Source organism: Brachypodium distachyon, chromosome 5 (assembly GCF_000005505.3).
Source record: "Brachypodium distachyon strain Bd21 chromosome 5, Brachypodium_distachyon_v3.0, whole genome shotgun sequence".
Lineage (NCBI taxonomy): Eukaryota > Viridiplantae > Streptophyta > Magnoliopsida > Poales > Poaceae > Brachypodium > Brachypodium distachyon.
In genome coordinates, this window is record NC_016135.3 from 12,559,931 (window position 1) to 12,697,379 (window position 137,449).

Here is a 137,449-nt window from a genome sequence, read left to right on the forward strand (position 1 = left end):
CGTCGCTTCCACCGCCAGGCACCAGCACCTTCCCCGGAGCGCCCGCACAGCTCAGAACGGCGCCTGCAAATGCAAAGATGGCTCCAACGGTGAGAAGCAATGCCACAACCTGCGCTACAAGCAACAACAGAAAAAGGGGGAACAAAATATCTGCATGGAATTTGGAAAGGAGAAAATGATCATAGCAACAGTGAAGCATTTTTTGTCCCTGGAAAATTGTTTTTACAGGTTTGCACGATTCAGGAAGCGTGATCGCATCCCCCAACTCCTTCTCTTTCGATCGAAATCGCCGCGGACCGAAAAAGGTGAGACGCGCGCAGAGACGACAGCGGCTAAAAATAGATGGCGAGATTTGAGGAGAGAGTGAGTGAGTGAGCGAGCGAGGCGTACGAGAGGAGGAGTCCTTCTTCCTGAGGAGCAGCGACGGCAAGTCCACCCCGGCCCGCGCTGATCGCGCCGTCGACGAGAGCCCTCCGCCGCCGCTGCCGGCCAGCACGACCCCGAGCGTGGCGCCGGACACCGCGAACGACGCCATCCCCGCGCCCAGATCTCAAACCCACGCCGCCCGAAATGCGGAGCCGACCGAGTGAGGTGGTGGCCGCCGAGGCAGAGGGATGGAGGAGTGGCGAGATATTAATTGAGAAGAAGTGAGGAGGAGGAGGAGGAGGAGGAGGAGAAGGGGGGAGCAACGTGTGCGGCGGAGGTGGAAGCTGGCGGGGGCAGTGGGGCACAGTGCAGTGCATGGGGATTGGGAAGGAAGATAGACGCCAAGCGAGGCAGGGGACCCACGGGAAGAGCGTGTGTGGCGTCGTCTTCCTCGTGCGCGGGTTCAGAGGTGGCAGCAGCGGCGGTGAGCTGACGTAGCGTGGGGGACGAGATCGCCAACCAACGGCGGGGAGCGCGTTAACCTGACCCATCCGTCACGTACGGGTACGGCTTCTAGTACGCTCGATTATTGTGCTCCGAAATATTCGAAATCTGTACCTTCTGGAGAAATTTCTTTTTCCCGTTTGGGGCTTGGAAAAATGGGAGAACTTCTTTGAAATTTCAGGAAATTTTGAAGTAAGTAGACCCGGTGGCGGACCAGCCAAGTGATTGATCGACCGAATAATTTTTTAAATTATTTTTGTTAGTAATTTTTAATAAAAAAAAATAGAAAGGCAGTGCCTTGTCTCAACTAATATTAAAACGGTTTTATGTATCCAAGTTGCCTGATTTTCAACCGTTGGATATGATTTGTGTTTTAAGATTTGAAATGGATGGTGGAAAAAAAGAGTAACATGAGAACTATATACTAATTCAACAGTTCTGATTCGTCAACTTAGAGCCTGTTTGGTTATGCTTGAATGAGGTTTTTGATTTTTGGCTTCTGGTTTTGGACTTGATATTATTAAATTATGCTATAAGCAAAAAGCCAAAACCAAAAATCAAAATTCACAATTTAAGCCTAACCAAATAACGCATGATTTAAGCCTTTTACTTAAAAATCTGCAACTTAGATATAACCACATCCTATTTAAAATATGGGTCCACTGCTAGACCCGAGCGGCACCTAGGCTAGCAATGCCTCCAAATAGCCCTCGAGCGCTCGCCTGCGACAAATACACCTTCAGTTTGAACAATTGACATGTTGTCTGACTTGGGAAAAAAGAAAACTGGGTACATTACAAGAGTATAAAATGTAGCATGATGTTTCAATGAAGTACAAATTGTCAAATGTCAGATTAAATACAAGAAATCAATATCAAATACGCCTTCGATTACACAAAATACACGTTTTGCCAACTTATGCTGCCGTCAAAAAGTGTGCGATTTAAATTAAATTTCAGAAAGAGAAAAGGCATGTGTCTTTAGCTGCTGCCTTCACATGACAGGTCAGTAAGTCAGGCCTGATTGCATCATGGCGTTCATGTGCCTCTCTCTTCCTCCGACGCCCCCGTATGTTCACGCACTGATCACGTCCGCTATCAAGCTCGAGCATGCGCTATTCTCCAAAAGAGCAGCAGTTCTTGCTCCACCGTTGGAACTTATAGCGAGTTGTTCAATCCAGCAAAAACGAAAGAAAAATATCCCGTGCGAGTGCGAGAGTTGTTCCCCGAGTTCACTGGCTGTAAAATAAACCAACAAGATGATAAGATCTCTCTTCACAAGTGGGCATGGTCATCCAACCTGATGCATATTTAAGAGCCATTCACCTGAAACCGTGCAATCGTGCTTATTTTAAGCCCTGGATGATTCTAGGCATAGGTAGCGGAGAGATTATTTTTCCGTGGAAGCTTGGCCTCCGGTGTTGACTAGGAAGAGAGAACGGACGGACCTTCTGAATTCTGAAACGTGTGTAGCCTCGTGGAGTCGTGGTCCCCTTTTCCAGTGGACATGTCCGCTCCCTTTCGCTGGTCCGACCACAGATCAGGAAGAAACAAAACGAGAAGGTGGTCTGGCTCTGTACATTGGGACGGACGGACTCCAGGAGGCGCTCTCCTGACCGTCAATTCGGCAACTCCCGTGTGATGCTTTTCGCTCTGCACTGGTGGCATTCACGGCCCAAAAGACAAACGAGTTTGGATCGTGTATCGATCCCCCCGGAAAGGAAATGACGTTGTGTTTACAAAGTTCACTCGTTGTCATTCATGATCCACACCGGCTAGTTGCCAAAGGCAAGCCAGATGGAAGTATAATGATGCTGCTGTCATACAGGAACTTCCTTGCTGCAGTAGGCATATTGCATGCCGGGAAATGAGACCGGAGCGGGATCGATTAACACATTGTTGATTTACAACTTGAACTCAAAGTTATACATCCAAAACACGCTAGTAATTCTCTGTGTGGAATATCGTATTTGGCAATTGTACCTAGTAGTCGTCTGACTGCTAGTGTTATGGCAGTAACAAGAAATACAACTGCATCGGTGCTGTTCTGATGGTGTCTAGATTAATCCAGGGGTGCGGTTCCCTCTGTGCTCCTGATCAATTGCTTCGAAGGGAAAACAACGGCAGCTATAGGTTTGTCTTCGTACCCGCCACCTTCGTCGATGATGAACCGGAGACCGTCGATGTGGAGTTTCCCATGGTGGCCACTTACAATGACTGTCTGCTTGCCGGCAAGATCCTGGAAACAGACATCCACATATATCAGAAAATCTGCTCATGTGATAAATTAAATAACGAGAGCGGCAGAAGCAGTGTAAGCTGCTAAATGATCTGAAGAAAACATAGCCTACGTAGCAGTACAGGTCCTACAGTAGTACAGTTCACATACATGTACTGACCATGAACACAACAACATGCAGCAATGAATAAGTTGCTGGCAGCCTATCACATTCGCTGCCTCTATGCACATGCACCATGTGCTTTCTGTTTCAGCTAAAAGAGGTAAACCATCCAAAGTATCAGAGAAATTGGTATTGTTTCTGAAACTGCACCCAATGCACCTCGCTGCTAATCTAAAGCACATTCAAAGTATGGCAAGTTTGACAGCTGTAGTCATTTTCCTGCATGCCACGCAATTTGTTTCTACAGACCACTAAGGTTTATGCCAAGAGAACTGGCTCAGTAATTTTGTCGGGATTGTTCAGTACTTGCATCATGACTAGTAAAGAAGCTCACATATATGGTGAGAAAACTCTATCCTTTGAATCAAAAATTTTACTGGCCTGCAACTATCTACTCCAATAAAAATTAGTCCAGACAAGCATAAGATTGCTGAGAAAATGTGCACACTTCCATTGTTCATCGGAGTGAGAAATCAAAACAATTTGGGGGTAACTGTGCAGGCTGAAGAATATGGTTGTCTTTTCTCTAAAACGCATGCTACAGCTCAAAGAATTTACAAAATCATTCTGCAGACTATATTGGTGTCTTCTATAGAACAGAAAAGGACCGATGCACTGAATGTTATATCTAGTTGCAAACTTTGAGTAACTACACTAGAGGGCACAGAGGTAGCTGCAACACCAAATTAATGAACACAATAACATGGAAAACAAACAGAAGAGTAAAGTGCTTGTCTCTGGGAAGATATAGTACAATAGGATCACATAATAGCACACCTCTGGTATGTTCCAAACATCCTGCCTCCCGCTAAGCATTTGAACCTTTGGCACCCTTGTGTCTCTAGTTCTCAAAACTCTAAGCTGCTCATTCAAATCGATGGACTTCTCCAGGCCAGCATGAACTGCAATCAGTTTGCAAACAATCTGGCCTTCATCTGTATCAATAGGCACGTTTTCCTGCCATACAACCATAACATGAAACATTGAAGCAGAAACACCTCCTGCATCTCTACTATACTTTGAACTAGAGAAAAGAAGCATACCCCTTCATGGATCCAAACCAAGTCATGCAGAAACCTCTTGTGCTCCTCAGGCACAGCTTTCGTGAGATCTACAGTGCAATTAGAACCGCTGGCAAATTAGAAGCTGCTTGGTTAAATTCTGGTGGGAGCATTCCCAGCTATGAATATATGCTTACACACTCTGGAAAAGAAACACAATTTGCTATCTGGTGTCATTGATGGGTCAAATGATATCCACTCCACGAGTTACCTTCCAGTGATCAAGACAAGCTTGGTGACCTCTAGTCCTCTAGAGTGTCCCCTTAAAAAGGATCATATGGTTGTTGATCACTTCATTGTTAAAACTAAAAGGACATTGGAGAATTAGAAAACATATTTGGTATTAACTCGGTTCTTATTGTGGGAAATTCACCTAGCTGTGAATAATCCTCACCTTAGTACTTAATTTGTAGAACCCAAGTATTAATACTGTTCCAAAGTGATTAGAACCAAAGTATTCATACTGCAATTTCTATAGCATCCTAATCATGCAAGCTTTAACCATTTAACGTAGTTTTTAATGTCTGTACATCTGCTAGTGCCTTCTACTCGTGCCTACATGTCTTCGATGTAGTTTTTCCTTTATCTTTTACTTGCTTCAATAGTCACCTCGACTTGGCCTCTAATTTAGTAACATGCCAAACATGTATAAGTTGCCACTTGCCAGACTTTGTTTTTTGAAGAGTTAACCCTATAAAACATCTTATGTTTGGTAGCAAAGGTGAGCACTTCGAGAACAAAATAGCACAAGCTCCGATCATATGATCCAGGTGTAGGTAGACTGGTAGAGTGCGCAAAAATGGAGCATTATTTGCTTATTAGTCGTAATATGGTAGAGATCCAGCCCAAAGGGTGGCGTGTTGCGTGCGTTTATGGCATGGTCTTTTGGATGGTGTCTGTATCCTGAACTATCTCTTTCAGTGAAATGATGTGCAAGTCTTTCGTATATTCGCAAAAAAAAAAGTAATGGCAGTGTATAAAACCACGTGAATCCCAATCAACATGATCAAATTTAGTTCTTAACCAGGAACCATTTGATGAACGAATGCTCATATTTAGTTATATAGATATACGAATTCATGTATGTGTTAACTGGTATAAAGCCTGCTTTTGTTGGTCTCACAATGAAGTATAGAAGATGCATGACGAGTAGATTAGTTGTTGATGAAGTGATGTTCTGCAATCACCAACTGTGCAATATTGTGCCTCCACTTCAACATCTGCAAATCTACTGAATGTCATATTTTTAGTTGTGGGATTATGTTCAGTTAGGCCAACCACCATAATGTTGGGTCAGACTGGGGTTTGTTTTCCACACTTGTTCCTCGATTAGTACTGCTTGCAATTGACGGGTTACACTTATCTGATTTCAATGAAAATAAACCCAATAACAATTTCCCCTTTTCGAAAGAAGACTCCAGTAACAGTATTTTAGTGACTCTATGCTTATATTATTAAAAATTGGGTGACCGTTGCTCAAAAGCATAGCAGTAGCAAAATTGGTGATTGTAAATATAAAGAAATAGGTCACAGAGTATATTAATGTCATCAAAGTGCGCTATGTAGTGCTTCTAGTGATAAAAGAGGTGGTCGCTAATAATGTAAAGTGCTCAGTATGCTTCAACAATGAGCACTACAATGTTAGTAACAATGAAATGGCTGTCCTTAATACCAAAAAAGTGTTACTTCACACTTAACAAGTAAAGATTGGAAGTTAAAAGCATTTGTTAATGGCGGAGCTTATAAATTGCTAATGAGTAACACGCAAATTCATTTAGGCACTGTTAATGGCTTTAACGGTCACCTGACTCGCCTCTCTAGACTCCAGTTATTATAACCAGTTCTTCAGTGATACATGAGAGATCACATCATGAAGCAATGGAAGTAAGTAGTACTTATGAAGTATGAACGCTAGTATTATCTGAACTGACCAGGGGATCCATGGGCGACGCCGTAGGACTCGAAGGTTGGCTGAGCATCGTAGATAGAGCCCTTGTACGGGAGCCCCTTCTTGGGGTTCCACCTCTCCTTGATTACTCCGCCCCATCTCCTCCCTTGAACATGCATATCCTCGTGCCCTGGCCCGTGGAACCAACCCTCGTGCGCCTCATTGTCGATGTACTCGGGCCAGGTGGCGGCGAAAGGGGAACCGTCAGGGGGCGGCGGCAGAGCGCCGACGAAGGCGGCGAAGGCGAGGTCGTGGTTGCCGCAGAGGAAGACGTGGCGCTGGGCGGGGTGTCGGGCCGGGAGCGCGAGGAGGAAGTCGAGCACGCGGCGGGTGTGCGGGCCGCGGTCGCAGTAGTCCCCGAGGAAGATGACGAGCGCGGTGGCGAAGGCGTCGGCGGGGAGCGCGGATTGTAGGTTCGCCCACAGGCTTTCCAGCTTGGAGATGAAACCGTGGACGTCGCCCACGCAGATCACCGTGCGGGGAGGCGGGGATGCAGGAGCCATCTCGCCGGTGTCGTTTCCTCGGCTCCTCGCGGGGGATGGGAGAAGAAGCGGGGAGAGCAGAGAGCCACAGAAGCGAAGTTCGATTGAGATCGACTTGTTTGGCAGCAATCGCTTCCAATTTTGCTGGCTTGGTAAGCCTATTGATGTGATCTTGACGATATTTCGTTGGAGCTTGATCCCAGGAATGGAAGAAACGGTAATTACCATCTGCGCCTATACTCAGGCCTTGTCTACATGGTCTACAATATATACCATCAGATCTTTAATGTTGTTTACCTGACTGATAACCACGCGGTGCTATCTCTGTTTCTAAATCTGAGAAGCTCTAGCTTTGACCAAGTATATAGAAATAATATATTAACATATAGAATATCAAATAAGTATGTTAAGAAAATATATATGATGACGAGATTTAATAAAACTAATTTAGAATTGTAAATGTTGGTATATTTTTTTAAAACTTGGCTAAAGTTTATAAGACTTATGACATAGGACTTCTTATATTACATTTAGTAGCGAATGACGTACTTCTACTTAAGTTTGAGATCATTCGGTTATATTAGTTCGAGTGAAAACGTTAAAAATTTCATGGAAAATACTAACAGTTGACGGTCCCTCTCTTTTTTCTCAAGCTTCTAACATTGTTGGCGGAAGCGGCGACAAGCACAAACCGTCGTCAGGAATGACACAGAGAATGGCAGTAAATGCAATAATTGAGATTGAAGAGTTTACCGGATGTGGAGAAGGATGAGAAGGACTAGATGCAACAACTTCCGGACACAAGTAGGTGACAATAAGGGCAAAGGCAAAAAGATTAAGATAGAAGAGTTCACCAAAGTTAGGGACGGAATGATATGGACCACATGGAAGGTTTGATCCGGCGAAATGACGTCCAGGCATGATGATTTGTGTTCTTCGATGTAGAGAAAGAATAACTAGTTTGTGACAATGTTGGGACATGCGTACGAGAAAGAAATAGGGGCCACTAGAGCAAGCCACCCATTTTACCACCCAAGAATAATCAGAAGGGTGTGCAACTATCAATCAAACCCGCCACCACATCTACAAGTGATTCAGGTCCATAATCATCAGAGGCAAGCTTATTTTCGTTTAGTGTGAAAAGGCTAAATATACAATAAAAAATAAACGACTAAATCGACTAGCACAAAATTAACATTGGGAAATAATCCAATCTCACTGACCGATATGAGTAAACATCGATTCCTATCACGAGAAAAAGATGCTTCACGGCCAGACCCTTCTTCTCCATAGCTCATCTCTCTCCTAAGCTCTTCCACGATTCAACATCTGCTTCCAAGATTTATTTGTTCCGACTCCTCCTGAGCACCACCTTCCTCCTCCCGCGCACCGTCTATGTCTCACACAACGGAGCTCAAGCACATATCATGAAGTTCTACAAGACATTGAGGGTGAAGAGAATGAGTTCTAGACCGCCCGATATGTCTCAAAAAAAAATTGTACAAGTTGGATACACTTGAATTTGTTATGGACGGTTCGAGACGATGGGTTATTTAGTAGCATTTTATTTTTGAAGTGTTAGCACAGACCCATCAAGAGTTTTTTTTTCCATCGGTTCATCACTTCTCAGATTAAAAGAAAAAAAAGACATGACAGCGTCATCCGTCGATCCTGCAATCAACGCTATCCTGACTGTCCATCCCCACCCTGGTCCAGAAACTTTCCTGAACCATCGCCTCGGCCCGTTCGCTCGCGGCCTCCGCCTGCCCCCTTCCTCCTCGCGCACGACCAGCCCCCGACTTCCGCCGCCGCCTCCATCGCTCTCGGACTCTCACCCCCCCCCCCCCCCCCCCCCCAAATTCCCCGCCGCCACCGTCGCCGCTCGCAGCGGCAGGCGGACCGCTCGAGAGCGAGGACATGCTAGAGAAAGACAGAATATCCTATTTCTACGATGGTACGTTACGCTCCGTCTTCTCCACTCCACTACCCCTAAGCACAGCACAGCCCTAGCTCTCCCTTACTCACAAGTCGCTGCTCTTACTACTCTTGCTCTTGGGTGCCCCATAGCGCAATTTCGATAACAAGGGGGAATACTCCATGGACCTAGTTGTATTTTGTTCTTGCTTGGCCGATGTAATGTTGATAATGTGTCATCACGGTCGAAGAGTTTGCTGTGGTTGTACTGCGAAGGGGAAATTCTAGATGCCATGGTCCACTATTTCCTTTTAGTTTGCGCAAAAAAAAAACTATTTCCTTTTAGTTCTATCAGGAGTTCTTCAAGTAGAATTCGTGCTACCCTGTTCATTGGTCCACTATTTCCTTTTAGTTGTTCAACCCTAGCCTTAGGTGCTGTAGAGTGTATCCAGTATGCTCCATTTGATGTCTCATTAGGAAAATTCAAATGGTAACCGTTGTCGCCATTGTCTGTTTACTAGTGTGTTCATTCATTTATTTAAGGTCCCTAATTACACACTTTGTTAAAAAAAATCCACACACTTTGTTCAAGATGTGTATAAGTTTTCATTATTCAGTTTATGTTTTTTGTTTGACTTTTTATGATTGTTAACTTGATTACTTTTGTTTGAACGAGCATCTCAGGGGATGTGGGAAATGTGTACTTTGGGCCAAATCACCCGATGAAACCACATCGTCTGTGTATGACACATCATCTTGTCCTTTCTTATGGACTTCACAAGAAGATGGAGATATATGTCGGTATTGAATTTTGTTTATGCCCTTTCCTTGCACTTAAAGTGCCCAATGTGTCTTTTACCTTATTTTTCTCCAAATGGCTTTTGCAGAGACCCCACAAAGCATATCCAACAGAGCTTGCCCAGTTCCATTCTGCTGATTATGTGGAATTCTTGCACAGGATAACTCCTGATACCCAGCACCTGTATGCAAGTGAATTAACTAGATGTATGAGTGATCACATTCTCTTCTACAAACTACTCTTCTAGGCTTCACCATATTCTCAGTAAACTACATGCCATATATCTTGCTCCTTACGTTGGCTGCTAGTTACATGTTTCTGTAAAAAAAAACACGTCAAAATTTGGGCAGAACTTGTACATGATGAGTCACAAGAGGGCCATGTGGTTAAGAAATTGTGGTGCACCATATGTGTTTATATGAACAATCGCCAGCGACAGTTGGTCAAACTTGTGTAACATCAGAGTGGCACCAAACCAAACGCCCCCTAAATTACTTACCTGGATCTAAGGTATTGCTATAGCTTAGATCTTCACATGTACAATTAAAATGGAAGCATGTACAATGCAAATGGAAACTTAGCATGTCTGCACTTCAATGAAAATTGTCTGGATACTTCCCAAAATATACCTGTTTTACCAAATGGAATTGTATCGAGTATTGAACACATCTCCATGTCTTTGGAGTTTTCTGACTTCAATTCTCTGATTCCTTCATACTTTGTGCCCATTTAACTTTTCTAATCAATGTTCTCAGATAATCTTGGAGAAGACTGCCCGGTATTTGATGATTTGTTTGAGTTCTGCCAAATTTATGCTGGAGGAACTCTAGGTATCATGAAAGTTGTCAATGCTTTTTATTATGCGCTCTCTAAGATGTTCTTTATTGTTTCAGATGCGGCTCGAAGACTAAACCACAAAACATGTGATATTGCTATAAATTGGGCTGGTGGTTTGCATCATGCAAAGAAGTGTGAGGCATCAGGCTTCTGCTACATTAATGACCTGGTTTTGGGAATTCTGGAGCTTCTCAAGTATCATTCCAGGGTTCTCTATATTGACATCGACGTTCATCATGGAGATGGAGTTGAAGAAGCCTTCTATTTCACTGACAGGTTCATGCAAATTTTCCACCATTATTCTTTTGTTGCCACCATTATTTTTTCCAATTTAGTTGCCATCTCTTTCTTCTACCTTGGACAGTCTGATGGTGTGGTTTAGTAATGCCACGGTGTCTTCAAAAGCTTTAGATTTTTTTTAATCTGATTATCTATATATTTTTGTAGGGTAATGACTGTAAGTTTCCACAAGTATGGTGACATGTTCTTTCCTGGCACAGGTGATATTAAGGTAATTGACAAGCTTTTTTTTTATGCATTTTCCTTTAACTCTCAGATTAGTTCGTTGTTAAATTTTGTGTGGTTCATGATGTTGACAGGAGTTAGGCCCTTATCCGTATCTTGGTTTATGTTCACTACTGGACATTAAGTGTTCGGTGTTTCTTGTCTCTTAGGTACTGTGCATGGTAATTTAAGTTCGCATGTCAAATCTCAACTGTTTGTAATAGAAGAGAGTTACCAGAACTAAAGGGGTTTTGTTATAATGTTACTCAAGTTGATAATACTAAAAGTAATTAATAGTTTCAGGAGCAATTGAAGCATACTTTGTTTTCTTGTTTCTTCTCACTGTCTTCCACCCTCCTAGAAGTGTTTTTTTGGGAGACATCCTCTTAGAAGTTGTAAATAACATTTTATCATTAAACATTGGTTCTTTTACTGTGCAATCTTGGCACGATATTTTATTTACCTAGTATCATATATGGGAATAATGGAGGTTTGTGATCTATATTCGATAACTAGTCGTGCTTAAAAGGGATTGTTTATCATCTAGCCAAGAAGAATCGAAGCCGTTCAGTGGCCAACAAAATTCTCGCGGTTATGCTTAAACTATCACTTGAAGCTTCACTTCGTTGTTTTCGCCATGGGTCATGATGCCTTTCATTTTTTACAATGATGGTGTTTCTGAAGTCTGAACGACTTATTTCCGCAATTCTATTTAATGGAGATATGAATTCTCAAATCAAAATTTCCCCATCAACTGGAGATAGATTGTGTGTAACTTGCAAAATAGAGAAAAGGCAAGGTTCAATATGATCTGAAAATGTGTGTTTCTGGTTATAAGCATGTTGAAAATAGTTGGCACTTACAAAGCTTGCATCCCGCTGACTCGCTTTGCCTTTAAATTGTTGCATATCACGTGCTGTACTGTTGTTAAGTAATGATGAGGCCTTTGATTTTCAAATCTTTTTTATAGCTTTGTTTTGGATGTATGTGCTCTTCATATTGATTTTAGCTGGCTGTCATTTGAAGGACATAGGAGACAGGGAAGGAAAATATTATGCCATCAACATCCCACTTAAAGATGGCATAGATGACACGAGCTTTACTCGGCTTTTTAAAACGGCAAGTTGATTTGCATTGCTTTATGGTTATCCATCTCCTTGTTCTTTTGTCTTATTAAGTTATGTCATATGTTACTTATCATGTAGATTATTGCCAAGGTTGTTGAGACATATCTACCAGGTGCTATTGTTCTTCAATGTGGCGCCGATTCATTGGCACGGGACCGTCTAGGGTGTTTCAATCTTTCCATTGAAGGTTCTGTAGTTCTTAAACCCGATATGTGCTACTTATAGATTTTGTAAAACATTTTTTTAGATAACTAACCATGTTTAACTTCGTCTGCACTGAATTATTTTATTGCCGTACTTTTCGGAATGTCCTTGCATTAATGGTGTTTGGGGTCCTTTGGACTTTGAACTTTATTATCATTGAGCCTCTGTTGAGTGATATATCTGTTTTCATAAACAGGCCATGCTGAATGCGTAAAGTTTGTCAAGAAATTTAAAATTCCCCTGCTGGTAAGGGAGAAACTGTTCTGTTATAATTCCATTTACTTTTCCTAGGATATCCACTTATGTTGGAACATGCAGGTGACGGGAGGTGGTGGATACACCAAAGAGAACGTAGCACGCTGTTGGGCAGTTGAAACTGGGGTCCTTTTAGACACAGACCTCCCAAATGGTATCTTAGTTCTCTTAGCCCTCTATTGAAGGATTATTAGTAGCTAATGTCCTCTTAGCCCTTTTGTTTTTTAGTGACATTAGCTAGTAATAATCCTTTAATAGTAGCAACATTTTTCTTGTATTCTTTTCATTCTTTCTCTTGGTCTCTGAAGGTGAAAACAAATCTGAGGGTTCCCTAATACTCTTTCTAATATACTCCCTCCGATCCATATTAATTGTCTCAAATTTGCCTAAATATGGATGTATCTATGCCTAAAAAGCGTCTAGATACATGTAATATTTCGACAACTAATATGGATCGGAGGGAGTAGTTTTTTTTAAAGCAATTTTTTCATATATGGTTTATCCATGATGTAGAAGTTTACATTACAATTTCTTTGCAGAGATTCCTGACAATGAATATATTAAGTACTTTGGTCCAGATTATACATTGAAAGTACCAAATTTGAACATGGTATGAACCTTTTTTGATTGATCTTTTCTTTTAATCATGTACCTAGTTGGTGCTATAGTAGTATTTACCTTTATGTACTGTTTGGCGCATCATGCTTTCTATATATTCAGTATCATCCAAAATAGAACTTCCATTTCTTTCTGTAGGGATATATAAATGGCTAATTGCTATGGATCTTCTTATTTGATTAATGGACCAGGACAACTTGAATAGTAAGACCTATCTCAGTTCAATCAAAGTGCAAGTCATGGAGAGTTTGCGGGCCATACAGCATGCACCTGGCGTTCAGATGCAAGAGGTTAGTTTGTTGCGTTTGCATTCACAGGATGAATCATACAAACTGAAACTGGAAACAAGCAGAACAGGAATTATATTATATAATTGGCCATTTTGCAGGTTCCACCTGATTTCTATATCCCTGATTTTGATGAAGATGAGCTGGATCCTGATGAACGTGTTGACCGTAAGTGCTTTACCTCTTGACATGTTTTAGAGTGCTCATATAGATGAGTACTGACTTCATGATTTGTCTGCAAACTCGCAATTCTTCTCGAGAAGCATGTGGGATGCCACAGCGTGAGGATATTTTTTCATGGAAAATGGATCCATTTATCCGTCGTCAATTTTTCTCTATTCTTTCACACTCATCCAGTTCTTCATCTGTATTCGTTTTCTGTCCTGAAATCCTGTCATCGTACATCTTACAAAACTGTGTATTCTGTCTCACAGAGCATACCCAGGACAAGCAGGTTCACCGTGACGACGAGTACTATGAAGGTGACAACGACAATGATCATGACGATGGTGCACACTGAAATCCTCTCCTCTTAGGAGATGTAGTCATGTAGTCAATGACAATGTTAGGATCTGACGTTAGGAGTAGAAAGCGTTGCGGGAGATTCTAACATTTCCTGACTTGTACACAAATGATTTCATGACTTGAGGATTGGTTGTGATGTTGCTTCTATTAGCTGGGAAAGTGCATTGCAGACATTGGTTGTTTCAGAAAGTGTGTATTATTTGAATACAGATATCAAGGAACAAAATTGACAAATTATATTGTGAACGGCAGATAGCAAATTTTATTTACATGCGTAGTAAGAATTTTAATGTGAAATCAACATGATATATCTTCACTCCATTCTTTTTCTATATCATCAAAATTCACATGCGGTGAATCTGGTGGTCAATTTTCAGCTTGAGGCCTTGTTTGGTACTGGGGTATGTACTCTCTTAAGTGACTCAAATTTGTCCAAATATGTATCTATGTCTAAAAAACGTCTAGAGATACATGTAATAGAAAGTCACTTGATATGAGACGGATGGAGTAGATGAATGTAGTGGTGAGTAGAATGAATGTTGTATGGATACTATCAAATTCAGTGTCGATTCCAAGTTTTGATCGTACACACGCCGCACGCAACTTCCAATCTGGCAAATAAATGGTTCCATTTGAATCTGCCCAGTTTCCACCTTTATATGTACGGAGTAGTGTTTAATTTTTTTGCTACATGTACATTAATAATTTCGGCTTGATTTACCAATTCGAATTATTTAGTACTTTCTCCGTTCCATAATTCTGTCTGAAATTAGCTCAAAAATGGATGTATCTATTTCTAAAAAACGTCTAAATACCTGTAATATTTCGAGAAAAATTATGGAACAGACGAATTAGAAAATTTATCCGTTTGAATTTGATGCATCGAACCTACGCACGTTTGGAGGTTGAGAAAAGGCCAAAACCAAGGAAAGCGAACACGGGAAGAGGCGTGGCGTGTAGACGGACAGAAGCAAAAGAAGGATAGACACGTGGACCTTCCCGGTTCCTCTCCGATCGTCCCCAATCCCCGTCCCCGTCGCACTCCTCCGCGCGCCACTGCCTCCCTGGCAGCACCAACAGCAACCCCACACGCAGCTTCGTCGGCTGGAACGCCCAAGGTTTCGTTTGCATCCCTCTCGCTCTCGCCGTCTCACGTGCCCCGCGCTGCTCCTGCTCCTGCCCGCACCATTGTTCGCTTTTGGGATTCAGCCCAGGAAGTCACTCTTCACCACCTTCTCCAGTTCTCCATAGGAGCACGCAGCACGCCTACGCTTCCAGCGCATGGGGATCGCGGGGCGGGTGACTGCCCCGCTGCCGCTGCGTCTCGGATTCCCCGGCGTGGCTCCCCCGCGTTCCGCGGCGCATCCGAGGAAGGGCGGGTGGGGGAGGAAGCGGAACCCCCCGTGTGCCGCCAACTCGCTGCATCCTAGCAACAACAACCCGAGAGCGCGGCACCACGATCCCAGCCTCAAGGTTCCCGGTGGCGATGTCGACGGGATGGGCGTTAACGGTGGCGCCGCCAAGCCCTCCCTCGCGCCGACGCCGCAGAAGAGGAGGCGCGCGCCGTGTGACGTGGAGGAGGAAGCGTGGGGGCTCCTCCGGGAGTCGGTGGTGCGCTACTGCGGCAGCCCCGTGGGCACGATCGCCGCCTGTGACCCCAACGACGCCTGCCCGCTCAACTACGACCAGGTGTTCATCCGGGACTTCGTGCCCTCCGGGATCGCGTTCCTGCTCAAGGGGGAGTACGACATCGTCCGCAACTTCATCCTGCACACGCTCCAGCTCCAGGTGACGTACGGCCGCTTTCACTAGTTCCTTCGTGATTCATATTTCGGTCGGTTGGTGTCAATAGAAAGCGTTTTAGTTGTATTCATGTATATGCAATTGGATAGTTGATGTTGGTGCCCCTATTTCCTAATAAGATTTTGCACTCTGGGAAGCACGACCAATATGATATTAGTTGACGTCAATACAAATTTGTTTTCGTCCACTGAAGTCAGCATCCACCTAACAAATATTTTTACAATATTTTTGTGTGGATACCTTTCTGCTAAACAAAATCCATTATGCACAGCATGATGTATCCAGCTTTTGTTTTGTAAAGACTGATCGTTGACGATGTATAGAGCTGGGAGAAAACAATGGACTGCCATAGTCCGGGACAAGGGTTGATGCCAGCTAGTTTCAAGGTGCGTGTTATTCCACTCGATGATAATGGCACAACAGAGGAAGTCTTGGATCCTGATTTTGGAGAGGCTGCTATAGGCCGTGTGGCACCAGTTGATTCAGGTAAAGTTTTTCAAACCTTTTCCATTCAAGCAATGTTGGATTTGATTATTAACTTTTCAGGAAAGATGTCACATTTGATGATTCTGTTAATCTGAATAAATCATGAAAAAGAGCACCTTCATGATGGTTTTCAGGTTTATGGTGGATCATATTGCTGAGAGCATACGGAAAATGTTCAGGAGACATGTCATTTCACGAGAGAATTGATGTCCAGACTGGAATAAAATTGATCTTGAAGCTTTGTTTAGCTGATGGGTTTGACATGTTCCCCACATTGCTTGTCACTGATGGCTCCTGCATGATAGATCGTCGAATGGGAATCCATGGACACCCATTGGAAATTCAGGTAGCACGAATTGGTGAAACTAAGTTTCCTCAACAAAAAAAATTGTATGATAGCACACTCAAACAGCAGGGCAGGCCCTTTAACATGCATAGGAATAATGAAGCAACATACACAAGGATGATAGGGAGCCCACTAAATTGTACTTCCTGCGTTCCTAAATACTTGTCGCTGTTTTAGTACAAGTTTGCACTAAAACAGCGACAAGTATTTAGGAACGGAGGGAGTACTCATATATACATTTGATATTTTTTGTCTCAAATTCCGTTTCGGTGTTCCTAATTTTGACCTACATGGATCATGGATTCATGGTACTGTCCTGCTACTAGAAATGCTGGTCGATCAGAGCATGTCTTCACAGACATGGTTATTCAAGACATTCTAAGATTACAGCTAACATCATCGCATGATCTTCCCCACCATCTCTGTGAATGGATGAGGGTTGTTTTCTGGTATCTATGCATGATTTTTTTTTCATATATAATTTCTGGTGTAGGCACTGTTCTATTCAGCTCTCTTGAGTGCGCGTGAGCTGCTCACCCCAGAAGATGGATCGGCTGACTTGATCCGTGCCCTAAATAGCAGGCTTATGGCGCTATCTTTCCATATCAGGGAATATTATTGGCTTGATAAGAGAAAGCTAAATGAGATATACCGATACAAAACAGAAGAATATTCTTATGATGCTGTCAACAAGTTCAACATATATCCTGACCAGATTCCATCCTGGCTAGTTGAATGGATCCCTCCGAAAGGGGGTTACTTCATCGGAAACTTGCAGCCAGCTCACATGGATTTTCGATTCTTCTCTCTGGGGAACTTGTGGTCTATAGTAAGCAGTTTGGCAACAACCCATCAATCTCATGCTATTCTGGATCTGGTCGAAGCCAAATGGTCTGATCTAGTGGCAGAGATGCCAATGAAGATATGTCATCCTGCTCTTGAGGGTCAAGAATGGAAATTTATTACAGGGAGTGACCCTAAGAACACGTGAGTATATTATTATCATCTACTCCTGGCAGTCTTCCAGATCATTTGCATTTCTTCTTAATATTTATTTTCTTTTGCCTGTAGGCCTTGGTCTTACCATAATGGAGGTTCCTGGCCAACTTTATTGTGGCAGGTTTGCAACTTGAGGATTCTGTTGAAAACTTTGATTTGTACTTACTTGCTAAGTGATGTTCATGGCCCATTTTAGTACTTTGAGGCCTTGAGTGTTTTGTTGGACTGCATCGGTTGTTGCTTTTGCTTGTTGTGAATCAGTTTCTTCTTCTTTTACAGCTCACAGTGGCATGTATCAAGATGGACCGGCCTGAAATTGCAGCGAGAGCTGTGGAGGTGGCTGAAAGGCGTATTTCCTCAGATAAATGGCCTGAATATTACGATACCAAGCGTGCGCGGTTCATTGGCAAACAGGCCCGACTTTTCCAAACCTGGTCTATTGCCGGCTTCCTTGTGGCCAAGCTGCTGCTGGAAAACCCTGAAAAATCTAGAATACTCTGGAACAATGAAGACGAGGAAATTCTTAACGCTCTGAGTCTCATGGCTGATGCATCCAATTCAAAGAGGAAGCGTGGCAGGAAAGTACTGAAGAGGACATACATTGTGTAACTCCAGCAGCAGTTCCATACATCGTGAGTTCATATATGTAACAGTTCGTTTTGTTGTACATATTATTACCAAGTGGATATTTGTAGAGAAAATGTCCATTTTGAGATGTTGCTATAGTGAGGTATTATTAATATCATCAAGGTTTTCCACCTGGCTTCCTTATGATCACATCAACATAGAGATTCTACGCAGCATTGAAATCATCACACCGCAGCACATCATCGGAGTACTAGCCAGAATGGAAAACGGTCAATGGTGGTATCCAGGCAGTAACTGATGCACACTGGTGTACGTTCCAACAACAACACAGACGTCAGGCCCGTAATAACGGCTGAATCCGTGCTCCCAACTTTATTGTACCAACAGGGATACATGTTAAATAACCTGTTGCTCGGCCTTGCTTTGAGTCAAGTTGTACAACTTCCCAGCACTAACAATTTAGCAACTAGGATAGCTAGTAACGGCTTATTCCAGATGCTACCCAGGGACGCACTACTGATTCATACAGTACAGCACAACAGCACGTTCCATCAGTTGCAAATTGCTTGCAAGCCCATGACTGCCTTAAGAAGAAAATTGCAGCAGGCATTACTCTACATCCCAACATTGGAAGATGATATGATCTGATATCTGGTGGTATTAACAAGGAATAAAGTTACAGGCACAACAGCCGACCTTACTCTACATCTTAACATTGGCAGATGACAACTGATAACCCATTTTTCAACAGAGAACTGCAGGGGGGAGTGGGGAGGAGAGTGGGACTACTACTTCTAGCTACCATGGTATGGATATTCTTCCGAATACAAAGTACTACCAATATTACTACTGCCACCACTAAAAGAGCTCAAACTCGATGTCATCTCCATTCAGCCGGAACTCGAGACACTTGCCTTCTTTTTTCTTGCGTGCCACCGACGCCACAAGGGTTGAGGTGTCGATGCTTTTCGGGGTCTCTGGAGGCGCAGTCCAACGGATCAAGGCCCAGTTCAGGCCTTGGAAGAAGGGATGCCGCTTGATCTCAGCAGCTCCTCTTGTCGAGCCAAGCCGATGCTCTGGCTCCTTCACGAGCAACCCTCTGATCAGATCACGGGCATGGAAGCTCACAGCTGGGCTATCTGGGAACTTCAGCCCCTGTGAGACCACATTTGTAAGTGTTTCATCATTGCCAGGTCCCCTGAAAGGTGTTCTCCCATAGAGCAATTCATAGAGAAAGATGCCAAGAGTCCACCAGTCAACTGAGCTGCCATGGCCATCTCCCCTGATAATCTCTGGGGCAAGGTATTCATGGGTTCCAACAAATGAATTCGACCTTGCATCAGTTGGTTCGACAACAAGCTGCGGAAGTGATGGTTTCTTTAGCGGCTCAGCTCTGGGTCTCCGTGTCCTGGCAGGAGTAGAGGATACCAGCCGAGGCGTGAAGCAAGAGGAATTGGCCCAGGCTGGTTGGATACACAGTGGATCAATGCAGCTTTCTGCACAGGGCCCGGAAGGCCTAGGAGGCTCATCTCTTCCGACCGATGAGCACCTCACAAGCATTGGACTTACCGAGCACCTCAGGGACAGATCAAAGTCAGAGAGCATGATGTGCCCATCTTCACGAACAAGTATATTCTCAGGCTTCAGATCGCGATATATGACCCCCAGCATATGGAGGTACTCCAACGCTAAGAGAACTTCTGCAACATAAAACCTGCAAACCCATAGCAAGAACACGAGCTTCAGCCAAAATTCATCAACCAAGCAGCAGAGAAATTTCTGTTAGCAACGTTAAAAAAATATGCTAGCACATTAGCTTAATAGATTTTGGTTTAGTTAGTGTAAAGCAGCTCCATCATGGTGAATTTAAATGCATCAGGTCATCAAGAGAACACCACAAATAGCTTGACGGTAATTTCGTACCTAGCAGCAGCTTCTGAAAAGCATCTAGTAGGTTGCTTCTGCCTTAGGACATGCAGGTCACCACCTGGACAATACTCCATGACTAAGGAAGACAAATTGTCTGTCGTGAAATAAGAATACAGGGTAGGAAGAAATGGGTGGTCAAGCATTTGCAGTATCTCCCTCTCAGTTTGAGCCCTCAGCATCTTCTTTCTGCTTATTAGGTACTCAATGTCCATGACTTTCAATGCAAACATGCAGTCTGAACCCACTAACTCAGCTAGATAAACAGTTCCAATGTCCCCACAGCCAAGTTGTTTGAGAAGCTTGAAGTTCTTCAGTCCAAGAGTCCCTTGTTGGATTGCAACACGCGTTATAGCTCCCCATCTCACATCTTTTGACATGTGAGGTCTGGTGCCATTAGTACTGAAACTGCCATAACTATCTTCGCTGATGCTTGTGCTTGTGCTATAGTCACCAATGCTACTCTTCGAGCTTTGGGAGCTTTCCCCCTTTTCCTTCGATCTTGACAACTCACCAGGCTTTGAACCAAGGGTCCCACCAACACCACATCCTTTGCCAAAATCAGCTCCTTCAGCACTGATGATAGAGCTATCAGTGTCCTTCTTGTTGGTCGGTATTGGAGTTCTGGGTTCATCCTGAAGGTCCTCCTGCTGTTTAATAGTTCGAGAATTGGAACATTTTGCTTCGCAGTGCTTATGGGATGCCACTGCTGCAGCTGGTTCAGGTTTAACCTTCTTTTTAGTGGAGGATTTGTTGCGAAAGACTGGCCTCACCAGGCGTGAACCGCCTACTGGAACAGCCCGTGGGCTAGATGCTTTTGGAGATTTGCCCTTTCTCTGTTTTGACACAGCTCTTCCTGCAGATGGATCTTCACTTGCCTCCAATGACTTGTTACTGATCACATCTTGAATTCTAGTTTTTTGGACCTTGGCTTTGGTTGGAGATGCTGATCGCAAATGTTTGTTACTTGAGCTCTTATTCTGCACCTTTTTACTGGATCCAATTGACTTAACCGGTGAACTTACTGCAGCCTTCTCAGGCAAAACAAACGCCTTTGTCACTTTATTCTTCTCATCCTGCTCCTCGTTGGTTTGAACCACGACAGTCGTATGAAGTTTCTTAATCACCCCAACTTCTGAAGAATTCACCACAGCTGTGGGCTTTGACATCCTCTTCATGGCAGCCATCTCCGAGGCCTGGGAGATGCACATCTTCCTCAGGGCCTGCTTCAAGCTCACAGACTCCACAATTTCCGAGCTTGACATCGGCGCTTTCCCGAGTGCGATAAGCCTCTTATCCGTGCTTGTCTGCCCAGAAGCCCGGGCCGAGGTGCGCGCATTGATCGATCTGAGGAGCCGGTCAAGATCATCCTCCACCGAGCACAACCGCTCCCCATGCTCCTGCCCCACTGGCTTCACCCTCACCCTCAGGTGGGTGACCCCGCCTGGACGGGCATCTTTAGTCTCATCCACCAGTTCGACTATCTCCGAGCACCCTGAAGAACCCATTCCTCTCCAGCACTATCACCTTCAGAGCTATTCCTAGAGCCTGAACTTGCAGAACTCTGCGACCAAAAACCGCATCTGGGTGGAGGCCGCACAGCAACGGATGCGCTTCAAGTTAGGACCGGTAGTGCCTCCAGTTTGGTGACGAAAGAAGCAGCTTTCCCGGATCGAGAACCGGCATCACAACGGGTCTCTGCAAGAGAGTAAGCACAAACTAGATCAGGTGATGCAAGGAAATCATCTTTTTCAGAGAAAAGAAAGAACCTTATCAACACTAGAGACACATAGTGGAGGAAAAAAGCCTAGAAATCTCAAGAAAAACTGGAGCTTGGGGCGGGTCAGAACTCAGAACAGGGAGAATCTTACCAGCGGAGGACGGCGGCGGCGAGAACGACCCAGATGAGATTTAGGGTTTTGAAGGAGCGGCGACGAGTATGACAAGAAAGAAAAGCGACGGGGGTGCAGAAGCAAATGGCACTCAGCTTGAACAGCGGCGGCGGCAGCAATGCGCGCACATCACGAGGAGCAAAAGAGTACGACGAAATGAGAGCCGCCCTCGATGCCGCTCCTCTCTCTCTCTCGAACACAAGCTGCTCTCCCTCTCCTATCCCCTCTCACGCACACTCCCCTCCAGCGGTGCCTTTCTCTCTCCACCACGGCAGCCACCGCAAACCAATAAAAACAGCCCCCACGCAGCACCCTAGGATTTACGCTTCTTTATTTATGGCCGCCATTTATTAATCCTCCTTGCAGTGCAGCGACGCACCCTCTCGCGTCTCTCTCCTCACCCTCTTTTCGTGTCTCCGTCTCGAATGTCTAGCTACGGCCTTTTCCTTTTTCTTTTTAGTTTTTATTATCATATTATCACTCACTCTCAATCGACGCTTATGAACCATCGAAGAGCGACCGGGCAAAAGGAAGAGCCCGACAAGAATACGACCGGGACGCGAAAAGCAAACTGTAATTAGACTCGGATTCAAGCCTAGGGAGACTAGCAGTAACTCCGCTCCGGCTTGGGAGTTTACTTGTGTGTAGCGGACAAATACTGTAACGCGCGCCTGGAAAAAAAAAAGTAAAGAAATGAAAAATGAAACGGGCATCGAATCAGTTTCCTATTCGCGCATAAACGCGACTTGACTGTGCCGTAACCTTCCTTACCTGCGTGACAGCGTGATCAGTCATGTCAAACAGCGTTACGTTATCCTGCCGTTGCCGTCGTTGCCAGGACACGTGGTTACCACTTGATCACTGCTGAGCACTGACCCCCGGAGCAGCTCCACGTTACTCTGACCGCTGCTTTTTCAGAAAGAAAGAAAAAAAATACTGCCTTGCTGCAGCGGTGGTTGGTTACCGGCAGAGTCAGCTCGTGACGGCCGGTAGCAGAGGAGGATGTAGTACTGTGGTAGTGTGGTGGTGCACTGGGGCGTACCACTGGCTACTGTGCCCCCGGGCCGGCCGCATCACAACACAGGCGTCTTGTGCTCGCCTTGTTTCGGTGCACACCGGCACCGCCCCGTTCGCATTCATTTGGTCCACGCGCCGCGTCGTGTGATCTGTGATCCCTTGGCCGAACGATGACGGTATCAGTGTCACCTTGCCCTCCCAAATTGCGCTATGTCACGCCGCCGGGAGAGTTGCTGCTGCCATCTCATCTGCATATGTATGCGCGCGCGTACGAATGTACCGTCTCTGGCAATACCGCAGGTTTTCGCTTCGAAAATCATCGGCGTGCCTTTTTATTTTGTTGTCCTTCTGACGACAGCCGACGGCGGTAGCGTTCTGCGTGCTGCTGCCGGTTCGCCGTGCACCCCTTGTTAAATTCCTCCGTCGCAAAAGACCTGCGCTGTGTGCCGTCCTGGGAAAAAGAAAAGAGGAGACGCCGAGACGGAAGAACCGAGCGCTCTGTAGTCCGTACATACGCTCTCCGTTCCTTGGATCTTTCCCTCCGGAAGCTTTTGAATTAAACCCGACAGCATCCTCTCTCCAGCGCCTAAAAAACGTGTATTCAAGCCTCCAATGCAAGTACGAATTGCCGAGATTAATTAAACGAAACGGACATGTGGGGCGTGGGTTTCGTCCCTGCCTCGGTTCGGGCCGTATCACAACACATTCAATCTGCGTTGCACATTCATATGGCCAACACCATGCCGCGGCAAACATCAGTCAGCAGCAAGGCAAGCATAGCTCCCCAGATCGAGACGGCAAGCAGGAGTAACTACGGTACTTGGTCTCCGTTAGAAAGATGCCAGGGATAAAGATCGGGGAGGGTCCATTGGGAGAGATCTCTATTCTTCTCGCAATCTACTGATGAGTACGTACAGGCAGTACGCACCGCTCGATAATTGAGTTCATGGGCGCGCTTGTGTGGAGATTCGGCTAATTAGGTTTCCTTAGAATTGAATGCTGTATATGTTATCAGCAGCAGCAGCAACTTTGGATCCGCTTGCCCATGATGCAATGCTCTGTGTTACGTGCCTCCTGTCGCGGGGGAATTTAAAATACACGGTTTTTTTTACATATGTTGTCAAATACATATGCAGACAAAGGCTCCGCATATGAGGTGCACGCAAGCAGGCTATGAGTGCAGGATTCATGAAACGTAGTGATTGTTTGGTGCGATTTGCAGTTGGTAAATAATTGTTTTCTAGCAGCAGCACGCTACGAGCAGTGAGTAGTACTCCCTTAAAATAAGTTATCAAATGTACTGTGGAGGAACAGTTCTATATTGGTCGAAGTGTGCACGACCTCGGTCATCACAATCGGATGGATTTTCTTCAGTCCGGTGTAACCACCCCAAGCCCAAGTTGGCATCTAATTTAATCACCTTAGTTAAATTTGTTAAGCACGTAACCTTCCGCACCATGGTTCAAAATGGGCGTTGTGTAGTGCAAACAGTAGCTAAGACCATAGATCGTGCTTGTAAGTTGGAATTTCCGAAAAGACTACGTGTACTCATGTGTTTTGACAACTCCAACTCTAAGCAGGCAAGAGCGCTCGGCAAATGTACGTACACATCATGAACAGCGCCATGTCCAGCCAAAGCTATAGTATCTACGACGCCTACATGGATCGTCACGTCGCATTTGGTCCCGGCTGTCTCCGAGATATGAAACGTTGTGGCTCCCAGTCTAGTGTCTCTATAACAGGCGCCACCGCGTCAATCGAGGCAAAACCGGCGACCATTTAGTTACAATCTCGCTTCTGCAGGTCCCCCACCTGCGTCCGCTTCAACACCGAAGTAGCACGCGCGTGGATTTGTAGCGAAACAGAAAAACAGGGGACGCACAAGGCAGGGGATGGAAGGGAAACGAGATATCGACAAGACGCACGCACCCTCGGCAGCCACCAACCACATGCCGATCGATGGGGAGAACTAGCGGTATCCAAAGCCCGCGCCATTTAGAAATTAGAAGGGGTCGACACGACGATCATCGCGAACCACAATGTACATCCGTTGGGTTCGGTACGTAGTACGTGGCGGCAGCCGGCCCCGGTGGTCACGCACTCGTGGGCTCGATCGCCTGCTCGGCTAGGTGCTGCGTGCACGGTTCGTTCCTATCGGCTCGTTTTGGACGCTTCTGCGGCCTGCGCCGAGATCCACTGATGATCGTGGCAGGCCAGGTGCGGCGGTCGGGATCATTTTGATGTATAGCGACTTAACCGAAGGACTAAGAGTGCAGATATATTCTATCTGGACATCGCTGTAGCCACTCGATTGGGAGCTTGAGCTTTGATCCATTGAGCGAGAGGGGACTGTGTCCACTCACTTCGGTGCACCCCCGCTCTATTAGTTTTAAAAGAAAAAATGTTCCTTCCGCGTCTAAGTTTTTCCGCGGCTGGTGGGCTGTACCCTCAATCAACACAGTAGCCTATCTCTTGGTCAAAAAAGAAACATAGTAGCCTGTCTCTAGATCCTAATTAGGAGTAGTTTTTCGTCCATCTATTAGTATAACTGAACCTACTGCTATTACTGTAAGAGTGGATGAATAGCAGTCGCTCTTGTCAAGCCAGAAAGGTCAACACAAACACATCACCCTACAATAGCTCAATACTAGTACAAGTACTCCACCTAGTCACCTACAAATCCTAGATCACGGGAAAGTCGGCCTTTTGCTCATCTATCCATCGGTACAACCCCCACGCCATTACTCTAATCGAGCTGCTGCTGCTGATAATCGCAGTACTGTTCGTCGTTTGTCAAATCCTGCTTTTTACGTGGCCCTTCCTTTAATTTCACGGTTTCAGCACAACAAGGCACCGCGATGCGGACACACACACGGACTGGACCGATCAACAAACCCGTTACGGCCAGAAACGGCCGCTGGAAAGCTGCATCCGTGCGACTCGGATGGTGCAGTTGTGCAAGAGCAGTACACGTTGATGAGCCGCTCGTACTGGACGGACCTGCTTATTACGGGCGTGAGTTGGCTGTCGTGATTACGAGTAACTGCGGCTTAATTGATCCCGTCCCTGTAAAAGTGTCTTTTGCGGAGTAATAACTGCAGCGGGGGACGGTACGTGCTTCAGGCCGGCAAATCGCGCAGCCGGCGGCAGCTCTGATCAACAGAAAGCACTGTGTAACTACGTTAATGAATCATGATGCTGCTGTGCACAACTATTATGGGAGTATGGTGTGGTGGGGGCGGACTATATTGGATCTCCGTGACATATGCCTGAGAATCCAAGAACAGCATGAATAATACGGCTGCCTTACCTGTCCACTCGCGATGCAGCAGTGCTCCCTGGATTCCTCGCTGCCTGGTATTTGGAATCTGAATTTCGTAAACAAAAAATGACTGGAAACAATCAGACAAAGAACATCACTTATTATAAGCTTGTTGATCAGGTTATCCCTCGATGACAATGAGACCAGTTTGCAGAGACTTCTGTCCGGATCTTGCTGATCTTTGAAGATGCTCCCAGCCAGCTAGTCGGCGTTATTTTCTGAATGCTTTTGGCCTCTTTGGTCTGTAACCGAGATTTTAACTAGGAGTAGCACTTTTGGGTCTCTAACACGGTGATAGAAAAACACAGGAACTGAGATGACATGTCTCACAAATCCTATGAAGATTGAAAACACAGGAATGGAAAAGATTAGCCATTTGAAATACGGGATAGGAAAAGTACAGGAAACTTCAAATCAAATCAAGTTGGTCTCTTGAGGAATCTTATTAACCATCTTACTAATGAAGAGAGCAAATTAAATCAAATTTGCTAGCCATATGCAAGAAATCTGTGCAATAGAATCATAACACGTACACATAATTTGACTCCATTTAACTAACCATGCCGACGGCAACAAGAATTTCTCGTCAAATTCTGCTAGGAAGCGAGCCTTGCTTGCTGCTGTTTCCATGAGCCAGAGTTCGCAGGTCCCCGTGCGTGTTGGACACCATTTTTTTTTTTTTGACCAAGGCGTGTTGGACACCATTCGCTGGTAGGCCGGCTTTTGAATTTTCTATCGCTCTGTAGAGGAAGGACGGGGTCTTGGCAGGTCTTCACGCAGGCGCGAGCGAGCGAAACGCAGGAGTCGAGGTGCGCGACGAAGCGTTTTCCCGCCAGGATTCTTTCCATTGGATTTGAGTGGATTTTTTTTTCCTGCAAAACGTGAAGGATAAGAACCCAACCCTTTGAAATCCAGATTCCTATTCCTTTGTTCCAAAGGGCACCAAGGAATTTTTTCCTGTGAAAATCCTATCCCATGAAATTCCAACGAGAAACCCGCGTTCCAAACGAGCCCTTAACGTTTGTGTTGCTTCATTTCAATGAATTGGAACAAGGCCGAGTGCCTTTACTCTAAAAAGAACTCAGAACCATTAGCGACCCCGAGGTCTGAACTCTGAAGAGAAGTTCAGAAGAAATTGTAAGCCTGTAGATGACACATTACATTGGACTGAAATGCCACACAATTGTCCGCTTGTGCACAGACCACATAAGAGTTAACTACAAGGACAGGTCATACGTTCGCGCAGAAGAGTCAACCTGTGCTCGGAAATATCTGCAGTATATATGGTACTAGATACATCCATAATTAGACAAATTTAAGTACGATCCGTGAGCCAAGCCATTATCATTCACAATTCAAACGTTGATCTCACTACTAGTCATTCTAATAGTAGTTCCGTAAAAATAGCGGCCTAATGCCACGGGTCATGCCAATTTTTGGACGAGGATTGCTTTTGATAGATGCCAAACGGCCTAATACCTTAGTTGCTTTGCCTTGTACTCCTGATGAAACAGCCAAGAGGTTTAACTGCCTGAACATGCCTTATGATCATGAAGAACAGAAGAGTCGGTCATACCACCAAGTCCACAACTGAAAGAGGGTGTTCCTTCAGATGACAAATTCGAAATTGACCATCCTACTTCAACCAATAAATTTATACTACCCTTACGCATATTTTCTTAAGAAAGCGTATGCAAAGCATAGCAGTGGTGTTAGATAAGATTTTTAACCTGAATACTCACTCCGTCCTATATTCCTATATGCATCTGGACGCTTTTTAGATATAGATGCATCTAAATTTGAACAAATTTAATTCCCTTAACTTAAGGTGGGACGGAGGGAGTGCAAGTAGCATTTTCTTCTCGATTTGAATTTTTTGCCAGATCAGAGATGGTCTTCACATTACAACAAAACAGGCCCTTGCCAAACAGGACTAAGGAATACCACAGAGCAAATCCCACAATGAACATTGGCAAAACAAGTTAATAAAGTAGCAAAATCGGATAGCAAAGGTACGGTTCACCAGTAAATCAAACCAGCAACCTCGTGCTGAGTTACACATCAAAACAGTCTTTCCAGTGTTTCACAACTCAGCTAAAGAAAAGCTAAAACATCATCGACTCTAGTTTCCTGGCCAAAAACTGATAGTGAAGATACGAAATACTTAGTCGAACAGACTGAAGCCCATGTCCTGCAAGTAGATGACCATATACATTGTCAGAACTTTTGTCATTGAAATGAACCAAACAGCAGCAAAAAAAATTAAGAATGGGAAGCAAAATGCAATCAGGAGACAGCAATACTGATGGGCCGCAAGGTTACATCTGAATATTTATCAAAAATGATTGATATTGCTAAAAAGGGCATAAGTGGGAATAGAGATCTTACATCATCACTCTCTTCCTTCTCCACGACCTTCTCCTCTTTCTTCTCAGCCGCCGGAGCAGCGCCGCCACCACCACTGGCAGGAGCCGCAGCTGCCACAGCTACACCACCACCACCAGACGGAACTGAAGCAAACTTCTCCCTGCCAGCAGCCAAGAGCTCAGCGATGTCCTTGCCCTTCACTTGGGACAGCATGAGTTCCATCTTTTCATTGTCGATTTCACAACCAACTGCCATATAAAGAAGTATGGCTACCATTAGATACTACAATATACAAAAAACGTATAGCTAATGTTGACTCAAATACCAATCACTAAAATGGAATGAAAACAACCAATTGATACATTGACTGCAAATTAAAATACTAATCCTCACTTGACCAAACTATGGTAACACTAACACCCAATCACAGAGCAACTAATACCATCAATCTAACAGGTCCAAATGTAACATACAAGTGTTTACCGTGATATTTCAATGAAATAACATGATTTAACTAATGTGTGTCCCAACAATAAATAAAATAGTTGTTGTTTACAAAAAGATTCAGTTAGTTGGTTAGACAAATTACCTGACTCCAGAATGGTTGTCAAGTCCTCTGCGGAGGGGCTGGAGTTGCCAGACAGGTAAGCAAGCAGATAGGCAGCGATGAACTTCATCCTGACCAAATAACAAAGGAACATATTCAGCAAATGTAAATAGCCGGAATTCTTCAAACATCTGATAGAACAGTAGATAAATAAAATTATCCCAGAATCTAATCCATAACTAAAGGTGACGCTAGTGTACGTTAGTGCTTAGATGAAACTACTGAACAGCCAAAAAGAATAGTGTTCTTTCTTAATCCGCTCAAGAAGCGAAATTATCTGCTCGTAATGGAAGCCATCTTTTTTCTGAGGAGAAAGCAAGATATTAATAATACAATTTCCCACTATGCCACTGGTGCCGGCCATGTCTTAGGCTCTTAGCAATGGGTTCTTGCATATGAGATCCAAGATACTCGCCAACAAACTATTGCAAATCAACTACTCCAGTAGAATGTTCCGATAAACTCGAAACCCCGTGACTACGAGCAACTAGTGACAAGATCATAGAAACGAGATATGCAAAAGGGCATTAGAATCGTTACTTGGATCGGAGAGGGAGAGAGCTGAAGGCGCGGCGGCGGCGGAGAGATCGAGTGGTCTTCTAGGGTTTCTGCGAGTAAGGGTTCTCGTGGGAGCGGCGGAGCAACTTATTTATATAGCCTGTGACTGCGGCGGGCTGCGATCTGCACCGTCCGTCTCTGCCATTGGTCCGGCCCCTGTTGTCCCAGCCGTTGATAAATCCGATCGACGCCTCCTGATAGAGGAGTAAATTATGGGCCTGGGTGCCTAAATACATGGCCGAGTTGTAACTTTGCAACTTTAATGGGCTTTTTAGCCGTTTTTCGAAGCCCATTAACCGTTACTCCTGGTCTTGTCGTGGCATGAGAAAGCCCACGAGTACGCCATGCCATAAACCATTTCTTCCTCGTTCCTCCGCTTCTCCCCAGCGCACCGTTGGTTGGTTGCCACGACAAGCGCGGCCTAATCGGACGAGGTCCGGTGCTAGATATACCCGCCGGCACTACGCCGACGGCTGACAGTCTGAAACGTAGGTAGCGCCCTCCAGGCTTGCAAATCAATGATATTGAGCCATTTTGCCAAGATGAAATTGTGCTATACCAACAATGTGCTGAAAAAAGGGTCAGTTATATTACCACCTGAAGCTGCAGCTTTCAAATCCATTTTCATGTTTAGCTGATTGTTATTTCCTGTCTTATTTTTTTACAGGACAAGGAAATAAGGGGGCGTCTGCAGGATAGTGAATATAAACTGGGTTTCTCGATGCCCCTTGAAGAAGCAAAGGAAAGAGTCACTCAACTCCAGTCAGAGGTCACACTGCTTGAAAGGTAACGTGGGTGGTGATGCCTTTTGTCCTACATGTATTATCATACCATCATTTCGTGATTACAAGCGGGTTAATTTTTCAAGTTCCAAGATGAACCTTCCATTAGAATTTTGTGAAACTGGAGTAAAATGATCCACAGCTTGGACATACATAACTATCTCTTACACTCAGGGGTGTCTTCAAATCGGGAAAATATCAGGTGAAAACAACCATTGGATGAAAACCTAAAAACTCTCGTCCTGAGCCGTTGGATCGAAAATTCACGGCCCAGATCTAAGGTGGGATTGGAACCAACAACTTAAAGACGATTTTACACAAATTCCCCTGATGTTACCTCCGCTTACAATGCATCGTAGGAATCCCCGTTCCCTCACCCCTCCCGTCCCATTACATCCCCAATTCGGAGCTGACTGGAGACCACCGGCGAAGTCCCAACAGCGACCAACTGGAGCGCCGCTTCGCAGGCGCGCAACGGCGACTAGAGGCCGTAGTGTCTCCACGAAGGGATCGCACCGCTAGCGGCGGCGACGCTCACCCCACGCCGCGGCAGCGGCGACCCTGACTACAGGTGATGGCGCGGGCGGCCCTGACTCCAGGTGCTGGCGCGGGCGACGGCGGCGCTGAGTTCTCTGTGATGACTACCAACATGGCCCGTCGACCTGGACCTCCGCAATGCCGTCTCTACTACCCAGCGGTGCACTAGGCGAGGCCACGAGGGAGAGATAGAAGCCTCGACGGTGCCCCCATGGCTCGGCGTCAAGTCGGCTTGATTTCCCTGCAGTGGCACCAGCCCCACGCGACCGGAAACGCGCGACGCTGACCCAGGCGATGACGAAGCTGAACCTGTTGTCTTCTTGCTTTTATCTGAACTTGATGTCATCTGAACTTGTGTTGGCTGGAGAGTACTCTAGAAGGTGGTCGGCGAAGGGACAGTGGTCACGTTCGAGGTCGACATAAGGCGGGCGATCACGGCCGGCGTCCGGCGAGTGCTCCGTCCGCCCGTCGGCGTCTGACGAAGGCCCAGTGTGCCTGAACGTGGCCGGCGGTGGACGCGCGCTACATAACGGGATTTATGGACGGCGTGGAAGAGGGCGCGTTGTGGGGGTCGTCAAAGAGGAAGGAAGACGTGCGGTGACGCTCCGGTGCTACGAAACACGGATACGGCTCTGAACCGGCGTATTTGTATCGGATACTGCATGGATACGGGATACGCCCGGATACTCCCAAAACGTATTTTGCCGTATCGGATTATTTTTCGATCTAAAATAATTAAAAAAAATATCTGATACGTGAGGAATACCTCCCGATACTTGTGGGATACGAGAAACTGAACACCAGAAGAAGCACATCGGTCGTCGATCTATCCTACCAATCTCCCTTCTCTGTTCGGGCAGAATGGTTGATTGATTTCTTGACTTATCTTCTCCAGTTCTCTCTTTCTCAGCCCAGGTCATCCATGGCAAGATGAGCGTCAGCTTTAGTTGGGAGCTCGAGCTCGAGCACTACAGAGAACTGGGGAACAATCTGGCAATGCAGTACCATTTTTGACTACTTCTCATATAAAAATCTTTATTTTCTATATTTTTTATTATTTAACATATACATAGAAACGTATCCCCGTATCTATGTTTTTCAAAAATTGGCATATCGCGGTATCCCCGTATCGCGTATCCGATACGTATCAACGTACCCGTGCTTCCTAGCTCCAGTGCGCTCGATTGGAGGTTGACGATGACGCATGGATCTCACAAAGTCAAGATCGATTGGAAGACAGATCGTCGCTTCTCGTTTCCTTGTTGTGCAGTTGAGAGTACCAATCATCACCAAAAGACAGGAGGTTTAATGTAAAATCACGTTTAAGTTGTTGGTTCCAATCTTGCCTTAGATCTGGGCTGTGAATTTTCGATCCAACGGCTCAGGACGAGAGTTTTCAGGTTTTCACCTAATGGCCGTTTTCACATGATATTTCCCCCTTCAAATCAGCACTAGTAACAAGATAAAGAGTGTGAGTAAGTGTTACTCCGTATTTGATAGGAGCATGTCAATTGTAGATTTCCTTTACTCCTTGCATATCTTGAATTAATCCAACTTTGTAGTTATCTCTACCTATTATATGGAGTACATAACAATTTTAAAAGCCTCACCAATATCAACTATATGTAGTACATAACATGAGTTGAAATTCTGAATCCTGTTACCTGTTACCCTCTTCGTTTGAGGCCTAGCCGCGACCCAGCCGCACCCCCAAACGACGGCCCCCAAAAAATACAATTCAACCATAGTTTTGCCGCCACTTCATAGGCTGGCCCAAATCACCAAATCGCCCAAATTGATCACAAGTCTCGGCGAACAAAATAACATCAAACTATTAAATAAAATAAAATCACTCGGCCTGATCGTCATCCGCCGGAGCTGAAGGCACGTCCAAGCTCGCCGGTGGTGCAGAAGTGGCCGGAGGAGCTGTTTCGGGTGGTGATGGCGTAGAGGGGCCCGGTGCTGTTGTGTCGGGTGCCGATGGCGGAGTCGATGACGCCGGCGCTCTCGGTTCGGCCGAAATGAGCCTGCGTTGGCAATCGTACCACGCCTTCACCTCGGCGTCCATGCCGGTGGTGTCGCACGTCAAGATCAACTAGTCCTCCCGTCTCTTCTTCGCCACAACGTTCGCCTTGAGGATCTCGAGCTTGTCATCTTGCTTCTTGATCACCGTCGCCTACTGTGACGCCGCGACCTCCTCCCTCTTCGCGGATGGTGCGGCGGCGTTGGTCTGTAGAGGCGCTCCGTGGCCGTCGCGGCATCCCTCGCCGCCTTTGCCTTTCTTGTGCCGATGGGCCGGCCTTCCGATGCCGCCGAAGGAGCGGCTTTTGAGTCACGGGGGGCGTCCTTGGACTTGGCGAGAGCATTCCGCATCTCCATCCACTTGTCGCACATCTCAATTCTTGCGAAGACATGGATGAACTTGCTACATGATGTTTGCCATGGTTTTCTGGATTAAATATTCATCGAAAATACCTAATTATTCAACATTCATACCATGAAGAGAAGGAAACAAGCTAAACAGGGTACTTGTGCAGTTAAACTTGATATGATGGAGGCATATGATCGTGTTGAATGGCCTTTTATTGAGGCAATTACGCTCAAGCTTGGTTTCTCGGAGAAAATGGTGAAGCTGATTATGAAGTGCATCTCGTCAGCTCCTTTTTCAGTTAAAGTAAATGGGGAATTACTCGGGGGATCCGACAAGGGGATCCAGTATCACCTTACCTTTTTCTCATGCGTGCAGAGGGTCTTACAGCTCTTCTCAATAATTACACCGGTGGTTTTGTTGATCGAGGCATTCGGGTGTGCAACCGGTCGCCGTGGATTACAAATCTCCTTTTTGCAGAAGATAGCCTGATCTTCATCAGAGGCGTCTGAACATGATTCTTCAGATGTACAATGAAGCTTCAGGGCAGCTTATGAATAGAGAAAAGAGCAATATTTTCTTCTGCCCGGGCATTCTTGAGGAGACAAGGGAGGCGGTCAAGTTGGAGCTAGATATTCCAGTGGAGGCGTTTACTGAAAAATATCTTGGTTTGCCAAAAGAAGTTGGAAAACTCGCTGGTGGCTCTTTTGACTATATTGCTGAAAGAATACGAAGTAAGATAAATGGTTGGGCAGAGAAGTAACTCTCATAAGCCAGCAAGGAGGTACTTATTAAGGCGGTTATTCAGGCCATGCCGACATATAGTATGAGTTGCTTCCTATCGTCGAAAGGACGTGTCAGAAGTTGACATCACTTGCATCCAACTTTTGGTGGAATGGATCGCTGGACAAGAGGCCGATGCACTGGCTAGCTTGGGAGAAAATTGCGAAACCTAAGACTGCTGGTGGTATGGGTTTTTGAGATCTTCAACTTTTTAATCTGGCTCTTTTGGGGAAGCAAGGTTGGAGGCTGATCTCGGAACCGTATTCTTGTGTGCGCGAGTTCTTCGAGGGAGATATTTTCACAACTCTGACTTCATGGCTGCTGAAGCGCCAAGAACAACCTCGAAAACTTGGCGAGCAATTTTGGCCGGCCGTATAGCGCTAGAGACATGTCTTATTAAGAGGATCGGGAATGGTTTATCTGTATCTGTTTGGCAAGACCGCTGGATCCCGGGGTCCATATCAATGAAGCCACTCGGCAGGTTACAGGATAATGGGATTGGGTTGGTTAACGACTTGATTGAGCCCCTGACTTTCAGTGGGATGTGCAGAGGATTCGAAGTACTTTTCTTGCGCTTGATGCCAACCTAATTATGCAAATCCCTCTGCACCTTAGTGCGGGAGAGGATTGGTGTGCATGGCAAGGGGAGAAAACAGTGAGATCGGCGTATCGAAACTTGGTGTCAGATCGGGATCGTCTGGAAGATGCACAAGCTGGGTCTGCTTCAGTTTCTAGCCTTGGTGCACAGGAGAGCAATGGAAGCAATTGTGGTCTTTGATGTTCTACCGCGGGTACGAGTTTTTTGGCGGCGAGTTTTGCGTGGCATTTTGCCCGATTATGCGACTCTCACCGGGCAACATGTCAGAGTTGAAAGTACCTGTCCGGTGTGCAAATCCTCCTCAGAAACTTTGCTGAGGGAGTGTGCTCATGGCCGGCCTTTTTGGGCGGCGGCAAAGAATCTGCTCACCGGCTGCATCCAACCACGTGGACTGCTGATAATATGTGTGATGATCAGTTTGATAAGAGTAGCAGGTGTATGATCATCTCTATTATGGCCGCTATCTGGGACTCGAGGAACAGATGGGCTCATGATGATGTTGGTTTTGAAGCGACCAAATCATGGAAACACTAGCGATTCTAGAGAAGAAGGCTAATACGGTCCACCGGCCGGCTTTGTCGAAGGTAAATTCTGATGGTGCAATCCATACTGACAAAGGTAGAGCGGCGAGTGGTGCTATTTTGAGAAGTACAGAAAATTTTATTGACGCCGGATTTATCAAGGATTATCAGATCCGTTGATTATCGTGACACTAGCACTGCGTGATGCTTCTGGAGAAGGGCTTCACCCATGTTATGTAGAAACTAACTGAAAAGAGTTGGTTCGTCGAAATTCTCGTCCATGCCAGACGCGCGGTGATTGTCCCAATCCTTAGTAAGATGGCTGAGATTAGTTTCAATTTTGAGAGTTTTCATAGCGTCTGTCCGCCGTTCGGCCAATGATGGTGCTTCGGCAGATTGGGATGCTCCGGCTCCTAGTTTTCTTTTGTCTAGTCTGGAGTCAGATTGTAATCATGCTTGGGTGAGTTAATAAAGTAAGAAGTTTAACCTAAAAAAAAAGCACCAACTGGACGATTCACTAGTTCTTCAAGGATCTTTTTTGTCTTAAAGAACATTTTCAACCCGAATACAACTTAAAACAGGCAATAAATTTCCCCAGCACCTCTGAACTAACTCAAATAAAAAACAGGCCCTTAACTCAATGCGAAATAGAGATGCTTTCATTTTCTCGATCTTATATACATGGCAGTCTTCATATAACTAGCACAACAGGCCCTTGCCCACCCAACACCAGAACTTGATTGAAGTTCGAGGAACAGGATTCAGAATTTCAACTCATATAACTAACACAACAAGAACAAGGAATCGCACAAAATTAACGTTGGCAAAACAAGTTAATGTAAAGTACCAAAATCGGATAGAAAAGGTATGGTTCACCAGTAAATCAAGAAGGCAACCTAGTGCAGAGTTACACATCAAAAGTCTTTCCAGCGTTTCACAACATTATCGACTCTAGTTTCCTGGCCAAAGACTGATAGTGAAGATAAAGGATGACCAAGTACTTAGTCGAAGAGACTGAAGCCCATGTCCTGCAAGCAGATTAGCATATAAACTGTCACAACTATTTCTTTGAAATGGATCAAAGGATAGACATACCAAAATAATTGATGTTGCTAAAAAGGGCATAAGTGAGAATGGCTATCTTACATCATCGCTCTCTTCCTTCTCCACGACCTTCTCCTCTTTCTTCTCAGCCGCCGGAGCAGCGCCGCCACCACCACTGGCAGGAGCAGCTGCTGCCACAGCTACACCACCACCACCAGACGGAACTGAAGCAAACTTCTCCCTGCCAGCAGCCAAGAGCTCAGCGATGTCCTTGCCCTTCACTTGGGACAGCATGAGTTCCATCTTTTCATTGTCGATTTCACAACCAACTGCTAACATTAGAAGCTGTCAATATATAAAGAACATATAGCTAATGTTGACTCAGTGTATATCACATAAAACGGAATAAAAACAAACAATTGTTACATTGACTGTAAATTCAATACTAATCATCATTTGACCAAACAGTGGTAACACAGTCACAAATGTAGCAACTAATACGAACGATCTAACAGGTCCAAATGGAACATAACAGTGTTTAACATGATACTAGAATGAAACAATATGATCTAACTAATGTTGGTCCCAACATTAAATAAAATAGTTGGTGTTTACGAAAAGATTAAGTAATTGGTTAGACAAATTACCTGACTCCAGAATGGTTGTCAAGTCCTCTGCGGAGGGGCTGGAGTTGCCAGACAGGTAAGCAAGCAGATAGGCAGCGATGAACTTCATCCTGAACAAATAACAAGGGAACATATTCAGCAAATGTAAATAGATGTAATTCTCCATACATCTGAAAGAATAGTACATTCATAAAATTAAATAAGAATATAAATCCGTAATTAATGGAGACGCCAGCGTACACGAGTGCTCAGATGAATCTATCTAACAACTAATCATAATAGAGTTTTGGTTCTTAATCAGCTCAAGAAGCCAAATTATCTGCTTGTGATGGTAAGCAATCTTTTTTCTGAGGATAATGCAAGATATTACTAACACAACTTTCCTCTATGCCTCTCGTGACCGGTCATGTTTTAGCAATTGGTTCGTCCATATGAGATCCATGAAACTCACCGACAAACATGTAGCAAATCTACCACAATATTCCGATTGAATCGAAAACCCCGTGAGTACAAACAACTAAAAACCTCGCGCTGACCGGAAGAACGCCGCGAAACCATGAGAGCGAGTACCGAGAACATAGCAAAACTAGCATCTCATTTCGCCAAAGCAAATAGAGTACATCATAATAGTAATAGTGACAAGATCATAGAAACGAGATATGCAAAAGGGCATTAGAATCGTTACTTGGATCGGAGAGGGAGAGAGCTGAAGTCGCGGCGGCGGCGGAGAGCTCTAGTGGTCTTCTAGGGTTTCTGCGAGTAAGGGCTCTCTCGTGGGAGCGGCGGAGCAATATATTTATATCGCTTGTGACCGCGGCGCACTGCGATCTGCACCGTCCGTGTGATATCGGAAGGCGGAGTTCCTGCCCTTGTTCCGGCCCCTGTCGTCCCAGCCGTTGATAAATCCGATGGACGCCTCCTGATAGAGGAGTAAATTATGGGCCTGGGTGCCTAAATACATGGCCGAGTTGTAACTATGCAACTTAAATGGGCTTTCTAGCCGTTTTCCAAGCCCATTAACCGTTACTCCTGGTCTTGTCGTGGCATGAGAAAGCCCACGAGTGCGCCATGTCATAAACCCTTTCTTCCTCCTCGTTCCTCCGCTTCTCCCCAGCGCGCCGTTGGTTGGTTGCCACGATAAGCGCGGCCTAATCGGACGAGGTCCGGTGCTAGATATACCCGACGGCACTACGCCGACGGCTGAAAGGTAGTTAGCGCCCTCCCCACTTCTCCCCCAGGTTTGCCTGAGATGATTTTACGCAAATTTGGGAGCGACGTGTTCGTGCACTTGAGGTGTTTGATGGAATGCTGGCGGTGACTGCTGATGGGTCTGTGCAGTGCGCTCGCAGCGGCGTACAGGCTGAGGAAGTGCGGCGCCTCGGTCGTGCCGTTCGAGGCGGAGACCAGGCAGGAGGGATAATACGGTCGGCTCCGAGAGCGGGTTTCTCTGCACACGACCCACCGTCTGATCCATTTCACGGCGGCGCAACCGCCGGAACTGGTAGGCATATCTTCTGATTCGCGTTGCCCTGAGCATACCCAGCCTAAATTTCTCTTCCTTTGTGCTGGCTGCAGGAAGTTTGTCCGCATTAGTTTCTTCAGGCTGCTGGCCGGCGTGAAAAATTGCTAGGCCACCATGGATGGTAAGGGCGTGCTGGCTCTCTTACTGTTGCCCTTTTTATTCTCTGTCTTGACTGGTCTCAATTTTGGTGGTAAATTGTGGTTTACATCGAATTAGCATTTTGGGATGTATTTTATGTAGCTTCGATTCCAAGGCACTTTACTTTAGGCTGCCAAATTGCCAATGCTTGATGGATGCACCCTCGTGGCATGTGTTATCTCTGAAGTGAGCGTAACTGATGTTGGATGCAGGACCTACAGCTCTGAAGAATCAATTTGTGAAATCAAATCAGGGTTTGAGTTGTACAAATGAAAAAAATGTGGAACACCTCACAGATCATGTTGTGGCATATTTGAACAATTATTTTGTTTGTTACTGAAAATAATTAAAAATGAAAAAAAAAATAAAGCTCTGGGTTATAGAGGGATGCTCCATTTTGCTATGTTTTGTGAGAAGCAGCTATATGCTCTCAACTCTAACAAACAAGGGAGGTATAATCAGAATCTCAAATTTTGTGAGAACCAGCTATATGCTCTCAACGCTAACAAACAAGGGAAGTAAACAATCAGAATCTCAAGTTTCTAATTGGTATCACAAAAGCATTACTTACACACCAGGGAAGACGGTTTTGGTTTGGAGCTATGTATAGCTGCTGCTTTTGCTTATTTGTGAATGTGGTGCCTATCTTTTAACAGTTGATAAACAAGAAACGATGGAGGAGACCATACTCGTTGGTGATGATCTTATGAGGGGTCCGCCTTGCCCTGTCATACCAAAAGAAATTGCTTCGCATGTCCTGGAAGGTGTTGAGCTTTGCGATGGTATCCTCAAGAATCTTTTCCTATGTGAGTAACTTTTTTTCTGACATCTAAATCATGTTTTCCTGTTTCCATAGGTATTCCAATTTCTAAGTCTACCAATTTTTTTTTCCGATCCAGGCTTGCAAATCAATGATATTGAGCCATTTTGCCAAGATGAAATTGTGCTATACCAACAATGTGCTGAAAAAAGGGTCGGTTATATTGATACCACCTGAAGCTGCTGCTTTCAAATCCATTTTCATGTTTAGCTGATTGTTATTTCCTGTCTTATTTTTTTACAGGACAAGGAAATAAGGGAGCGTCTGCAGGATAGTGAATATAAACTGGGTTTCTCAATGCCCCTTGAAGAAGCAAAGGAAAGAGTCACTCAACTCCAGTCAGAGGTCACACTGCTTGAAAGGTAACGTGGGTGGTGATGCTTTTTGTCCTACATGTATTATCATAGCATCATTTCATGATTACAAGCGGGTTAATTTTTCAAGTTCCAAGATGAACCTTCCATTAGAATTTTGTGAAACTGGAGTAAAATGATCCACAGCTTGGACATATATAACTATCTCTTACACTCAGGGGTGTCTTCAAATCAGCACTAGTAACAAGATAAAGAGTGTGAGTAAGTGTTACTCCGTATTTGATAGGAGCATGTCAATTGTAGATTTCCTTTACTCCTTCCATATCTTGAATTAATTCAACTTTGTAGTTATCTCTACCTATTATATGTAGTACATAACAATTTTAAAAGCCTCTCCAATATCAACTATACCCTTCATCTTGTGTATATTTTGTTTATGTCATTGTTGTAGGAAATAGGCTATACATGTTGTTGCCATGATACTGTCCATAGGTACTTAACTGGTTAATGCAATCCCTATCTTGATTGGTTTAAGCGACATGTTGTAAGAAATAATCATCCTAGTTGCTACATGAGTACCGAATAGGTTTATTTCGTATCTGTACCTGTGAAGTTACCTCATGACCATACTTGAGCGACATACTGAATAGGTTTATAGCCTTTGTTTTAACAACACTTATTTGTTACCATGATACACTGGAGAACTGAACAGATGGAATCATCTGGCAGTTTTTATCCACAGAAGTTTTCTCATAATTTATTCACACAAAATTTTCAGTTTTCACTTGAGTCTGATGATCTTATATTTTAATTTTAGGCGCATGATTCTTGCCAGTGGACTTCAAGGTATGGAAGGATTTCGCCAAAGATGGAGCTTGCATGGACAGATTAGTGACACAAGGTAACTCTTTAACTATACAAAGTCTGGTTTGTTCAAATGACTGAATGAGTAATGACCATGTAACCAAGTTGCCAATTTGCCATGGTGCACCATTCTTATTAGGAAAAATGGAAGGCAAATTCATTCAATTTTTCTAGTTTGATTTGTCACAAAATTTTCTCCCTAGATTGAAGTTTAAGATATTTAATTTCCATTATATCAATTATATTTTCCTGCTGCTGTAAATGCATATTGGAGGCTGCTTTCTGTTGCCTTCCAATAAGTTAACTCTTGGTATAATTATCATCATGCTTGTGTTGCCTCCTTCTCTCTCTCTGCTTGTGGTGGTCCTTCTCGGTTCGTGAATTAAATGATTTTCAAGTGTCAGTATTCAACATATTTAAATACATCATAACTCAGTAGACTCTAGATATTTGCCTTGGAATGCACTGTCAGACTTGTCAGTCATTTGTCATATTCTGTTTCTGTATCACCTTTAATTCTGTTGTTATTTTTCGTGAAAAAGCAAAAGCTTTGGATCTTGATGGAATGGAAGAGTATGTGCACGCCTGGACCAGGCACCCAACCCCACACCCACGCTCTAGATTACATAGTAGGGATGGCCTGGGGAACAGGAATGCAAGCGGCTCGTCTGCAAGAGCCGCAAAACTTAGTTAGCTAACTGCAGCATACTGAACCAAGACTTGATTTTCCTGATGTAACGAAGGATGCAGACTGTTGTGAGCCGCCACTTGCATCCCTACTGGGGCAGCAGCGACTGCAAGCCTGCAGATCCAGCTGCCGCCCTTGCCCTCGCATCGTCTTTGATTGTGTCTACTAGCTGTGCTGTACTTGGTTGCTCAGTGTTGAAGATGATGCCATTACAGTGCTTCCAGATCCACCAGCTGTCAGCTGAATGAGCATTCCTGTGCCCTTCCTGTGCAATGCAGCTCTTTGGACGGCTGCGGCAGACCACCATTCCATGAAGTTCTCTCTGGCAACAGGAGGTCTAAATATAAGCAACAACACATAAGGGGGAGAGGTTTAATTTCTGTTGTACTCCCTCCGATCCATAATAACTTTGTACTAAATCCAAGACACTTATTATGGATCGGAGGTAATAGTTCTTGCTGTTTGGTTATGTATTGGGCATTTGTGCAAACTTAGCAGAGCATGGACCTTTTGTCGCTATCTGAGGAACTGCAAAACATAAGTGTTTTAATGCATGGTCCAAATAAAATTTTCTACTATTTGGAGAGTAAAATATTAACTCGTTATTCCGTTTTGTATGTTCAACTAGTCTTTTATTTTATTTTATGCTGCTTTTATTTTCTTCAGGCAAAGGTTGGAGGCGCTGAACCATGGGATGGCAAAAAGAGAAAGCCCAAGTTCTCCAGGGGAAGGCACAGCACCTGCAGCTAAGAAGAGGTGGTTCATTTGATAGGTTAGCACTTTTTTTCTGACTTGGAAAACATTGTAACTTAAGGTATGCTGATGGCAATGTTATGTAGTACCGATTGCTTTCTACGGTGCTCTGCATCCAAACCAACTACTGGGTTGCTAACCAATGGGTTCGTTTATATCCAGCAACAATTTTTAAATTAAAATAACGAGATGAATAAATTGTAAGCCTTGGAGATAACATTTGCATTACCCACGAAGTAATGTTATGATTTCCCTTCTCTTGTGCAAGTGTCAACGACAGGCTGGATGGTTTCTTTATCAATGAGTAAGTTGGCTGGTATACTCAACCCGGATAAATAGTTCGGTGTAGAAGCTGCTATAGACAGGATATGCAAGCTGCAAGGAAACAGCATCATCCAGCTGTGCGATTAATATTGATCCAGTGTGACGAATCACAACTTAGCTTCGGGCAACCTCCTTAAGCAAGATAGCAACGGCACTGGCAGCTCTGCTTAACACGAACACTAACATGTGCCTCTAACTTCGTGCCTTAGTTACGCCTTTCAACGCTACCTTCGTAGACGGCACCCGGCGGGTTCGAGGCTGGGTCAAGCCATACCAGACCCGGACCCGGCCATCCGCCCCAGACCCGGGTCCCGTACCTGGACCCGGTACCAGGTCTGAAAATTTACCAGACCCGGCCCCGACTCGGGTCTCGGGTACCTGCGGGTAAACCCGACCCGCAAAAAGGCTGCCACCGGACGGAGTGTCAGGAGCGAGGAGGTGGGGAGCGGGGAGAAAGAGAGGTTGGCGGTGGGGGCAGCGTGGAGCGGGGAGAGGTGCGGGGAGGAGTCGAGGTGGGCAGACGGGAGGAAGTTGGCAGCGGCGAAGGCCGTGGAGTCCATGGCGATCCGGCAGTGGAGTTGGTGGCGGCCGCGGGCGGAAGAGGACTTGGGGAAGGGTTGCAGTCGGTGCCTGAACGTCGGTTGCCGGTCGCCGGCGGTTGCTTGGCGGGCGTGGGTGGCCGTGGAGTGTGGGGAATCGGGAGTAGGAGGAGAAGAGAACGTAGGCGTTGGGACCTGGAGAGAGAGAGAGAGAGAGAGATGGGATCGGAATGTGATTGGGAGGGAGTTGGGCCATGGGAGAGAGAGAGAATGGGGTGTGAGCCTGGCCATCCGTGATGAGCTAGGGTGATTCAGTGGGTTGGGCCAAATTGCAACAATGTGCATATGTTGAGTCGGGTTTTCGGGTTTCCGGATACGGGCAGGACTCTACCGGACCCGGACCCGTCAGACCCGACGGGTCCGAGATTTTCCCGCTTACAGACCCGCGGGTCTGATTTTTCCTCAGACACGCATCTAATCGGGTCTAGACCCGTCGGGTAATCGGGTTTCGGGTAACCATTGCCATCCATACGTCTTGGATCCACTCAAGATCGCCCATATATCCTTAGCTGTTTTTATTTATTTATTATGACCACGTCCATGCAGGTTTCTTGGAATTTTCAGTGACTAGTCTGCATTTGAATCCTTTTTCCTTTTACAAGAGCTGCATTTGAATCTTGGTTTCTCGTAAAGAGAAGCAGGGTGTAGTGGGAGAAGATGCTTTAAGAAGAGATCCTTTTTGAAGGGTCGTTCAGCTATTTTGCCTAAGCTGACCATGTAGATTCTGTTTGCCCTAACGTACGGAAGGTGACACTTGGCACCAAGATCAAGAACAAACTAGCACCCGGGTTTCATCAACCGTTTCATGCGTCCCTCGCCGGCGTTCCCCGGGGCGGCAAGCATGGAATCGTTTCATGTGCCGGGGACCCGGAGAGCTAACCGAGTGATCGAGGCCGGGCAGTTGACTTGCCGAGACTTGATAGGTGAAAAGCCATGCGTCGTTCCGACGACACTCGTTTAGTCAGCGGCAGCGCGCCCATCCTCCGGGCTTTATAAGACGGCGTACCGCGCCTGCTGCAACACCACAACATCACTCTCATCCTCTTCACTCAACGCGCTTGCGTGCCTTGGCTACTGTGTACCAACCCAGAGACCGGCAGCTTAGCCATGGCGTTCCTCCGGCCTTGCGTGGTGGCCTGCGCCGCCGCCGCCTTCCTCGTCGCTGCTGTCGGCGCCCAGTTGATGGATCCGGGCAAGCCGGACGGGATCACGTGGAGCGCCGACGTGATCCCCATCGTGAAGCCCCAAGAGCAGCCGACCGTGGCGAGCTGCTACAACAAGGCCAACCCGGCGCAGGACCCCATTTGCCAGATCGAGGCGCGCCGGTGCCCCCCCGGCTGCCCCGACTCCTGCTATGTGCACTGCCCCTCCTGCAAGCTCGTCTGCCGTAAGAACACACACACATTTATATGTTTCCATTGCGTCCGGTGCAAGATTTTTGATCCATTTTCTCGTGTTTAATACTTTGATTGATGATGTGCTGCATGATGGATTGAAAACCGAGCAGTCTGTGAGCTGATGAACACGGCGTGCTACGACCCGCGCTTTGTGGGCGGCGACGGCAACAAGTTCCTGTTCCACGGCCGCAGGGACGCCGACTTCTGCCTGCTCTCGGACACCAACCTGCACATCAACGCGCACTTCATCGGCAAGCAGAACCGGCAGGCGGGGGCACGGGACTTCACCTGGGTGCAGGCCCTGGGCATCCGCTTCGGCGGCCACCGCCTCTACCTCGGCGTCAAGCGGACCGCCACGTGGGACAGCGCCGTGGACCGCCTCGTCATCACCTTTGACGGCATGCCCGTCGAGCTGGAGTCCAGCTGGACCCACCCCTCGGCGCCCGCTCTGTCCATCTTCCGCACGGGCGCGGCCAACGGCGTCGTTGTGCGGCTCGACGGGCGGTTCCGGATCGTGGCCAACGCGGTGCCGGTCACCGAGGAGGACTCCAGGGTGCACGACTACGGCTTGACCGCTGCCGACGGGAGCCTGGCGCACCTCAACGTGGCCTTCAAGTTCTACTCCATCAGCGCCGACGTGCACGGCGTGTTGGGGCAGACGTACCGCTCAGACTACGTCAGCGCCGGGGGCGTCGACGTGGGCGCCAAGATCCCCGTGATGGGGGGAACCAGCAAGTACACGGTTTCGGACATCTTTGGGACGGACTGCGAGGTGGCGCGTTTCGCTGGCGAGGAGGATGTCAAGGCGGTGGTCGGCCTGATCGACGAGCCGGCCGACGCGATGTGCGGCAGCGGCAAGGGCGGCGCCGGTCTGGTCTGCAAGAAGTGAAGTGGGAAAGAGCCGGGCGTGCTGCTACGTACGTTATCAGTACAGTAGCTCAGTTCGATATTTGGTTTCCGAATAAATCAACCTCTGGTACGTGATGTCTTGTGTTGTTAGTCGTCGTGAGTGTGTATGTAGGGCAACGAACGTTGGAAAGCCACGCGTTGCTCGGTGTGCCGGGCTAGGATCGGATCGGCAGGCATGGTTCCAAGTTCAGATGCATGTCGACAGAATCTTGGCTACTTTTCCCCAATGTTTTTTCGAATAAAGATTGAAGAATGAAGTTTGTGATTCGCTTTTTACACGTGTGAGAAATTCCATTCAAGTTACTACCTTGCCAACCAGGGAGTACCAAAATTAGAAGCCCATGATGGTCTCCGTGTTCCTCACACTTTGAGTCGCACCCTCCTGACACGGGTCGCGATTCCTTACCGTGCCTTGAAACAAACACCACGTTCCTCCCACATTTCGCGCCCATTAGCTCATCCCTTTGGGCGCCACTCTCTGGATCTCTGCTCGATGGCCAACTACCCATTAGGTATCAGCTTCCCCCATCATATTCCTTGCGTCTCCTTGCTGCAAGCCGCGGCAGAGCACGATATAATGGCTCGCGCTGTCGGGGATTTTCTCTGGACGCAGCGATGAACGGACGGGCACCGGACGAGCGTCAGCAACCGCGCCCGCTTCGGCGGCGCCCTGGACACAAGGAAGATCGAGCGGCCCCTCCCCCGTCGCCGACTCGGGCACGGCGCGAGACGAGAAGAAAGCGGCGAGGCCGTGGCCGCCGTCTCCGCAGCCTCGTTCTGCTGCTCGGCCTCCTCGCCTTCCTCCTCTACTTGCGGAGGCTTCAGCGAAGGCGTCGCCGGGGGAGTCGCGGTGGCGGGCGTGTCCTCGCCATCGTCGGAGAGTAGGCTGCGCACCCCGGCCGGTCAGGTGCAGCCGTGCAAGTGGGAAGAGCACGTTCCGCGAGGTGCGCGGCGCGCGGGCGGCGCGTTAATTAAGGCCGATGATGCATGCCGCACAAACCATGTCCTCCCTTCGCCGCGCCATTCTACCGTGCTTGACACCACTAGAGATGATCGTCGATTATTCAGGCCTAGTTCTTTTCGGCTTCATGGAACGGCTTTTCTGAGAAGCTGCCCTCCCAGCTGTTTCCTGGAGAAGCCGCATCCCAAATTTAGATAGATTTTCAAAATAAATTAGGCTAAATTATTTTAAAAGTCTAATCAAATTTTGGATGCGGCTTCTTCAGGAAGCTGGGTGAGGGCAGCTTTTAAGAGAAGCCGGGTTTAGAAGCCGAAAAGAACGCACCCTTAAGCCGATATGCATGCCGCACTAGGTACAGGCCAACTGAGATTGAATACTGATGCTTCATTTTGGCAGTTGTTCAGCTCGTAATCCTAAATTTTGAACATTTTCCCTGTTTGTTGTGTGGCACATTGCAATAATATATGGATTGTGTGCAAATGCCAAGAATTGTCCTCCTTTGTGGAAAAAAACCCCTTTCCAACCAAGCTTTGGGTTTGCCAACAGCCTTAGGCTTTTGCATGAAAGAGCATTTTGTGAAATTTCAGTTCTTTCATATCCCAAGCAAATAGAACCCCGAAAGGTGGGACAGAACAGAGGCATGAATAAGATCGCTTCTGACTCTCAGTCATCCCTAGCTAGGTCAATATCCTGAGTGTCAAACCCTATAACCATGTGACCATCCTGCTCCCATCCCTTACCTCCCCGCAGCCGCCTGATCTGAATAGGATGCCGAACTTCGCCAACAGCGAAGGCGGCGGCGAGGCCTAATTTTATCCGGTGACGTTCTTGCGGGGAGATGGGACGGTTGTTGGCACGGCTCAAAACTGCCTAATTGACCGGTGGCGACAAATCTTGGAAGGGGATCATCGCTGGCCTCTTCGGTACAACCGGGGTTGTGCTAGCAGCCCTTCCTTAATGGCTCGAGAAGGTGGCAACTAGTGGACCTATCCGAGCTGCACCTTTGAGTGTTGGGAAGGGCTGACCGTTTTCGATAGCTCGATAAACAAGGACCTCTCAGGGCGAGCCATGGTTATAGATTGCAAACGACCGCCTTTTCTCATTGATCTAGGGATGAATGCTTCAAATCTTGATGCAAACCCACGGCCAACTTCATTCCCTTCTAGCATTTTCTCCTAGGCGTGTGAGCGCCTAGCGCACTGGGAGCTGGTTAGCAGAAGTGCAAGTGTCGACAGGTAGAAATGGTGGGTGATGGCGTGGCGGATTCCACAAAAAGTGTGTCTCTTCCATTCCTCCAGGTGAAAACCTATGGTCGCATCTCATGTTGTAGGTGTTGGCCCGCTTTGAGAATGTCCCATATATATTTGACATGTTTAATTTGGTTGTACTTAGCAACATTAGTATAGACGAGAATTATTTCTAGAAAGTTTTGTGTGGCTTTAGTTCACAACAATAGATTCGTGGTAGAAAGTTTAAGAACTTGTAGCTGCTCCGCAGCATTATCTTCTCGAATTGATGATACACTTGGTTGGGTGTAGTAGAATTTTTTTTTGGGTAAGCTGGTGCATTCGACCTCGTGACTGGCACGTCCGTGACTGGCATCTCTAATGTTAAGATTGTGACCATGTGCATACAACGATATCGAGGTATTACTTTTCGGGGAAAAGAGAGGCACCATGGAAATCTGATTAACATTTGCATGGCACCATAGTGTAGATAGTCGCTAATTAAATCATATTAATAAGAGCGTGGCTATATCTAATTGCCTGATTTTTAAGAAAAAAGTTTAAATCTAAGTTGAAAAATCGAAGCCGTTGAATTACTATCTGGATCTCATTTTGCCTTTCTTTTTTATCACCCGTTTCGAATCTTAAAGTACAAATCATATCCAACGGTTGATGAATCAACTTATCTCTGACTAAAAATCGGACAATTTAGATATAGGAAAATCGTATGCAAAAGCACAAGACCCTCAGACGCAGACAATAAATTGGGTGTCAAGTTCAAGCATGAAACATCGTTTTAAAAACATGTGAAGAACAAGAAGAAAAACTGGTTAATTTATCTTGGGAAATGGAGGGGAAAGAGAATATGGTCGTATGTTTTAAAAAGACACCTGACAGGCAAAAGATCTCTGCTTCCTTGTTAGATTTCCATTTCTTTTTCCCGGGGAAGACGCCGGTCCCTTTGCAAATCGGCAACGTACAATACGTCGGTCCTACAGGTACGTGCACCCGTGCTCCTAAAGTTGAAGGCCCGTAACGCGACAGTCTACAATTACAACTCATCGCTCCAGGAATCAGCGGCGTGGTTGCCCCTTTGGCACGCGCCGTTGGCGGCCAGGCTCTCGAGCCAGAGCTCGTCGCGGACAGTGGAGTCAGCGTCGTCATTACGATGCCAGGCCCAACGCGCCGAGGTGGCATTCACCACGCTCAGCCGACCGTGCCCGAAGCTCGCCTCCCTCATCATCGACAGCCGCGCCAGCTTGTGGTTCTTCTGAAAACTACCACCGATAACGGAACCAATTAAGCAAACGGGGAAACGTGAAGCTCTCGCATGGTAGTTAAAAGACCTTGTGATCGACATTACTTACTCAAATGCAAGGCCTTCCCTGTTGCCGCCATCGCCGATGGTGATGTACACCGGCCCACACGGGTTCGCCTCGTTGTTGTGCACTCTCGTCTGCAACAACATGTCAACATATCAAAACGCGCGTGTGCGTTCGTGTCAAAATTCGAAGCAAGCAAATTAGCAACTCACGAATCGTTCGTAGGCGTGGACATGGCCGGCGAAGACGACGTCGACGCGGGCGTCGTAGAGCAGGCGCTCCATGGCCTTCCTCATGGCCTCGCCCTCCCCGGCATGCGCCGCGTTGGTGTTGTACCACGGGGCGTGCAGCAGCACGACGAGCCACGGTGTGGCGCGCCGGTCGACGGCCGCGAGGTCGCGCGCCAGCCACGCGTGCTGGTCCGAGGTCGAATTGAAGCCCGCGTAGGAGCCCAGCATGACGACGTGGACGGCGCCGCCGGCCGCGTCGAAGGAGTAGTAGAGCCCCGACGGCGAGCCGCTCTCCTCGTACGGCATCCGCCACCGCGTGTTGTACGCGACGAACGGGCTCGGCGAGCCAGGGAGCGCCGTGGCCGCGGATTCCACCTCGTGGTTCCCCTCGGTGACCATCCACGGCCGCCGGCTCGCGTGCTTCTCCACGAACCGCCCGAACGTGTCCCACAGCGGCTGCTGCGTGTCGGCGTACGACAGGTCGCCGGGGACAAGCAGCACGTCGTAGTCCGTCTTGCTCACGTGCGCCAGCGTTGACGCCGTCCATTCGGTCTGCCCAAGGTCCCCTGCAATCATCAAAACCGTTAATCAACCCTGAAATTGGCTGTGAATTTCGAAGTTTCGTTGGTGCTATACCTGCGAGGGCGAGCTCGATGGGGAGAGCGGCGGGCGGGGTCTTGAGGGAGAACTCGTCGCCGGCCATGCCGCACCGGTAGTAGTACACCGTGCCGGGATCGAGCGGCCCGATGGTGACGTGGTGGATCTTGCCGGAGGTGTAGAGGAAGTAGGTGTAGGAGGTGTGGTCGCCGGTGGCCGATGCCGTGTAGTTCCGGGAGGCCCTGCCGTACTCCACCACGGTCTGCCCGTGCTTGGCGTCCGTGATCCATGATACCCTCATATGGTTCGCCCCGACAAGGGATACGTGCACCTGACAGTACGTACACACAGATGCCGATCATCATCTGTTTCCCGTCGGCTAGCCATTGATCGACCGATCGGTGCTGCGGTCTGATCGATACGCGTATATACCTGCTGTGGGTGAGAGGCAGGTTTGTTGTGCGCTGTGAGGATGACCCGGCCCGGCGGAGGCCGGACATACTCGGCGGCGGTAGAGAGGCAGGCCACCAGCGTGCCGAGGACCAGGACAAGTGTGAAACGTGCCGTCATCTTCTTTGGCCGCATCGTTCAGGTTCTATACCTGGACCATATAACGAGCTAGTGTGGGGGGTGGCATTGACAACGGCGGGCGGCCAGTGGGGTTGGGACATCAATGGCAGCACTGTGGCAGCGCGCGCGGCGTCGATGGCGTCAAGGAACGGGAACGTACGGGTTTGTTCAGGCTTTTCGATCGCTTGAAGCATTGTTGCGCAGAGCGGTGGCGCTGAATCATCCACGGCACACACCTTTGCTTGGCGGGGACTTCTCCTCGCGATCCACCCACACGGCCACACCTCTCCCTCGCTTCAAGCGTCTGCGTCTCGTGGCCGTGCAGGGCCGTCTGCGGCTCTGCGCAGAACCGCGATGCAGCCGACCGGGAGGGAGATGTGGGCTTACAAATGTTGACTTTGGGGCCTGTTAGGCCTCCAAGGCGATATGTGCATAGATATCATGGGCTTCTTGAGTTTTTAATATGGCAAACCTAAATATTGCTGCCGGTTTCCCTAAAAAAAACATTTTGCTACTGGCTGTTTTTTTTCTTTTGACATCTATCGCTGCTGACTGTTAGTTTATGGGCTTCGCGATCGGTGGTAATTTCACCAATCAGACGCTCAAAAAAAAAGACCCATCATAAGTAGTCGCATCGAAGTCAAGTGGACCTGGGAATAACCCATGGCCAGGTCTAAACTCAATCCCTCAAGCCTATAGGTGATTTAAAAAAGAAAGATTTTAAGCCCTGATGCTAGAACATTTGATATTTACCGCAAAAAAATTCGGTGTGCAATAATTTCTTTCAGTGTTTGGAAAAAAAACCTAGCGAGAATTATCTGGAGTCAAAACATGTCCATACAAAAAAATGACTTGCAACTCATGCAACATAAAACAAAACAACGCACACAACATGCACAAAAAACGCATACAACATCAAAGAACACATTTGGAGCATATACGTAATGCTTCGCAACAAGAGAAATTGCAACACCTTGCTCATGCCTCCACGACAAACAACCTTGTAGCATGTCAAAACAACTTCCACAACATCAAAAATCCAAATTTCACTAGCATATACTTGAGGTGCAAGCCATCACTGCCTCCACTGGGAACAAATCCGGCTCGCCAGAGCCCCGGTGAAAAAGATTTGATAATGAGCATGGATCCATTCACCATTGAGCACCATCTTCCGAAAGCTTGCATGTCGTCTCTAAGAAAACTCCCCTTTCAAGCTCCACCATAAGATCTCCAATGGCAGTGAGATCCGAGCGCCTCAACGGAGGTTGAGATGAGGTAGCATAGGGCGACGAACAATTATGAGGAGTGCCAGTAAATCATTCCTTACGTCGTCTTCTCTTCCTCCTCCTCCTCCACCTCCTCCTACTCGTCTCTCTCTCTATGTTCTAACATCTGTCTCTCCTTGTAAAGCCATTGGAGACTCTTAAAAAAAATCTTTCACTTTTCTGCTTGTCAGAGGATGCTCTCTACTAGCAGCTGCCTCTCCTAGCTTGTAAAGCCACCTGGGGCCCCTCCTTAGAAAAAATCTTTCACATTCTCGTTTGTTAGAGGATTCATAACTAGCATGACATAATAGAGATATGTCATCCAATTAGAGTAAAACATATGTTTAAAGTTCATGTTCAAATGTGAAACTTTATTGTTGAATAGTTTGGGTAAAACATATGGTTTGGAAGTCAAGGTTGCTTCTGGATGACATTGAAGCCCCGAAAGGAAAGAGTTAAAGTTAGTGTTCAAATGTGGAACTTTATTGTTGAATAGTTTGGGTGAAGTTAACTGCGTGACTTGGTGTTCTCAATGTGCCACTCATGTTGGAAATAGGCCAAAATATCCAAAATTCCACCACATGTAGCAACGTTTTCTTGATAAACTATTATGCAAAAGTCTAATTAGCACACTTCCTCTTTTCTTGTTGTTTCAATTGCAAGTATTTATTGATTCTTGGGTACATCAAATGTCCCTCGTTACTATACACCTAATTAAGGTGACCCCATTTTTTAAATACTCAGCACAAGAGTGTTGCCTCTTGTTCGGCAAGTATCGACCAATAAGCACCAACCAAAGAGCATTAAAATGACTATTATATGCCCGTATCCACAAACACTACTGAACCTGCATTGAAGATGGCAATCAAATGTGTTTAGTCTCACCAAGTTTGTAATCAAGTTGTGCATGGTTAAACGACTACTGGATGAAGAGATGGTAGACTAGTGGATTGAGTAGAAGTGATGGGTATGATTGTTCATCTTGACAACATGGAAGATTTCGAAGGAGTCCATGGGAGAAATTCGGTTGAAAAAACATAATGATGTTTACTAAAAGTGAGAATCCTCTCTGGGTTCAAGTAGGTACTACAACGCTTACAACCCTCGGTGATTTGGTTTGTGGTTTGGATGGTGTGCCTTAATTAATTGATATGTAAAGATTTATTTGGTCTTTAAATTACCTTGCCTCCGCTCTCTTGTAACTGATGTATAACTTGTTTTGAATCCTTTTCGGCACCATATTTGGCAATAAAAGTTTGTCCCTAGCATGAAAAATGCTCTGGTGCTTGCTTTCATTTGGCATCTAGGGATTCTTTTGATTTGCGGGTTTATGAAAACACGGGAATAGAAAAAAACAACACATGGATATGATAGAAATGCATGTGCAGAATATATGATTGGAAAACACCAGAATTTCATAGGTTTAGTTGTTTGATTCACAGGTATAGGACAACCCATAAATCTTACTACTCCAACATCATCAAATTAAATCAAACCACATGTAAAATAAAGTTCTAATATTATTTTTTTAGAGAAGTTCTAATGTTATTATGTCACTGAACTTTGTAGTCTTATTTTCTTCATACAAAGAAATCCAAATAAATGGGCCAGATGGACTGTAAATATTCTACATTTGTCCGTTAAAACTGAGATCACGTGGTTCCTGTGTTTTTCTTTTTCTTCGTTCTTTCAAACCAAATGGATTCCTAATGTTACCAAAGATAAATTTAATACGCAATTTCTTCGACAACAACAATTTAAACTAAAACAACGACAACAATTTATGATCGAACGAATACCATGTTTTTCTTCGGTCCTTGCGAAATCAAAGGAACGCCTGCTTGCGGTTCGGAGCTTCCTCTGTTCCGTCGGGTTGGACTCGGAGCTAGATCAGATAGGATCAGATCGCTGGCGTTTTGAGTCTTGATGCACAGTCATGGCTCACAAGTCACATTTGCCCCCTTTTTTCCTGTCCATCTGCCCATCGGAATCTCTCCATCATCATAACACCTTTTTTCATTGTTGAACTTCTCACATCGCTTCCGCTGATCTGGTGTAACCCTTTTCTTTCCTTCTCTCCCTTTCCGTCTTCGGATACTTGCTGCGACGAAAATATATAGCACGCCTTGTCCGTACCCTGTCAGGGATCCGGGCCGTCCGACGGAGATCGTGCGGCGCCCACCCCCGCTTCGTTGTGGCCACGTTCCCAACTCCTTTTATTTTGTTTTGTCCCCTGCGTTCGTCCGTCCTACTCGTCCCAGGCTCCTGGCGTCGATCGATCGACCGCGAGAAGAAGCAAAGCAGCCTAATTAATCAGCAGCAGATCTGCTCCCCTGCACGTTCCCTGCGCAATTGTTCAACCGTGCCATCATCCGGGGCGTTTGCGACCTGCCCGGGCTGCGACAGAGCAGGGTCTCCGAATTAATTCCCCACCCAAAGTATATCCAATAATTTTGGCTTCTTTTTCATCAGATGCGCCATGCATGGGCCGATGGCCGGTGGCTGTACTGCAAGGCAGAGCTTCAAATTAAGGACCAGCTGATATCCAGCTAGCTACCCCGTGCATGCATGTGCTATTTGACGCACGACGTGAAGAGCTTTCCAAGTTTTGAGCTCATGTTTTTTTTTCTGTCGAAGATGAGGTTTTACCTCCGCACTATATGCAACATAGTACTAACGTTAAGTACGGAGTACATGTATATGCTCACGTAGTACCTCCAAATTCTATCCCTCGGATTTCTGATCTTTTGTGCCAGGTCTATTTCATGAAGTTGGTTGTTCTCACAGTTAGATTGGTATTCTGACAGTTTGTTCGCGAAGGAAAAGTTTGACAACTCACCGTGAGGTTTGTCCTCAGCCATAGTGCATTCATATTTAGAATGATCGACTCGTGCATTGGTTAGTCATGCTCATACAATTTTGGTTTTCTTGATTTGAGACATGAAAATATATAAAGTTGCGGAGGAATGATTTAGAGATTCCGACTTCACTTTTTGAAAACAACTTTTAAAAATTAATTATTCCATTGTTGTTGTTTGTTCAGTTCCCTTGTGCGTACGCGTGCGGTGAACCACTGGGACCATCTCGGGCCCCCGTCTGTCACTTCGACGACGGGTGAGACACCGATGCTCCTAGTTCGGCCTGTAGATAGGGTAGGTTTAGGTTTTCCTAGAGGCGTTGTATTGGTGGTGAAGACGACGGCGCGTCGAAATGATTTGTCCCTGTTCTTTCCCCACCTCGTCAGCGCTCCAATCAGCTATGTCGGAAAGCAGGTGGTCGTCTCGGCGGTCTCTAATTAATTTCGGTGAGTTCAGTTTGTGGTGGTTGTTGTTTCGTGTCTCCTCTTGTGCGGCGACCTCGGAATTTGGTGGACATGGGGATGACCAACGTGCTACCATGCAAGATTCGGTCTCGTTGCGTGTGTCGGTCCATTTCATCATTTCAAAAAACAGTGATTTTTGCGATGGTGCTCCTCCAGATCTCAGAATGTCGGCTGCATTGTTCCCTTCTTCAACAACGCCATGGCGTCGGGGGAGATCGGTGGCGGGGGACTGTTTGACTAGGTGCAAAGGTCTCCAAAATCATTTTGTACGTTTTCTTATTTGAGATTCATCTGTACAAATCTTGACACATTATTTTCCTTCGTGTCTTGTGTGGTTCCCGCGTGTGCGCGCCTTTGTTCTTTGATGGAACACGTGGCTACTTTTTTTTAAAAAAAAATCAGACATTTGTTCTCAAGAAATATGCATGTTTGATCTTTTCGGATGTACTACAAGGTACGCCAATATACGTGTTCATGTTTTCGGCCGTATAAGGTATGCAAACGAGCTGGTGGGCGCTGGTGCATGAACACAAAACGGTCCGGTCAGTCGGACCTGACCCGGCGTCCGTCCGGATCCGGCAGAACATACCGAGCCAAGGTAGATTCGGGCATTCCTACTCTTTCGCACCCGTACTCGATGCGCATGAAGGCAGACTAGCCAGCTTATGTCACACATCCGACACGCACGCATGATTTCCTCGCCCTGGCTATATTACTCATAGGCCACTGTTTGGATGCCATGCCCACACACAGGGCCGACCAAAGCCGTGTCAGGCCAATCGAGGACACACCGCAAGAGGCCGGCGACCGGCCCGCAGCACAGCAGCAGAGCATGAGTTCGGCTGACATGCATGCGTGTGTACAAGTGAACAGTGGAAGCAATACTGGTAGTACATGGCATTGGCATGCCATTTCCTCCGTCCCCGGCCCCCAGCTGCAAGACCATCAATTGATCGACGGGGCGCGCGCACGAACAACAAATGCAGCTAGCGCAGGGGGTCCTGCACCACGGCAAAAAACGATCGATGGGAAACGTACGTACCGTGCCGATCCATCGAGATGCCCCTAGCCTAGCTCCACGGCGCTCTCTGGCTCTGCTAGTCTGATGCCATGATGTGGGATTGGCCGATTGGGGGTCGGGGAGGGATTGATCGATGCGGCCGGCTGGCCATTGTTTGACTCGAACAGGGTGGGGCTGGCTATCATAGTATACATACTACGCTTCAATGCATTGCAGCGCCATGGATTGCATCCAGCATCCTACTATTGCTCACATTGGCTGGGTCTGGCCGAATAAACAGCGAGTACTGCCGTGCTCTGCCACTCGGTGCGAGTAGATTCTTGAAGGCATGCAGCGATCGAGTCGGGATGTAGCCATGCCAAGATCATCCCAGACCTCTATCGAGTGCCGCGGTAGACCAGCCATCATCATGCCACGCTACACGGATCCTACTACTACCACCTACTGGATAGCTAAGCTACCTCCGTGTTGCAGTAATTTGCTTTCACCACGTGATCGAGGGAACTGCCGAGCGGCGTGTAAATAAATCGTTGGTTAAGCCCGTGCTCGATCCATTCGCCTGACACGGCAAACGTGTTGGATTTCCGCTGCCTGCGACTAAATGGGAAGAGTTTTCCATGCAGCGATCAAATCGACGCGCGACATTGACCGACCGCCAGGCCGGTCCCGCTCCTCCTAATTAGAGAGGCCCCGCGTTCTCCCGCTGCCTTTCATTTTTTTTTCTTTTTCTCTCTGCCAAGAAAGACAAGTAGTCGTAGTATTCCGTCATGCTCATGCGATCTCTACCTTTCTGTCCTCCTCTGCCTCGCTAGCTGATCTGCCCGTGTACTTGATTAGTACATCGATCTGCCCCCCTTTCCATCATGTCTTTCTAGAAACCATGCAGGTAATTATTTGACCTGATCGATCTGCTTCAGGCCAACAGCTTCTTTCCTCTGCCACAGCTTTTTTACTCCCCACTCGAGAAGACATGGGTACATGCATTTATATGTTTGCTCAGGAAGTTTCGTCAACATCGAATTGAATATGTGTACATGTAGCTTCGGTTATGGTTCTGAAACAATAAATTTTACGCAATAGATGTGCATTGGGCCGGGCGTTCTTCCAATGGATGGAGACATGGATCGATTACGACTCACGAGCTTGGACGCAAAGCACAAGTGGTTTCGGCAACGGCCAGCTTCAACCGTTACCTCTAACATTACATACAGCAGGTATGCATGAGCATGCATATCCACACTGGATTTCCCTGTGAAACTTGCCTTGTTTCTGCTTACAATCTGTTCTCTAAAGAATGCAGCGGAAGAAAAAAAAACCAAACAGATAAAGCCATCGTTAGCCAAATGGAGTAAGGATGCCTTTACATTTTTCTTGATCATGATCAAGTGTGTTGTAGTACTTGTACGTGCGATCATCGGCACATCGGGCGGATCGGAGGAAAGCTTTCGAGTGGTGAATAAAAAAAGTGGATGGCAGCTAGCATGAGCACAAGAACGGGGAATCCAAATGATGGCTATGAGAATTCCAAAATAAAAATGATGGCTATGCTTTTAATCGGTGATCATGGTTTGTACGCTTGTACTCGCCCCGGAATCTTAATCGCCTGTCTCCATGTGCAGCACCACCACGCAAAACTGTAAAAGCAAGCGAGACCAGAGGAACATGCATCTGATGGAAGTTTGAAAGGGTTTACCATACAGGTTTACAACGAACTACACTACCTCAATGTCACAGGAAATCAATACACCGGCAGTACGTGTCGTCTAGGATTAGCATTGCTGCAGTGAAGCTCGATCAGTACTATTATTATCCCTAGTATGAGAGGACTTTTTTTTTAAATCCGCATCAGGGATCCCTGTAATCCAAGCATGTTTGCTTGTGCATAATCAGCCAAGCTTGTGTCTAGGGAGAGTATTAACTCATCAAGGAAATTGCTCCCATCTATACAGCCACGAGAGTCCAGGCTGGCTAGCAGCGTCATTATCTCCTTTTCCTTTTCTCCCATTCCTTTCTGCCTCCCTAGAGACCATCTCTGCTAGTACCAGCCTACCATATGCCTTTTGCTTCGGAGATTCTGTTCCTTGTAACAATCACATTCAACAAGAGGCTTTGCAAAAGGCAAGAGGTGAGATGGGCCAGAGAGGAAAGGGGCAAACAAGGAAGAGTTGCATGCTGTAAATTACTATTATACTTTGAGGCGTGTGGCATAATTGTGATGCATTCAATTGGGAGAAGAGGGGCTCATGATCACCTGAGGGTGGTACTGAAGGATGGGCATCCGCGGGGTGCAGTAAAGTCGTAATAATAATCCCCTGGTAAGAAAAAGAAGAGAGGAGATGAAAACAAAAGGAGGAAGAGGAACAGGGGGTGGTGGTGTGTGAGCGTGATGATGAGCGAGGACCCGGAGAAAACGAGCCATCATTACGAATCTTGGGCCGGCCGAGGCCCATCATCATCATCATTTGAAGCCTCTCCCTCGTTCTCTTCGTCGTACCGTACCTTCTCTCTCGCTCTTCCACACTTCCTCTCGCTGATCACCATTTCTGTTTGGCCACCTAATAAAAACCTCTAGAGCTGTACCAGCACAAAATTACTGACCTGTCCAGTGTAAAAGCAGTAGTACGAAAGAATGCAGTACGGTGCTGACCGATTGGAAGCCGGCCGGCCATGCACGTTGCCTCAATTGGCAGCCAAGGAGAGCTAATAGCTGTCTTGGCTATCTTATCATGCATGGTCCTCCAAGTATGATTTTATTAAAACTCCTTTGCTCATACAATAATTCTCATCTCAGAATATATATGTGCTCCTGCTTGGTAGTTAAGAAACAGGGACCAGCTTGCTCGGAAACGTCGAATTGTCAATAATCTTCGTAGGGTGTGGTTATATCTCGTGTGTCTGACTTTTTAAGAAAAACCTTAGTCTAAGTTTGCGGACCAGACCTCTTGGAGCAAGATTTAGGTGCTCTCTTTCTCCCACGTGCCATCGTTGGATCAGATTAAGATCCAACGGTTAAACACGTCGACTGATCTATAACTTAAAAAACATGCAACTTTTCAATAGCAAAAACGATTTTCACGAGAAGCGGTGCAATCCCACCAAATGCCCGGCGAAAACTCGTAATCCTTTTTGTGCAAGTGCAAGAGCACATTTGAACACGTGACGACATGGTCATGGAGTAGAAAGAAAGAAAATAGAAATGCGGCCAACCATCACGTGAGGGCAGCCCCCCCGGGCAACCCAACCTCATCATTAGCCACCATTTAAGCCTTGCCGCGCGCATCATGGCTCGGATCGTCTCCTTTCGACCATGCATGATACCCCTCTGCCCCTCCCGTTCAAAGGCCTCATGAGAGTCTCCCCTCCTTCGTACGTGCGAACGAACGCTGGCACCTGGACCACGGCGCGCCGGCTGGCTGCCCCGCGTGTCAGCGAGACTGCCCGGCCGTCTTTTATACTTTTATACTGGGAAGAAAAGGAGGGAAGAAGAAGAGTATGAAATGAGGAGCTTCTTGTGGCGCCTATAAATAAGCCCGACCACTACGAGCAAGCACAGGCGCTTCACCACATTGCGCATACAAAGGAGACTCTTGCTCATCTCCCCCATTTTGCCTCTCTTCCTTGCCCCACAGCAATCTCAAAGGCTTCATTTCATCTCCTCTCAGCACCGCCAGCGGTCGGCAGCATTCAGCATCCGGCTACCAGGAAGGTGATGCTCCCAGTCTAATCGCTTTCTTTTCCAGACACCATGCACTCTTGTATGCATGCATGCACAATCAAGCTCTTGGTGTGTGCTTGAATCCCTTTTTGTTCGTTTCTACTAGTACTCCACTTTATAACTTTATTAGTTGCATGTCTGCTGCCTCCAACACCCTTGATTAGTTGATTTGTTTATGTCTTGAGTCTTGACATCTTCGCAAGTTGCTAGTAGGAGTACTAGCTAGGAGTATATTCTATTAGCAGTTTCAATAGAAAGTTAACATGGGTGTAATAACTGTAATGATGTGCTTAGAATGAGCAAGCCTCGCCTTAATTTCTTTATTTCTATAACAGAAGCTTCAGGGGTGGCATTGCTACAGTCTATATATGCTGCCAGTATTTTTGTGTCCCTTACACTTAGAGCGTGCATAACACAGATTGTTCTTCTTACCTCTGAGGATGTTGGAACAGCAGGGACATCCCCTGGGCGTCCTGGATATTTTTTACTGGATCACGAGCACGATACACTTCACTGTGCCCAGCTTCCATTGTCTTCTTTTTCTGCAGTCATGGCAGCACACGTTAACATGAGTCGCGTGACTTAGGCATGCAACATAACAGAAAAAGAGTAGTCTGTAACGGAATGTCTGAAACAGGGGTCCCACAGAGGATGCCACGGCCGCTAATTTGGTTACTCTGTTGCTTGTTGGTGGCAGGCAGGATCAATGGACAGGCTGAACGCCAAGCTGTACATGCAGAACTGCTACATCCTCAAGGAGAACGAGCGGCTGCGCAAGAAGGCGCAGCTGCTGAACCAGGAGAACCAGGCCCTGCTCACCGAGCTCAAGCAGCGGCTTGCCAAGACGGCGGCGAACAAGGCCAGCGGCAATGGAAACACTGCCCCTGGCGTCCGCGCACCCCTCCCTGACCTCAACACAGCTCCACCGGCACACACTGCTGGCCATGAGAAGACCAAGAAGGCGGCCGCAAACTGATTTCAGTTGCTCGGTACTGGAGAACATATCCAGTGCTCCCACCAGTTAGGTGCTACTGGATATGTTCTCCGTGGTACTGTCATGAAATAGAGTCTGTAACCATTAAGGTTCTAGCTTTGAATGTTAAGAATGTTTGCTTCGTTTTAGCCATGGAACTGCACCTCTACTGTTATGTAGTAGGGTCCTTCTGAATGGATAGATAGATCAACTAGGAGTATATAGACATGGTTGGGTCAATGTGTGCTAGTAGTACATGGCAGTGGTGTTGGAGCAGCTCTTGCTTTTCCAGTCATGGGAAATGTCATTTACTGCTCGTTTGATGACAATGTGCCAGTCTAATGCACGATGCTACCTTGAATTCTGACTTCTCTTTATTTTGGAATGAATCAATTTCAATTTTCAAGTAAAGCAACCACAATCAATGAAATGTAACAGTACTGAGCACTTCATTCATGCATGAAATTTCATAAGGGTAAAATCACTTAAGTAATTTTTTAGATGCCTCTTAAACTATTGAAATTATAGCATGATGTTCCGCACAAGGTAAGAATTGTCTGTTTTACTCATAAGGGTAAAATCACTTAAGTTATTTTTGAGATGCCTCTTAAAATATCAGTAAAGATCGATCACACCCAGCGCAACAGTTTACACAGAAAATACACTGACCTCCAAAATTACAGCTTACTTGTCCTTACATCCAGCATTCGGAGTCAAGGTGAAAGTGAACAGTCACCACCACTTCAGTCATCATTTATATAACTCTGGCAATGACCAAAAGACATGTAATCTCCTGTGACTGGCCAATGAGCACAAGAATATCTAGCATGTGAGAAACACAACGAATTCATTCAAGTGTTTCAAACAATTAACATATAGTAGGCTGGCCATCTGAGCATCATCATTAAACAATTTGACAACATTAAAAGGAAAATGCATTGGCACTACTAAAAAAGGACCACCTTTTTCATCTAGAGAAAAAAGGATCAACTTATTGATTTGGCGATAAATATACCACTCGATCCGGTAAGAATCAGTACGTGAAACAAGCATATAACATTCACGAAAGCATAACACTAAGAGAAAGTATGATACTTTCAGTCAAAAGAGAGAAAATATGATACTTCTTATGATTGCCTAATCGAAACCCCCTTTTGCCACCATGTTCTACGACTTAAACGAGGAAAAAACATAGTATGAGCGTGTGAGGTGTACACAATATCAACATGCCTGTGCTGACTCGTTTAGAAATACAAAAAATAAATAAATCCTGTGCTGCACATGCAAGAAGCACATGAGTCATGGCCATGGTTTGTCCCACATATCCAAGAATCCAGGAGCTATTTGACAGAAGACATATACCGACTCTTCCTCGATCACATATACCATCTTGCCGAGCTGTTTCCTTGAACAGTTGTACCACCAAACACATAGCTGACTGCCTGACCCTCCTCCCAACTGTCGATATTATAGTACCACAGTCCACAGGGAAGGCTCTGGACTTGCAAGAACTTGTTATGCGACATAGACCAGTACAGAATCTGTAAGTAAGTCATACAAGTATAGAGAAAGAAGGATCTATATGCCTCTGGTGTTTACAAGGTCGGTTGCTGATGTCAGTCTGAGCCTGCCTGGAGTTTCACCCTTTAGCTCACAAAATCTTTGCTTTCACAAAAGATGACATGCATGTGTACTACGTCTGTGCAGGACCTCCAGCTTCCACGGGCCATTTCCCCCCCAAAAATACCACATGAGCATATTTAAGAGTTCAGTTAGGGACCATCTGATCTGGGTAGCCTACAGAAGAAGCCAAACAAAAATCTGTATGCAACCTGGCATCTGCCCATTCTGTAAAATACTTGCTATTCAGTATTCACTATGAATGATTGTTTTGGATGTCAAGCTGTCAATAGATGCACGGCATGAACAAGGACAAGTAGAAATGAGTACAATTGTACAATATCATTGTGAAACAATGCCAGTTATGAATCATGTATCCCTTATATCATATGCATCCCAAGTTCCTAACACAGAACATGTAGATTAGTAAATTATCTTTCTTGTAGATGTTACGGTAAATAGTCTGGTATCACTATACACAACAAATGCAAGTTGGCAATTACAGAGAGTAACATATTTATCTTGGAAACCAATTTTTTTTTACTGAAACTGTAGGAGAGGCTCCAAGAGTATATATTTTGATGAACATAGAATAGTTAAGGCACAATGGAGAAACTTCTGTCTCTAAGGCAAAGAAAGGGAAAAGGTACAGCACAAGGCCCTTAAGTCACAATGGAAACTTCGGTCTTTAACATCGTCTTGCTTCTATTCTCTAACATAACCTGATACCATCTGCTGGAAGCCTGGAAGATTGTATCCAAACCTTGCTCTTATTGGGCATATACTATATTTTGCGTTCCTAGATGACAGTCATGTATGCATAACCCTGATATGGTAGACCTAGTGTAAATTGCCAACGACAGCATGTATGCCAACCAGAGGAACCCACAATTTTAGGAAAGAACGTATTATAATTTCTGTATACGTGTATTACAAGCTACAATACTACCGCATGCTACCAGATTTACAGTAGAAGGAGCAATACAACGACTACTAGTTGCATAATCAGTTACCATCAAACTATACCCAACAATTAGGTGGTTTACATTGTTCACAAGCTAAAATAAAATACCATCCTCATGATGGGACATCCTAATTTATCGGCTTCTTTCAAGGGGAATTCGCCAGCACCCTTAAATTAGCATCTTGTTAAAACTATAAACGCACACACAACCTGCACACCAGAAGGAAGAAATACCAGGGTGGAAACTGTTTTGAATAACTTGGCACTTGGCAGGTCTAAAGTTACATTTATTCAGCTGTTTTCATTGAACTTTGCGCAAGGGGAGAGCAGATGGAAAAGAAAATCTTCACTAGATTTAACTATCAGGTAGCATAGATTCTCTAGTACAGGAAACCATAGCATCCACCATGTGGCCACAATTCTAAGTTTCTAACCCGAATCAAGCCGACCGATTTAGAAGTCAGCACATGCAATGCAAGGCTCGCTCAACTCATCCTGGGACCATCCTGGGGCACACAACACAAGCAGCCAAGTACTCAGTAGACACGGAAATCTGTATTGATGGCAACGGTACGAGAACACATGATTAAATTGTTTGAACAATCCCATCTATCGCTTCCCCCTACACACCAAAAACATAATGATCGCTCTGATCCAAGCAGGAAGCACAACTTCATCAATGGAACAAGCGCAAAAGGGGGCATAATCTCCTCCGATTTCTCTGCAGAATCAATCATTCAGCACGGCGGCATCCGGAACCCTCACGGGCCTACCACTAATCGCGTATGGTAATTTGGAAAAAAAAACTAGGGTGAGAGATTCGTCGCGGGGAGCTTACCAGGTCGGCGAGCGTGGTTCGCCGGCGGGGGCTGGCCGACAAGAAGGGGCCGTCGCCGAAGAGCATCTCTGCCTCTCTTTTTCTTTTCTTTTTTTTTGACACGAACAGCATCTCTGGCTTCGCCGCCCTGACGGAGCAGACTTTGAGACAGGCCGTAGAATTAGTGGGCTTTCGAAAAATGTGCCGGACGAAACGCTACAACTGGGCTTTCTTCGGCCTTACCCGGCCTGGTAACCGAGCAAAACTCGTATGACACCGGCATTGGGAATTTCCCACCGTTTGTTGGGTGCTCCGCCGCGACGGGCGATGGACCTCGCCGCCGGATATGCACCCTAGCTCACCACCGCTACCTCCACCGCCTCCTTTGCTGGTTAGTCGCCTGGAGGAAGCTCGGAATCCTCCGCTCCATCCTGTCGCGCCGCCCCAAATTTTCCGATTCCCGACGAGCCTCACTGTGGCTCCTCCGTTATCCTCCGCGTGAAGAAGCTCGTTGCCGCTTTCTGTTCGATTGATTTGGTATGGCTTCGGTATACGGTAGCAAACAGGCCAGTGAGTTCATTGAGAAGGGTACGCTGGAGAAAGGAAACCGCCATTTTTTTGGGTATGCAGTTGTAGTTGCGGCTAGGTTTACTGCTAACGATGAATTTGATCTGAATAACATGTAGTTAAGGCGTACATTAGATCATTGGATCAGTTGTCTGCTTGAAACTATTGTAGTAAACTATTTTCTTTCCTACTTATAAAGTTTGGAGTTAGTGGTCGTCAATTCACTTTTCCTAATCTTTCTTTTGTCACTCTTGACAAGTAGATTGTACAAACCAACGAGTTAAAACTTCAAGTCATAATCTTCCCTTACATAGTCTCTGCTGCTGCATTTCCTCTTCAATCTTCATGAGTTTGGGTTCAGAGTTCGAATTCAATAAAACCTATCATCAGGCTTACATTGGTTCATAAGCTGACTATCATGTACTTTTCTTCAGTTATAAATTTTCTTTTCTTGATGATTCCGTAGCAAAGCACGGGCACAAAGCTAGTAATCTGAAAGAAGGTACTCCCAAGCCGGGGAAGTATCTGCATTGATGCATATCTGTCATGTAAATTTGACCTGCAAGTTAAATTCTTAGTCGCCCCCAATGGTTCAGGGCTTGTAACTAGTGTTCAGCCTTTGTTGTCTATCTTTCCATATACTCGCCTCTAGTAATTTTATTTAACAGAATCCGTTCATTGCTGTCGTATGGAAACACTGTCCATGTTTGGTTGCTGCTGTGGTTCTGCAGCTTCGAGGTGCTGTTTGGAATCTGGATTGCTGGCCATTCCTTGGGTAGTTTGACACGTTAACAAGGTATTTTTCAGCTACAGTTCAACCTTTTTTTTCATCTGGACTTATTCTGATATGTTCATATATTCGTGGATCAGTTCAATCAGTTTGTGTAAATTGGTGGAACCAATGTGAATCAACCATTTACCAATGCAAAGTAGTTCCAGAATGATTTTTTTTTCTAGTAAACAGAATCATAACTAATAACATGTTTCAAATTTGTGTAGCAATTTGTACCACATCTGTCCTTTATGTAAACACTCAACTCACACAGCTAATAGAGCAGTGAATAGCAAATGTATGTTTCTTTGAATGGATGTGAATAAAAAATTACGTTGCTAGGGCTGTTCTAGTCTAGAAAGTGATATAACTGAAGCATTGCTTTTTTTACCAACAGGATCACTCATCTCTGTCAGAAATTGATCTTCTAAGAACATTTATGCTCACATAATAAATAATATGCGATTACTGATGGACATGGTCACTACTTCAGTAAACATGGGTGTATACTGAATATTCCCACTCCTTTGGGGAGAGTATGTGGTGAAGCTACATTCTGATCAAGTGTTCATATCTTGAAAGCAGGATTTCTTTGATTACCTTTAAACTTGCTCCATCAGACTGGACACCGTTACTTGCAATCCTTGTGTTCCTTTTTCATGTAATGCTTATTGAATATGCTCTACTAAAGTACTAGGATTGAGGATTATTATAAGATGTACTAACTCATCCAGGTGAGTTACAATCCTTGACAACATTATCATGTATCTTCTTTGCTAGAACAACTTTCAGAGGCCACTATTGTAAATATATATGCACATACCAGCTTGTATTTACATAGGCTGTCGTTTTGAGATTTCAGGGACCAAAACTTTTATATCATGGTCTAGTAAAACAGGTCTCACTTATTACTATCTCCCTGAGTTCCTGAACTCCTTTCAAGAAAGAAAATCCACTAACTGAACTTCCAGTACTGATCACCATTGTGAGCAGAATCAATTATGTGGTGTACCCATGCGAGATTCACAGCCCATCTGAAATTCGAACTGGCGATACCAAGATAGTATTTCTGACAAAGGTACACGGGTGTCAAAGTGTTTTGCTTGTCAATCATGGTACAAGATTTGTCAGTAGAAGAGTTGTGAGTAATGATGCACATGCTAGGTTCAATGGACTGGTATCTGTGTGTCGCATGGGTTTGAGAAGTGACAGATTTTGCTGGGACGCAAATAATATCTATACATAGAAAATGCTCAATGCTCATAGTTACACTGAATGGCACTTGTGATGCAATGATTCAGAGACTGAAAATCTAAACACCTTTTAAGCTGATATAGCTTCTCTGGCGAATGCACAGTTCTGGTGTGGCTTTGCAATGTAAAGTCAGGTCATGTATAATTGTGAGTACGGTTATTGCTTCTTTCGTGCAATCGTGTCAATTCGCGGGAGGAATATGGGAAAGGATTCCGATGGGCTCTGGGCGAGCATGACTGTTGTTTCTATGGGCTGTGTGTGAGTGGGGGTTAAATTCTCAATGTCAACACAGCGAGGCTACCTAGGAGACTGAATAATATCCTGTTTGTTGCCAAGACGTATCAGTACTGTGAGTGCCCTCATCTCCCATCCTTTTCTCTGTCAGATCTGTCTACTTGTCCTTCTTGTTTGTTAATGTTAGTTTATTGGAGTACTACCAGTGCTGTTTGCATGTTCCAAACCTGTGATATGTGTACTTCCAGGAACATGGTTGGGAGACGATAATTGTAACAAGCTGATATGAAAGTTCGAGAACAACTTGGCCGAACTGTAACAAGTCGGTGAGCCTGTGAGTGCCAATTATTCGCGTAACTTATTTTTTTTGTTAGCTCTATTTTGTATTTATATTGAAGTTTGTGGTAAAGCCACAGATTTGGTTGCATCAGGGATGAGGAAGCCGAGTGTTGTTGATCTAAAAAAATAAAAATACAAGACTCAGTTCATAGAGAGTCGGTTCAAAACTTACTTTTCATGATGGAGGTCTTGTCTTTTTTTCTCTCTCTTCAAAAGTTCATGAATATAAGCATAATTTTTTAAGGTTTGTAGCTCGTGAGGACTACATCCATGTTTATTTTCGGTAATTGTGGGGAATTACCTGTTCAGTTAGTTTTGTATCAGGTTAGCTAGGTGCAGAAAGATTCTGGCTGCCGTGCGTGGGTAATACCCCTTTCAAGTGTGTGTTTTGGTCAGAATTGTCTAAGAAGAAAGTAATTGCTTCCACTTCATATTTTACTTAAATCTGCATCATATAAGGTGATCACACTTAAGGAGTTCAAAAGTTCTGCAAAAGACCAGTTAATTTGGAAAAAGAGAAGTTGAGCATGCAAAAATCCTAATGAAGCAACTGAAGAATTCACTACAAGTGAAAACGTCGTAGCAATACCCAATGAATATGAGAGGGTAATGGTACTCCCTCCGGCCGGAATTACTTGTCGAAATATTACATGTATCTAGACGCTTTTTAAACATAGATATATCCATATTTGGGCAAGTAATATGGGTCGGAGGGAGTAGTAAATTCATTTCTTAATATAGGACTGGCTCTTGGGTCAACGACTTCTGTGCTCAGTTGTTCATCTGGATATATGATTGTGAGCTGAAGACGTTCCAGTTGCTTAAGATAGTTGGAGGATACGAGGCTGATGGTCAAGCCGTTGAAAATTTATTTAAGAAACTTTGTAGGTAGCTATGCCATTATTATTTTAGTCCAGTATGTCACTTCGTGCAATGTTCATCCTATGCTTAAACTATAGCCCACTCATCTACAGTTAGAATTTAATGTCAATGATATTCAGCAATGTGATGTCTTTCTTTAATAGGTATAACCTCTGGTAAAAAAAATGAAAGGTCATGAACGAGAAAAGGTACTTGAGATTTTTTCCTCCAGTTCGTTGTTCTTTGTGTGCATGCTTGTTTATACTTATATTGTGATGATTAGGATGATGGCCCGAAATTAAGGATATATGCCGTCATGTATCCAACAAAGGAGAAGGATGTTGGTCGATTTTGCATCGAGTTCCATAATTAAAGAGCAATTTGATTCCAGGGTAATTAATTTTGGTATCTTTTCATACCTATACATACTGTCCATTTAGTTAGGGAATCCACAATGGTAGAGTCAATATTAACTTCATGTCACCTAAAGTCAATGGTAAAATAACACATAAAATGGATTGTGTCTTTAAACTGACTAGATGATTTATTAGGATTAAATGCAATGGCATACAATGTTAAAAAGGTCGACTCTTCGCTTAGAGTCAGTTCTCTTCGCTCTCCTCTTTCTCTTTCTTTCACATCAGCAAATTTCAAGCAAGCGTCAATTGCAGAAGCTGTTAGTAGTTTGAATTGATTTCAGTCATTGCCAATTAAGACAAGTTATACTCCTTAAACTAGTTACCTCATTTATGTCCTAAGGTCTCTAGCTTGAGTTGCAACTGGTTTGGGACCGACCTATTGGCTATTGTCTTCCTACTTAATTTGCTTGACATAATTCACTAGCAGCGAGTCAATGACCACGGACTGACCTGGAAGTTCAATTTAACTAAGTGAGGTGATCCAATGGGCTGACCCATTTGCATCACTGCTAGCACATAATCAAAGAACACCTGCGCTCCCTCACTCCATGTTCATGATTGATCTGTTAGGCTTCATAATGTGGGTGGCTGAATGAATCATCTTCCGACTTCTAGAGTATTTCTTCAGTACGTGCAATCTATATTTAGCAGGTGCATATACGTGTAGACCGTGGATTACATTACTCATCATTTTGGTTTACCTGCTTTTCTATTCTGTAGACAGAGGCGCTCTTTCTGTTAGTCCCTTCATCAGCAGAGAAAGCAGAGCTATGCCCTTGTCAACAAACATTTTACTTGTGAGTACATTTAAACTTTTGGTAATAATGTATTGGAGATTTACAAACCACTCCAATTCCCATTGTATAATTGATTCATACATTGGAAGTTAATTTGAAACTGATTCTATATTATGTGCAACAATTCTCGTCCTTGTTTGTGGACTGTGATAGCATTGCGTTATACTTCTACATAATAGCATAGCTGGCAGTAAATTTCGTGTTGTATACATGTTAGATACTTTGGCTCATATAATTAACATTACTTTCTCTTGTGTAAGCTATGCATATCTAGAAAGTACACGAACTTCATTAATCCGTTGTAGGCGCATATGGTAATTAATGATCTAATATTACCAAATCAACCAAAAGGGACACCCAAATGATGGGAAAAGAGGGGCCGAAAGAACTGATGCCTCTTCTCATCAGCAGCCATATTAACATTATAAAACATACTGTAGACTCGGCAAGACCTAACATATTTAATTTGTGCACAACCGAGGCACATATATAAATAGCAATGCATGTCTTGTCACACTGGAAAGCTAGCTAGGAGCATATCTAGAGATAATGGTCACAGCTTAGAAAGCAGGCGAAAAGGGTAAAAGTATCAGGTACAAGCTAGTACACTTACAAGCTAAGCTGCAGTGAGCTAGCAGCCACTCATGCATCCATGCACACACATGAGAAAATAGTAGGGCGTTTACAGGTGGCTGTCCGGCAGTACCAGGGGAAGAGGGCCATGCATGGCCACTGCCTTCTCCTCCTTTCACCACCAGACACGTCGACGGTCTTATTCAGCTATCAATCTGCTCCCAGAGTCCCAGTCAACACTAGTATGCATGCATCGGCCTCCAAGCACCAACTATTTTGCCAGCACACTTCTTCTTGGATACATATCTATCCTTCGTCTCCATAAACAGGAGCTGAGTTAATTCACACTAGTGGCTGGATGTACGTCGTACGCACGCACGCACGCACACATACACTAGCTCACAGATCGGCTACTAACTATATTGACTGAAGAACTGATGAACAGAACAGAAGAAAGACTAGCTAGCATAGACACAAGACACCACAAGCAAACTCTTATTTGATGGAGATATAGGGTAGCTAACAGTAGCTATATGTTGATCCATAGCCTTGCATATATGCATGCAAGAGAAGAAGGCACGGGTTTAGTGATTATTAATATATTGGTAATCAGCGGCGGCGTGCAGCTGTCTCCCGCTGCGCGTTGAAGTAGACGGCGGCGACTGGGAGCCCAAGTTCGTTCTCGGCGGCGAAGCGGCGAGTGTTGAAGTAGTCCCTGGAGGAGGGAGTGCTCACCGCCTGCCGGCGCTTCTGCTTGAACAGCACGAAGATGAACCTGTGGATGCCGATGTTGGGCTTCGGGCTCTCGTAGCTCACCACCTCCCTTCCTGCATGCATTCATGTGTTTATTCAGTTAAACTAAGGATGGAGCCAATCGGCATGCCATGATATATAGATGCACCTGCCTGAACCTTGCAAAAGCTAAAGCAAAGTCATACATGAAAAATACTTAATTACCAAAAGAATCATCAGTGGTGCCTGGAATATCAGTGACGATCCTGCAAACGAAGTCATAATCTGATCAACATATGCATAGCTGATCATATGAACAAAAACTGAAAAGTGTTATGTCCACAAGAAAGCTACTATTGATGTCTGGAAACTTAACTTCGGTCTTATGCATGCATGTATCTCACCTGGACGGAGCAATTGGTTTGTTTTTGACAGACTATATATAGATGCTCGTGTGATATTTCCATGTTGCAAGGGGCTTGTATATACAACTTAATCTCTTTTATTCTTTGGACTCTTGACCGATCCAGTACTAAGTTAGCATGGGTTAGTAATTACCAGTGGAGATGCTCCCTCAGGTACGGATCACTAGGCCCTGGTACATCTGGATCCGTCATGACCTGAAGAGCAACAACACTCAATTATCATCTGGGTGTGACACTACAGCTAGCTGGCTAGCTTAATTTGTGTACTCCACGAGACAGCCAGAGAGGAGATGAAGTGCAAACCAGCGTGAAGAAAGATCGCATATCGCTGCCCTGAACCTCAATGCGCGGCTTGGACACGACTGCTGACGGGAAGAACTCGTGGCCATTGAACACCTGCTTGTTGGAGCTGTAGGTCGCCGTCATCTTCATGGTGGGGTTGAAGTTGTCGATGACCTCCCCAATCACCTTTCCGACGACGAGAGGTTCCAGTGCCCTAGCCATGGCTAAGCTAGCTAGGTTGAACTGAAAAGGCGGTGATGATCAATGACAAATATCGATCTACAGCCTACTGGTAGCTAGTAGAAACCCAATATAAATAGTGTTCAGGAGTGAGGAACTATAACCAGATGGTTGTTGCTGAGAATAGGTGGCGCAAGGGCTCCTATTTATAGCTGTGAGGAGCCGTGGGCTGAAAGAACTATGAGTAGGGTGAAGTGTTAAAAGCTGGATTATCACTTGGTGATGCATGTTTGATTATTCCATCTCACTTTCGCCTAAACTTGCATTATAAAACTGAGGCACACATCTTAAAAAGGTTTCAAACCTGAAAAGTGACATTAGAGATTTCTGATTTTTGGGAGAAGCTTATTCCAGTTAATAATGCACAGAATCCACACATTTGGTAAAAGAAGAAAAGCCCCTTGCCATGTATGCGCCTACAATGCCCCAGGATGAGGTAAATCGAATGTACCGTAGTACAAGTCCTAAAGACTGTTTCAACTTGGCTGTTTGGAGGAGGTATTGCTTAACTAAATACTGAAACTTTACTGAGCAATACCATTCTCCCAAACAGGTCCTTACGGAGGATACTTAACAAGTCTTACATTTGTTGAGTGGTATCTATTGCTTGCTCTCGCAAAAAAAAAGAAGTATCTAAACTTGCTCAATTACCTTCAGATTTTTTGGTTGACCGGGACCTTCAGAAAATTTATTTTAGTGATTATAATGATGATGAGTGCCGCTAGTTCCATTAAATCTAAAGCTATGTCTTTATGCCTGTTGAAATGCGGTTTTTCTTTTCACTTGAAACTTCATCCATACTGCATATAAGCAAGCAGTTTATTTCTATCCCGGAAACTGAGTTTATTTCGAAAATGATGCCTATATTTGTCTCGAAATGCTTTCATAAATCTGCTCCTCTCAGGTTCTGGGCTTCGATTTCTAATCTATGCTTCCATACGAAAACGGCCAAAACCAATGCGGCGGCTCTCTGGGTCTCTCCCATCTTGAGCTCTTACCCTTATTCTTTTGAATTGTTTACTTTGCCATATCTACATGCCATTGGTTTGTTGAAATGTATAAACAGTAATGTCATTTCTACATGACTTGCGGAGTATTTCATAGCATGGAATAATTGGTTGCATGTTTTAGCGAAGCATTACACATTAATTGGAGGATTCTGATCTTATCTAATTATTTAAAACCTGACATCTGATTGTCACTCTTTCCAGTTCCACGTTCCCTTTTGTGTGTGCTAGGTGCAAGGCACTCAGAATGTTAGATTACCTTCAGAATTTTAGTTTCCTTGCAACTCAGGTGTTATTTTGTTTTTTACCTCGAATACTTGTATGTTTGTGAAACTGAATACTGGACCAGCCATGTATGCTTGCTGCCTATTGCTTCCATACACAAACCTAAGGCCACACAGCGATCTGATTGATGCCGAGGGTCTAGCAGTCTGGCTAAACAAAAAAAGTTCCTTCCCATGTGTATTTCATTTCGTGAGGTTCAACTATCGGTGATAACCAGTGAATCTTGATAACAAGTCAAAGATGGCTGCCCGGCCGCCCAGCCTAATTATGCCAATTGGAATTGCTCTTTTCATGCAACCGTTTTTATTATTTAAGCATTGATGTGTGGATTATCTGTGCCGTACCATCTTACTTTGGGATTCCACTAAGTTTAAATCAATCATGCCAACCTAGGAAGGATAAGGTGGTATGCTGATTTGATGGCTGGGGAGCTAGGCAACTCAGCAGGGGATCAAATGATAGGGTTACCCTTTTCGGAGATGCTTGTGTTCTTATTCAAGACCAATTTGTTTTAGCTGATCACTTTGTTAGTTCTTTCTTGGAAATGTATCTTGTGCAGTGCAATAAGGAAAGCCGAAACTACAATATGCTCATGGGGGATATTTCGAGCTTCTTATGATATTTTTAGAAACTAATCCAACACCTGTGTGTTGCAACGGATTGACAAAGAGTAATGCTGCATGTCAAAATATTATTATACTACGGAGTACCATTTGTGCAGAATGTTACTGCTACTGCTACTTTCTCATGACTAATTGTATCGTTTTCAGAGCTATGGGAGCACGCACGGTAGCAGCACTTAATGAATGGTAATCAGATTCCCTCTCATGCCTTTGTTTGTTAGGGCTCCAACTATTCCAAAAGCAGCTTCTAACCTCCGAGGGGATATTTCGAGCTTCTCACCACAATGTCAGTGAAACAGTAGAAACACAAATTGTCTGATTTTTGTTGCATGTATGATCATGTCTGTTATTCTGAAAGTACCTTCTCGAGGGAAGGGGATATTTTGAGCTTATACCCAAATCTTCAGTGAAATGATGGAAACTCAAGTCATTTGTTGCCTCTAATCTAACGTACTTTGTCCTCCTGTGATGGTGGATTACAAAAATAATCCTCTCGAACTCTCGAATAGATCTCACTGCATTTTCTTTTCCTCTTTAGCCAAAAAGACCTGTTGCAAGCAGCATACTACAAACAGCATTGCACTAAGATGGACTTGCCAATATTGATGATTTAATTATTCTCTTGACTATTCGGAGGTTGTTGCAGGAGCCAATTGGCGAACATAGAACTGTGGGCTAGGTCTCTTTCCAGTACATTATAAGGTGGCCTCTCATCAAATTTGTAGCTTTTCATTAGTTGGGTTCTCCTTTGTTTCCAGAAATGGTGCATCCAGCCTGACCAAGCACATGTTCTTTGCCAACCTAGGCCTCTAGTTTTGGTATTGCACTCTGAAACTGCAGCTGGCTTGTGTTTGGAACCTGCTACCTGAGCAACGGTGTCAATGAGCGCTAGTAGCTGTATTCTTATCTGAATTTTTTGAAGTACTCGGAACTTCATGTCCATTATGACTCTTATGACTCATCATAACTCGTGCAATGGCCTGTGTTGTAGTATTGGTAATTCTTTTATCTATATGGATTCTGTTTTAGAGAGATATAGAGGGAAATTGAAATGAACAAACACAGCTTACAGTTTCCATGAACAAAGGAAAACCAAACAAATCTGAAAACAACATTTACGGCTAATTGTAAAATTTCCGTAGGAAAGCTGGTAATGTCAACGATGTTATCCTAGAAACGGAAAAGAAAGCTGACAACTCTCCAAGGAAAGTAAAGTTTGATTAGTTAAACAGCAATGCGTTAGGGGAGCTTCCAGAATATAATGTCTGGGTATTCTGGCCAGGAGAAAAGGAATATAATGTCTGAGTGACACGCTCAACACGACAACACCGCACCTAATTGGAGGCTGTGCGTCTGTCTGCGCCATGCGTGCTTTGCCATTTCTCAGGTCATACGCTAACTCCGAAGAATGTTGCCATGTTCCTAGAATGGAAAAAGGCTAGACGGAATTACGGGAAAATTAAGAATAATTCCTCAAATGCTGCACGTATAGCCACGTTATTCTAGCCGGCCAAAACGAAGCTAAAAGCGAGACCAGGAGTTGTCTGGCTATTTTCTTCTTTCGGAAAAAATCTCTGCACAAATGTTATACTTTAGCACACAGAATATCTATACTTTTGATCGGCTTAGTGCGGACGCAAAGCAAAGGAGTTGAAAATTTTCATTTTATGGAATGGGAAAACACAGGACAATTTTATTTTAGTCAGGTTGAAGAAACCCACATGACGTCTACAATTCACCTGGACCTCTTTCTAGAATTCCCTTGCAAGAAAAACGTGATAATGGTGTTTAATGACATAATAATTATTAGAAGTTTATTTTTATTCATGGTTTGACTTAATTTGATCATACATATTGAGATTTATGTGTTTTTCCTATTCTCGTGAATCAAACATCTAGAGGTTTTCTTTGATTCAAAGGAATTTTGCATATTTGAGGGCTTATTCGGTTTACATGTGTTGTTGTTCTAAAAACAACAAGAGTAAGGGACGCCAATGCTCGATGTCACAAGTGTGTGAATAGTATGTAGGTCATGTACGCCGGTCTTATATCGAAGGTCGTCGTATACTTGGACAAGTTGATACGTCGATATTTTTTGAATAAGTTCGGACGATCCTGCGGGTACGACCTAGTCCTATGTTAGAAGAGGCTTCGAGGGGTCGTTAGCCAAGTGTTTGGGCCGAATTCGTCTTCCCAGGTCACCTATAGCGAGAGATCTTTCGGGGCCGCCTCGGACTTGGGTTGAACTCGTATTCTCAAGTAGCGAGGTTAGGATACCTTCGAAATTCTAACCCGTTCCCTCTACTTCGAGTCGAGGCCGTACTAGACGACTCGGAACCTCAAAACTAGGCTCCCTAAGTCACGTCCCCGAGGTCGAGTCGAGGCCGTACTAGACTAGTTTCGACCCAAGCACTCGAGAGCGGGCTCCTTAGGTTGCTCTAGCCCTCTCCCCTTGATTTTATTCAAGTTGAGAGTGAATGATACATACCCCACGGGGGTATTTATAGCTTAGGGGTCTATGACAAATAGGCCTAAGAATGGTCTAGGAACCGAGCCCATACCTAAACCAAACCACTTGACTGTGCTTCACTGAACCAATCCACACTGTGCGTGAATTCAACCCAACGTGATCTGGACTTTCGGTTTAAAACCATTCTGAAACTGTGGGTTCAGCCCAAATTTAGCATAGATTTGACGCTGAGTTGGTGCAACCTTCCGCTATACATATAAGCTTCATGCTAGTCTTACGCACATAATTCCTCGATGTCAGCAAGCTTACAACTTTTTTTTATCACAAGTCCTGTGCTACAGACAATTCATAAATATTTTAAAGGGTACAAAAATGCAAATAATTAGCAGTAACTTTTACAACAGTCTCCGTCCAAATGAGCTACAGACAAAATGGAAATAGGAATGGAGCTAGTTTTTTACTCCCTCCATTCCACAATACAACATGTATAGATTTTTCTCATTTCTTTTACAATATACCTCATTTTTCTCTTGGTATCCGCACCCGGCCTAACTACTCACATCCATTTATTATTAACCTAATATGAGTGGTCAAGCACTAGAAACGAGGGCTGATTTGGTCCAAGTGCACAAATCTGTATGAGTTGTATTTTGGAAAATAGTGAGTACGTAGAATCTCTTCACCATGACAAGCTTCAAGAAGCGCCACTTGAAGGATTTTATTTGCTAGAAAGATCTAAAAATACGGGCAAACATGTATCAGTTGACAAACAATACTACTTCCTCCGTCCAACAAAGGATGTCTAGATACATTCAAATTTTGACAAACATGAGACATCTTTTGTTGGATGGAGAGAATATACAAATTAACTAAAGCAAGATGGTCTGAAGCATAAACATGAATTGGGGGATTCTTAAATTAATCAGAATCTCTAAAACTAAGTGTGAAAACTAGATGTACACTCTAGCCTTGCCATAGACAGAGGCCATAAGGTCCCAATCAGTTAATCGGTGTCACACTCACAATGGCAAAGAAAACCGAAGTGTATGAAGTCCCAATTATCAACAGCCTTGCCATACTCAGTACATTACACAGGGAAACAATATTGAGTACATTAAGCCCCTTCAAAACATACTGCACTAGATTGTTGCACTGATTTTTCGGGGGAAACAATATTGAATACATGGTTCTTAGTGATCAAGGACAAGCCTACAAGGGCATGGAGGAAAAACTACAACAACTCTTTAATGGTTTTACTTGAGAAAACCCATTTCATGCTTACTGGGACAAGACTTGCCTGAGAACAAAATGAAGCAAACTAATAGCTATTTAATTTCTCTAGAAGGAGAATATGAAGCGACCGTCCCTGTACAAGGGTTCGATCTCTGTGCTTTTAGTGCTAGTTTCTGGATCGACTCACTAGCACACACGGTTTCAACATGTAATATCATAGAACAAAGGTCTCAAGTATTACAACGCAATATTCAGAATTTAAGAATGCTTACAAACTGGCGTAACCACTTGGGTTAGCTCGAATTAACACAATAGTTCAACAGCGGAAAGCGAAAGATACAAGGACTACATCAACACCACGGTGAGAGCACGTTGGTATGTAGGCCCGTAACCCCAAGGCAAAACGTACCCTCACTCTTCGTCAGAGCTTCCTGCATCATCAAACGATGCAGCCACTAGGGTTAATACATTAAATGTATTGGCAAGATCACTAATAGTTATATCAGAACCTACCAAGTACATGCATAATCTGGCAAGGTGGAGTTCAGGCTATTTGCATAAAAGCATCTTTATTTCATCCTATCATTTTAAACAAAATAGTTTTGTCACTATTGAAAATGGGGTAGACACACCCATGCTCCTATTAGACTAAGGACATTGAGTAGCCACATCAATGCTCCTAAATCCAAGTTCAAACCATTCATTTTAATTTAAGAAATTAGAGTGAGTGAGACTTTCCTTACAGCTCCACTATCCAGTTGCTAATAATTGTCCATGACCGGGGGACACGGCTAAGTATTTAGTGTGACACTCTCGAGAGGTTGTACACATTCCTCACAAGAAATCGACGTGTTAATCCCTTGCTGTCCTCAGGGTAGAGTAGCAACGGCATCGATTACAAGACTTTCAGAAGTCATTCCCCAGACCACGGAAGAATCACGCTCTCCCTACACACGCTACCTCAGTATAATTCTCCGGACCTGGGTTCAAACAACTTACTCAATCTCGCCAGAGCCCATTTAGCATGTGATTGTACTGGAAGCTACCAAATAGAAAACTAGTTCAGTCTAGGTTACCCAAGGTGGAATTCCACATTTGCGACGCAGGCGCTCCCGAATCCACGGAGAGACGACTCATAGAAATGGTCTCATAGAAACGAACCTGACGTCGCATAACATCTAAAACCTCAAAGCCGTCCACCCAGGATGGTTCATTGAATTAATTGTTTTGCCTTACTCTAATAAAACATCTCATTTCCCATAAACATAACATTATCATAATGTAGTAATTTTCCCCACGATACCACCATAGCTTAGCATTTAACTACAATCGATGGCAAATTGGTAGCAAGGTAATGGCAAGGGTAAAACTATACTACCTAGGATTTGTAGCTAGCATAGGGATAAAAATAATATTCCTAATGCAACTGATAAATCAACTAGTGCATAGTAAAAATATTTAAGACATGATCAAAGTGAAACTTGCCTTGTCCAGAGTTGTGGTAGTTCTCGCACTCTTCGCAACAACAAGGTTCACACTCCACACAATCTAAAATAAAAGAGTACACACACATAAATATGCCATTCAATACAAAAACATGCCATGATGCAATAGTCATGAAGATGCACACTTAGGTTGGTTCTAAACTTAACAAGTTTAGCTTCTGTTTTAAAGAGCTTCACAAAAGGTTTGGGCAGATTATACACTAATAAGAAAAATACTTTCTTTGTACGAAACAAAGGTGTGCTTTAATTAAAAACTTATTTGATTTTTATATGGCATGGAGCAAAATTAATTTGGTGTGGCAAGATTATTTACAAAACAATATCCCTCTGATCCTAATGGACAGTGAGTAACCCATTTTACAACATGCTAACATGTTCAAAATTAGTTTGAAGCAATTCATATGAATTTTAAACCATAACTAAGCATTCTGTAAATTAGTTCTGTTAAAGTTGGTCAAATTCAAAATTAAACTCTTCCAAAAGATTCTACAAGTTGTGAGGATTCCAGAATGGTGCAGAACACAATTTTTGGGCAAACGGTTTAAAAGATATGAACGTTTGGAATTTCGGGGGCTTTTCTGCAAAGTTACCATTTAATTTTCGGCCGAGAAAAGGTTTATTAAAAAGGGGTTACACATGGCGTGATCTCATTAGCCGGTACCGGTTCGGGTTGGGATTAAAACAGGCCCGTCGGATCTAGGGCTTACCGGCGGCTAGGGTTTTGGGCTCCGGCGAGCTCCGACGGCGGCGACGGCACGGGGACGGTGGCGCGGGGCGATTCCGGCGACGGCTAGGCTCGAGGAAGGGCGGAGAAGGCGCGTTGCGACTTGGGGAACCTTCTCGTGGCCTTGGTTCCGCTCGGGGGTGACGAAGTCGACGCCTAGGATGACTAGACAGTGGCGGCCGGCGGCAAGGCTTCGGTCGAACGACGACGGCGAGCTGCAGTGTGCGAAACGAGGAACCGAGCGCATCAAAAGATCCGCGAGGAAGAGAGGAGGGAGAGGGGTGAGGTCAGGGCGTCCATGACGTGCCGTGCGGCCGGCGGTGAGCTCGGGACGGCGGCGTCCAGTGGCGAAAAGGCGGCGCGAAATTGGAGCAGCCTAGGGGCGAATCGCGAGAGAGAGGAGGGGGGAAAAGCTAGAGGAGATCGAGGGCTTCAAACTGACGCGAACGGCTTCGAAGATGGGGTCATGTGCGCGGAGGAATCAGGGTGGAAGGCGCGCGCGTGGACTCGGGGTTGTGGCCGGGTTTCTCGGCCGGCAGTTTGGGGAAGACGATGGTCTGATGGGTGGGGCCCGCCCGTCAGTGGCTCGGGCGCGCGCGGGCTGCGGCCTGGCGCGGGCGCTGGGGGTAAGTGGCCGGGCCGGCCGTTTATTCCTTTTTTTTTGTTCTTTTTCTTTTCCATTTCTTGTCTTTTGAATACAAGTTTTGATTCAAAACTCCAAATCAAGCCAAATAAAATGCAACAAAATTTGTAAAATCATATCTTCATATGATTTAACCTCTGGGACAAGAATTTTCTCAAGATATTTTTTTTAAAAATACTTTTGCCTATAAACTAGCCTTTAGGGCTTTTTAGCTATTAAAATATTTAGTGTTTCAAATCCAATTCAAAACCAAAATATGGGGTAGCATTATCATTGCATCAAACCCCTTTTTTATGCCAAAACCCTAATGGGTAAAAATGCAATTAACAAAAGAAGGGTGAAAAGCCGGATTCAAATAAAAGTACTTTTGTTAATGGTTTTTTTTTCTGAGTTAACCATTAGGTTTTTTTTAGATGTGATTAAATGCAAATGTGACATGATGCTTATGAAATGCAATGCATATGAAGGGTTTTGAAAATTGGGATGTTACAAACCTAACCCCCTTAAGATGAATCTCGTCCTTGAGATTTCTGCTGGTTAGCAAAAAGGTGTGGGTGGTCTTCTCGAAGATCATCTTCGCGTTCCCACGTAGCTTCCTCTTCGGTGTGGTGATTCGACTGTACCTTGCAGAATTTGATGGTCTTGGAACGAGTATGCCTCTCAGCTGTATCCAAGATCTTAATCGGTTTCTCTTCATAAGTGAGATCACTTTAAATCTCGACTTCTTCAAGTGGAACTGTATCCCTCAGTGGTGTTTCAGTGCGTGGCAAATGCACAACACCACGGGCAAAAACTGATGGTAAGTTGGCTTCCTATGAGCTGAAATTGTCAAGGTAAGCTCTTCGAAAGCTTTAAGAAATCGCCCATTCTTCCTCGATTGGATATTCCTGCAATTGTTGACTGGCATAACTGTCTAGGACAGATCTGTATACCAATGCTTGTACAAGCATTTCCCAGATTGAGTTCCATCTATTGGCTACATCAATACACATGCCTTTCTTTGAAGCCAAACCCATGGCAATTGCAATTGTATTGAAGTCTTGAAGCCTCGATGGAGAAGTCTCTATATGCATGAGTAGTTCACGTATCTTGTTAATAGATCTATGAATTATTTTCATCCCGTCTTGCACCAGTATGTTGAGAATGTGGGCACAACATCGGACATGCAAATTCTGTCCTTGAAGTAGCAACTAATTCTTGTGATATTTCATGAACTCTTCACAAGCGGTCGTATTATTACTAGCATTGTCCAATGTCATGGTAAATATTTTGCTCCCTATGCCCCATTCTGTCAAGCAACTTACAATCGCCTCTTCTATTGCAAAGCCAGTATGAGGATATCTTACTTCTTTGAAGTTAATGGTCTTCTTCTTGTAATTGAATCCGGCATCGATATAATGGGCTGTTATGCACATATATCCCAAGTTTTGGTTTGAAGTCCACATGTCAGAAGTAAGGCAGATACGAGAATCCAAATTTTGGAATTCAACTCCAATCTCTTTCTTCATTTCTTCATACATCTTCATTGCGTTGTCACAAACCGTGTGACGCCCTTTGATTTGGAAAGCTGGTTGCATCGAGTCTATCCATGCTTGAAAGTAGGGGTCTTCAAACTTGAGAAACGGAATCTCAGCATGAATGCAGAACTTCGTCATGAGCTCATGGCACAACTTTGGGTCAAACACGAAGTCTTGAGCTGGTTTTTTCTTCATGGCCAAGAGCAACTTCTTCCTGACATCATCCTCAATTGATCGACAAGCATGAGTAAGATGAGATCTCAAACTACTAGTGCCAAACTTGGCTAGTAGTTCCCCTTGACAGTACTTGCACACTGCCTTGAGATCAGCGCCTGCACCTTTCTCATCATAGTGCTCCCATACATTTGACCTTCTATTACTTTTTAGTTGCATTGAACTTTCATCTCGGAAATCTGCAGTTTCTGAACCCATTGAAGCAGACATGTCGAGATAGATCCCTGCTGCCAAAAGAGACCAACCAGCTTCACAAGTTGAGTTGCAGGAAGAGAACTAGAAATCTGCCAGAAGACAACTAAACATTTGCAGCAAGAGAAATCTGCAGCTTCACAAGTTGAGACCAACCAGCTTCACAAGTTGAATTGCAGCAAGAGAACTAGAAATCTGACAGAAGAGAACTAAACATCTGCAGTAAGAGAAATCTGCATCTTCACAAGTTGAGACCAACCAGCTTCACAAGTCACCCTCTCTCTTTTCATGCTAAACTACATTAGCAATATCCAAGGAACAAGATACTACAAAGTTCAGAACAACAATATAAACTAAGTATCCTAAACATAAAATAAAATAGTTCGCTGCACAAAATTCAGAACAACAATATAACTAATGAAGTATCGTAAATATAAAATAAATATGCAAATATTATTCAAGGACAAGAGATGACTAAAATAAACCCTGTCAAACTCCAGAATAGACAAAAACTCATTTACAGCTTTAGGTAAGTCTGCCTGAAAAAGGTTGAATAATATTACAACAGTTAGTTGTCTTGATGGTTAAAAAAAACTTCGCCTTAGTATCTACTGTTTTGATTGAGTTATTTGTTACTTCTTCAGAATCTTAGCCCATAAGTAATCAGAAATCACAGTGAGTAAGCCCCGTTTGGAACAAAGGTTAGGAAAAATATAGGATGTGACATGGCATGCATCTTCAATCCTATAGGAACTAGAAACATAGGATTGAAGAAGAAAGTCATTTGAAACACAGGAACAGGAAAAAGGATAGGAATTGAGCAAAGAAAGAAAGATGGCAAATTTATAGTGCACAAATATTGATAGTATAGACTTAGGCCTCATTAGCCAGTAATCATAAAGTCTAATTAACCAGATCTAAACAACAATATTTATCTAGTAATCATGAAGTCTAATTAACCAGATCCGAACTACAGTATGCAACGAAGATGTTTTCTCTTGCTAAATCAAGCTTCTAGGCTACGGGAATGGACGTCTGTCTGGGCGTGTGCGACAAAGAAAGATGCCAAATTTGATTGCCTAGCTTGTTCCCACGCGAGAAAAAATGAGTTGGGAGTAGATGTTTTATTTCCTATGAATCCATGGGGCAGGAACAATGTTTTATAGGAATTCTATGTTCCTATCCTTTGTTCCAAACGGTCCAAAGGAACCCATTCCTGTGGAATCTACTTCCTGTGAAAATCCTATGCAAAACCTTTGTTCCAAACGACCCCTAAGAATGCTTAGAAAAGGTAGAACATAGTGAATCAGGATTCTCAAATAGTATCTACTGTTATGCGATGTCTAGAACATTCAATATCACCACTAAAATAAGTATCAAGCACACCGTCAGGGCTCTCAATCCATATCAAGAAACATGTTTAGTAAGGATAATGAAAGCATGCTACTACCTTGCCACATAAGACAGGCGCAACGACTGTCTTTAACACATCGAGCAAAAGATCTGTGCTCCCTTCCCAACTCAATCCACAGATGAAACAAATCTTCCGAGCAACCTTCGACTAGAAAAAATAGCTCATTATCAACCAATATAATCAAGTTATATTTGTTGAATTGCAGATCTTTTGTTCAGATAAGTAGGAGTATGTATAGATAAGTAGCATCCTGTAGCATGTCCAAAACAAATCTACTTGTTGTTCAGATAAGCATGTGCAGAACAGAACCAACCAAAGCATGTGCATTTGGTATGCAGGACAATATCAAGTAAACCAAAGCATGACGTTGTTCTTACAGAAAAGTGGAGTCTTCATAAAACTGACTCCGGCTAGAACCAAACAGTAGTTGATCAAACAATCCTAGATTCTCAACAAATCAAAGGGAAGAAAAGCTTAATCTAACATAACTGGAATTCAAGGCATGCACATGGAGCAGAGAAATAATGCGGAGGTGGTAAATATGGCAAGAATGGGGCAGGAAGGGGGAAAAGAAATATGCCTTTCTAGTCGGCAGCGGGAGGACGGCAGAGAAGCTCCAGTGGCGAGCTGGCCGGCGGTGGGAGAACGGCGGAGAAGCTCTGGTGGTGAGCTGGTGGCACATCCACAGGGAAAACCGTAGGGATAGTGATGCAGGGACGGAGGGATGAGATCGAGACCGGCAGCGGAGCTGGAAGGGGGAGGCGGCGGGCGGCGGCGAATCTGGGAGGGAGAAGGAGACGAGATCGATAGGAGTTCTCGTGAACAAACCGAGACGTGAAACAGTTATGGACCCATGGGTTTAGGCCATCTCCAACCAAATTGTTTAGACCCAAAACCAAACCATTATAACTTGTTCCCACCGTGAACCCAAAACCAAACTAAACTCTTTGGAGATTCAGCCCATTTATACCTAAACCATACAGGCTTGAAATGAAAACCAACCATCTACAACCGGTTATACCTGAACCGTTCTCAGGCCTAATGACAAAAAACCATGGCTACCCTTGAGGGAAAGAGAAAAGCGGGGACAAAATGATAAAAGGGGCTCCTTGGGGCATAGCTTTTGTGTGCACCAAGTGGGAAAAGTAGGAGTTGGTCCATGGTCCACCATGGACCAAAAGCCTCATTCCTACACCTTTCTTGGTCCCTACTCAAACTCCTCTTCCCCTTTGACTATGGCATGAGAGACTTGACTTGTTGACTCTTTTGACCGGCGCCTAGTTGGCATGACCATGCCTTGTTGGCAAATTGACTGATCCTTGGAGTTTGTTGACTTGGTCGCCGCCACGTAGGATTATGGCAAGACCCATATAAGGATTTTATTTTATTACAACAACATGAATTTGAAATCATGGGAATAGGAAAGTAGAGGATTGAGATGTCATGGGCACTCTAATCCTTAGGAATTTTTCATGAGGTCTCACCTAATGTGTAGAATCGTTTGGGATTAGGTCAATTTGGGCTCAATCCTTAGGAATCTATGATCTCAATTTCTGTGAAACGAATGCTATAGATAGGAAAAAATGCTAAGGGTTAAAATCCTGTAAAAATTCCTCCACGTATCCTACAAAACGAATGAGCCCTGAATCCTAAGGATTTCTCCCTGTATTAGTTGGGTTGTTTGATTTGTGGGATTGAGATCCTTACGATTTGTTTATAAGGATTACTTTGCACTAATTTTTAGTAAAGTCTTCGTCCACTCAAACCTCTTGCTACATTTCCTTTCGTTTTTCTATGCCTTGTCAAACAGTAGCCTCTTTGATTTGTGGGATTTCTAAATGTAGGAATAAAAAACACAAGACTAAAGGGGCAGGCCACTCAAATCCTACATGATTGAATTGAATTCATGCAAAAGTTTGATTGGTTCCACCATAGGAGAACAAAATGATTTTTTGTATTCAAGAGGTTCGTGTGGATGCAAAAATTTCTTTGAAAATCTAGGGCAATGAAATCCTTGGAAAAAATTGTAGCGGATTTGATTCTACGAAACAACCAACATAGGAAACAAATTCTTATGATTCTATGGCTCATTTGTAGGATTTTTAAAGGACTTCGAACCTTAGGATATTTTTTTCTATATGTAGCATTTGTTTTACAGAAGAGATGCTATATTTCTAAGTATTATACCCCAAATTGACCTAATTCCTAAGGATTCTTACCACTAGGTGAGATCTCAAGGAAAATTCGGTGAGATCCCATGGAAAATTCATAAGGACTGAAGTGTGCTTGACATTTCAATCCTCTACTTTTCCTATTATGTGATTTCAAAATCGTATAAACCGAATAGAGTCTAAACCTCTAAGATTCCTATGAAAATCCTTTGAATCAAAAGGGCACGTGCTAATCATGCAGTTCTCGTATCATGTATGTACTTGATGTTACAATCATGCGGTTTTTCTATTCATGTGTTTCACAAATCCCATTAATCAATGAGGCCATTGGGTCTACCAATCTTGGTGTTTTCCAATCATCTGTTTTTTAATTAAACTGTAAGAGATGTGCGGTTGCATCCGACAATATATAGATACATATATTAATTTTTGCAGAGTGAGACACCAGAATGCAACCCTAGGATGTCGAACCATGGTGAGGAACTAACATATCTCGCTGGCTGACCACCCAATCTGAATCTGGTTCTCTTCAATTACCTGTTTTGAACATGCATTCAGCATTAATGTTTCTTTTATCCTTGTATTTTAGAATTCTGCGAATAAAAAAGGCCTTGAGCAGAAGAAAATCTTAAAGGTTGATAACAATCTCCGGAGAAGTTTCGTTAGTGAGAAAAGGTAGAAAAAGGAGTTGATGCTTCTTAATAACTCCCTCAGTCCGTATAAGAGTGTAATTCTGGCTCCAGAGCTTTTCCGGAAATAAGTGTACATATTCGTTTTGTGCCGTACACTTTGCATTCAACCCCGGACTCCACGCCTTGAAATTAGCCCTGCGGCCAATCGTCCCCAGATCCCTCTTCTACGGCGAATTGATGTCCAGCCCAGAGTTCTTCATGCAAGGGAGGCTCACGTTCATGTTCTCTCCCACGGTCCCACCTGGTGATATGTTCAGATCGATAGCCATGTGGAGAGAATGTGTGTGTGTCTGTGTACAATTGTGTTGGCTTTATAGCTGGGCAAGTCATTTGAACTCCCAAACTTCAAATTTTTATAAGCTGTGGCGCTAATGGCAGTGCTAATTCTATTCCGGCCGGAAGTGTACTAGTAGTACTCTTTGTTGTAGCTGGCGGGAAGTATTCTTTGTTGTTCATTCAAAGCACCAGTCTAATAGGGTGGAGTAGGGGTGTTTCTGGATCTGGAAAATGCTTATTTTCTTGATAACTTTTTGAAAAAAACCAGAAGTACACTCTTGTACGGATGAGGAGTAATCCTTGATAACGCTGGTACGTTTCTTGGGGTATTATTTCCCTTTTTCTTTTCGGCGAGAGGCGTCTTGGCTTTCGGTACGCAGCGATCAGTTTGGGACGGTATATGCTACTCTGTAGAATCAAATATACTTTCATCACCGTCCAATATGGTCTTGGTGTCATGTCCCAACAATTACGTTTTTAGTGTCCAAGTGAAGTTATCGTGTTGCAGTTCGCCAGAATTAAAGAAATGCCCACCGTTTTCGTACTCGTCCAGTGGTCCTCGTGTTATTATTCCAATAACAATTATGTTTTTACCTCTCGATAATAATAATAATTGTGTAAAAAGAAACTTCAGTTGGAAAATAACAACACGAAAGACTTGCCACTCTGTGCCAAGGCGAAATAATCTCCCGTTGACAACAAAGTGTCCCTAGTAATTTCTTTATTTTTTGTGTGGAGGATTACCGATCTATTAATAATCATCTAGTCCTTGGTAGACATTGATGGTGTATGCTCACGTATTGTGGTTGTTGTTTCTCAGAAACACCACGTTGAAACAATTGTAGAACACCCTGTTGAAACAAATACGAAATGAAATTAAATGAAAGAAGTTCATATTTCACCCTTCAACGTATCTCACTGGACGTATAACCCCCTAAGTTCAAAACTATCCGATATACACCCTGAAATTTCTAGTACCAGATAAATCACCCCACGACAATATTAGAGCTGACCAAGCACATTTAGGAAGGGTGATTCCGACTGTTTGACTTTATTTTTACCAAGGACGAGGCACGATGGTTGATACAAGAATTAATCCAGCGCGATTCACCTTCCTATCTTCACCGCCTCAATCGTTTTCTCCTCCACCACATCTTGTCGCTCCCTAGCCTCAGACAACATTTTGCAGTCATTCGTCGGCGAGGAGGGCGTACTCCGTGGCACTCGCCGTGGCCCAAAGGATCGGGTATAGGAACGGCTTCGCTAAGGGGCTCGGGCTTGGAGGGCCTACTTCACCGTGTTCTCCTGCTACGCACTGCTGCTCTGGTACCCCGGCCACCTCGTCTGCACCGGCCACACCAACAACTTCCATCGCCATCGCCACCATGTTCTCCATCATGATCGGCGGCCCGTAGCTATCATTCAAGCTGAGCTATCATCCATCTCATCGTAACATCTGACTTTGTCCATGGATGGGGAATTATTATTTAAGTTAAGTTGACTCCATCTGATGCGAATGCAGAGCTCTGGGCAATCGGTATGGAGCTGGAGACGGGGCGGCTAGAGCTGGACAAGGTGGAGTTTGTGTACCCGTCACGGCCGGAGGTGGCAAACCATTGTGTGGCAGCTGGACGTGGTGCCACTCATCACCATCATTGGCGGGCTCACGACGGCAACCATAGGGAGGCCCTCGTCCCGGATCCAGGATTCGTTGTCCACCGCTAAGCACTAGACCTAGCGGTCGATGAGTTGGAACTATGCTTCCGTGAGGATGGGATAGCCGCTGGCGAGTTCGATTTCGTTGATTTGAGGGCTCTGGATTTTTAGGGTTCACAGGTGGGTGGGGGATCGGGAACTTAGGGATTTGTTGAAGAAGGGAGACATAGTGAGGGGAATTAACCGCCCGCGCCACGCCATCGGTAAAAGAAAAGGTCAAACAGTCTGAATCACCCTAGAAGCCGTCCTAAATGTGCCAGATCAGTTCCAATACTGCTAAGTGGGGGTGATTTACCGTTAAAAAAGTTGGGGGTGACTTATTTGATATTACGGATTTCAGGTGCAAATCAGACAGTTTTGCATTTATGCGCGAGAGGTAATGAAATATGGAGCGCAATTTATATTGAGCGAATGTTCGCTCTTTTGTCTCTCGGAGCGAACGGTCTGCTGTCAACCTGATTGAGAAGACCGTGCCTGAGATCGTGCCACGTGTCTTGTGGGTATGACAACTTTAGTTCTGTGTCGTGGCAACTTTAGTTATGTAGGCAATGGTCCGTGAGGGTGACAACTTTAATTCTGCGCGGTGGCAATTTTACCCTGTCACGCTGGAAGGCTGGGACACGAACGTTTAATTCATGGGTGTCAACTTTAATTTTGTGAGAGTGACAACTTTAATCTGTGAAAATGTCAATTTTAATCATGCGAGGATGACAATTTTAGCCGTCGATCCGGAAGACGAAGAGCCAACATTTGCTCTCTGTTCCATAGTCAAATTAAATTCATGTTTTCTGCTCGAACGAACTACGGAGTAGAACCTAATCGACGCGCCCGGCTGCCTCTGCCCCACACGGCCACCCCCGAGTACAGCGCCCCCCACGCCTACCTCCGGTCCAGCCGCGCCGCGCCTCGCCGGGACACGTTGCCGCCGACCCGCCGTGACATCTCACATGAGCTGCCTCGACCCGACGCCGAACGCGGCTTTCAACGGGCTGCTAGTTAAAAAGGCCTGAAGGCCGTAACTGGCGCCAACTTTGACCATGCACTGAAGGTGTTCGACTTAATTATGACACTCGATTACTTGCCGATTTTGCCCATTGCCAAGGTACGGCATTAGTTTTTGGTTCTTGTGAAAAACGATTGCTCTGATCTGGCGTATGAGGTATTCTTGGTTCCAACCAAATTCTTTTCGGTCTGTGCAAGTCTGGTCGGTGGTCGCAGCAGTAAGGAATTGGCTCTGTTCTGTACCTTGAGGAAGAAAGGGCTATCTCACAATGTGTATTCTTGTAAGGCACTAGTTTTTGGATTCTGCAAGAAAAGCTATGGGGCGAAGCATACAGGGCATTGGTTCTGATCCGTTTGAAGGATGCGAACCATCTGTTGTAACATATTCTTTGGTTGTAAGTTTCCTCTGTAAAGACAGCAAGATTGACGGCCAGATGTGTGTTTTTGGGATGGCTTCTGAAGAGGGTTGCCATTTCGATAACACCATATACATGTGCTTCTCTATGCACTCTGCGATGCTGATAGAATATCAGAAGCTCGTGTGATCGTTGATGTGATAGAGGAGAGGGGTATGTCCCTGATAGTTTCACTGTTTCTGTTCTGGCTGCTGTTTTTTCAAAGTCGATCATGTTGAGACCTGCCAGAATTTTGTACGAAGGGTACATACCAGGATGTACCAGGAGTGATGTTTTTTATGTTGTCACTTGGAATATATCCATCATGGCTTATGCCGCAATGGCCACAGCAGGAAGGCTTGACCTCTGATTAGTATTATGGCAGAGGACTTTTACTATCTACTGTAACATATAACATTATACTAAAAGGATTTTGTACAGAGGTGGATTTCGGAGGGCGTAGGAGATGCTGGATCAGTTTACAGGAGCTCGTGTTTACTATGATTCAGTGTCCTTCAACACTATTCTCTCTGCAGCTTGTCGGCCGTGCAGTGCTTCAGTAATTTGGTGGGTTCTGCATCATATGATGCTGAACAAATCTACCTTGATGGCATCAGTATGACATTCTTAGTTTCTTACTAAGGTACTTCCGCATGTGTGGGAAGTCTGCAGAAATGGTTAACCTTTTTGGAGGAAAAAAAATACTGTTAACCTGGTTGAGAATATGATAATTTATGGCAACCATTCTTTGTTCGTGGTGGTGGTACAACAAGACATCATACGATCTGAAGATATTTGAGCATCCAAGGCTTACGACGTCTTCCGAGGTGGACACGCCCTTGTAGGCTTTCCTTTTTCAGTGTGAGATTTTAAATTTGTGATTGCGAAGTAGTTGTGTCGCTACATCATCAAATATTAACTTTGTTACAAAGTTCTAGAATTGTGGCCTTGTGGGGGCATTGAGTTTTTTTTTTTTCTAAACTTAAAAGTTATTGATACTTTGTTGTGATTGAGTGTAAGCACAAAGCAAGTTGCATGATTTATGGAGGTGTTTCTAAAGACAGTCATTTATTCTGTTCCTTTTATGAAACCTTTTTAAATTCGTAATTATCATTTACTCGATCAGTTTAAAAAGAGAACTTCCTCTTATGAAACCGTTTTTAGTTGGAATTAGCATTTAAATAATCAATTTTGAAAGAGTACTGAACAACGTTATTATGATTACTTCGTATGGCTTGATTTCTGGAATATTGAAGTGTGGTGTTGGCACCTTAGTGTGTTGGCAATTTAGCATACTCAGGTGGCACTGCAGCCAAGACTTGCCAGCACTCATCGTTCGCCTTGGCGTAACTTTAAATTCTCCGCTGCTACTAAAAGCAGGGAGAAAATTCTTGGACATTGTACTCACATTTAACATTTTTCATTTGCCATTGGGTAATTTCTACATATCTTCCAGCGAAAAAATTGACAGTAATCATCGTTCATCAAATTGAAGGAATATCTGAACCAGTGAGAGAAAAATTGCCCTCTTCTTTTGTTATCTGTGAAGAGAGTTGTAAAATGAATAATATTCTAGATTTTTTTAATTAAGTCATATTTATTTTGTGAATTTGTTTATGTAATAGTAGTAACATAAAAAATATGTACCATCATGACTATTTGTATCTTAGTTTATATTGTTTGCTATGATATATCATAGCTACCTTTCTTACGGTGTTTTTCTAAGTATTGTACTAGTACCTTAGTGTTGTGTCAGTGATCACTTCATCACTTGTTCATTCGAGTAAATTGCTTAAAGATGCACCTTCAAGGGGTGGAGTAACAGAAAACTACAACTACAAGGGATTTTAACAAAAAAGAAAGGGCAACTTCAGAACTAATGAATAAAAAAAGAACTCACACTAGTTAGCCATGTAATCTCTTCGGTCCCACCTGTCATCATGGCGGCTGCTGACTTGAGCCACACCCAATCATACATTAGCTTGGCTTGGCTCGGCTCAGGCCGGCTCAAGATGGCACAGCCTTGTTCCAACGACGGGTGCAACAAATTAATGAAATACTCCCTCTGTACCGAAATTCCTGTCGCCGCCTCTTCAGGAAAACCATGTTACAACAATATCCTCAGAATTAAAAATCCGTTGTAGCTAACTAGTGTGAGTCTGTGTTTTCTGTTACTCATTGGTCTTGGTCTTGGAGTTGTGGTTTTCTGTTAAAATCCCTTGGTGTTGTAGTTTTATGTTACCCCATCCCTTGAAGGTGTGTCTTTGTGCAATTTACTCTATTCACTCAGATAGGCCAGAGTCACTGTTTTAGGAACATAATAGGTTTAGGGAGGACTTCACTGCATCTTAAGTTTGCAGGGTGTAAAGTTGTCTCATGTAGTTCTGAAAATCTCTGGATTTAGTATTATTTGCTCTGCTGTTTCTGATTTTATTTTGTGTGATTATTATAAATTAATAATGAGGGTAGCATACAGAGTCATGAAATTGCTACTGGATTTCCATCATGCAGGACTTTCTAGCATGATCTCCCACTCATAGCATGGTGGCAGAATTTGGGGATTTGAAATGAGCAAATTTATTTTCTAAGTGTCTTTCCTTAAAAAAGGTCACATGCTCATATCATGTTTAGGGATCCCGCGAACGGCCACTTCTAGTTCAATTCTCAAATCTTCTATTCAAAATTTTGCTCAAAATTTGAATAGGTGATTGAGAATTGAACTAGAAGTGGGCCTTTCATGGGATCCCATTTGCACCCCTAAGATTACTTAACAAATAACGTGGAGCAAGTAATAGAGTTAATCTCTGTGATGAATCAAAGATCCTCTTGGCCTCCACCTTGCTTGGTAACTCCAAATGAGTATTCTTTAACCTCTTAAGAATTAGCACTGACTACAAAATCAAGAATTTAGCCAAGTTGATAACTGCTGCTTAGTCTGTTGAAAATCTCTAGATGCTAGTGAAGTCCAGCAAATGTATTTTGTATCTCTATCTTTTGAGTTTCTTGAGGCATCAGGGTGACAGACTCACATTTAATTTAGAAGGCCGAACCGACAGGTTAGACACAGAGTGTAATATATAGCTGAGTTAAATCTTAACACTGGTGATGCAGGATATCCTTTCCAGCAAACATTAGCAGCAATTTATATCTGCACACGGGATGTCATTGTTTCATGCACAATAAAGTGGAACGCAGAAAACATATATTGGTCTTTAATTCAATTATTTCTGCTACCTATGGGCATAACATTTGGTGGAAAGAAGGTACACGTTAATTTTGTGAAGGATGCTCATATATATAAATGGGTTTGAGAAACAAAAAACATGTTGTGGTATCTACAGATATTTATATTTTGGACGTACCAGAACATTATATCCCATAATTCAGGTAAAATAAAGTCTAGTCTTAATTGAATCTTATTTGATCTTGGACATTTGTTTACAAAAGTGGCATGTCCTTGCATAATGTTGTTAGTTTTGATCTTTTTTTGTTCTTGGCTTCATGCAGGAACTGTATTCCATATATTTGGTAGCATCATGTGCAAAAAGTGAAACAAAAAAAAATCAGGTTTGTTCCTTTTTTGTTATTTTTGTGTTTATTTGTGTGTTATCTTATTTTGGTCAGTTGCCAGCATTTCACCGTGTAGAATGTGACAGTATTATATTTTATATTCATTACTCCCTCCGATCCATAATAAGTGTCTCAGATTTTGTACTAACTTAGTACAAAGTTGTACCTAGTTCTGAGACACTTATTATGAATCGGAGGGAGTAATCTTTGCGTCTGATGCAAGTTTCCTACCCTCTTTCAGTGAACTATCATTTGATTTTAAAGGTGATTTTCTTTTTGTGTTAAACTCTATGTAAGCAGTAAACTGCATCCACACGTTTCCACCATGCTTACATTTATTTTCTTTAGTAGTGAGTTGTGCCAGCCATGCAATCTTGAATGTAGTCTGAATGTTTAGAAGTGTTATATGCATTCTGAGATATATAAAAGGACATACACAGACAGAACATGGAACTATCATAATTTTCTGAATTGATTAGATTATGGAAAGCTATCGTTCCAGTTCACCTAACACTGATACATAATTGGCAGTCTCCCAATTATTGTTAAGTCTTTACTCTGTGCTTCCTTCTTACACCCAGCAGAATCCCTAAGCATACACATCAATGGTGACCATTGAATACACCAATTAGGAAAGTAAGGCTAATGATGTGACAACTAGTGCCACTTTGTTTGTCTGGCAGACAAAAGTAATCACTGGAAAGCAAAATTTACCGCGGATTATCCTACGTTTCTGTCACGAGAAGAAAATTCTTCATTCATGGCAGAAAAAAAATGCTGCAGTCAATAGAGCAAAACATTTCAAATGTAGTTTCTTGCGCTTTACTGTAGTGTCCACTTTGTAGTCTGTATTTCTGGTTCCAAATATTTTATTTTAAACACATGGTTTAATGGTTTCCCTTCACGACATCATTGTATACCAAGTGTTCTGCAACTCGGTCAACTTGCACAGGTTTAGCATATTTAACCTTCAGGGAACTTCTCTGCGCATATACGACCGTTGTTAAAGAACAGACATTTAACATTTTTCTATCTCATTGGCTCAACTAGAATTGCCAAAATTGGCATTGACGATATCCTGGTATCATGACGTGTGATCTCGATCTTCTCCTGTCACATTACTTGCCGCCATCACTCGCATTACGTGCCACCATGTTGCATCCATTAGCTTTAGTTGTCTTGTCAAAAATGAAATAGCAGAAGACTTTGTCCTTGGCTCTGCCAACTGACCTTGGAAAAAAAAGGAGATGATTAGAAAGATTAGAGAAGTATATTTAGTCAAGTTCTTATCAGCGGAGTTATCCTACATTTCTATCACGAGAAGAAAAATCATCATAGAGGTCAGAAAATGCTCGACAGAGCAATAGATTTCAGCTGTGTTCTATTCGATCTAATTGGGTTAGAATTGACAAAAAGAAAAAATATCATGTGTTGGACATGAATGGTGGTCTATCTTAGGATTAATAACTCAAGTTGTTGAAATCCTACTTACGTTCTATTATGACACAAGAAAGACTCGATGGATTGGCAATAAACAAGTAAATATCACAGAACCCTTATAATTGGAACTGGAAGTTTGATATCACAAAACCACTGCTTTTGAAAAATTATCATTTAACCACAACTTTCATCCTAAGTCAAACTTCTTAAGGTTTAGCCAATAGTTTAGGTTAAATTAAAGTCTAGTCTAAATTGAATCTTATCTGATCGTGTACATTTGTTTGCAAAATGGCATGTCCTTGGTTACTTTTTATCTTATTTGACTCTGTTGGCTTCATGCAGGAACCTTATTCCATATACTTGGTTGTGTAGTGCATCATGTGCAATAAATGAAACATGAAAATCAGGTTTGTCCTCTTTTTTTTGTTATTTTGGTGTTTATTTGTGTGTTATCTTATTTTGGCCAATTGCCAGCATTTTGCCCTATAAAATGTGACAGTATTATATGTATATTCAGTAATTCTTTGCGTCTGATGCGAGTGTCCTGCACTCTTCATTGAACTATCATTTGATTTTAAAGGTGTTTTTCCTGTTTGTTGTTAAACTCTATGTAAGCAGCAAACTGCATCCACACGTTTCCTGTGAAGATCAGGAATTATCGTCTGCATCTCATTTGGATGTGGGCGAAGTATCCGGTGAAAACCACCTCTACGGTGCAAACTGTGAAAACTGCATCGAAAAGATTTCAAAAAATTCTTTAAAAAATCACATATGTTAGAAAAGTGATGTTTTATATATGTGTAAAATTTCAAAGTCCAAACTCAATTTCGTTTGGTAGCAACGAAAAAAACAAATTCTGCATGAATAGTGGTCTTTTAGTGTTTGACACTATTCATTGTAATTTTCTCTTTTTAATTCCTTTCAAATGTTTTTGATTTTGAACTTGAAATTTTGCAGGTTTGTAGAACATCGCACTCCCAACATATGGTATTTTTGTAGAATTTTTTTAAAACTTTTAAACATGGTTTTTATGAAGTTTGCACGGTTTGCACCGAATGAGTATTTTCACCGGATACTTCGCCTTGGATGTGTTTACTCTCCTTTTAATATCTTTACTTAAAGTAGATGCATTTCTGTTGGACAGACCACCAATCTTCAGTTGCGAGTTGTGGCAGCCATGCAATCTTGAATGTGATCTGAATGTTTAGAAGTGCTATATGCATCTCTAAGATATATAAAAAGGACATACACAGTCAGAACGAGGAACTATCATAACTAGCAAAAAGCCCCGTGCGTTGCTACGGAAGAAAAAAATTTGAAAAACATGCTAGCTTAAGTTTTTAAAAGTGATGCCTTTTGCACATAGCTACGTATTGAGAGCAACTCTAGCAGTTACCAAAATTTCTGATCGAAAAAACGTTAATTCAGTCTACCGAAAACGCATTTTCCGATATAATTTCATATTTTATAATTTTTAGCCCATATGAAAATTATGTTAGTCCCGACGAGATGCTACTCTCCCTTCGCTCCATCACGCATCTATGCGATGCCATGCCACATATATTGGGGCTGTTTCAACCATCATCGATTAGTCATATGATTAAGTCCAATCGGATCAAAAAATAGATCCAGGAAAATGGTAAAATTAAAATCACATACGGAGGGGAATTAAATCAATGGAATTTTCAGATCAGATCCATGTCCTAATTATATTTAGAAAGCATGGTTTCCATGTACCATCAATTAGGCCAAGATTTCAGCAAAAATAAAAAAATAGAGAAAAGCGTCGGTAGTAGCAGCGCTAGAACTCCCGCTCGGGAGCAGCTGCTGCTGCGGCGTCACTGGAGGAAGGCGCCCGCGCTACCACCATGCCTATCTCCGCCACCGCGCATCGGATCCGCAGCCGCGGCGTGCCGACGACCAGCTAAGGAGGCGCCCGAGCAACCCGTCGAGGAGCGGGCGCCACGGAGGATCTTGACGATGCAGGCCGGACGAAGGAGCGGCATTGTTGTCTTCCCCACGCGGATCCTCGTCACTGGGATCTGGCCGTCGACGGGACCCGGGCGCTTCGCAACTGGCAGCGTGTCGTCCTACGCCTCCACCTAGTCGTCGAACGCCACCCGGCCTCTCCCGATCTTCTGCAGCACTGCCGTCGCGCCTCCGTCTTCAGACTGCAGCGCCGCTGCCGAGCTCCACCTACCTCGCTCGCGGCTCGCCCCGCCTCTGCCAGAACACACCATCGATCTCCTCCACAGACTACAGCCACCCGTCCAGATAGATGAAGAGGGAAGGGAGCAGGGGCTCGGTGTCCTTAGTCCAGATCGGGAGCACCGGAGGAGCGAAGAGGGCAGGGGGCGCTGGGCTGCCAGATGCCCAGATCGAGTCTCCTCGGGACTCGGGAGGAGGAGACGGGGCAGGGGATGAGGAGACGAGAGTGGTCGCGCGGGCTAGATCGGTAGTAGAGAGATCGAAGAAGGACTGGAGAGAGGGCGGCGCGGCGGGAGAGAGCAGCGGCGGCGGCATGGCGTTGCTACGGGTCAACAAAATCACAAACTATTTATTTTTATTTTCCATGTAGGCAACTCATGGCGCCGTCGAGGTCGGCATGCGGGTGTGGTGGTGTCGGTGACGGAGTAGGAGAAATCGTGAAAAAAACTGAAAGAAAAAAAATAACAGGCAATGATATATTGGTTGTAATTTTAACGAAGTTAACCTACGGTGACGACGACCGTACCATCACCACCAACTCCAATTTAATAGATAGTAATTGACAGTCTCCCAATTATTCTTGAGTATTTACTCTGTGCTTCCTTCTTACACCCAGCAGAATCCCTAAGTATACACTTCGATGGTGACCTTTGAATCCACTAATTAGGAAATTAAGGCTAATGATGCGACAACTAGTTCCACTTTGTTTTTCTGGCGGACAAAAGTAATCACTGGAAAGCAAAATTGACCGCGGAGTTATCCTGCGTTTCTGTCACGAGAAGAAAAATCTTCATTCAGGGCAGAAAAAAATGCTGCAATCGATAGAGGAAAACATTCCAAGTGTTGTTTCCTGCGCTTTACTGTAGTGCCCACTTTGTAGTCTGTATTTCTCGTTCCAAATATTTTACTTTAAACACATGGTTTAACTGTTTTCCTTCAAGATCTCGCTGCATACCAAGTGTTCTGCAACTCGGTCAACTTGCACAGGTTTAGCATATTTAACCTTCATGAAACTTCTCTTGCATAGTTCCATATACGACCGTTGTTAAAGAACTGACGCTTACATTTTTCTATCTCATTGGCTCAGCTAGAATTGCCAAAATTGGCATGAATGACATCCTGGTGTAATGATGTGTGCTTTCCATGTTCTCCACTCACATTACTAGCCGCCATCACTTACATTACTTGTTTGTCATGTTGCATTCGTTAGCTTTAATTGTCTTGTCAAAAATAAAATAGCCCAAGACTTTGTCCTTGGCTTTTTCTTTTCCTTCTAGAATACCTTTGTCCTTGGCTCTGGCAAGTGACCTCGGATGGGATTTGGTGCTTTTCCTCAAAAGTTGAATGACGGAGATCAACCTTCTTTTCCTCATTAAAAAGTGACCTTGAAGAAAAAATATATTTAGTCAAGTTCCTATCAGCGGAGTTATCCTGCATTTTCTATCACGAGAAGAAAAATCTTCAGAGGTCAGAAAATGCTTTTTTGAGGGAAAGGTCAGAAAATGCTCGACAGAGCAAAACATTCCAGCTGTGTTCTACTATTTGTGTTCCTATCAGTTGATCTAATTGGGTTAAAGTTAACAAAAAGAAAAATATTTTATGTATGAAATCCCAGACGCTCCTGACATACTCGTGACCCATGTCTGTAGTTGGAGACGAGCTAGTTGTCGGCAGCGAGGGCGCGGTCCCGGGCGGTCGACAGGGGACTCCGCAGGCGCGTGCCCCAGCTTGGCGAGGCTCAGAGCGCAGAGCCGCAGCGGGAGGATTTGCATGTGCGGTTGGAGGAGAGAGGTGGCGCGGCAGAGCCGGACGAGGAGAAGCACGCAGAGGACCCGCGGGGCCTGGGTGAGCACCACGGCGGCGCGGGAGTTGGACTGCTGCTATTCGACGGCGCGTGCGAAGATGGTGTCGGCGGCTCGGCGCAAGCGAGCAGGAAGCAGGCCGTCGACCGTCGTTGTTGTCGTGGATGACGATGGTGAGCCACATCTCTGGCGGATACCGGAAACAACTGAACCGAACTTTTGGGTCAGAAAATGGATCCGAACAGATACCGTAACAATAAAAAAGTTCAGATATCGAACAAGCCCAAGCTCAGCATGTATATGTACCGCTCGAGAGGGGCGGTTCGGTACCAAACCCGAACTCTCTTCCGCCGCTCAAAACCCCATTTGCCCTCACCTCAGCATGTATAATGTTTGTTATGTTATGTGAATTTCACACGAAGGTTTGATTTCAATTTCCGGTTTGCGTTACTGTATTTGTTCTGCCAGATGCTTGGGCGTACTGTTCGGTAAACCGAACAGCAAAAGTTCAATACACCCATTTCGGGTACCTGCTAGAGTTGCTTTAAGAGACGATCGGGTAGAACAACATCAGCGCCAGAGAAGCAAGGAAGTGGCAGGCGCGCGAGATGACAATGGTGAGCCCGAACAGGGTCTAAACCAGGCTGATCCGGACGAGGCAAGCAAAAAACCGAGACTAAGGTATAGACACTGACGTGTAGGCTCCAGAGGTCAGATCTTGGGTTGATTTGTTTGATTGTCAAATTATGGGTTCTTTTGCAACTGATTAGTATGAAGGTTGTGGATAATTGATTAAAAAAAATCAAAAGTTTCGGTCTTTTTGTTAACAAACTTCCAATTATATAGGTTATTTGATAATTACTCGCAATAAACACTTGTAAAAGGTGTCTTGAAGAAGACTAATTATGAAGATGTGATCAGAGATTTCAAATTTCCGTCTAGTATTTCTTGTAATAAATCTCTATTTCAAAATATAATTAGATGTTCTAGGATTGTTCCAAGTCAAAATATAATTAGGCCATCAGGGATTTTTCTAAGTCAATATTTTTAAATTGACTACTTATCGATAATACAGTATCAATTAAGTATACTATGAACATATATATTAGGATAAAACTAATGGACTGTGCTATGTGGCAGCTGTATGGCCGTTAGCGTAGCAGCAGTACGCTTCCCGCCCTGATTGATCCCGCGAGCCGAGTGCGCGGAAGCGCACGAGGCGAGCTCGTTTCGTTTTTCCAGCGAGCCTGCAAACCTAGGTATCGTATCCTTTCCGATCTTCAATGCAAGCCCGACCATGCTGCATCTATCCTAGCTACCGCAATCTATCTGCACAACAGAAACTTTTTGCGTGTCTCCCTCGCATGCATGAAGAGAACAACAAAAATGATGATGCATGCTCGTGTCACCAAAGATTCTTTCCAAAATCTGAAAATTCAAAATGTTTTAGCTCTCAGATGGCACAACGGATTCACGATTCATTTTCACCATTGAGTTACTGGCAACGAGGGTTTCAACACTAGATCCCACTTGGGTATGTTTCGTCAACTTTTTTCCGAGCTCAAAAGTTACCAAGCACTAACACGAGAGTTATGAAACATTGGCACAAATAGTTACCCGCTTCAAAAACTATACTAGGTCATCGATCACTCGAACACCAAGGTAACTTGGATATCTTAATAATTACAACGGTGCCATGATCGTGAATAGTAACATGGACAACCTATTAACTACAGTGCCATAGTGAATAACTACATCAATACCACATTAGTAACAATCCATTAGTAATTGTAACACGAAACCTAGTTAACTATATCAGTGCATGATGCAAGCGGTAATTTTCAACCAAAAACCTAGATAACTATATAAATATATAACTCACAAGATGATAACTATAACCTAAACGACTAGATAAACACATGAGTGTCACGATGGTAAATGTAACCTAAATGACTGGATAACTAATGTGTGCTATGATGATAAGTGTAATCTAAACGACTAGATAACTACATGAGTGCCAAGATGGTAACTCTAACCTAAACGACTGGTTAACTACATGAGTCATGATGATAATTGTAACCTAAACGACTGGATAACTACGTGAGTGTCGTGATGGTAACTGTAACCTAAACGGTTGGGTAACTAAATGAGTGTCTTGATGGTAGTTATAACTTAACCGGCTGGATAACTGCATGAGTTTCATGATGGTAATTGTAACCTAAAAGAATGGAGAATTCACTTTGATATGGTGTAGACCACTTTCTTCAAGTTCAGATATTCGACCCATAAATGATCGAGTTAACTAACCATTCACATGTATTCATCGGCTGAAAACTGGATGCTTTGGCGACTTCATTTGAGATCATAAATTACCAACCGATAACCAGATTATTCACAAGTAGATACAATATGTTTGGCTCAATTTCTTCAAAATCGGAAGTTACCAACAAGTAAATATAGGAATTACAAGGCTTTTTCAAGTGTAGCTATTGGGTTCAAAACACTAGATCTCACTTGGTAACTAGATCGGTGCAATAGTGATAACAGTAACATGGACAATTTTGTGACAACTGTATAGGTACCACGCAGGTAACTATAATGTTTGTCAACTATATCATTTTGTGATGATAGGTGGTAACTTTGAACCAAACAACTGGTAGCTCCATAAGTAATATGACGGCTATTGTACCCTTAAATGTTGGGCAACTACATTTGTGAAATGATGGTAGCTATATCGTGGACACTGGGTAACTACATACATACCATGCTGGTAGCTATAATGTTTGGCAAGTATATCATTCTTATGATGGCAGATGGTAACTTTGACACAAACACCAGGTAACTCCAAGTAATATGACGGTAACTGTACTTTTAAGCATTGGGTCACTACATTAGCGAAATGGTGGTTACTCTAATCTGGATAGCTGGGCAACTGTGTTGCGAGTCACCGATCGATCATTAAGGAAAGAATGGATGATCGATGATCATGGGCACTAGAAACCTCCCGAGACACTCTTGCCGCAGTAGTTGACAGAGGTCGACGAGCACATGGAGAACTTGGGATTGATGCCCATGATGTATACGCACATGACGGCCTCCAGGTCCAGCAGGCCCTGTATGAGCGTGCAACAGGTCTTCTTGGGCGGCTTCCCCAGCTCTAGGTTTACCAGCCCATTCAGCACGCGCACGCACACCCCCAGCTTTAGCATCCGCCTCCTCCTCTTGGCCGGCCGTCATCGCCGGATCCTCCTCTACCCGATCCGATGCTCCCCTGCGGCCGCAACCTCTGCCTGACCGCCGCCGGGCCTAGGGCAGGAGCCATCACAGTGGCAGCCACATGCGCCGGAGAAGGTGAAGAAGAGGAGGTTCAGGACCAGTGCAAGACAATCCCCGCGTGGCTGCACGTCTCCTCGCCATGTGAAAGGGCATTTCGATCCCTAAGTGTTTTGGTGTTAATGACAACATGACTCGTGGACTAACCATGTGTTCGAGTGTTTCAGATTTGAGATCATATGGCACAAGACGGTTCGTTGCTCTCAAAAAGGAAAGAAGCGTAGCGGTGTTTGGCGGCTTTTTATTTATATTGAGTCGTAGAAACTCCGTACTCTTAAGAGGAAGTCCACATGGGAAGGTAATGGGTGAATCAACTTCACGTACACAAACTACCATATTTGCACCAACATAAAGCCTACCCGTGCGAGAGAGAGCCACCCAAAGTCTGACTGTGTTGCCAGGTCTGTTCTAGGCCCAGAACTTCCGGCCTACCTCCGGTAGGGCGGAACTTCCACCCAACGTCCGGCCTACCTCCGTGATGCTACTGGAATTCATTTGTGTTTGGCGGAGGTTGGACCGGAACAAGGGCGGAAGTTCCGGGGACCAGAACTTCCTCCCCTGGCAGACTTAGTGCATAACGGTTAGATTTCGGGACCCCCGTAAATAGTCATCCTCTACCTCGGGATGAACTTATCCCAAGCCAAACTCTCTCCACACCATTTCTAAAGCTTCAAAGTGCTATATCTCCCATCATAGAGCTCCCCCCTTGTTGATTCTTTGAGGATTGGAGGACGAGATCTAGATCTAAGGTTTCACCAAAGTAAAAAGTTGATTCCCCTTGTTTCCTTTGTGGATTTTGTTACTCTTGGAATTTTGGGATCCCTAACCGGAAGGTGTCTTCTCAAGGCCACTAATCTTGTGAGGTGGTGCTTGTGGATTCGGAAGGAGCCTCCAATTAAGTTGTGGAGACGTGCCCTTCTCCTCGGATTGGGAGCTTCCAATTAAGTTGTGGAGAGAGCTCCGGTCAAGTTTGTAAGGGTTGGCATTTGCCCTCAAGGAAGCCACTTAGTAGAACTCATCTCACCTTTGTGGTGTTGTGAGAGCTCATCCCACCTTTATGGTGTGGTGAGTTGGAGAATAGAATGAGTCTTTATGGCGCCTCTACCTTTGTGGTAGAGCACTCCTCCAAACAGAGACGTACACCGACCCCAATAGTTGGAACTCCGGTGAAATTTTCGTCTCCCCGTGTGGTATTATTCTTTTCCCTTTACTTACTCGCAAAACTTAATTGTTTATCTTGTGCTTCGGCTATCAAGCAAGTTTCAATTGATTATCTATTGCTTGTGCTCGTGCTTTGACTATTGCATCATACTAGGGGTGTTCATCATTTAGACGTTTTAGCGAACTCATGTATTGATGCTTGTATCCCATAAAAGTGAAAAAAAAAAATTATTAGTTGCCTATTCACCCCCCCTCTAATCGACCATACCGATCTTTCACCATGACGCTAGGGAGGTTGAGGGGAGACGATTCATGGAGACAGTGGTTGTAGAGACGAGGGAGAGGAAGAAACACACGAGCGAGTTTCCAGAGAGAAGGAGACGAAGGAAAAAAGAAACAGGAAAGAGGATGTTCGTCAACTGCGGATCGGAGGCAGTTCTCCAGCCGGCTTGGAAAATAGATTTCCGAAAACTAATTTAGAGTTGTAAATTTTGACGGATTGTTTCAAACTTTTGATCAAATTTTAACACGTTTTTGGGTTAGAACACGTCTAGAACATTGCTACTGCGGCCTGTGGGGCCTTGAAATCGCGGTTTTATTTTGTCCCGGCCTGTCCACATGATCCGTTCCCTTTAGAGCTGTGGGCCCCAGTCCTCTGTGCGGGGTTCAATATAAGGCCTTGGGGGGGCGTCAGTAGTGGCCGGCAGAAAGCACGGCAACGAATTGAAGGCGGCGGGACAGGCAGGGACAGCCGGCCGCCTTCTCACTGCAGCTTGAGTTCGATCTTCCTCCTCCTCGTGGAACTCGCTTGCCTGCCACCCCGACCTTGGCGACCGATCGATGGCCCAGTCCACCGGGAAGCGGCCTCCGGTGCCGGCGCCGGCCTCCCGTGGTACGCACCCGCGCATACTTCCTTTCGTTCTCGTTAATTTGTGCCTTGTTTACGCGTATGCTTGGGCAGTTTTGCTGGTTTCTATCATCTATGTGGTGCTGTGGTGCGATGTGATCGGCGATTTGCTTGGTGCCTTGGTTGCTTTCGTCCTTGGTTCTCGGTTCCGCGGGTATGGCTGGATTTGCTCGTGCGTGCATGTGCTACACGGTTAGCGGCGTGATTTGCGAGGCTGTTCGATGATAGGTCCACCTCTGCTCGTGGCTTCCGGCTGCGTCGCGGTACCTCCACACCTCGTGCCTTCAGCTAGAATAGAAGCCTTACTGTCACGCCCGTTCCGGTAGTCAGTTCTCACTTCTCGACCAGTAGCAAAACTCAACTTCTTGTTTCAAATTCGTCACTTTTCTCCGGGACAAGAAATCTCTTCACCAAGCAATTTGTTTGCATATTAGTACAGCTATATAAATACAAAATAGATGATGAAACCGTCCTGGATTCCCTGTAAAATATGTACTTGCATCCCGGAGGAATAAAATAATTGGGTACTTTCCTATGACCCAATAAGGGATATTGCTTTTCTAGATGACGATGACCCAATAAGGTACTTGCGTCAATCTGTGGCTTCATTCTAGATGATAATGACCCAGTAAGGATTTTATTTTTCTTTAGAGAATGATTCCGTGGTATCACAAAAAAGAAAGAATGCTTTGATTATTCAAGAGCCTGCGGAAATTACTGAAAGAATATTTATGTATTATTGGTCAGAACTCCCGCTGTTAGATTTATGGGAGTATTAGTATTCTTTGCACATCAAACCCCCGCTGTCATGATCTTCTGTCCCCAGATGGAGTAGGTGTTAATATATAGCAACAAACTATTTATCTCAAAAGACCTATTTAATAGAAAGAGAAGATATCGTACACTTAACAGTAAAGACCGACTTGATTGTTTGTTGAAGTGATGAACGTTAGCTTGAAAGTGACACTCCAATATGATATGCAGTTTTATATCTTTTGAAATGGAATGATCAACACCTCCTCTCATACCCGACATGAGTGTGAATAAATGAATAGGGAATGTGGGGACAGAGACTTGAACCCAAGACCTCAAGCATAGTACTCCCTCCGTCCCATAATATGAGGTACGCACGCATGCTTAGATCCTTAATTTGATCAATTAAATATCCATGTTTCTTAACAAAAAGTACATTATTAGATTTGTTACCGAAAGAACTTTCTAATGATATGATTTTTTAATTATTTAATTTATATTTAGTTAGCTAAATTAATGATCTAGGAATACGTGCGTGCCTCATGTTATGGGACGGAGGGAGTACCATCTTAAGATATAAGATACAACTCGTGAGCCTGAGGAGTTATTCGGCCTGTCGTTTCTCCATGGAGGCGTGTCTGCAATTTTTTTCTCGATGTGGATGGGTTTCCTGGCAGCAGGACGAGGACGGTTGCATGGGTGTTGATTGGCCACTGCTTGTGGGCCGGTGTCGTTCCCTTGGGCCCCGCGTGAGTGTGTGCGTGTGGGGTGCGTGCGAGTTGGCCGGCGGGTTTCTGGGCGGTTTGTGGGGGGCGGTGGCCTAGGTGTTGTTTATATTTGGTCGCTGCCTGTGGGCCGGCGTTGGGCCACTGTCAGTGTGGTGGTGCGTGCGGGCTGGCGGGCTGGCGGTGTCATGGGCGGTTTGCGGGATGAAGTGGTCGAGCATGCACGTCGGTACGTATCCCGTGACACGTGCGCTGGCTGCGTAGAGCTTTCCAGAATAGGTGTGCTGGCAGTTCCGGGTCGGTAAGGTTTGTTCTTGTCTCTTCTTCTCGTAGCTACAAACTATCTATCCCATAAAACCGATTAGATAGGAAAAGTTGATATGGTACACTTAACAATAGGGACCGAGTTGATTTTTGACGAAGTGTTGAATGTTGGCTTGAAAGTGACACTCCACGATGATATGTAGTTGTATATCTTTTGCTTTCAGCTTCTTGGCTGATAAATATGCACCTGGTGTAATTATTTTTATTTAGGAACTTTTCAGCTGTGGTGATGCTTTCAGATTTACTAATCTGCAAATGTTTAGAATATTTTCCCTTGTTAGAATATTCAAAGTTACTTACCCCTCCTGCTTTCAATGCTCATATTTATTTACCATCCAATCTTTCTTTTTTCGAAAAGGTTATAGAATTTCATATACTGCAACATTTCTTTCCCTGTCGGTTGTACTGTAGAAGTTTGCTTGAAAAGGTATCTCCCTTTTCAATTTTGCATCCCAAATTTCCTGCAAAAGTAGCTTTGTGTTGTTTCCCAGGGGGAGAAAAGAATTCCGTTTCTCGATAAAAGAGTCGCCGAAGTGTTCGTTGAGTGTGTTTCTTGACTAACATAGATGGCTCATGAGGAGGGGCTGCCTGAGCTTGCAAGGGAGTTATATACCTGGTGTACTACAGAGATAGACATATTATTTTATTTTTATTGATGATAGCGAAGTGCTACTTGTAAGTCATAGGAAGCGATCACGTGCTAACTTTTGTACCTTTCTTCGTTCAATAAAAAATTGTTGGGATTTAAGCCCTTCTATTCAGAAAAAAAAATAGCATATAGCTGGATCCATAAAGTACACGTTGAAGATCAGATCTTGATTTGTTTTTTATGGCATATCAAAGTTTCAAATCTCTGTTATTTATTTCTATGTGGGTAATAGGATCGAGTTGACGGTCGAGGAACGTACTCTTGAAAATGACAGTACAAAATGCCTTTTTTTTTTGTCTTTGGCTTTATCTCCTTGGCTGATAGATGCAACTTGCATACTTAATTGCTTCTTCGGACCTTAATCTGTACGTATCAGACCTTTTAGTTTACTTTTTTTTTCTTCCGAAACGGTTCAGTAGGCTATGGCTTCAGATTTAATCTGCCAAGTAATGTTTGGGAGAATTTACCTTGGTAGAATGGTTTCAGACGAACGCCTGGTGCGCTATTATGTCAAGATGATCTATCAATGATAATTAAAATGGCAATGATAATCGATCAAATTGGTCAAGATCGGTCCAATATCTTCTATATGGAAAACGCTGATGTCACGTTAGACCTGTAACAATCCTTGTAGAATTTTTTGCCGTTCCAACTTGGTGCATGTTCAAATCCTCCATCTCTTATTTGGGTCAAAGGCTAAGTGGAAACGGTCTCTTGCGCCAGAATACCTTCTGCCAGTATTTAAACAGAGTGGAGATGTTTAAATTGCGAGGACAAAGTACCGAGATCAGTGTTTATCGTGTCATTTCACAGGTATGGCGAGGAAGCTCGCGCTAGCTCTGTTTGTGTTCCTGGCGGCGCTGCTGTACCAGCAGATTCAGCCTCCGGCTCCCAAAATCTGTGGCTCGCCGGGCGGGCCTCCGGTTACAGGAACAAGAACAAAGCTCAAGGATGGCAGGCATTTGGCCTACCTGGAATCCGGCGTCCCAAAGGAGAAGGCCAAGTACAAGATCATCTATGTTCATGGGTTCGACTCCTGCAGATACGACGCGCTCCCAATCTCCCCGGTACATGTTGTTAATTACTCAGTAATATTTCTTCGTTTTACAGACTTCATAATCTACTTCAAGTTGACAGGAATTGATTGTGTCTTGTCATGGACTAAAATCTGGTGCAGGAGCTGGCACAAGAGCTAGGCATTTACCTGCTATCCTTCGACCGGCCCGGGTACGCGGAGAGCGACCCGAACCCGGCCCGGACGGAGAAGAGCATCGCCCTGGACATCGAGGAGCTCGCCGACAACCTGCAGCTGGGGCCCAAGTTCCACCTCATCGGCTTCTCCATGGGCGGCGAGGTCATGTGGAGCTGCCTCAAGCACATCCCACACAGGTGAGGTGACATTGTCACATGCAGCAACCAGCTATCAGGCTGATTAATCAATCCATCTTTCTTGACTGAAACGTCAGAGGCTTGGAGACTGATTTTTTTTTTTCGCCGCGGTGTTGGAACGACAGGCTCTACGGCGTGGCCGTTCTCGGCCCAGTGGGCAACTACTGGTGGCCCGGCCTGCCGTCGAACGTGTCACGGGAGGCCTGGTACCAGCAGCTACCGCGGGACCAATGGGCCGTCTGGGTCTCCCACCATCTGCCATGGCTGACCTACTGGTGGAACACCCAGAGCTTCTTCCCGGGCTCCAGCGTCATCGCCTACAACCCGGCTCTGCTGTCCGAAGAAGACGCCATGCTCATGGATAAGTTTGGCATGCGCCCCTACATGGTAACAACTAACAACAAACAAACGCCTCGCATAAACAAGCTGATTGCAGCTGAATCCTGACGAAACTGACGGCCGTTTACTAATTTTATCTGGGCTGGGCTGGCAGGCGCAGATAAGGCAGCAGGGGGAGCACGAGTGCCTGCACAAGGACATGATGGTGGGGTTCGGGAAGTGGGACTGGAGCCCCATGGAGCTGCAGGACCCGTTCGCCGGCGGCAAAGGGAAGGTGCACCTGTGGCACGGCACGGAGGACCTCATCGTGCCCGTCACCTTGTCCAGGTACATCAGCGAGAGGCTCCCCTGGGTGGTCTACCACGAGCTTCCCAAGTCCGGACATCTCTTCCCGATCGCCGACGGGATGGCCGACGCCATCGTCAAGTCCCTGCTGCTCGGCGACGACCAGTGAGTGGTGACGACCTTCAAGGACTCTCGATCCGTCGTGGCACAGGCGCGCTGCACCGTAATCATGAGCTGCTGCTGTGGGCACATAATCTGATTTCTGTCAGTTCAGAACACACAAACTTTGGTATAAATCTCGCGTAAAATGGTTGTGAAATCGTACGAGAAAGATTCTCCCGTTTGGAGCATGTAGTACTATTCGGTTCCATTCCATCTGGCCATCTGGGCCGCCAATAAGGTTTGATCTCCTTGTCACGATGCGGTGGCCCGTTCGACTGGGCGCATGACTAACCAGTCCGTGACGTACGAGCTGCAGTCGATCTGTCGGCGACGAGAATTGGACCATCTGGTTTTGGAGCCTTGCTTGCTCGTCTGGGGAACCAATGAATGAACAGGCCAGGCTAGAATTGGCTTGCATCACTGGAAGATGGTTCGAGAGGCCGAGAAGCCACTCCCGGAGCTTTCGCTGTCCGTGGTCCGCACCAACCTGGCACTCCAGTTCCCGTCTATTTGGCCTGCTCCCGCTGTTGGTCGACTATCAATTTCCCGCGGTTCTTCCATAAAACTCCTGTTTGCGCCCGTGTCCGTGTTGGTGGCACAGTAGTACAGTACAGGGAACTGTTACCAGATGGAGGAAATTAGTCAATTACCGTCAGATGGAGAGGCAAATTGACTGTCTACGGCATCGTGAACATTTTCGTATCAGATGGAGATCTCCTCGAACTACTGGCCCATGGGCTTGACTTTTGCAATGCAACTCAAGGCTACCCGTGCATTCATCCAGCCACTTAACATCCATTTTGCGACAGAAAAAAAATACCATTTGTAGGTTTTGCTAACAAAATAAAAACTTGTAGTTACCTGAAACTGAACGTGCCTTGGCCTAAAATTTTACAACATTTAACCGCAGTTTCTTAAGCAATTAGGTTATACATGGAGTGAGATACCGAGGTGAAATGACAATTGTTGAATGTTATTCTCAAAAATTTGATATGTGACTGCAATTTGTTTTCCAATACATGGAAGACGAGCTTTATATCTTTGTCGTCCAATTGCGCCTAGCTATTTTTTTCTCTAGAATACACCAAAGCGGGTGTCAGTTATAAACCCTGACAAGTCGGATATCTAACAATTAGCCACAAGCTAACCACTCGTCTCTCCCACAGGGCAGCCTAGCGAACACCGAGTCACCAAGAAGATTCGCTTGTCACCCGACCTTGCCTTCCTGGTGGATTGAATTGACCTTCCTGGTGGATTGAATTGAAGATATCATCCAACTTGGTGTAGCCTCCTCGAACACCAACTTATTCTGGTGCTGCTAGATGGACCGGAAGACTAGTATGGCTGAAATGGCGATCGACTCCCTCTCCTTCGCTGAAGCCTGAAAAGAATACCACCGACCGTTGATAGGCGCATGGTTTCCACTGGTACAAGGCAAATCATGTATGTTTAGTTTTCTTAAATTTATAGATGAAGTATAGGAAAAAAAACTACTTTGTAGTATCTCATTGATCGGTAATGCACCATTTGGTTATTATTTTTGTCGTAGGAATAAAACAAAGGGGTTTGACCAGATCGCAACAAGTGCAAAATATAAAGAACAATCATTAAGATAGGGCACATGAAAATGAAAAGAGAAGGTATATTGGTCCTACACGAACGAGTGTAAAAACGAGGCTAAAGTGGACCGTATAAAAATTTCAACAACTTTGATGCATACGAAAATAATTCTTAGAAATTTTGTAACGACACCCCTTTTGATCTAGAGAACATGTGAAAATCCTATAAATTTAGATAAAATCTTACGATTCAAATACACTCTCCAAACACATGAAACATTGAAGTTACTCCAAGCGATCTAACTTACAAAGAAAACAGAACATGGACAACTTTGGTGCAAACCACCGTAGTGACAAGTTGAACAATCAAAATGTCTACTACCCTGCCAAAAATTGAAGCTAGATGCAACCACTGATTGTCAAACCAAAGGTACCGAACGATATTTTCCAACCTAACATTTTGAAGAAAAAGATGATACACACAACATTACTGGATGTCTACCTAGTGAAATCAAATCAAATGCTCTCTCCTTCCAAATATACAAGACCTGCTACGGAATTTATACCAAATATACAATATCGTATCTTGATATTTCTCCAAATCTTTTGTGACGAAACAGTAGAAGACCAAACTTGCATAAGTTGTACTAAACTTATAGGTTTTACTGAACCGCATGAGACGCCCATCCAAGCGAGTGAGAACTTAAGATCATTGAACGCGCGGTGGTCGGTGACACACCCCTCGCAAGGCAGGTTGTCGAAACATTGAATCATAATCGAACCGATGAGGAAGATGATCAAAATTGCGAATTTACGAACCGTGGGATCCACAAACTCCATGAGGTAAACCATGATAGCCAAACTACACCGGGGATGGAGCCGAGAGAACATTAATCCAAACGTCGTCGCATCCACTCTCAAACTCCGCCGCCAAGAACACACGAAAATCTTACAAAGAAAGCACTGTAAAATAAAGTCAGACGTTGATCCGTTACCTTCACCTCCAGGTCGCAACCGGAATTTTTTACGGCTAGGGTTTCAGGCTCGGTCAAAACAGGGCAGTATAATTTTTTTTCTTTTCTTTTCTTTGCTTTGCAATCTTCCCTCCCCTGGCCCAGCTCGCTGCCGAGCGCCCAGACCCCCTCGCTCCGTCGCTCGTCTTCCTCCTCGTGCGAGCGCCTCCACCGCCGGTATCTATCTCCCCTTCAATTCTCTCGTTCCCGACCGTTTCTCCTCCCATCACCCCACGAACAGATCCCGCCCTTTAGCTTCCCGTTGCATCTCCTTAATCTTCCCCAATTCGTAACTGAGGCAAAAAACAAGGTAGGGCGGCCGCCCTACCTTGCCCTATCGGGTCCTCCGCCCTTCTAGATCCGCCGCTGTGGTGTGCCATTGGGCTTGCTGAGATGGCGACTCAGCTTCCGTGCTTCACGCAGCTTACTCCGCCGTCACCTGGATGGAGAAGCGACGGGGCAACATCTGGAAGGGCATTTCTCAGAAGCACTCCATTTCTGGGTCACTCTCACTTCAGGTGTGGCGCAACTCCCCGCAGCGCTAACTCGTTTAAGAAGAAAGACTCGTTCCTGGACCTCCACCCAGAGGTGACCCTGCTCCGAGGTGAGCAAAGCAACGATGTTATTAACTCAAGGAATGCTTCTTCTGAGGTTAGCACGTTGGAGGGGTTGGGGGTGCCGCCGGATCGGAATGATTACAACGAAGCCAAGATCAAAGTTGTTGGAGTCGGTGGTGGGGGTTCAAATGCTGTCAACAGGATGATTGAGTTCTCCATGAATGGTGTCGAATTTTGGATTGTGAACACTGATGTGCAGGCGATAAGGATGTCCCCGGTGCATTCCCAGAATAGACTGCAGATTGGACAGGAGCTGACACGGGGTCTAGGTGCGGGTGGAAACCCTGATATTGGGATGAATGCCGCAAAGGAGAGCTGTGAGTCCATACAGGAAGCCCTCTATGGTGCTGACATGGTTTTTGTGACGGTAAATGTCACCCCCCCCAGATGGTTTGACTTGTGAAACTATTATATTTGGAGGTATGTTAATACTGATTTGGTGTCCAAATTGCAGGCTGGAATGGGTGGGGGAACTGGAACTGGAGGTGTCCCTGTAATTGCCGGAATTGCCAAGTCCATGGGTATACTGACTGTGGGTATTGTCACAACGCCCTTTTCATTTGAGGGGAGGAGGCGCGCAGTTCAGGCTCAAGAGGGAATAGCAGCCTTGAGAAATAGTGTGGATACTCTCATTGTCATCCCAAATGACAAGTTGTTGTCAGCTGTTTCTCCAAACACTCCTGTCACAGAAGCATTCAACTTAGCTGATGATATTCTTCGGCAAGGCATCCGTGGTATCTCTGATATCATCACGGTAAATTGATTCCTGCAATTTGAAAATTAAAACACATCATGGAGGGCATGCGAAATCAACTCAAGCATGTCAGAGATATATATAGCATACAAAAATTAACGTCCTCTTCTTCTTTGCAGGTTCCTGGGTTGGTTAATGTTGATTTTGCTGATGTGCGAGCCATCATGCAAAATGCAGGGTCGTCGTTGATGGGTATAGGGACTGCTACAGGTATTACATCTGAAATACGGTTTTAATGTAAAAAAACCGCATTTATATGGCTGCTGCATGTATCCAACTCCATTCTCTGCTAGTTGATCTTCTCCTTGCACCCTGATTATTGAGAAAACTTCGTTACATGGCACACCTGGATCAAACATTGTTAGAACTTCGAAAGAGAAAAGTGATCGTTTGCTATCAATGTGATGTCGAGTATTGTTCAAAGCTAACATTGTATTAGTTCCTATGGATGCTGCCAAAACTTGAATCTGTAGATATTTTGTAGTTTCAGAATTGTTTTACTTTCACTTTATGGCATCAAGTTAATAGCGTCAACCGTTTCCTTGAACTGACACACTCTTACTGTCAACTAACAAAGAAAACAAGTTTCTTGCTCTTGTCAGCTATTGATAGATTTGCTAAATTAACGTCGAAACATATTTGAGATCTGTACAAGAACCAATCTAATGATGATACATCATACATGCAAGGTCAAAAATGACGAACTGAGTTCAGGTTGCTTGGTGTTAGTCACACACATAAACTGCAATTTCCTGCTTCCACGCCGATGCCATAAATAACTGAATCGAATCTTACCTTTTTGTTTATTTCATTGTGTTGCATTAAATTTCCAGGCAAGTCAAGAGCAAGAGATGCTGCTCTTAATGCCATCCAGTCACCACTGCTGGATATTGGAATAGAGAGAGCTACAGGCATCGTGTGGAATATCACCGGGGGAACTGATTTGACTCTGTTTGAGGTTTGGTCCTCTATTTGCTAGTATTTTGCTGACAGCATGCATTGTTTGTTGAACTTGTGTTTGTATATTTCTGTCCTGTGCATTATATCATATGGCTGTCAACTTGTCATGCATCTAATATAACATGAATAACATTTAAACAGAAAAGTTTCTATTTGTTGTATTCATATGTGACATCATACATGATATTATTGATCCAAGTGGCTATGATTATGACTTCATAACATACAGAATCTTGTGTCTGTGGTGTAGCGGCTAGTTTCCTTCCAAATTGGTTGTGGGGCCATATTTTAATTGCCTTGTTTGTTGTGGGTGTATCTCTCACTCTCAGGCTCCTGTTGATCAATTTGGAGTGAACACAGAAGGCAAACTGATAAAATAATAACATACTCCTTCCGATTCATAATAAGTGTTGTTGATTTAGACAAAGTTGTACTAACTAACTTTGTACTAAATCGGCGACACTTTTTATGGATCGGAGGGAGTACTATATAGCAAAAAGTTTTTCTGGAGGGATTTGATGTCAGATTAGATTGCGTTCTACATGAATATCAACACTTGAAACCGTCGCATATGACTTTGGATGTCAGATTGCCATCTCAGCATTAACTCGAATTTACTAACACAAGATAGCAATTAGCAAACTGGTCTTCTGTTTACTGAACGGTCGAAAGAAATTCTAAACAGTTTGGGGATGGTTTATGAAATCAGAATAATAGTGTGATCAGTTTGGTCCGTCTTTTTCCAACATGTACACCTTTTTTTTATAAACTTAAATTCTGGTATACAAGATCGATGCCATTGATTAGACAACTTGTTCCTGCAAAACTGCACTGTCAGTTGCACTGTACATTTTGATTCCTATACACTGAACATATACACACTGTGATGAGGCAGATTCAGCACTCAGCATGTTCCATCTGTCCAAACAGTATGCTAATAAGAAACTGCCTATTTCACAAAACGACAAATATTAAGTTCCTGTTGCTAATGTAACTCTTAAATTGTTGAGATGTGGTACTGGACCTGACCCTTATGTCTCGATAAACTTGCTCACAACAGCTACTTTTCCTAAAAGCACTGTGGCACTCTTAAGAGCTTGCCACCAAAGTGTACCTGTTATCTGGATGTTGCTATCATAAGCATATGTGGCGACCATTTGTTTCTAATGTCTGCTTACCTGGTTTTTTATTGTTTAGGTAAATGCTGCTGCTGAAATAATCTACGATCTTGTTGATCCAAATGCTAATCTGATATTTGGTGCTGTCATAGACCCATCACTCAGTGGCCAGGTAGGCCATAGCCATGTTTATTTCAAATAGTTTATCTAATCCAATATGTATGAGACTAGCTGAACACCCGTGCGTTACTATGGATGATAAAATTAAACTACTTGTCATACATAAATTGAACTAAAAACAACTATGATATATTAGCGATATTTGCTAGTAATAATATCTCCAAATCTGGTGGCAAACATCGTTTCCATTTCAGTTTATTGTACTCCAGTAGATTTGTTATTTGCATTAGAAAGAAACGAAGAGTTCTTTTTTACGATAGAAGAAGGTGACGGACCACCGTCACCAATTGGCTTTTTGTAAGAGTAAAGATTGCACTTGAACACTTGCACTATAAGTTGCTCACAAGTTTGTCAATTCGGTTACAGATTTGCTTGCTTATTATTTACTTGGAGATGCTTATGCGCATAATTTGTGTGTGCAGGTGAGCATAACCTTGATCGCTACAGGCTTTAAACGGCAGGATGAACCAGAAGGTCGCACCTCAAAGGTACATAAATGTATTAGAATAACTACTGGTCCAAAGTCAGTGAGGAATTCCTTACATGATTTCACCTCTTAAATCAGGGGGCCCAACAAATGCATGGAGACAATGGCCGACATCCATCCTCCACAGATGCTAGCAAGGTGGAGATTCCTGAGTTCCTTCGGAGGAGAGGACCTTCTCGCTTCCCGCGAGTTTGATTCTTCCAGACTCCTCTCGAGATACGCCTGATGAGACTCTTAGATCAGATACCACCTGTAAGATACCAAGACCTGTAGACTCTAGTGTTTTTCCCATGTAGAGGTTTCTTTTTTAGTTCTGTTTGGTCTGTTTCGTTCTGTATTCTGGAACTCTACTGCCAATAATGTGTAGCAGTGAGCTTTGCAGTGCTATAGAAAATTTTAGTGCCATCCTTTCCTGCCCTTCGAGCTTCGAGGCTTCGACCTTCGTCATACCCACCCAAGTCTTTGATCTTTTTGCCTGAGTTTCTCCTTGTGTCACGAGCTGGAGGGCAAGGGCTCTGGTTCATGGCGATGATCTGAACCCGGGGAGGGGGGCCTCGATCGTGAGTTCCTTCGTTGCGAGATCTTTCCCTCCATACTCCTGTCGTCTGGGTTCATGTCCCCTGTCGCCATCTTTCCCTCCATACTCCTGACACCTTGGATTCGTACTGTACTACTCTTTTTGTTCCGTGACTCAAATTTGTCTAAATATGAATGTATCTATATAGTATTAAAATATGTCTAGATACATATAATATTTTCGGTACTTAATACGGGACAGACGAGTACTGCTTCCCATCATTTCTATCCTAACCTTTCTGTCCATTCTTCCCCTCTCTCTACTCCTAGCACCTTTGGGATGTGTACACGAAATCTCCGTGGTTGTTTAATTTTTGTTTGCTATTTTTATTTTTAAGTTAACTGAGAAATAACTTTTTCTGAATTGACACTAACCACCATCTTATCTAGTCACTAAGATTCGTGCAACACTGATGCAAGAACAAAAGATGAGAAAAATCTTAATCGGATTGTTATGATTGTTAAATGAAAAATAACTATTTCTTGGTTGACTAAGAAATAGACACTCTTAATTTTAACCATTATTTACACAATACTTCTTCCGTTCTCTCGTATGATTTCCTGCACCCGTGCAACAATTAGTCACATCCATTTACTCTTAAACCATTATAAGTGGTCAAACACTAAAAAACGAGAGATGTCTTGATCCAAGTGCAATTTATATGAGCTGTATTAAGCACTGGCGGATCCATAGGGTGGCCAGGGTGGTCCATGGACCACCCTAAAAATACAGCCCGTATACATATACACTAGTGTATCTTAAACCCACCAAAAAAAGAAAAATCAGCCCAAGCAAATAGCCCATCTTCCCAGCCAGTTCTCGTTTTCTTTCTGTTGTGTAGTGTACGCATCACCACATCAGATCAGGCCTTGTAGCAGCCTAGCGATTGATCGTGAACATATTTTTGCCGAGCAGACGAGCATGAGCATGTAACATTGCATCGTCTTTCTCATCATCATCGACTGCCAGTGGACGTCAAATATACGTTTCGTCACCACGAGCATGCGACAGGGCAGCAGCTTACACGGAGCCGGCGACATTTTTCTCGGTCTTTTATTGAATCGAATTAAGATTTGCTCATTGATCGAATTGAAATTATCACAAAATTGTTCCAATGCCCTTTTTGTCTCTTTCCAAATTCAATACTACTAGTATGTTTGAGGTAAAAAAAATTGCTAGTTATAATTTATATTGAGATAAAAGTTTATACATTAGACCATCCTGTCTTAAAAAACTAGATCCGCCACTGGTATTAAGGAATAAAGTGGATAACATATAATTTCTATAACACAGTCATCAAATTGGTATTCGAAACAATTTTTAACGATATTCTACTCTAGTTTTTATGTCACATAAACTATATACTCCCTCAGTCCCATATTAAGTGACTTTCTATTACATGTATTTAGACACTTTTTAGACGTAGATGTATTAATATTTGGACAAATTTGAGTCACTTAATATGTGATGGAGGGAGTATATTATTGGTGTAACTGATAATTAAATTAAATTTTACTATCAATGTAATTAATGGTCAAAATGTGAAAAGCGTACACCACGTCACTAAAGAGGACGAGGGGAGGGGATACAACAATGCATGGTCTTTGTTGGAGGTCCGTCTTTGTTACGTTTTGCCAGAGCGAACAGAACCAGACAAGAAAAAAGCGTGCACCTACATACGCAGCCCGTCCGGCCAGTCGTCCCCACTCCGCACGACGGCATCCATGCAGCGCCGCAACCTTGGGAACGCAGATTGCAACCCCGGTACCTGCTTCGCGCTGAGTGGCCATCGCTGATGCACGCGGCAGGTCAGCAAGCACCCATCCAACGTCGTCATGTGAAGTCTCCTGCCCTGCTCTGGCTCGGCACGGGGAGTTCACGACGACTTAGGCCCATTTCGACGGGCGAAAGCAGCGCGGGCACGTCGCCGTGCCGGGGCCGGACTGGAAGGCCGCGTCGCCATCCGACGAAAGAGGAAGTGGACGAGAGAAGAGGAATACGCACGAGGACACGCCGTCACTCGTTTAGCGACATGCAAACGCGGTGACGCAGCCCGCGCCGAGCGCAGGAACAAGATTTGCGGGAGCCAGGAACCCATCAAAATCTGGCAACTTGTGCCGAGAGCGCACGAACGAGATTCCCGATACGCACGCTCTTTGGCTGAGTGCCTGAGTTAGGAATGCAAGTGGGAAGGCTTGGAAAGATCCACTCAAATATCCCCCTCTTTTCTCTTGCTTGCTTGATCACTCGTTAGGAGTATATTATTTCTGATAGCTATTATTATTATTATTATTATTTCAAAATTAGTCGCAGGTTATTTTCTTGTGTACCGAGTACCATCGAGTAACTTCAACTGTGTCTTTCTCATCTCATTAATAAATAAGAATATTTGGTCTCCGGCTTATCAGGAGGAAGTCGGAAAAAAATCGTCACAAACATCCCTAAAGTGCCACCAGGGAACTTGACCGCAAGTCTTCAACTAGGGCACCACAGGCTGATCTCGCACACGCTCTAGAAGAATGTTGTCGGTACATTCTGGAATCGGCATCATCATCAAGCATCACTCCTCCCGAACTAGTAGACAACCATCGACAAAGCACTCGCCACAGCAAGCTCACAAAGAAGCCCACGTCAGACCAAGCCAAATAGTCGGTCACACATGCCAGCAACTGGAATATCCGATTCTGAGGCGATCCACGAAGGGGACAAGAGGCAAAGCTCGTGCCGAGCAAGATCCTCGGGGACAGAAGCCTGTTAGAAGCCACTATTGTCACCGCCTGGCCCGGCCACGGCAGCTTTGGCTCCACAGCAACGGAACAATGCACGAAGACCTCACAAACATGCCAAAACATCGACTACCAAAACTTGGCCGCTACCCAAATATTACTCAACACCACCATTGTTGCTACGCCACCAACGAAACCGGGGCAGCTGCCACCACCACACGCCACGGCACTTTTCTCTCCGGACAGTTCCCACCCCAAGAGCAATGCTCCCAAGGAAGAAATGACTCTACATTGACATTGCCCGCCGGTCCGGGAAGACCCAGTTCTAAGGTTTTCCCCAAGAACTTGGGGCCAGGTCGAGGGATAGAAGAGCAACGACAAATCAGCCCCTTCACAAAGCTTGCGCTAGTGGCTTAGAAGAGGATGCAGATGCCGAGGGTTTCAACCTCCTTTTCAAAAGAAAAAAAAATGGTTTAGAAGAGGAATTTAAACGGGATCCCACTTGTCTCTTCCATCGGATACCCTAAAAAACTATACGGGTTCTCTCCACGCCGAAGACAAACTATGTACAGTGAAACGGACTGACGAGGGAATGACCCATCGGGTCCTCACCTTTGGTATACCTGCTACGGCCTAACAGAGGGTCCACTCGAAGGCCCACTAGAATCCGTGAAGGCCAACTACCTTGGCTTGCGGCTCAAGATAAGAACAGATAATTAAGAAAATGAAATCAGGGTTTATGTCTAATTGTAACCGACCCGGACTCTACGTCCGAGACCTAGCCTCTTATATAAAGGACTAGGAGGGAGAGCCGGGGAGGGGAGCCTATTCTCTGTTAGAGGGATCCACAGATCTCATCTCTCATACACGCATCCATGACAATCTTGTAATCTCTCCATCAATACAGATTCAGACAAGCATAACGTAGGAGTATTACCTTTCGAGGGTCCTGAACCTGGGTAAATCATGTCCCCTGTGTCCTTGTTAGCCGACGGAATCGTCAACACACATCCGTGATCTCCCTATTCGAAAACCCTCTAATTTGGATATGCCGAGGTAGCCCCTCGTCGTTGGCGCTGACCGTGGGAAAGACGTGTGTTGGGCTCACGATTCCGGCGGCCTCTTCGTCAGTCGGCAACTCGCCGATGAACCGATCTACAAATCGAGAAATCAAGAACGGAGACGAGTTCTGCGGCGGATTGTTCGACGACATCAAGTCCTCCTTCGGCTACGTCGGCTTCCGCGGGACAACTTCCAGCAGCGCAGGAGCAGCTACGCCGACCGCAAGATCGCATTGCTGCATCTCCTCGGCAACGCGCACAAGGTCATCGGACCGATCGTCTACACCAAGCATCAGCCGGCATGCGCCTTGCGCGCCCTCGCGGTCCTAGCTCCAATCGAATCACGCCTCTTGAAAGTACACGCGAACCAGATTGCTCTCTGGCCTCGATTGAGCCGCACGAGAGAGAAAAAAAAGAAGCGACCGTCAGGAAGCATACGCAGGCACGCAACAAACCCCCGCGAGCGTTCCTCCGCCGAACTCCAGCAGACGCCGTGGATATCGCGAGATCGATCTTCTCCTGAGGAATTGACGCGAACAATCCGCCGAACTAACGTCTACACGAACGACATTCGCCGAGACGCGTCAGGACAAAATTGACCAAACAAGACAGACCCGGCGTCACGACGACCCCGTCCGACCACGCGTCCGACGATAATCCTCCCCCGCATCGACTCCACCCGCTGCGGCCCCGTCGGCTCCGTCCACCGCAACTCCGCCGCGCAACTCCGTCCGACCAAGCGTCCGACGTGATTCCGCGCCGCTTCGTCTCCTTCCGTCCCGTTGACTCCGTCCGACCACGCGTCTGACGTGACTTGTTGCCTCGTCGACTGTCTACACCCCGTCGACTCCGTCCGCCACCTCATCGACTCCGCCAGCCGCACCCGATACTCGAGGGCTGCGCCGTCCCGGTCACACCGTCTTGGCCGCACCCGACACGCGGGAGCTGCGTCTCGCAGGCGAAACGACTTCTGCCGCATCCAACACTCGGGGGCTGTCCCGTGCAAAGCTACACTGATACAACTACACTCTGCAGATAAGTATTGTTATTTTCAAGCATTACATGTTCTGATCAAAACTCCATCGACTACGAATAGTCGACTCTCTTCGGCTACGACGACTTGATGCACTTCCGATCGAGTCCTCGTAGTCGAAACACCTTCGACTCCACGTGCTAACAAACATGCCGCCCGAGTAGCTGATTCTGTCTACAAAGTCGAACCCACGAACTCCAACCCAGTTGCAGCCCAACTGACAGGTTGCATGGGACAGAGACGACGGACGTCAGGCTAACGAAAGGGCCTGCATACGACATAGCACGTCGAGTTCGATCAAATAACAAAATCATTGTTAAATTAATAAGCTAATGAGATATTCTACCAGAACTGTATACTTTAAACTGTTTTGCAATGACTGCAGCTTACATCAAACCAGGCACGAAGGCCACGAAGATTTGAGCCTATGCTCGACTACCAGCAGTCAACCATAGCCTTGGGGGCTACTCCCACCGGGAGTGCTCATCGCCGACTCGTCGACGCCATCTGCGACTTGTTGACTCCATCTGACCCGGCGTCCGACGCGACTCTGCCGTCACGCCGACTACGACTCCACAGTATGTGGCTCGCGATTTCGAGTCTCTACCCGAGACTTTGATTCGGCTAGCCACTCGGGGGCTACTCCCACCGGGAGCGCTGGCCATGCACCCGGTTACTTCGGCTACATCACCCTTTGGGTCCGTCGACCCCGCCACCCTTCGGGTCCGCCGGCTACACCATCCTTGGGGTCCTCAACAGAGTCGACCAGGATTATCTACGCCAACAGTCGATAGAGCCCAAGTCGAGTCCGCTCCTTGATAAGCCTCACTCGCCGATACGAACTCAGAATCACTGGGTATTTTACAGTTTTCCCGGGTCGCACAGACTGCGAAACACACCCGAAGCCACGTTCATAACGTGAAGGTAAGACCTGATGGCTTCCATTGGGCCTGGAAATTAGCACCGTCTGGCAATTCCAGTTTATCCATGCCTGCAGCATGATGAAGATCCCGACGGACACGTCGGTTGATCGCCCCACAGTACTGGATTTCGAGTCTCTAAAGCCCTCGGCAGGTTTGACTTGAATATCGCCAGTTATCCAGGCTCGAGCCTGTGGACTCGAGTGCTGATGTATGCTAACAAAGCTTTTGCCCCGGTGCAATTAACTGGACTCGACCAGTCGAGTATTCCAGGTGTGTTACGCAACCATCCACAAAGCTTTTCTGAATTTTGTCGAAATTATCATGTGTCTCTGGGACATAGCTAGACGCACTTTCAAGTCAAAACTGGTTTCATCTCGACACATTGCCGAGTCTGCGGCTTCTGTTTCTTGAGTGCCTACTCGAGTCTATGACTCGACTAGGCACTCGGGGGCTAACTGACGAGGGAATGACCCATCGGATCACTACTACAAAACGGTCTATATGCCACGCAACATCAGTAACGGGTCCGGCACAACCGTTACTAATAAAAAACATCAGTGTCGGTCGCGGCCACGACCGTTACTGATGAACCGAGCGGGCACCGTCCGTCCCCGTCCAGCCACACATCAGTGGCGGTCGCGCGACACGACCGCCACTGATGAACACTCATAGCTCGCGAGTTACATCAGTGGCGGTCGTTTAAGTGGCGACCGCCACCGATGATCCATGCATCAGTAACGGTCGGACCAGCTCGACCCTTACTGATGTGTACACGATTATCAATAACGGTCGAGGATTTCCCGACCGACACTGATGTTACTCGCGTCTTAAGTATGCTGCGCTCAGCCGCAGCTGGTCGCGGCGCGCGTCGTGACGGACCAGCTGCGGCCCCTTCCTCTCCGGCGACGGCGAGGTGCCGCCCGACCGCGCCATGGCCTCCGGCGAGCACCCCAGGTACGCCTCCTCGCCCTTCCTCCTCCCCCCCCCCCCCCGCCCCCCGCGCGCCGGCGGCGCCGCCTCCATGGCCGCCAAGCTCCGTTATTTGAGCCCTAAGCTTCCCTCTCCCTCCCGATGTCTCTCTCCCCCCCAATCTCTCTCGCCGGCCTCAATTTCTCTCCGAATTTTCCTAATTTAAAATTTTTGAGCTCCGCGGCCGCCGGCCGAAATGCGGCGTCCTCATCGTCGCCCGGAGCTTCCCTCTCGCTTGCTTGCTCTCTCTCCCTCCTGATCTTTCTCGCCGGCCTCCAATTTCTCTCCGAATGTCTCTAATTTCAAAAATTTAGTTAGCTCCGGTTAATTAGCACATTAATCTCTTTGTCAATGATTAGGCTAACTATTTTGCTTTTTTGTTTTCTTGTGTATTGTGTTGTAGATCGAAGGATCGTTCTTGGATGTACGCGAAGGAAAGAATCAATGCTCGATGGATAACCGAATGGACAATCTTTTTTGGAGTCGCGAAAGGTGATATGGAACGAAAAGGACTTTTGATGATGCGTTGCCCATGTCGCAAATGTGGAAACACATGCATGATGAAGCCTGAAGAGCCTGAAGATGTTCAGATGCACGTGCTGGCATCGGGTTTTGTCGATGGTTATTCTCGCTGGATTTGTCACAGGGAGGATGCGGTTGATGTCGATAGCGGTAGCGAAGATGATGATGTCCTGCGGTATGATCTGGCGAATAATTCCGAGGAAGAAACAAGGGTCGATGAGGAGGCTAATGTGAAAGGTGAAGTAGCTCCACGTTGCAGGATTGCCGAAATGCTAGATGACCCGTACGTACGAGACCAGCTGGAGGACCCCGAAGATGAGGCAGAGTCTTCTCAGTTCAAAAAATTGTTGGAGGACGCAAACACACCCTTGTATGATGGAGCTGGCGAAAAAAACAACGTGCTCGAAGTGACGCTCGAACTTTTGAGGCTGAAGGCAGCATCATGGTGGTCAGACAAGGGCTTCACGGGCTTGTTGAGTTACCTTGCTTCGGTTTTTCCACAGCCAAATAAGTTGCCCAGGAGCACATACGAGGCGAAGAAGATTACATGCCCGCTCGGATTGGATTGCGTGAAACATCATTCATGTCCAAACAACTGCGTGATATACATTGGAGAGTACGAGAACCATGAGAGCTGCCACATATGCGGTGCATCGAGATACAAGAAGAAAAACGCTAGAGCTGGCGAAGACGATGGGGAAGAAGTGATGAAGGGCAAGCCGGGAAAGACTGTCTGGTATCTTACGACAGGTGGCCGAGTTGAGCGTTGGATGCAGAACGTTAAGGATGCGAGGTATCTTGTCTATCACGATCCGGCGCAAGCTGCATTCGATCCTGACGGGCACTACCGTGTGGAGGAGGCTGGGGTCCTAAGACACCCTGCCGATGGGACTCAGTGGAGGAACTTGGACACGGCATTTCCAGATTTTGGGACAGAGCCCAGAAACCTGAGGCTCGGTCTCAGCACTGACGGGATAAATCCTTTCGGAAACATGAACAACAAGCACAGCACATGGCCAGTGATCTTGTTTGTCTACAACCTTTCTCCATGGTTAATCATGAAGAGAAAGTACATCCACATGTGCATGCTCATACAGGGTCCAAAGCAGCCGGGAGCTGACCTAAATGTGTATCTGCAGCTAGTGAAGGATGAGCTGAAGCAGCTTTGGAACCTTGGCAGAGTGGTTTGGGACGCAAACAGGAGGGAGTACTTCACGATGAGAGCAGCGCTTCTGACCTGCGTGCATGACTACCCGGCGAATGGAAATACTTCATGCCAGGTGACACATAGCTACAAGGCCTGTACAAAGTGCGGGGAAAACACGACATCGGAGAAATTGCCCGTTTCATCCAAAATTGTGTACATGGGCCACCGAAAGTGGTTGGATGCTAAAGACCCTTGGAGGGATGACAATGAAAGGTTCAATGGGAAGACGGAGCACGGGACAGCGCCGAAGGAGAAGTCTGGTATGCAAATCCTCGAAATTGTGAACGATCTTGAGGTTGTCCCCGGAAAGATTGATGTGAAGAAATATAAGGAACCTGAAGGCGTCGTGTGGAAAAGGAGGTCCGTATTCTGGGACCTAGAGTACTGGGCACATTTAGAATGCCACCACAGCATAGATGTCATGCACGTGGAAAAAAATGTATGCGACAACGTGCTGGGGTTGCTGATGAACATTCCAGAGAAGACGAAAGATGGACCCAACGCACGGAAGGACCTGGAACTCATGTCTATCAGGAAAGAGTTGTGGGACAAAGATCAAGTTTCGGCAGCCGACAAGAATGGTTTCGTGAGGTGAGCACGCGATGTCGTCTTGCATGTTACAACCCGTACAAAGACGAGTTGCATAGGATGTGCCAGTGCCTGCAGGGCATTAAAGTCTCATCGAACTACTCGTCGAGCATCAAGCATCTAGTTGACATAAAAAGTCACAAGCTATCTGGCATGAAGTCTCACGACAACCATGTCATACTCACTCAGTTACTTCCAGTCGCAATCAGAGGTATCATGGAGCCGCACGTAAGGGAGACAATCATGAAGCTTTCTGACTTCTTTCACAGCATCTCGTAGAAGTCAATCACCGTTAGACGATGCCAGATACTGAAGGATAGTATGATACAGATTTTGTGCGAGCTCGAGATGTTCTTCCCTCCATCAGTCTTCGATATCATGGTCCATCTAATGATCCACATATGCGATGAGATCCTGTTCCTAGGGCCCTCGTTCATGCATAACATGTATGGCTCATACAACGGGGTTCTGAAGCGCTACGTTCGTAATAGATCGCGTCCGGAAGGTAGCATCGTGGAATGCTTTAGGACAGAAGAGTGCATTGAGTTCTGCACTGATTGGTTGGCCGATCAGAAATCAATAGGTGTTCCCGAATCACGGCACAAGGGCAAGCTCGATCGCGAAGGTGGCCTTGGACATACATACCTTAATGTCTATGGAAGAGGAAGGGAAGCTGACTTTGAAAGAGCACATTTGGTTGTGTTGCAAACTGTCGATTGCTGCCGGCCTTATCAGGAAATGCACATGGAACAACTACGAAATGAAAACCCTAAAAGAGGAGAAGTCTGGATCCACTAGGAGCACAATAAAACATTCGCAGCGTGGCTGAAAAATTATTGGTACAGCAGGGAGACGACCAATGTATCAGAAGAGACGGTTGCATGTTTGTCACGGCAACCTACTTTCCACGTCTCTACTTGGCAATCATATGCGATCAACGGCTATAACTTCTACACTGCGTCTCAGGACCGTAAAAGCACGTATCAAAATAGTGGTGTAGTCATGACTTCTGAGACCGCGACCGACGACAACAGCAAAACCAAAGCGTTCTTCGGCGTTATCGAGGAAATCTGGGAATTGGAGTAGTCGATCACAAAGATCCCAATGTTCCGTGTAAGATGGACCAAAGGTGACAAAGAAGAAAGTCACAGGTTCACGATGATGGTGCTACCTCCTGAGATCCCTCGTGAACAAGTTGACGTGAGAAAAATCCCGGCAAGAGAGGAACCATGGGTCTTTGCTAAACAATGCAAGCAGGTATTCTACATAGACGACCCGTCAAATAAAGGCCGCGGCGTAGTAAGAAGAGGGAAAAGAAACATTGTTGGAGTGGACGGAGTTACTTCACAAGAAGACTACGAAGGTTTCCATGATCTGACGACCGCCGCAGATGACGAAGAAGCGGAACGCACGATATTAACGAGGAAAAGAAGAGGGAAAAGAAGAAGTGATTTGGAGCGACAGCGAGAAAATACCACAAAAACCTTACCTCAGAAGCAGTTCTGCGAGGAGTCAAGTTATGACTTACCGAAGGAAGGAGAAGCACTAGTAGTCACATTGTAAAACTGTACTCGTACTGAATCTTAATGCAAACTTTGTACTAAGTGGATTTTTTGAAATTTGTATGCATGTGATGGAGTTTTTGAAATTTGTATGCATGTGATGGATTTTTTGAAATTTGTATACATGAATTGAAATTTGTACTAGAGAAATGCATGAATACAAATTTGTGCTAGAGAAATGCACACATACTAGAGAAATGCACAAATACTAGAGAAATACAACTCCCAAGAAGCATAGCAGCACATCATTAACGGTCGCATAGTAGTTGACCGTTACTGATGTATTGGAGCACATCAGTAACGGTCGGCCACTATTCGACGGCCACTGATGTTCTTACATCAGTAACGGGCGCGTGGCTCAGCGACCGTTACTGATGTACTTCTATACATCAGTAACGGTCGCATCCCTTATGCGACCGTTACTGATGTGCATGGGGTATATAATGGATCCCGCCGAACACTTAGAACCATTGTTGCCTGCGCGTTCTCACCTAACCTGAGAGACCAGCTGCGGGTGTTCCTAACCCTAGCCGCGGAAGCGCCACCGGATTTTCGCGCCGCCACCACCTCCTTCCTCCTCCGCCGCCGCGCCTCCCCATCCTCGACCGGAGCCCGCCGCCGACGGCCTCCTCCGCCCCGAGCCCGCGCCTCCCCGTCCCTGATCGGAGCCGCCACTGCGCCTCCCCGTCCTCGACCGGAGCCCGCCGTCGACGGCCTCCTCCGCCCCGAGCCCGCGCCTCCCCGTCCTCGACCGGAGCCCGCCGCCGACGGCCTCCTCCGCCCCGAGCCCGCGCCTCCCCGTCCTCGACCGGAGCCCGCCGCCGACGGCCTCCTCCGGCCCGAGCCCGCGCCTCCCCGTCCCTGACCGGAGCCGAGGGGGTACATATGCGGGTGGGTTTTTTATGCAGGTTTCGAGCTCCTAGTAGAGAAAATTTGCTAGTTTTTAGCATAGGTCATGCCGAAATTTTCAGCCGATACATATTTGATGGTTTTGATGGCATAGGTATGAAATGGACAAGAGTAGCCAGAACCCAGTTCTTGATCGGGAGGAGGTAGATCGTGTCGATGAAGAGTCTTCATCGGGAGAGCAAATTGCCAGCTCTGGCTCAGGCCCCTCTAGATCAGAAGAGCGCAACAACGAGAGTAACCCGCAACCTTTTGAAACTCCCGCTAAGAAGCCAAGGAAGAAGACGCCGAGGGGGAGCCACAACTTGAAGGAGTTCTGTTACGTGGTCACCCGGCACTCTGATAGAGGCCGCCCGGAGTCGCCCGAGAGGGCACAGAAGGCCTTCGCAACGACCTGTGGAGCCGTTGCACGCCAGTATTGCAAGATCACCGACGAGTGGGGTGACATCTCTCAAGTCGTTAGAGACACGTGCATCAAGGAGGTTGCAAGGAAGTTCCAAGTCACCGACGAGTGGCGCGAGCGATTCCTAGCGGCCGTCAACATAGCAGTCCGCAATGGACTTGCTAATTGGAAAACCACCGCTAGAAGGTGGATGGACAAACGTACGAGACCATCAAGAAGAAATGGCCGTCGGTAACTGATGAGGGTGAGTGGGAAAAGTTTAAGAAGGAATCGTCTGACCCTGCCTTCATTGCGAAGAGTGAACGCATGAGGGTGCTGCGCTTAAGGAAGCACTTGAACCACAGGCTAGGGAGTGCAGGGAAAGAGGGGAAGAAGAAGGTCTGGCGCAAGCAAGACCGAATTCTCGAGGCGGCAGGCAGGGTGCCTCCAGTGCATGACATGTTGGAGGACCAACGTGCTAGAGAATATGCACGTCAGCACATGACAGCCGAGCAGTGGGCGGGCATTGAGCCAATGCAGCCGCCTGTTAAAAAATTTACGGTAAGGGTTCACGTGCATTTAGTTGTTTTTGGCGTTAATTATGACACTCCTGATCCATATAGACTCACGTCCCGTCTTATATGATAACAGGAAAATGCCCACAAATGGGAGGAGAGCAGGAGGTCAGAAACCTCCGACAACTCCGTGCAGAGCAACAGGTGGGAGTCGGCTGTGACCGCCGGCTTGCAAAAGGGGGAGCACACGGGCCGTGTTCTAGGAGAAGGCGAAGGGGCCTGCTGGGATGATTATATCCCGCCTGCTCCGAAGCGAAGCAGGGTCCAGAAAAAGCTCCCTGCTTCTTCTGAGATAATAGAACAAGCTAAGGCGGAGGCGCGAGAGCAGGCATCTATCGTGTCTCAAGAGGTGTCGCGGGAATATGCAGTGCAAGCCGTCCATCATTTGGTGTCGGCATTGGCCAAAGACCACCCCGCCCTTGGCGCCATACTCGGGAGAGGAGTGGAAGGTTTGAGGAACCTCCTTCCTTCTCTTCCTCCTCTTCCCCCGCAAAAGAGCACCCCGCTGAAGAGCAGCGCTGCCTCCGACACACGTATGGAGAACGAAGAAACCTACCACCCAGGTTACAGCCCGGCTCCTAGCATGGACAACCCCCCCGCTAGCCAACCTTCCCCAAGCGAGGGCAACCGGGATAACGATTAGGGTCCGAGTGACAACATCCTTGTAAGCAATCTTTTCAAACTCTTTTTCAATCCTTACCTTCATGAATAAAGATCTTACACACATATGCCTTCTTCTTGTTATACGCAGGCACCGGTGAAGTGTCGTATCCATGTTGACAAGCCTGGGAAGCCTATAGGCGCCATTGGCCGCCTGATGCCCAGACAATCACCGCCACTGGTGCACGGCATTCTCATGAACGACGCAAAAGTGAGTGTGATGATGGACTCCGTCGTCGACGACCATTGGGATTATGCTATCCCGCTACCTCCGAAGGAAGGCGTGGATATCCTAGGAGGTTGTCCAAACTACCTAATTATGTGGCCTAGGAGCTTGGTATCCCTCTACAACCACCGCCGGCTCTCTATGACTCCATCTCCCTCCGCCCAGAAAGGTACTTCTCATTTGCCGCTCGGCCTTTCCCCTAGGATACTTCCTCTTGTAGATGCCGGCGGAGATGAAGAGTGGGCAATGTCGATGGCTGCACAGCTCAAAGATAGCCAGACCACAGGGTCGGCACAGGCTGGAAGCGTCCCTCCCACCTTCTTTCTCTTGGGTGCCACTGAGTCCATGGGTGGCCGCAAGATCGATGGCAAGTACAAGGCAGAGGAGCAGAAGGCATGGGACAGTAAGAGGAGGCATAAAAAGAGGGGGCGCGGCGGCAAGACCACTGTCACTCAAGATGAGATGCACCATGTGCCCGACATAATTGGAGTCTGAGAGGACAATAGGCCTGACATTCTCATCAAGAACCCATATCAAGGCCAGAGATTCGAAGACGGATCCTATTTTGTGGCTAGGGATTTCGACCGGGTGCTTATTTACTATCCTGGAAGACCAATGGTCACCGAAGATTCCCTGCGTGCCATGTCCAGAGAGATGCAAGAGCTTCATCAGTTCTACATGCAAGCATCAGCTGGTTCTGAACAACATGCCCAACAGATCAATGTTAGAATCCCACGAGACTATGGCTTCTTTGACCAAGAAACTGGGAGCATTCAAGAACGTCATATCACCTTTGGTGTGGAGTTCAACGAACTGTTCCACCTCTTCAACCGCCAAAAGCTTGATATCAACCTCTTAAGGCTGTGGTCTGCCTACCAAATAAGAGAACTGCGGCGATTGGAGGTCAAAAAAGTAGCCATTCTAGACCCCACGATGTTCAACTACGGTGACATCGGTCTTGAGCCTGAAAAGGATGCCTTAAGAACCATGGCATCTAAATACTTGGTGGCATGTCTCGAGAAATACGCGGACGACGACTTCATCATCTTCTTCCTTAATTTGGAGTAAGTTCAATTTTATATATGGAACCGTTTGTTTTTTCTAATTCAGTTTTTCTTATACACTCTTAGATACTAAAGTTTGTTTCTTTTGAAAATAGAGACCATTGGGTGACACTACTCATTTGTTTGCCTTGGTCCGCGGTGTGCTACTTCGATTCACTGCTTCCGAAGAAGGGTGTTCGAGGTAGGTTCTGAAAACCCATCAAATCACTCATTAACACTGCCTGGAAAGTGGCGACCAAGGGAAAACTAACTGGTAAAGGCTATAAAGACGAGCCTCACCACAACCACAGGTTCCCTTGCCAGCAACAGCCGCCCGACAATGTGTTCTGTGGCTACTACTGCTGTCACATCCTTATGGAGAATGCCAGCATGTTCAAGCCTGAGTGGAAGGGGTCAGTCGCGGCGATGAAAGAGTACTGGCGGCCCCGAATGACAATGGGACACCGACGTAAATGGGTCGTGTATAACATTCAACGGGAGTTCGCCCATCTCGTAAACAATGAGGTCATCAAGCCTAGTGGGGACTTCTTCGCACGTGTGGAACAAGTCGTGTCTAGGGTCCACCCACGACAATAGATTCATTTGTATTCTTTATATGTTTTCATGAAATTTTGACACTTTGTAATTATGCTTATATGAAATTGTGACACTTTGTAATCAATGTCGTGAAGTGAGTTACATTTGTATTCTTTATATGATGCGGCTTATATACAATTGTATGCTTTAAATGATGTGATGTGATGTGATGCGGCTTTATGTATTTTTCTGTGATGAGATACATTCTGTATATAATTTGCTGAGCTGTATATAATTTGCTGTGTATTTCTTGTGTATTTACTGTGGTTTTAATTTTTTTTTAAAATACCGACAACGTATCAGTGTCGGTCGACCGACCGACAGTGATGGGGCGATGCGACCGTTACTGATGATACATACATCAGTAACGGTCGTGAAGTAGCGACTGCCACTGATGTATGTATACATCAGTAACGGTCGCTTTGACCGTTACTGATGTCAGTAACGGTCCGGCCGACCGTTACTGATGATGGGTATCATCAGTAACACGAAGTTTGTAACGGCGGCCTCGACCGTAAGCGATATGAGTTTTCGACCGTTACTGATAACCATTTCTGTAGTAGTGGATCCTCACCTTTGGTATATCTGCTACGGCCTAACAGGTGGTCCACTCGAAGGCCCACTAGAATCCGTGAAGGCCAACTACCTTGGTTTGAGACTCGAGATAAGAACAGATAATTAAGAAAACGAAATCAGGGTTTATCTCTAATTGTAACCGACCCGTACTCTACACCCGAAACCTAGCCTCCTATATAAAGGACTAGAAGGGGGAGCCGGGGAGGGGAGCCTGTTCTCTGTTAGAGGGATGCACAAATCTCATCTCTCATACACGCCTCCATGGCAACCTTGTAATCTCTCTATCAATACAGATCAGACAAGCAGGACGTAGGGGTATTTTCTTCTGAACGGCCTGAACCTAGGTAAATCGTATCTTCTGTGTCCTTGTTAGCCGATGGAATCGTCAACACACAACCGTGCTCTGCCTACTCGAAAGCCATCTAGTTTGGATATGCCGAGGTAGCCTCTCGTCACGGACGACGAAGTATAGATTAGTTGGATTGCTATTAGTAATGTCGGGTCAGAGTCTTGAAATTAAGGATGGATAGCCAAGCAGTGCCCAGTCGGTGGCCCCTGCGAAAAAAATCAAATCTACTGGCGGCACCCACCAATTGGCCCTGGTGCATCCAGCCCGCCCCGCGCTGCCACCAGCCTCAGAAACAACAACCGAACCAAAACACCCACACGCAGACGCGGTCACGGACACACACAAATTTACGGTCGCGCCTCTCGCAGTTACTTTACCTACTACTTCTACGGCTCCGGCCACGTCGCGAGGCGAGGGCAGCCACATACAGGCGTAAGCGGCAGGCCACGCTCACCTCGCAGCCACCATAGGAGAGCCCCAGCTTCCATCTTCTTCCCCTCTCCTAACGTGTCCGCCTCTTTCCCCACCCGTCCCCCACCTCCTCCCAAATCTCCCCTCTCGGGCACGCTATTTATATTGGGGCGAGCGAGACAGCCAAGAACCTGTGTTGCTGCCAAAGCTCTGAAGAAGAAATCACTCCTAGCTGTTTTAGTTTTAGCTACCTTTTCTAGCTAGCTGCGTGTGTAGCTCAGCTCGATCAACCGGCTGCATGGCATTCAGTGGCCACGGCGTCGGCTTGGAGGGCTCGGAGAAGAGCCAGCCGGCCCGGCCCGAGACGACGTCATCCGATCACCATGAGGCAGTGGTGCCCGAGCAGGTGTCCGCAACCGCAAGAATGTCGACGTCCAAGGAGGAGAAGCTGCTGAAGTCGCCAGCCAAGGAGGAGGAAGGGGAGGATGCTGGGGAGAGCACGCGGGAGAGGCTGAAGCGGCACCGGCGGGAGATGGCGGGGAAGGTGTGGGTGCCGGAGCTGTGGGGGCAGGAGAAGCTGCTCAAGGACTGGATGGACTGCTCCGCCTTCGACCGCCCGCTCGTGCCGGCCGGCCTGCTCACGGCGCGCCGGGCGCTCGTCGCCGAGTCCTGCGCGCGCCGCCGCCCGGCGCCCACGCCACGTGCCAGCTGCTCCGCCAGCCCTCCTCTCCGGGTGCAAAACGGCTGCTCCTGAGCGCTTTCTCCCTCGATCTAGCTATATATACAAATGCACATACATATGCCTAGCTTAATTTCTTCTTGCTCGAATAAGATACGAACCCTCCTGCTTGCATGTTTCGGAGTTGTGAAGGCCTTTTTTTATTTAGTAAGTACTGGTGATCGATCATGTGAACAATATTTGCTTTCATATGAGCTTATTTAGCTTATAATGCTAATATTTCTAGAAACAATAATCTCGGTCCATCGGTTGGTGCAAAAACTTAATTAGCTGTGCTTTTATCAGATGGCTTTGCTATGTATATACATATTTGATGGTTGTATATCTCCTGGAATTGTGCTTTGATGATTTCTTAGAACTGTTAAGGGGCATATCGTATGTGTACGTTCCTACTAGCTTTGATTAGAACGTTTCCTGGGTGCTGGCTTTACGTAGTTTGGTGAAGAAATATCAATGGACTTTAATGAAGTCAAACGATCTGATTGCAGGTTTAGACCATAAAGCTGTGTAGGAAGTAGTTTGAGCTTATTGTTGGGTCAGGGTGAACCTTTTCAACACTAGTGACGTGGTTTCCTGCCATTCTTTCGTTTCTTCTTCTCCTTTAGAGGAACAGAATCTCGCCTCTTTCGCTAGGTTCTAGCTAGCTAGTGTTCATTTTGGAATTAAGAACGTGATCTATATACTTCCTCCGTCCAATAAAAGATGTCTTAACTTTGATTAAATTTGAATGGATCTAGACATGATTTAGTGTATAGACTATTCTTATTTGTTTGACGGAAGGAGTAGAACCTGTTGCATACGTTAGCAAGCTCAAAATCATAAATGGCATAGCTTTAGGACAATTTCAGAAGCACTTGCTAGCTAATATGCGTGGCACTGTGTGGTTTTACAGCTAGCACACTTGGTTCAAACTGTAGGGGAATCTTTTGATATGGCTGCTTCTAGAAGTTTCATATCTTCATGCGTGGACAGTTCGATATGATCGTGGACTAAGGTGTGCCACTGAATCGGCCTCTAGACTCCTGTCGGTCTACTGCACCGTCATGTACTTCTTTTAGAAAGTGGGGCAGAAATCCGCACAGTAGTAATCACCAACCTCTTAGATCGACGATATTGAACATAGACACACATGCAACACAATGGGTATGTGAGCGCAACCATTCTTATTATTTGAATACAAATCACAGCCCTGCCCTGCAACTTTGGGTTGTATGCGTGTTTTGTTTACCCGCAAAAACCAAAAAGAAAGAAAGAAAGTGCAACAAGAAAGGTTGTTTCACTTGACGCCCGGCGAGACAGTAGGGATATAGAGTTTTTTTTTACAACATATTTGGTTTTATTATTGATTCGTAAAACAAAGTACAATAGAGATTAATATAATCGAAATGAACGTAAACAATGAAAATTCACTTTATATAACTAAAACCTCCATCATGGTCTCAACATCTCTATAGATTCATCTTTTGCATCTTCATGTAAAACGAAGTACAATAGAGATTGATATAATCAAAATTAACATAAACAACGAAGATCCGTTATATAACTAAAAACTCCATCATGGTCGACTCAACATCCCTAGATACATCTTTTGCATCTTCACGTTTCTCCATGTATCAGGTCACGAAATTACAGAACATCATACTTGCACAAGTTAAATTAACTTTATAGGTTTTGAAAAGCCGTATGAGCCGCCCATCTTAAATAGTACTCCCTCCGTTCCTAAATACTTGTCTTGCACGAAAACCACAACAAGTATTTAGGAACGAAGGGAGTAGGAATTTAAGATCGTTAAACGCACCATGACAGGGGGCACAGCCTTACAAGGCGAGCTGTGAAACCACTACTCCATTCATGAATCGAAAAGAAAAAAGACCAAAAGAAGAATTGCGAGAACCTACTCCATGGAGTAGGCTGCGATGCTTACACCCACCAGGATGAGGACTGAGTCACGACATCAATCTTATAGACGATGTCATCTCCACCATCTATAATTCGATATGCCGCCGCGAAGAACACATGAATCTAATTAGAAAATTGCAAAATTAGATGCCACATGCCGATTCGTGGTTCTCACATCTCTTAATGCCCGATCATCCGTCAGAAACAAGGAAAAATGCCAAAGATTGAAATTTTCTTCGACGACAACGGCTAGGTTTTTTTATTATTAATATATGACTGTAGGCATTTTTGCTTACAGTCTTTCACCTCAAAAAAAACAATGGCTAGGTTTTTTCTCCCGGCGGTAGAGTTTCTGCCCGTCAGCCCAGAAGAGGAGAGCAGAGTAGTGGCAAAACGAACTGAACCGAGAGCAATTTGCTCATGGGCCCAGTCCACCCAACTACGTATTGCTAGCCGCCAGACGGGGACCTTTTCTCCCCTCGTTCCAACGGGCCCATTCCATTTCTCACCCACCAAGCCCTGGAGAGCAGAACGGCCCCATTCTAATTCTCGCCGTGTGCGCTGCCATCGCGTCCGTCCAAGCAACCAGATCAAGTCCTCTCTCAAAAAAAAAGCAACCAGATCAAGATGTTGTCGGATAAGGGGCCCAAGCGCGCGTACCCAGTCGGATGCCTGCCTGCCGCCTCGCTTCCCTGCGTTACTGTTAAAATCCGGAAGCTCCACGCTACGCTAAGCTCCGTCGACGCGTCTGTCTCTCTCCCCAATCCGAATCCCACAGCCCTCCTTGACCGTTCCATTTATACCCTCTTCTCCTTCCCCCTTCGCCGCCTCTGCCTGACCCTGCCCCGGATTGCAGCCCGGCCGGCGTCTCCCCTTCTGCTAGGTCAGTCAATTCTCAGTCTGCTCTACCGTACGTCATAGAACTTCTGCCCAAATTAAAGCATCTTGCTGTTTCATGTGGATTCCACGTTTGTTTGCTTCTATTTCCCTATATAGCAATGGTGATTCTGTTTTTCCGTCGATGTGGACGAAGCAAAGCATACTCCATTTGGGAGATGAACCTGTAGTAAATTACGGTTTGTCACTAGCTAGCTGTATTGTACGCCGATAGCGCAATGCAGTGAAGCCCGTGCTCGTATTTTATAGCTTCGCCCCTGTTTGCCCGGCTCTCTCCGGTGGATGTCTGTGTTGCCCTCATTAGCTTCAGTTTCAGGTTTCTATAGGGTGCCCAAATCTAATAAAATCAGTAAGGAGTACTTGTCATAATGCATCCAGCTCCTCAGATCAGTTGTCCTTAATTGCTTGTATTTGTATGTGCCAATGTATCAGTCCAATTCACCCCACAAGGCCACAGACATCGGAATTCGGAGGGCTCGACGATAGTATTTGCATCATGAATTGGGTCCATCTTGTTGGTTTTTAGCTGTGATTCTTTCAGGTCATTGGCAGTATCGAGTAGCCAGACGCACGGTCGACAGGCAATTTGCCTCTCACGAGAGCAGTGACACCAACAGTAGTACGAGTATGATGACTAATTTAAGGGAAGAAACCACAACACTATCTGCAATATGTAAATATTGTGTTTAATATGCAACACATGTTTCCAGAGATGGAATGCTTACTCTTATCGGCATTACTTATGTCGTAAGGGTTTCGGCTTACTCTGAAAGAGCTTTGTGGTCAAAAGGAACTGATAAAAAGGTTGATGCTATGTCATTGTAATTCGAGTGGGGATGACAAAGATCCACATAAAGTTTCCCAGAGAAATGGAGAAGTTCATTCACTACAATAGGCTCGATGTGTGTCGTGCACTCGCCATGTCATCCATATCCAAATCTGAACTGCAAGTTGTGAAAAATTGGACATTTCTTATCCATCAGGTGCTTGACTGTAATAGCATTGTTTGTACTTTTAGCGTGTGTAGGCAAAGGATGTTATAGGTCACTGTTAGATTAAAAAACAATGATCCATAACGATCAACCAGCTTAAAGTGTCCACCTTTTATGGCCTGTTTGAAATATTCTTTCAGCTTTTTCATGAAATGGATATGCCAAACTTCTGTGATCAGACGGCGTTGTTTTTCTTTTGTAACTGCTACCTGCTAACATTGTCAGAACGTTCGATCGCTTTACTTTATTAGCGTTTGCTTTCAGATCCGTTCTTTAGCCAGAAATTCTAATTTGGTTGCTTGGTCACATCTTATAGCTAAGAACTCCTCTACCGTTTCATATGACAAATTACCTTTCTCTTTGAGATCATAAAGCTTGATTTGTAGATAAGTCAGTCCAGCTGAAGCCTTGAGTTTTCAGGCAGTAGTAGAACCGCAGGACCAACCCTCACTACACATGTTTGGTCTTACAGATCGAAAGTAGGAATTTGGGGGACAAATACTTGTACTACTTGAATTTAGTGCCTGTAAACATCCCTACTATTTTTTTCTCCACTCATGTAGTAATTCCTGATTACAATTTTCCAGATCTCAAACATCCAAGATGACGACTACATTCACAACACCAATCTTCTGCAACTTCAGGGCCAACCCACACCTGCAGCAGCTGCCTCTACGGAGCCACAGCAGCACGAGGCAAGCCCAGCATCTGCACCTGAGCCCGGTGCGGATCATGCCGATACCGACATCACCAGGCTCGAGGACATC

At 45.2% G+C, this 137,449-nt stretch overlaps 16 protein-coding genes and 3 long non-coding RNA genes across 31 annotated transcripts in view; 11 read left to right on the forward strand and 8 right to left on the reverse strand.

The window, feature by feature from the left end:
• Positions 1–674, reverse strand: part of LOC100831694 (1,4-alpha-glucan-branching enzyme 2, chloroplastic/amyloplastic) — a 9,900-nt gene extending 9,226 nt beyond the window's left edge. Inside the window, exons 1-2 of one of the 2 annotated variants that reach the window (XM_003579633.4) lie at positions 391–666; positions 1–63 (exon numbers count right to left, since the gene is read on the reverse strand). The exon at positions 1–63 is cut by the window's left edge and continues 59 nt beyond it. In XM_003579633.4, coding sequence (XP_003579681.1) covers positions 1–63; positions 391–535 — 208 coding nt within the window. In that variant the 5' untranslated portion in view covers positions 536–666. Of the gene's footprint in view, positions 64–390 lie in introns of both variants that reach the window. The other variant, XM_024455784.1, reaches the window with a different exon arrangement.
• A 2,040-nt stretch (positions 675–2,714) lies between these two features.
• On the reverse strand, positions 2,715–6,970 carry LOC100832205. Its single transcript, XM_003579635.4, has 4 exons — positions 6,264–6,970; positions 4,315–4,382; positions 4,049–4,228; positions 2,715–3,108 (listed from the first exon to the last, which is right to left on the reverse strand). The coding sequence occupies exons 1-4, from the start codon at positions 6,781–6,783 to the stop codon at positions 2,932–2,934; spliced, it is 945 nt and encodes a 314-aa protein (XP_003579683.1). The 5' UTR covers positions 6,784–6,970; the 3' UTR covers positions 2,715–2,931.
• A 1,626-nt stretch (positions 6,971–8,596) lies between these two features.
• On the forward strand, positions 8,597–14,101 carry LOC100832825 (histone deacetylase 9). 2 transcript variants are annotated; one of them, XM_003579637.4, is made up of 14 exons: positions 8,597–8,716; positions 9,361–9,473; positions 9,564–9,681; positions 10,231–10,305; positions 10,369–10,588; positions 10,760–10,823; positions 11,843–11,935; positions 12,022–12,130; positions 12,344–12,393; positions 12,466–12,556; positions 12,942–13,012; positions 13,212–13,310; positions 13,409–13,475; positions 13,742–14,101. In XM_003579637.4, exons 1-14 carry the CDS (start codon positions 8,680–8,682, stop codon positions 13,825–13,827), a joined length of 1,293 nt encoding a protein of 430 aa, XP_003579685.1. In that variant the 5' UTR covers positions 8,597–8,679; the 3' UTR covers positions 13,828–14,101. The 2 variants fall into 2 exon arrangements, with proteins under 2 accessions (XP_003579685.1, XP_010239874.1); XM_010241572.3 differs by lacking the exons at positions 13,409–13,475; positions 13,742–14,101 and having other exon boundaries at positions 13,159–13,303.
• Positions 14,102–14,832: 731 nt separating this feature from the next.
• Positions 14,833–18,226, forward strand: LOC100833137 (neutral/alkaline invertase 3, chloroplastic). The gene is made up of 6 exons (XM_003579638.4): positions 14,833–15,620; positions 15,959–16,121; positions 16,256–16,467; positions 16,961–17,454; positions 17,539–17,587; positions 17,746–18,226. The coding sequence occupies exons 1-6, from the start codon at positions 15,114–15,116 to the stop codon at positions 18,073–18,075; spliced, it is 1,755 nt and encodes a 584-aa protein (XP_003579686.1). The 5' UTR covers positions 14,833–15,113; the 3' UTR covers positions 18,076–18,226.
• Positions 18,227–18,639: 413 nt separating this feature from the next.
• Positions 18,640–22,192, reverse strand: LOC100834670 (serine/threonine-protein kinase D6PK). The gene is made up of 3 exons (XM_003579644.4): positions 21,852–22,192; positions 19,978–21,678; positions 18,640–19,768 (listed from the first exon to the last, which is right to left on the reverse strand). The coding sequence occupies exons 2-3, from the start codon at positions 21,486–21,488 to the stop codon at positions 18,913–18,915; spliced, it is 2,367 nt and encodes a 788-aa protein (XP_003579692.1). The 5' UTR covers positions 21,489–21,678; positions 21,852–22,192; the 3' UTR covers positions 18,640–18,912.
• Positions 22,193–28,159: 5,967 nt separating this feature from the next.
• On the reverse strand, positions 28,160–29,881 carry LOC104581254 (60S acidic ribosomal protein P2A). Its single transcript, XM_010241573.3, has 4 exons — positions 29,726–29,881; positions 29,168–29,256; positions 28,600–28,826; positions 28,160–28,402 (listed from the first exon to the last, which is right to left on the reverse strand). The coding sequence occupies exons 2-4, from the start codon at positions 29,253–29,255 to the stop codon at positions 28,376–28,378; spliced, it is 342 nt and encodes a 113-aa protein (XP_010239875.1). The 5' UTR covers position 29,256; positions 29,726–29,881; the 3' UTR covers positions 28,160–28,375.
• Positions 29,882–35,971: 6,090 nt separating this feature from the next.
• Positions 35,972–37,843, reverse strand: LOC100833754 (60S acidic ribosomal protein P2A). The gene is made up of 4 exons (XM_003579642.4): positions 37,688–37,843; positions 37,024–37,112; positions 36,479–36,705; positions 35,972–36,360 (listed from the first exon to the last, which is right to left on the reverse strand). Exons 2-4 carry the CDS (start codon positions 37,109–37,111, stop codon positions 36,334–36,336), a joined length of 342 nt encoding a protein of 113 aa, XP_003579690.1. The 5' UTR covers position 37,112; positions 37,688–37,843; the 3' UTR covers positions 35,972–36,333.
• Positions 37,844–38,047: 204 nt separating this feature from the next.
• On the forward strand, positions 38,048–42,354 carry LOC100833451. Of its 3 annotated transcripts, none has more exons than XM_003579639.4 (8): positions 38,048–38,209; positions 38,341–38,503; positions 38,578–38,645; positions 39,319–39,468; positions 39,562–39,635; positions 39,726–39,844; positions 40,614–40,697; positions 42,015–42,354. In XM_003579639.4, exons 3-8 carry the CDS (start codon positions 38,639–38,641, stop codon positions 42,115–42,117), a joined length of 537 nt encoding a protein of 178 aa, XP_003579687.1. In that variant the 5' UTR covers positions 38,048–38,209; positions 38,341–38,503; positions 38,578–38,638; the 3' UTR covers positions 42,118–42,354. The 3 variants fall into 3 exon arrangements, with proteins under 3 accessions (XP_003579687.1, XP_024311200.1, XP_024311201.1); XM_024455432.1 differs by lacking the exon at positions 42,015–42,354 and adding an exon at positions 41,627–41,940; XM_024455433.1 differs by lacking the exon at positions 42,015–42,354 and adding an exon at positions 41,627–41,940 and having other exon boundaries at positions 38,076–38,240.
• Positions 42,355–44,051: 1,697 nt separating this feature from the next.
• On the forward strand, positions 44,052–45,606 carry LOC100834976. Its single transcript, XM_003579645.4, has 2 exons — positions 44,052–44,411; positions 44,532–45,606. Exons 1-2 carry the CDS (start codon positions 44,132–44,134, stop codon positions 45,308–45,310), a joined length of 1,059 nt encoding a protein of 352 aa, XP_003579693.1. The 5' UTR covers positions 44,052–44,131; the 3' UTR covers positions 45,311–45,606.
• Positions 45,607–48,339: 2,733 nt separating this feature from the next.
• LOC100821571 (purple acid phosphatase 22) lies at positions 48,340–50,374 on the reverse strand. Its single transcript, XM_003581146.4, has 5 exons — positions 50,099–50,374; positions 49,706–49,997; positions 49,052–49,635; positions 48,885–48,973; positions 48,340–48,794 (listed from the first exon to the last, which is right to left on the reverse strand). Exons 1-5 carry the CDS (start codon positions 50,249–50,251, stop codon positions 48,569–48,571), a joined length of 1,344 nt encoding a protein of 447 aa, XP_003581194.1. The 5' UTR covers positions 50,252–50,374; the 3' UTR covers positions 48,340–48,568.
• Positions 50,375–57,504: 7,130 nt separating this feature from the next.
• Positions 57,505–64,089, reverse strand: LOC112269358. 2 transcript variants are annotated; one of them, XR_002961196.1, is made up of 4 exons: positions 63,955–64,089; positions 61,202–61,354; positions 58,246–60,101; positions 57,505–58,156 (listed from the first exon to the last, which is right to left on the reverse strand). It is a non-coding gene; the product is annotated as an uncharacterized LOC112269358 (long non-coding RNA). The 2 variants fall into 2 exon arrangements; XR_002961197.1 differs by lacking the exon at positions 57,505–58,156 and having other exon boundaries at positions 59,793–60,101; positions 61,202–61,331; positions 63,955–64,080.
• On the forward strand, positions 59,415–60,861 carry LOC100822193 (protein LITTLE ZIPPER 4). Its single transcript, XM_003581148.4, has 2 exons — positions 59,415–59,550; positions 60,257–60,861. The coding sequence occupies exon 2, from the start codon at positions 60,266–60,268 to the stop codon at positions 60,533–60,535; it is 270 nt and encodes an 89-aa protein (XP_003581196.1). The 5' UTR covers positions 59,415–59,550; positions 60,257–60,265; the 3' UTR covers positions 60,536–60,861.
• Positions 64,090–64,196: 107 nt separating the features above from the next.
• On the forward strand, positions 64,197–74,309 carry LOC104585328. 7 transcript variants are annotated; one of them, XR_002961201.1, is made up of 10 exons: positions 64,197–64,555; positions 65,232–65,296; positions 65,670–66,006; positions 66,135–66,875; positions 67,009–67,094; positions 68,125–68,169; positions 68,244–68,352; positions 68,950–69,006; positions 69,100–69,176; positions 72,333–74,309. It is a non-coding gene; the product is annotated as an uncharacterized LOC104585328 (long non-coding RNA). The 7 variants fall into 7 exon arrangements; XR_002961198.1 differs by lacking the exon at positions 68,950–69,006 and having other exon boundaries at positions 64,198–64,555; positions 73,280–74,304; XR_002961203.1 differs by lacking the exon at positions 68,950–69,006 and having other exon boundaries at positions 64,198–64,555; positions 73,491–74,303.
• On the reverse strand, positions 69,554–71,614 carry LOC100835593 (CEN-like protein 2). The gene is made up of 4 exons (XM_003579647.4): positions 71,210–71,614; positions 71,040–71,101; positions 70,707–70,747; positions 69,554–70,576 (listed from the first exon to the last, which is right to left on the reverse strand). The coding sequence occupies exons 1-4, from the start codon at positions 71,408–71,410 to the stop codon at positions 70,359–70,361; spliced, it is 522 nt and encodes a 173-aa protein (XP_003579695.1). The 5' UTR covers positions 71,411–71,614; the 3' UTR covers positions 69,554–70,358.
• Positions 74,310–88,947: 14,638 nt separating the features above from the next.
• LOC106865515 lies at positions 88,948–90,617 on the forward strand. The gene is made up of 2 exons (XR_002961284.1): positions 88,948–89,232; positions 89,331–90,617. It is a non-coding gene; the product is annotated as an uncharacterized LOC106865515 (long non-coding RNA).
• Positions 90,618–103,724: 13,107 nt separating this feature from the next.
• LOC100835900 (uncharacterized hydrolase YugF) lies at positions 103,725–108,824 on the forward strand. 2 transcript variants are annotated; one of them, XM_024456216.1, is made up of 6 exons: positions 103,745–103,933; positions 104,933–105,071; positions 107,213–107,466; positions 107,577–107,788; positions 107,914–108,175; positions 108,282–108,824. In XM_024456216.1, the coding sequence occupies exons 3-6, from the start codon at positions 107,215–107,217 to the stop codon at positions 108,579–108,581; spliced, it is 1,026 nt and encodes a 341-aa protein (XP_024311984.1). In that variant the 5' UTR covers positions 103,745–103,933; positions 104,933–105,071; positions 107,213–107,214; the 3' UTR covers positions 108,582–108,824. The 2 variants fall into 2 exon arrangements, with proteins under 2 accessions (XP_003579696.1, XP_024311984.1); XM_003579648.4 differs by lacking the exon at positions 104,933–105,071 and having other exon boundaries at positions 103,725–103,933.
• A 2,417-nt stretch (positions 108,825–111,241) lies between these two features.
• LOC100836210 (cell division protein FtsZ homolog 2-1, chloroplastic) lies at positions 111,242–115,709 on the forward strand. The gene is made up of 7 exons (XM_003579649.4): positions 111,242–112,130; positions 112,218–112,517; positions 112,637–112,727; positions 113,351–113,475; positions 114,675–114,767; positions 115,198–115,263; positions 115,341–115,709. The coding sequence occupies exons 1-7, from the start codon at positions 111,540–111,542 to the stop codon at positions 115,455–115,457; spliced, it is 1,383 nt and encodes a 460-aa protein (XP_003579697.1). The 5' UTR covers positions 111,242–111,539; the 3' UTR covers positions 115,458–115,709.
• Positions 115,710–132,124: 16,415 nt separating this feature from the next.
• Positions 132,125–133,218, forward strand: LOC100823432 (protein BIC1). The gene has a single exon (XM_003581151.3). It carries the CDS (start codon positions 132,454–132,456, stop codon positions 132,907–132,909), a length of 456 nt encoding a protein of 151 aa, XP_003581199.1. The 5' UTR covers positions 132,125–132,453; the 3' UTR covers positions 132,910–133,218.
• Positions 133,219–135,457: 2,239 nt separating this feature from the next.
• Positions 135,458–137,449, forward strand: part of LOC100836511 (ferredoxin-1) — a 2,469-nt gene continuing 477 nt past the window's right edge. Inside the window, exons 1-2 of the mRNA XM_003579650.4 lie at positions 135,458–135,676; positions 137,270–137,449. The exon at positions 137,270–137,449 is cut by the window's right edge and continues 477 nt beyond it. Coding sequence (XP_003579698.1) covers positions 137,286–137,449 — 164 coding nt within the window. The 5' untranslated portion in view covers positions 135,458–135,676; positions 137,270–137,285. The remainder of the gene's footprint in view (positions 135,677–137,269) is intronic.

Bases quoted from the DNA above. Each gene is read 5' to 3' on its own strand.
- LOC100832205 (XM_003579635.4), bottom strand. From the start codon at position 6,783: ATGGCTCCTGCATCCCCGCCTCCCCGCACGGTGATCTGCGTGGGCGAC. The intron at 4,383-6,263 runs GTCAGTTCAGAT...ATTGCACTGTAG, and splicing joins CGTCGCCCATGGATCCCCTG to ATCTCACGAAAGCTGTGCCT. The intron at 3,109-4,048 runs GTGTGCTATTAT...GTCTGTTTCCAG, and splicing joins ATGTTTGGAACATACCAGAG to GATCTTGCCGGCAAGCAGAC.
- LOC100832825 (XM_003579637.4), top strand. From the start codon at position 8,680: ATGCTAGAGAAAGACAGAATATCCTATTTCTACGATG. The intron at 8,717-9,360 runs GTACGTTACGCT...CGAGCATCTCAG, and splicing joins AATATCCTATTTCTACGATG to GGGATGTGGGAAATGTGTAC. The intron at 12,394-12,465 runs GTAAGGGAGAAA...TGGAACATGCAG, and splicing joins AATTTAAAATTCCCCTGCTG to GTGACGGGAGGTGGTGGATA.
- LOC100833137 (XM_003579638.4), top strand. From the start codon at position 15,114: ATGGGGATCGCGGGGCGGGTGACTGCCCCGCTGCCGCTGCGTCTCGGA. The intron at 16,122-16,255 runs GTAAAGTTTTTC...GATGGTTTTCAG, and splicing joins TGTGGCACCAGTTGATTCAG to GTTTATGGTGGATCATATTG. The intron at 16,468-16,960 runs GTAGCACGAATT...TTTCTGGTGTAG, and splicing joins GACACCCATTGGAAATTCAG to GCACTGTTCTATTCAGCTCT.
- LOC100834670 (XM_003579644.4), bottom strand. From the start codon at position 21,488: ATGGGTTCTTCAGGGTGCTCGGAGATAGTCGAACTGGTGGATGAGACT. The intron at 19,769-19,977 runs GTACGAAATTAC...ATGGGTTTGCAG, and splicing joins TTTTCAGAAGCTGCTGCTAG to GTTTTATGTTGCAGAAGTTC.
- LOC104581254 (XM_010241573.3), bottom strand. From the start codon at position 29,255: ATGAAGTTCATCGCTGCCTATCTGCTTGCTTACCTGTCTGGCAACTCC. The intron at 28,827-29,167 runs GTAATTTGTCTA...TTTATATGGCAG, and splicing joins GACAACCATTCTGGAGTCAG to TTGGTTGTGAAATCGACAAT. The intron at 28,403-28,599 runs GTAAGATCTCTA...ATCTACTTGCAG, and splicing joins AGAAGGAAGAGAGTGATGAT to GACATGGGCTTCAGTCTGTT.
- LOC100833754 (XM_003579642.4), bottom strand. From the start codon at position 37,111: ATGAAGTTCATCGCTGCCTATCTGCTTGCTTACCTGTCTGGCAACTCC. The intron at 36,706-37,023 runs GTAATTTGTCTA...TAATGTTAGCAG, and splicing joins GACAACCATTCTGGAGTCAG to TTGGTTGTGAAATCGACAAT. The intron at 36,361-36,478 runs GTAAGATAGCCA...ATCTGCTTGCAG, and splicing joins AGAAGGAAGAGAGCGATGAT to GACATGGGCTTCAGTCTCTT.
- LOC100833451 (XM_024455432.1), top strand. The intron at 39,845-40,613 runs GTAACGTGGGTG...TTTTAATTTTAG, and splicing joins GAGGTCACACTGCTTGAAAG to GCGCATGATTCTTGCCAGTG. The intron at 40,698-41,626 runs GTAACTCTTTAA...TGTGCAATGCAG, and splicing joins GGACAGATTAGTGACACAAG to CTCTTTGGACGGCTGCGGCA.
- LOC100834976 (XM_003579645.4), top strand. From the start codon at position 44,132: ATGGCGTTCCTCCGGCCTTGCGTGGTGGCCTGCGCCGCCGCCGCCTTC. The intron at 44,412-44,531 runs GTAAGAACACAC...AAAACCGAGCAG, and splicing joins CTCCTGCAAGCTCGTCTGCC to TCTGTGAGCTGATGAACACG.
- LOC100821571 (XM_003581146.4), bottom strand. From the start codon at position 50,251: ATGCGGCCAAAGAAGATGACGGCACGTTTCACACTTGTCCTGGTCCTC. The intron at 49,998-50,098 runs GTATATACGCGT...ACGTACTGTCAG, and splicing joins CTGCCTCTCACCCACAGCAG to GTGCACGTATCCCTTGTCGG. The intron at 49,636-49,705 runs GTATAGCACCAA...TGATGATTGCAG, and splicing joins CATCGAGCTCGCCCTCGCAG to GGGACCTTGGGCAGACCGAA.
- LOC100822193 (XM_003581148.4), top strand. From the start codon at position 60,266: ATGGACAGGCTGAACGCCAAGCTGTACATGCAGAACTGCTACATCCTC.
- LOC100835593 (XM_003579647.4), bottom strand. From the start codon at position 71,410: ATGGCTAGGGCACTGGAACCTCTCGTCGTCGGAAAGGTGATTGGGGAG. The intron at 71,102-71,209 runs GTTTGCACTTCA...GTTGCTCTTCAG, and splicing joins TGCGATCTTTCTTCACGCTG to GTCATGACGGATCCAGATGT. The intron at 70,748-71,039 runs GTAATTACTAAC...CTTCGTTTGCAG, and splicing joins CTGAGGGAGCATCTCCACTG to GATCGTCACTGATATTCCAG.
- LOC100835900 (XM_003579648.4), top strand. From the start codon at position 103,882: ATGGCCCAGTCCACCGGGAAGCGGCCTCCGGTGCCGGCGCCGGCCTCC. The intron at 103,934-107,212 runs GTACGCACCCGC...GTCATTTCACAG, and splicing joins GCCGGCGCCGGCCTCCCGTG to GTATGGCGAGGAAGCTCGCG. The intron at 108,176-108,281 runs GTAACAACTAAC...CTGGGCTGGCAG, and splicing joins TTGGCATGCGCCCCTACATG to GCGCAGATAAGGCAGCAGGG.
- LOC100836210 (XM_003579649.4), top strand. From the start codon at position 111,540: ATGGCGACTCAGCTTCCGTGCTTCACGCAGCTTACTCCGCCGTCACCT. The intron at 112,131-112,217 runs GTAAATGTCACC...TCCAAATTGCAG, and splicing joins CTGACATGGTTTTTGTGACG to GCTGGAATGGGTGGGGGAAC. The intron at 112,728-113,350 runs GTATTACATCTG...TTAAATTTCCAG, and splicing joins GGGTATAGGGACTGCTACAG to GCAAGTCAAGAGCAAGAGAT.
- LOC100823432 (XM_003581151.3), top strand. From the start codon at position 132,454: ATGGCATTCAGTGGCCACGGCGTCGGCTTGGAGGGCTCGGAGAAGAGC.